This window comes from Amblyomma americanum, chromosome 4, assembly GCF_052857255.1.
Source record: "Amblyomma americanum isolate KBUSLIRL-KWMA chromosome 4, ASM5285725v1, whole genome shotgun sequence".
Taxonomy (NCBI): Eukaryota; Metazoa; Arthropoda; class Arachnida; order Ixodida; family Ixodidae; genus Amblyomma; species Amblyomma americanum.
This window is the reverse complement of record NC_135500.1, coordinates 125,108,743-125,252,921: the sequence shown is the minus strand read 5'-3', so window position 1 is coordinate 125,252,921 and position 144,179 is coordinate 125,108,743. Positions and strand designations below refer to the sequence as shown.

The following is a 144,179-nucleotide window of genomic DNA, read 5'->3' as shown; positions in this document are numbered from 1 at the left end:
TATCGCGACGAGCATCAGCAAACGCGGCACAGTGAAAGAGCAGGTGCTCTAGTGTTTCCACTGCACCGCATCCTTCACACACATCACTCGTCGCGATTCCGTGACAATCCCGTCATTCCCCGGGCCACACGCAGCCAATGCGCGCGCGGGAGGGACAGAGAGAAAAAAGGAATAGGCGCCGCAGTGGAGGGCTCCCGAAATAATTCGACTACCTGGGCATCTTTAATGTTCAATGACATCGCGCAGCACACGGGCGCCTTTGCGTTTCACCTCCATCGAAACGCGGACTCCGCGGTCGGGTTCGAACCCGGGACTTCCGCATCAGTAGCCGACGCCCTAAGCACTGAGCCACCACGGCGGGTACGACGAACAATTTTGATACAAAATAAACTGAACATACATTTTGAGGAAAGGACGTGGCGCACAAATTCTTACATCTCGGTGGGCACCAGAACCGCTCCGTAGCTAATGACAGGAAGGTGGAAACGAACGAAGGAAGAGATGACGAAGTGCTGCGGTGGGTTTCTCCGCAATATTTTGAACCACCTTGGATCCTTAACGTGCTCTCACATCGGCTGCTGCTGCTGTTGCTGACCGGAAGAATGAAGAGGAAAGTGCTGAGTGGCTCACTGCCATGAGCCTGCCCACTTGCTCAAGCCGCGCCACAATCGCTACCACGTGCAGAAAGTAGGCGAAGAGGCGCCTTTTGCGTTTCGGCTTTATCGAAACAAGGCTGCCGCGGTCCTAAGACATGAGCGTATGTGATGCTGGAGGTCACGGAGGGAGGGTGAGAGGCGCTATCTGGCATCATGCCAGCCGGGCGTGGCGCTGAGAGACCACATTGGTGCCAATTTGTGCAGTAATGCGTCTTCGCGGACAAACATTTCATGCTTCTTGAATAAACGAAATGTGCGCTTCGGCCATCACTATTGGCCCGAAGTGAAATTTAAAAGCATTCTTCAACGCATCATTCGAAAAACGCTTTTCTTGTACTTTCGTGACTAGGTAACCATCAGTGTTCAGCAAACACACCGTTCAGACCATGGATTTTACTTAGCTAGATCCTACGTTAACAATAAGTCCACCGAGGCGTATTCGCCATTTCAATTCTATGCAAGGAGAAAGGAAAATGTTTCGGCAGAAACGCTAAGGACTGCTTACATTTGGGAATGCGAAAGCAATACTATTCACGGTTTCATTGTTCACCGTAATGTTTTTACATACAATAAAGTTCTTTTCGCCGAGTTTACGTACATGAGAAACAAAACTTTCAATATTAAAACCGAATCGGGTCACGCCTCTTGGTACCCCTCACTATGCCGCCCAATAAACCCTCTCACGACCTCACCACTTGGACTGCCACCACCAGTAATGCTGCACGACGTACGGTTGCATAACTTTTATGCGACAGTCAGGGAAGGCATACATTTGAAGGTACAGGTGTGCTCTGTTCGAATCCTCGCAAGCCAGCTTCCAATTTGACTAGCACTTGTAAGCTATATGCAACGAGAAATCGTGTAACGCCACCGGAACGCTGTAGGACGGACGGTTGCGTCGCAGTTTTGGTACGAATGTAGACGGGAAAACTGGCGCCACATTCAGGCAGCCTATTTGTGAGTTTATATACACGGACGCCATATACATGTTTGTAAAAGCGGCTTGCGGCTTGCTGTGTGCGTCTTACGGTGCCTTAATAACCCCCAGCACATTTTTTCTTGACATCGCTGGTGTGCTCTGTAACATCTGCGAGTATGGACAGACGCCGTCGGCTTTTCTCGTAATAGGAATAGTGAGTTTTGACTCAAAGAAGAATAGAAATAAAATTGCATGGGCCTGTATTAAGATTGGGAGAAAGGAAATTGCGCAGTATGTGTCACATCTGCATGGACACCTGAACCGCGCCGTAAGGGAACCTATAAAGAACGGACTGAGAGTAAAAAGGAAGAAACACGTGCTGTAGTGGAGGGCTCCGGAATAATTTCCACCACCTGGGGATCTAACTGTGCTGGCATCGTACAGCACACGGGATCTTTTGCATTTCGCGTCATCGAGGACCCTCGTCCTCGGGATCAGTAGCCGAGGCGCTGCTGCTGTTGCTGTTGCTGACAGGAAGAAAATGAAAGTCCACGGGCCTGCCTACTGGCTCAAGTCGAGCGACGCTCGCTGCCGCGTGCTGAAAGTAGGAGAGTTAAAGGATAGGAGAGCAACGATAGAAAGGGTGGCGCGCGGTATTATGCCAGGGCCGATTCCGGAGCGAGTGCAATACCGGGCCCACACGTGGCAGAGTGCTTCAAGCTCACCGCCATATTGCAAAAATAAGTTTAATATGATGGGTCCAAGAACCCGCAGCAGATATTAAATCAGGTATAATGTACCGCTAACCACTGCGCCACTGCGGAGAGTAGGACGAACAATTTTGGTACAAAAAAAAATGAAAATGCTTTTTGAGGAAAGGGCATGGCGCAGTAATTGCCTCGCATCTCTGTGGGCCCCAGAATCGCTCCACAAGGGAACAGAGGAAGGTGGCAGTGAAAAAAGGGACCGAGGAAGTAGTGCCGCAGTGGTAGACTCCCGGAATACTTTCCACCACCTGGATGTTTTTTGAAACGAAAATCTTCACTATGCCAGCTTTTCGAGCAGTCAGCGGGGCTGCAAGTTTACCTTTAATGTAGCTAGAGGTCAAACCATGAGCATAACTGGCGGTAGTCCTTTTCGACACATGGCCTCGGCTACAGCAGTGACATCAGAGGCTGTTACACCAACTCCCTCGACTTTTACAAGTGAACTTTAACCGTTCACCTTGACCTTTGACCTTTACCTTCGGTCAAGCGGGAAAGCGTCTGCAGACATCGCATGCGCAGGTAATGAAAGTGGGTTCTGCATAAAACGCCGGTTCTCTCTAATGCGTTCAGCGGAACGCTGGGTTTGATCGATGCGACGCCTGCCGTGGAAAGCGGCAGATATGCGTTCCGTCACAGCATTGCAGAGAGGAGGAAAGCAGTCCCTCCGTGGCGTCACACACCTTGACGGAGCGAGCGGAGCAGTAAAGCGTCTGCTGTAGTTCCTTGGTTCGAACCCGACCACGGCGGCCGTGTTTCGATGGAGGCGAAACGCTAAGGCACCAGTGTGCGGTGCGATGCCAGTGCACAAAGATCCCCAGGAGGTCGACATTATTCCGGAGCCCTCCACTATTGCACCTCTTCCTTTCTTCTCTCAGTACCTCATTTATCCCTTCCCATACGGTGCAGTTAAGGAGTGGGCCGATGTCTGAGAGGATTCTGTGCCATTTCCTTTAATCAATAACCAATATTCATTTTTCATTCGCATGCGCAGGGCATCAATGTCGGTTCTGCTTAAAACGCAGGTGCACTTTGGGGCGCACTACCAGACCCTCAAGACGCTATTGCGGCCGCAGGGAAGTGCGCGCACCCGTGAGCGAACCTCGGTGAGCCTGTGTGCATTCCTCGAAGAGACGGCCTTGAGGTCCCATCTGTTCTCCGCTAGGTACTTACACGCAGTGGCTGAACGCTCCGCGAGTTCTACCTTGAACGATTCACAAATGGACGCCCCACTCCAGTTGTGGTTAACGCAGTGCTGTGCGCGTGTGTTTTTATTCCTCCATCATGAACTAATCACGCGCAAAACCTGGGCACATTCCTTATTGTGTAAATAATTTGTGTATATTACTCCTCTCCCTATCCTCTATTTCTGTGACCCCACCTCTTATTTATTTATTATTTATTTTACAATACTGCCGCTCTCAGCCGAAAGCCTACCAGAAGGGCATGAACAATGATTTCTTGTACACGTACAAATACGGGTGAGTGACACAAATCACGGAGAAACGACATAATTAATCAAAATACAAGCGACAAGGTAATAGAAACATACAATAGAAAAAACGTAGTATATAATGACAACAGCGGTGCACGTCATAGTCATAAGCAAAAACGGGAAAGTTTAACGAAGCAACTGCATTTCAATTCTTCTTATTGAGTGTGCTACTTAATATAGAATCGGGAACAAACATTTGAAGTTCTTAATAATCTTCTGTGATTATCTATAACTGTGAAACAAACTCGGATAATTAATTTGTCGTTGTTAATGATGAGTTAAGTTCTTTAAATTCTCTGATCACGCGAGGAAAAATGAGTACCTGAATGTGTCGTTAGAGAAAGAATACTCAGCGTATGCTCGTGTTGATGCCGTGTTTTTCTAGCTTGCGAATATGAAATGTACGGGGTGGTATCCATTTTATACTGATCATGTAGAATTTGAAAAAGGAACTTAAGTCGAGCTTGTTTTGCTCTCGTCGATAGTGTGCTAAGGCCTGAACAGGCTATGAGACGCGAGGGTGAGTCATTAGGACGGTATTTGCTGTGAATGAAGCTTACGGCTTTTCTTTGTACGCCTTCAAGTATATCTATGTTAGTTGCCGTGTAAGGAAACCAAACTGTGTTAGCGTATTCTAAAATAGGTCTCACAAATGTTTAGTAGGCCAGAAGCTTAATATTCCTTGGAGCTCGCTTTAGGCGTCTTTTTAGATAAAATAGGTTTCGCAATGCAGTTTTTGTAATATTAGTTATGTGTGTTTCCTATTTGAGGTTTGATGTAAATGTTATGCCTAAGTATTTACCTTCGACCTTCGAAAGAGGCATGTTATTAACGGTATAGGTGAAGTGAGATGGCTGTTTTTTTCTTGTTATCGTCATTGACACTGATTTATTTACATTAATAAGCATTTGCCACTTGGAGCACCACTCGGCTAGCGTGTTAAGAGAACCAGAAAGAGCAAGATGGTCATCATGGCTGTTAATTTCTTTATATATCACACAATCATCATCAAGGAGTTCAATTTTTCACCCTATATTATTGGTATTGGCATTTAATTTCACCATGCTGACTGCTATCCTTTATTTCCGCTGCTCTAGCTCAGGTGCTTCAGTATCGATGGCAGATGGCGGGGCTAGCAAAAATCTTTTCCTTCATTTTTATTAATATTTCAATAAACAAAAACTCTACTACTACTACTTTGGGGCGTTCAGCCTAAAGGGCGCTGTACGATCACTTTTTTTCCGCATGCGCACGCGTCCTTGCGACCATACGCACGTCCGCGTGAGGGTGTGTAGCGAATGAGGTGTTGTACGATCAAGTTTGCTGCATGCGACCGCGCGGACAACTCTGGCGTTCTGATCGGCGCGCTCTTCAGTGCCGCCCGTGCGGCAGCACAGGCATGTGCCATAGCAAAACACGAAGATATCTTGCCGTACGAATACACACAGATTGATATGGTGGCTCAACCTAGACATGTTTAGCTGTGAGATTTTTCGTAGCAGGTAAAACCGCGATCGGCTCTGATAGCCATGGATCTCGGCGCGTCTGATTCTGACGTCCACGAACCGCAGGCGAGGTTCTAAAACAGCGTCCCGGGAAACGATTAACGTTTGCGCTATTTCTATTTGAGAATGTGATAAAAGGCATCACACGGCGATCGTGACAGAATTCGTTCGACCACTAGTCGGCTGGACTCCACTGAAGAGTACCCATATATGCAACCGTTCTAACTACGATCTAAGGTTTTTGCCTCCAAATATTTGAAGAGTGCCCCGATTGAAAGTTACGCTATACCCTAACATGCAATAACAATTTCAGAACGATGACGCAGTTCGTATCACGAATTCTCGGAGCCAAGGATACGGGACTAGAACAAGCAATAGGTTAGTAGTACACATTCGATGGTTTATAATTATAACAGGGAAATTCACATAGCTGAGGCCAAGCACAGGTTAACTTATCAGTTATTCAACCTAGCACACTGTAGTCTTTTTACATGTATTTTAATTGGCTTTATTTTGTAGCTTTTCCATTAATCTAAGCACCCTTTATTTTTCAGCAACAATGTCAAGCAAACAGGCCTCGTTGCTGTTTCCCCACTGAACTGTTATGGCAGCAGACACTTATCTATTCGTCGATATATGTAGTGTGTATCTAAGTTGTGCATGTATTGAAAATTCCATATTTTAGTACTCTGCTGTCGAATACGAATTCAAATACACAAGACAATTATGACATTCCCAGTAATTTGGAATACATAAAATCAGTTGTAACTGCAGCAGTTGTGCATTTCACAGAAGAGTGACCGTGCAACAGTACTGCTTTCTCTCTGTAATGTTATTCGGTCAGTTAGAAAAGGCAAAATTGAAATAGCACAGTGCGGTGACAATGAAAGAGGCTAAGCCATCTATCATCGCGCTGAAATGCACAGCTTAGTTTTTACAGTGACAGCGGGCGACCAGTTTTATTTTAGCAGTCATTCTTTGGCTCATATTGCAATGACACTTGCACAAGCTAGAATGCAGTAGCGCACACAAGCGTGGAGAGTTGTGCTCAGAGCCAGGCAATGGTGACACATGCAGAAACAAGCTGGCATGTTATCTGTACAACTCCAAAAAATTCTGAATGTGCCAATGTGAATGAAAACAAAGTGGTTGCTTAGTACTTAGTAAAAGGCCATACACGCCTTTTACCTTCAGCGTAAACGTAACATGATGTGGGAGTTGGCTAACTGGCTTACATCTGCACGGCTTGTGGTTGATGTTGGGCGAGAATACTTCAAATATTTAGAGAAACATGATGCACTGAGCATGCACAGTGGTTATCTCAAGCATAATTTGTAAAAATATATTTACAAGGTGAAAGCTGTGTTGTTGCAAAACACAATGAAATAAAAAATAAGCATATATGTGTGTGTAGGGCATACATGCGTATAACCTCTCATATAGCTTTACAGTAATGTTTAGGACTTTTCTGAGCAGAAAAAAAAAATGAGCGATCGTAACAGTGATTCTGGTTCCCAAAACAGCAGATAAAAGTGAGCATTTTTGCACAACTTGTCGTGTATAAAATTTTTGACCTTGCTAGCTGTTATTAGCAACATCTTCTGCAAAGTAAAGCTTATTTCGCTGCCAGTTTGGTTTTCAAGCTGGCAAAGTTCCCTTTAGGCATACCTTATGTTAAAATTACTTAGTAGTAAACCTAACTGCTTGAAGAGCTTTGCCTACGCTATGCCTAGTTTTCGACTTCGTACAGGGAGAGTATGTGAATTTAAACAGTCCTAGAAGGGCTGCATGTATTAGGCAAACGAATGTCTTGTTTTGTGGCCTCTCTTTTTAAAATAATGCACCAAAATGATAATCTTCCTTATGGCCTTATATGAAAATTTGTTTCTAATGTAAGGAAGACAGCAACTCTATCAATAAATTATTATTGAGAGCAGGTTTGTGCCTTTCGATGCGTTTCACTGCTGTAAATGTAAGAAAATTCCATTCACACACAAAATTCACAGCAGCTGTAATCTGACTCCATTCATGATAACAGAACTGTGTGTGAAATTTAGCTTTATTATAGAGGAGAATGAGGCACCCTTTTATAAACACTATAAATTCTGGCCCCATAACATACCTGGCTGGCCATTTCAGATCAGGAAAAGGATAAAAAGACACACGCACATAAAAGTCACATGAGTAACACACGCCTTAGCATATTAACCACATCACATAATGGAAGTTTCTGTGTTGCTTCGCTTGAAATAGGCAGAATAAAAGCACAACGGAAATACTGACACATATCAGCTCGTAATGGAGACGGGTATAGCTAACAGTAAAAACTATTAATGCAGTACTATTAACATTGCCAAATAGGCCATTCCCGAGTACAGAGACGGTTCTTCTGGAGTGTTTTAATGTTGATATTGATAGTTGGATGGCAGACCATAGAGCAATCAATGAAAACAGTAAAAGGAAGCAAGGCAGCAATGTGGGCTAGTTGTTTGTACACTTGATGGGAATAACGTGCTATACACGGACAAAAAACGGCAACTGAAACGACGGACAGAGGACAAGCGCGCACTAACAACAAAAATTTATTCTGGTACGACGGCACATAAATACATTTCATGCACATGCTCAAAACAATCAATTCATTGCCACCGGCTGTTTCGCACGCTCCTTCGTTTCTTGATTAGTTCTAACTTCTCACTTCATAATATCACCGAGGGTGTGCTTGAGCACTCGTATTCACCGGCCTCCCATATCTTAAAGGCGTCTTTTATTTCCTTTCTTGTTCCTTGCACGAGCTAAAATTGTACTCCGTTCAAAGTGAGGTGAACATTAGTGATTTGCACAATGGGGTGCTTGTCCTGTGTCCATCGTTTCAGTTGCTGGTTTTGTCCGTGTGTATCGCGTTATTCCCATCAAGTGAAAGTAAGGTCATTAATGAATGTAAGAAAAAAGGGAAGGGCCAAGTAAAATACCTTTCGGGTAGCCCGAGATTCCAAAAAAAAGAAAGGCAGGATGAGCAAGAGTTATCATGGGTCAACTGCTGTTATCTGGCTAGGATCACTTAAATCCCACTCACAACAGTACAATGCAAGACAATATTTGATAAAGGATTGTATGGCATGCTTTCTCAAAGAGACTGAGGAGCAAGTGTATGTCACGAAGAACGAGAAGTTGGCTATCACAGGAATTCTTTTCAAAAAGCGTACCGATCTGGAAGGAACAATTTAATGGGCCACAACAATTTAGCAGTGTGAAAGTATATAGTGTTTTTCACGATTAGGAAGCCATGTTAGTCATAGAAATGGTGCAATTATTTGGTGCTTGTAATATTATCAGAACTAAAAAAATTTACCACATTCTGCTGTATGCAGCCATGCCTCGTTAATATCCACCCTATGATATGATGGCTTGAATTATGGACAGTTTTTCCGGGGATGAAACTTTATCAAAGCATGCATGCCTTAACATGAAAACTTGCTGTTTCGACCAATGACAGGGCTTAAATGCACAAAGCCAATTGGGACCCGCATATTTTTTTCGTGTAATATGGACTGCAATGCGAACGTCTGGAGTGTGGTAACCAGATACTATAACTCAGTGCAAGGACTGTTATAAGTGTTTGGCAACAAATACAGACTGAATCATATGGCTGTTGCACCCTGGAATTGTCCTCATACCACTTGCAGCGTAGCGTGCAGTTTTTGTTAAACATTGAACTGCCAGGCACGCCGACTCTCTCCGCTTGCACTTTCTGACTTACAAAGCACTTCTCTTTCTGCTGTCAAAATCATTGGCACTCAAAGGCTCGGCGACTCATTTCCTGGCGCACTTTGTTCACTGCACAAATTAATTAATTAAGCCTCTCACTGACTGTATAACCTCTTTGTTATAATCTCTGCAACACTAACTAAATGGGTTTTTCAACAGATCACACGGCAAGCAGAAAAAAAACCTACTCGAGTTAAAGCATATTGGCCACGAGGAGTACTCAACACAGATGCAAAGCAGGGAATCTGCAAATACAATCCAAGCAGTAATGAAATTAGTTGAAATTGCATGTGATCTCTACCTCGACAGGTCGATGGCTGCACTGGCACTGTAGGACTTTCAGAAACAGCTCAATGTCAGCATTGCAGGGCCAACCACAGTGCAATAGCGCATAGCACATTTTGAACAATCAAAATAAATCTTGTTAACGTAGGTTTGGCAATATGCACAAATGTGGCCCTGTGACCGAGCATACGACAAATGTGAACAGATGTGTGTCTACAGAAACCTATAGCTGAGTATTGTAGAAAGTTCAAACAAGGATCTACATTCAAGCAAACAAATTTAGAAATGCAGCAAATGCAAAGAAGGTGAAGGAATTCTAGGAAGCAATCTACATTTATGACAAATACATTCTCATAGACCCGCAATCGCCTTCATCCAGTAGGCAAATAATGTTCACTGCAGGCAGTCACAGGTAAATAAACACAGCAGATGCATGTGCATTGATGACATATGCTTCTAGAGGCTTCGAGAATGTCTCACACAAGCTGGTACAGCTTACTTAGGAAGCGCGAGTTAACAACTGTTCGACACCAATAGAGTCAAGTTGTTGAGCACCTCGACGACAGCAGTGTAGTGAAAGCAACAATAAATATGGAATCATGTGCTTATTCAAATAGTACAGTTTCTATCCCGATTGTCATGACTTAGGGAGAACTTCGCGAACGCTGCATTTTACCAATAGCCATGGCAACCATGATAATGAACTTAATATTGCAAGCATTTGTCTAAAATGCAACTTCACTGCACGCTGCTAAGCAAAAATTAAATTGTAATCACAGCAGTTTACTGACAATGCTTCTCATTTTTAACCACGATTCACTATTATGGAAAATTCTGTATTTACAGTTCGGATCCAGAACCAATGTGTTCATATTAATAAGGCACAATTGTATATGGGCTACTTGCTTTGAGAAGCTTAAGCATCTGCTGTGGTCTTTTTTGGCATCAGATAAAATGAAATGCTCATGAGAAAGACCTGCACCAGTGGGCCCATATTAGAGACTTCTGCATTGTGAAACACCGGTGAATGAGTTGTGACTGGGTTTTGTTCGTACATAAGTGTTCCTGATCTGGTAATATGTTACAACCCAAACTTAACACTGATGCTTTGGCTCAGATCATGATCACATGCAGCTGAAGATGGATTAATTTAATTTGTTACGCAAATATTTACTACAGGTATGGGCCTGCGCAGCCAACAGGAAATAAAAAAAAGACTCTCCATGTGTGAGAGCTGCTATGCACACCCAAGTTTTCACACACATTTCACAGTGCTGCCGGCATACCATTGTAATCCGACCACTCCTAGTCGCAAATTGCACTTTATGGAGCACAATGCCGCAGAATGCTGGCGAAGCTTCTGTAGACCCAGCAGAAAACATCCAACGGCTGTGCAGCCGAGGTCGTTTCGCATACGCAAAACAAATTTCAGAATGGTCTCGTCGCACTCACGGCGGTTGTCTAACACAGTACACACGAACTACGATCGATATCGGTGATGGATACGCCGCAGCACGACAACTTGTGCTCGCGATCACTGTAACCGCTTCAACGAATGCGACTCGCTGCAGAGCTTGAAGTTGATAAGTTCATTTCGTCACGTCGCACTCACGGCATTTCTCAAACAGTACACACGCGTGCACCCGAACCAGGATCTACTCTACAGCTTTAATTTTGTTTCAGCACTCGAAAACTAGGTGTGCGTAGTAAGCTTTTTAGACGTAATTATACTTGCAGGCGATATCACTGACCGACGCAAAAGCACTCGTTCCGATTGCAATCACTTTCGCTACACTGACGCTTGTCACTGCGCTGTGAAGCTTGCGTATGCACAGGAAATTCACCTTGGGGAGCTGCTTCTCGCTGCTGTTCTTGAAGATTGTCACGCGAATAAAGAACACTTGAAACTATCACAAACGGCTCCAAATACACACATCGCGAAAACCGGCACTATTACGTCTGGCGTAGACAGCGTAGGTTTGTAGGCCGCTCGGTCAACTCAGTGTAGACGGTGACAAAACAACTTGTGGGAAACTGCCACTTGCCGCTGTTGCACACGGTGAAACTTGAAGTCGCTGTCGACACTCGTAATAGTCACACGCGGCCAATATTATGTGTTTCTCGGCACAGCTACCACCTACTAGGCCTGGTTTTTCACACCGCTTCGCGGGCGGCCATTTTGCTGAGGAGGCGCCGCCTGGCGCTGGTGTGGTGCGCTGCTACGTCACGGGACAGCAGCCAACAGCGTGTTGCGACCATCCGCTCTTGCGGAAAAAAGTTGAATTTGAAACAACTTGTGCGCACAGGCGGATGCGTTCATGCGCCCCATTGTACGGCCCTTGCGCAGCCCTTGCGCACTGTCGCAACGACGCGTGCGCATGCGGAAGGAAAGCGATCCTACAGCGCCCTTAAGTCTACGCGTGTTCGAGGCGACGCTTGCGGTGGAGGCCGCCAGTCGCTCGACCCTGAACGCAGCCAGGGAAGTGCAGCTTTTCGCTTCCGACCTGGGTGAACCAGAGCTAAACCACCGGCAATTTTTTAACGTGGTCTCACATCACACACCGCCGCGGTGGCTGAGTGGTTATGGCGCTCGGCTGCCGGCCCGAAAGACGCGGGTTCGAGCCCGGCCGCGGCGGTCGAATTTCGATGGAGGCGAAATTCTAGAGGCCCGTGTGATGTGCGATGTCAGTGCACGTAAAAGAACCCCAGGTGGTCGATATTTCCGGAGCCCTCCAATACGGCGTACCTCATAGCCTGAGTCGCTTTGGGACGTTAAATCCCCCAAAAACCCATAAACCAATCACATCACACAGCAAACACGCGCCTTTTGCGTTTCGCCTGTATCGAAACAAGGCTGCCGCGGTCGTAAGAAATACGCATATGTGGTGCTGGAGGTCGGGGAAGAAGAGTGAGAGGCGCTCTCTGGCAGCATGCCAGCCGGGCGTGGCGCCTACCTACTGTTTTGGTGCCAATATGTGCAATGATGCGTCTTCTCGGACAAACATTTCGAGCTTCGTGAATAAACGAAATGTGTCGCTCCGGTCGCTCACTCAAGCCTTTTTATTATACACGCTACATAGATGACATATTACTAATAAGAGAGAGCATGGCGATCCTGAACTTCTTTCTTTCATCGCTTGTTTTAATGACGCACATAATTCAAAATCATTTTCGCACGCTTACTCAACTGGTCATATTAACTTTCTGGACGTGACAGTACTCCTAAGTAATGGCAAACCAGTCACGACGCTCTACAAGAAACCCACTGACAGACACAAGTACCTTCACTTCCATAGTAGGCACGTAAAGCACTGCAAGACTAGTATTCAATAAGGCCAAGCACTCAGCTACAAACGCATCTGCTCTGACCAATCTGATTTCAACCATAACTGCCTGGCCCTGAAAAACGCATTAACACAACAAAAGTACCCCGCTTCGGTAATCGACGACGCGTTTGCACGTGCAAACCAGCATGACTGAAGAGCGCTCTTGGACACATCCTATCGCCCTGACTTAGGTCAGCCAAACCAACTTGGTACTGACTCATTCAGCTTCTATTCCTAACGTCACCGGCATTCTTTGCAAGCATCATAACTTCATCGGACAAAGCCTACGCCTTAAACTGATATTCTCATACCCGCCCGGAGTAGTCTATAGACGGTCAAAAAATCTATGTTAGCTTCTTCAAGAATTTCACACCATGTCTCGGAAGGCTGCCGCCCATGTAATAAGCCAAGATCCAGAATCTGAGCACATAAGATTACCTCACTAACAGTTACCAGTACCGCTTCGAATTATCAGATCAGAATTAATGGCACTGTTTGCTGCGACATTTCAAACGTAATCTATCTGTTGGAATGCTCTGTGTTGTATAGGGCAAACCGAAACTTCCTTCTGTTTGCGCTTCAACAACCACAAGGCTCACTGCACTTCTCTCCCCAACCTTCCGCTATCTAAACGCGTCAGAATTCCCGGTCACTCATTCGACAAATTAAGATCTACAGTTTTACAATGAGGTTTAAAGGACACATCATGATAGAGAAACCCGTGAGTCATATCTCATTTACAAATTTGATACTGTTTCTGCTGGTTTAAACGGAAGTCATGGTGTACGATCTTGTCTGACCCGCTAACAATTTTGCTGACCACATGTGTGCGCCAAGTTTTCAATTAACGCTTTTTTTTGTATCTGTCATTGTCATTCCTGATTGCATCCACGCAGCCACATGCTTTCTGTACTTTGTTCCTAGTCGTGATAATTTTTTTATATTTTGAGAGTTGCTGGCCTAACAGCCTCCTGCCAACACCGACATTGTTCACTCTGACGAAGGCCGGACCCCGGCCAAACCGTTATAAATAAAGTGCTTTTCGCCAGTACCCTCTTCTGTGTGTGTGTGTGTGTGTGTGTGTGTGTGTGTGTGTGTGTGTGTGTGTGTGTGTGTGTGTGTGTGTGTGTGTGTGTGTGTGTGTGTGGGTGTGGGTGTGTGTGTGTGTGTGTGTGTGTGTGTGTGTGTGTGTGTGTGTGTGTGTGTGTGTGTGTGTGTGTGTGTGTGTGTGTGTGTGTGTGTGTGTGTGTGTGTGTGTGTGTGTGTGTGTGTGTGTGTGTGTGTGTGTGTGTGTGTGTGTGTGTGTGTGTTATTATTCCTGCTGGCATAAAAAAGATAGGATTCAGGAACTTGACTAGAGTTCCCATATGAACGTTGCATTTGAGGCACCACCGGTTCCTTTGAACCCTCAACGCCATTTGACTGTGAAGAAAGCCAGGGTACCGTGGTGAACACGTCCCCTGACCAGATAACTCTTGGCAATCTCATATGACGCAAACAGATGCCATTCTCATCCCAGTTCAATTTTTTTAGCCGTCGCGGTGGCTTATTGACTGTCTCGTCCGGCTGCTGACCCGACAGGCGGCGGTTCGATCCCGGCCACGGAGATCGTATTTCGATGGAGGCGAAACGCTACAGGCCCTTGTACTGCGCGATGTCAGTGCACGTGAAAAGAACCCTAGGTGGTTGAAATTATCCTGGGCCCTCTACTAAGGCGCCTCTCATAGCTCGCCCACTGTATTCGAAGAGAGGTACTCAAACAGGACATGCTTGATAATGCAACATTACATAATGCAACATTATGCAACATTACATAATGCAACATTTGCATTATGCATAAGCAACATTACATAATGCAACATTACATGTTGCATTATGTAATGGTTACAGCTCAACGGTGACTATGAGTACACGTGAGATGCTCGGAAAAACTGGTCAGTGTTCCTTGAGGCAGTGAAAATTTTTATAGTCACCTTACTCATGTGGCCGTGAAAGATCAAAAGCGCAGCGGTCTTCTGCGGTGCAGCGCCATCCAAGAGCAAGTGTCGCTGCTTTTGCATTAAAAAGAAAAGAATCTTGAAAAATAAAGAGCGAAGTCGATTATAGGTGTAAAAGCGCACATCAACAACGTCTTTCAAGGAACGTAATTTGTCGCTTTCTTTGAGCCTTGTGCTAAAGGTCAACATTGAACGAAAACTTAACAAAACTGCGATATCACCAATGTGAACTACGGTTATCCCTTAGCGAAAAAAGACTGTGCTAAAAATGCATTTCGAATTCAGTGTACTAGTTTCGTATTAATTTTGCATTTTTGTCCCTGTGCTTTAAATGCCATACGAATGCTTTCTAAGTATGCTAGCAGTACTATTTTGAACATTCTTACAAATGCATGAAAAATGCATTTTCTGCCCACTGTGTCTATTTATTAAACATTAAAAATATACTGAGAATACGCAATAAATACATTAAAAATATACTAGAAATACACATTAAATACCTTAAAAATATAGAAAAGATATACAATTAATACATAAAAGATATGCTAAATATATAAAATAAATACATTAAAAGCGTACTAAAATATGCATTAAACACATTACACTAAATTAAAAATACAATAAAACTATACAAATAATACATTAAAATATGTAGAAGGGAAGTTTATTGAAATTCCAAAACCAAATCTACACAATCAAAACCCGTCTGTACATGAGCTCGACGAGTGTAGCAGGGTAATCGCCTAAACATCGGGTGATCACAGAAAAGGTACACAGTACCTATTTGACATTAGTAAGTTCTGTTAAAATGGTGCGGCACTGTACAGAAGATTCAGCCCTCCGCGAGTAAACTGAGAGGGGGGGGGGGGGGGGACACTGCCAGGGCTACCCCTCATGACGGCTACAAACAAACAAACCACAATCTAATTGCAGAAGTCAGAAAAGAGGTGTGGGGGGGGGGGGGGGGGCGGTCCAGCTATAGCATGTCGGCATAGCATGTCGGCCCTCCCGTACGACAAACAAACGGGTGTGTCACAGTGTCGCAGAAACAGCGCCTCCCCATCCGCTGCAAGCCGGTCAGACAGGTATTGCCAGATGAGGAGAATAATAATAATTGGTTTTGAGGGGAAAGGAAATGGGACATTATCTGTCTCATATATCGTTGGACACCTGAACCGCGCCGTAAGGGAAGGGTAAAGGAGGGAGTGAAAGAAAAGAGGAAGAGAGAGGTGCCGTAGTGGAGGGCTCCGGAATAATTTCGACCACCTGGGGATCTTTAACGTGCACTGACATCGCACAGCACACGGGCGCCTTAGCGTTTTTCCTCCATAAAAACGCAGCCGCAGCGGTCGGGTTCGAACCCGGGAATTCCGGATCAGTAGTCGAGCGCCCTAACCACTGAGCCACCGCGGCGGGGCATGATGAGGAGACGCAGAGTCCGTAACGCTGGGTACATTGCTACATTAAAAATATATTCACTTCGGCTCGGCTTACATAAGGTGTGCTATTCTGATTCACCGGATAATACTGATCAATCTTGTCAACAGCAGAAGTAATTACTGAACTGGTTATAAACATCAGGAGACAAAAATTATCGTGGGACAGGAAAAAAGACTGCAAAATAAAATGCCCCGGCCCGTAAAGCATCAGGAGAAAGACAATGCCAGAGAAACCGCGTTGGCATCAAGAAGTCTATGCCAATGCAAGATGGCGAGACGGGACCTGAACGTGAAAGATATCGCCACGCAGGATATGCCGACGGATGGTTATGTGAGCAAACAGGAACTGCGCTGACAAACGTACTGCTGCTGCTGCTGCTGCTGTTGCTGCTGACAGGAAGAAAAGGAAAGTGCACGGACCTGCCTCCTGGCTCAAGCCGAGCCACGCTCGCTGCCGCGTGCTGAAAGTACGAGAGTTTAAGGATATGGGAGCAAAGACAGAAAGAAAAGGCGCGCGCTAATATGCCCCGGGCCGATCCCGGTGGAAGTGCAATACCGGGCCGACCCGTGCCAGAGTGCTTGAAGCACTCCGCCATATTCCTAAAATATGGTTTAGGGCATGTTCAGATAAGAACGGTAATCGAGGTCCCATGACCATTTTTTGTTTTCAATTAAATTTTTATATGTGATGGGTAAATGTGTCCACACAAAGGAATGAACCTTAGTTTTGCAAGGAACTTCATGGTTTTCTCGGAAAAAAATTGTATGTCACAAGAGGTGGAGTATGTCGTTTTTGCCACTTCCGAAAGTTGCAAGTTTGGAGCATCACTGCATGCACAATAAGTTGTTTTCGCGCATAAGTATTTTTTCAGCACTTTATTACAACTTGTACTATACGCGTAATATAAAAAACGTTTTCTTGCTGTGTCAGTCTTCTGAGTAAAAAATCGCAAACTTCGCTTCCGGAGCTGTGCGGTGCCAAAAAGGCACTTTTCAGGGCAGCCTTAGGGCAAGATGCGTAAAGATCTCCCGACTGAATCTTTTTCTCTGTATTTTTCAGCTACTTTTAATCACTTCAGGCAAGTTTTGTAGCTGTACACTTGACCTATATTTTTCAATATGGCCTCAAAATTGGCAGAAGTTCAAAAACTTCAAAAAAGTGACAACTTTGACTTGAATTTAAAAAAAAAACATCATCATCGAATTTTATTAAAAAATGCCCTAATAATACTCAATACTCGATAATTTTAAAACACCAAAAAAGTGTTGCATTATTTTGTTTTAAAGTATAAAAATAAATGCAAAACTGAGTTCATGTTTTTGTTACCTAGAATTGCTTATTACTGCCTCTTAGAAATAGTAACTGTCAGAAATTTGATTTAGCACTCACTGAACGTGGTTACATTTCAATTACCACAATATGCGAACCATCCTGAATGTTTGTACAGCTTCTACTCGCTTGTTAGCGGCGTTCTTAATGCGTCAAAATGGGAATAAATTCGTTATTTCACCTGATGAACTGACTGCTGGCGGTCAAACGTTTTTTTTTGTATTCTCTAATTTATCATCGTAAGGTACATTGGTATGTAATCGATTTTTTAAAAATATTAGATAATTTGTGGGTTCCTAGAAAAAATTGTATATATAAAAATTTATATTAATGTATTTCTGAAGCCGACGTTTCCGTACCTGCATCTGTTTACCTCTGTGTTCAAAGGTTCTACAGGGCAATGTCAGGAGACAGAACGTCGTCTTCTGAGAGGAACAATTTATCTGCGAGATTTTTAATCAGGAGGAGTTTTAATAGGAACGCAATTTACAAATGGGATGCCGCTTTATATGCAGATCGCAATTCAGAAAATCGTAACAAGAAATTAACGACAGCAGTTGAAGTCGGTATGCGCACAGTATATTGTCCAGCACGAAGCACAAACCAGATCACACTCTCTTCCATTCCGAAGCAGCGGTGGAGGCCACGTAGGATGCACTGCCTTCATTTGTTTGAACGTACTTCCACATATGGAGCGTCTGAACTCCAGGCACTTTCTTTGCCATTTTCCATTCTTCCTTCTTCGTTTCGCGAAAGTCTGCAAGCTCCCTCTGTGGGAGCTCCAGAATGGTGATGTTCTTTAGCGTTCCTTTAATTGCGTCTACGAAGCCGCTGGCTGTTTGTATGGACTCACTTGCAGGCTTCCGCAAGTTGTGGTGTGATGCTCGATGTTTGACAAGCCCACCAACGCCGTCGCAAGCATTTTCGCCGTGTCCAGTGGCCGAAAACATCCATTTCGTCTCTCGACATTCACTGCGTTGTAGCTCATGAAACTGATATTCTTGAAGTGAGCGGGAGCCCCGTCGCTCACATATGTTATCTTGGTGTAGATTGGCGCGTTGTCTTCGAGGTGTGCTTTGATTTTTGACAGAGCCAAGCATGCATGAGCTGAATCATGAGACATATCGCCGGAAATTACGGCGTAGTTCCGAGTCGATTTTCTTGACGTGACAACGCAGGTAAACACGGTCACCTGCTTTTTCTGCCAATGGTAAGCTTGTACTGCGTCTGGAAGCACAACTGTCCAGTTTTCGGCGAAATCAAAATGCAAAACAATTGCACCTCTCTTGCAGCTGTGTTTTTCTTCATGTATTGCTCTTGCTTGCACAGATCTAATATAGTTGTGGGGAATCCATTTCATGGTCATTCTTAGACATTCTCTCATAAATGATGAAGCGGTCAGAGTCTTTTTAACGAGCTCACCGTATTCCCATGAAGCAATCAACACCTCGTCCTCGCTGCTCATTTCAAAATTTTCCGAAGTGAAAATGCCATCTTGTGGACAGTGCTCACAATTCCTAAGGAAACACGACGCAGTAGGTTCCTGGCATACGCAGAGGCTCTGCATATCTTCGGGAGAAAGCGACCTTCCGGACGCGTTCTGCAGTCCCACGAGGCACAAATGAAAGTTTGCACAGCACACACAAACACACACTTGCCACTGTGGCGAGCATTTCACCCACTTAGGACGCAAGGATATGAATTTTGTGAGGCCAACCTGGGAGGCAGGGTGAGCTTGCTTGTAGAGGCGGAATGCTTCTCGCAAGGACCGCGTCATGAAGCGTTTAGGTATCCATTCTTTCTCTCCTTCCTTCTCGATTCTCACAACATCCTTTTTGTTCGGAGTCTGTCTAGACCAATCGAGTTCATCCATGGTGTAATATTCTAAAACGGTGGTAATGTCTTCCTGTTGTAGTTTACATCTTGTATATCTCTCCTGTGTTGACCATACGCCTTCCTCATCCACCATCTTCTTCGATTTTTGGATAACGTACCTCGTTGCCTCTGGAATAACTTCCTGCACATATGTCACGGTTAGGTTGCGTGGTAGCAGTGTCAGCAGCTGGCAACGCTCTTGAAAGAACGTGCACCTATTGTAGGCAGCATGTAGGTTGTCCTCCCAACTGCTGCATTGCGTACACTTTTCTTCTGACGCACGCGAAGTCTCTGGTACATTATATGCTGCCTGTATCCCCGATCGTATTTTCGTCACCATAGCTCTTGCCACCTCTTCCTGCTTTCGCTTTGCATAGGAAAGTCTGAGGCGTTTTTTTTAGAGCGCTCGGTGGCTTTAGGGGCGAGATTTCGGAGGTAAGGCTGACACTTGAATTTAAATTTTCTACGATTTCTTCCCCAGGGCGTAATTCTTCTAATGTTTCGGTTGACTCTGCCTGCATATTATCTAGGTCTTCCTTGAACCGACGGTAACAATTCTGACAGATGAAGTCACTTTCTCGTACTCGGAGAGCTTCTTCGGGAAGTAGGACTTTTTTGAGAGCAGCGACATTGAGTGTCTTTACACTGCGAAAATTACGTCCTTTTTCAATTCTCTGTTTGTGCCTTTTTGAGTAGTCGGCACAAAACGTTCGCCGCGGAAATCTCTTCATGAATGCAAAAGCTCACCGCTTCCGGAGATTATCGCGAGACAGAAGAGCAGGTGACGGATGCAGGGCCCAGAGCTGCTTTTCCAAAAAGAGGAGATGGACAGATGAATGGATTTTTAACACAGGCTGCCCACCGTCGACACTGATGTTCTTTCGGTCTGGCGTACGAGCTGAGACTGATATACCAAGTATGCTTGTCGAGGGAGCGCTCCAGCGCAGAGAAAACACGTGAGTACAGAAAACGACCCCACCGGGTCTACCAGGCCTGGAAAACGACACACAAAATTCGAGATCCGAACAACATCCGCTCACAAGGGTTATCTCGGTCGAAGGTCGAAGGCTGAGGCATAACTGCTAGGCGTTCGGTGCGTTGCGATGAAAAGATGATAGCGGCGGCTAAAGCCTCGGTGCGGCGGCGGCACACATGATGCTGTGAATTTCAGGGTCGCGCCGGGCGTTATATAGCTATAGGAGCGGCTGCAAAGCGCGGTTCATCCCTGGAGCGGCGGTAGCAGTTAAAGTCACCTTGAAAGTGCGACGGATGCATTAATTGTTTGCATAAACTACTCCTACACACACGTCACTCCAAAATAACGTGTTGGAATATGCTTACAGTAATTTAGGTCCCACCGTTAGAACAGTACGAAAGCGAATAGGAGCTTTAGACCTTTGATTGTAATAGAAAAAAATGCTTACAAATTACACTTATGAACTCAGCAACTGTAGCGTTTAAAATTTACTTACAAAATACCAATACTAAAACCAGCTTCTGACGATTGCGCATTCTAAGAGGGAATACTGAGCAGTCGTAGGGATTGAAATCATTAAGTCCGTTTTGTATTTATTTCCATACTCTAAAACAATATAATGCAATACTTTTTTAAAGCCTTAGAATTATGAAATGTTGAGTATTATTAGGGCAAATTTTAATAAAATTCGATGATGATGTTTTTTTTTAAATTCAAGTCAATGTTGTCACTTTTTTGACGTTTTTGAACATCTGCCAATTTTGAGGCCATATTGAAAAACATAGGTCAAGTGTAGAGCTACAAAACTTGCCTGAAGTGATTAAAAGTAGCTGAAAATTACAGAGAAAAAGATTCAGCCGGGAGACCTTTACGCATCTTGCCCTAAGGCTGCCCTGAAAAGTGCCTTTTTGGCACCGCACAGCTCCGGAAGCGAAATTTGCGATTTTTTACTCAGAAGATTGACAGAGAAAGAAAACGTTTTTTTATTTCTTCGTATAGTACAAGTTGTAATAAAGTACTGAAAAAATAATTATGCGCGAAAACAACTTATTGTGCATGCAGTGATGCTCCAAACTTGCAACTTTGAGAAGTGGCAAAAACGACATTCTCCACCTCTTGTGACATACGATTTTTTTCCGAGAAAACTACAAAGTTCCCTGCAAAACTAAGGTTCATTCCTTTGTGTGGACACATTTACCCATCACATATAAAAATATAATTGAAAACAAAAAATGGTCATGGGACCTCGATTACCGTTCTTATCTGAACATGCCCTTTAATATCTTGGGTCCAAGGACCCGCAGCAGATGTTAAATGAGGTATCAGGTATTTCTGACAAACGTAATACTTGGCTTGGCTTAAATATACCCCCCCCCCCCTCCTTGAGAGGAGACACATTACCCTGCCCGGTGAGGCGCTTTTTGCGCAAGGACTGTGGGCCCCTAAATTGTCGCATAAGCGTCGGAGTGGTCGCGTTCGAATCTTCTGTCTACCTAAAACAGAATTGTTAGTCTTAACTTGCGTCAGGCATCGGTCAGGAGTCCAACTGTGAACCTACAAAAACATGGACGTCTATGGGAGCCGGTAGGCCTTGAAAGTCGGGGTCCTTTTCGCTGGCATGCTCGGGCCCGGAGGCGTGCATGGCGCCATTGCTGTTATAATGCTATCACGCTGTCCACACAAAATTGAAATAAGTGGTGATTACCCTTCTGCTAGAAGTTAACATAAACGAATGGACGTAAAGAGAGAGTTTTCACTGTTCCCGGAAACGTGATTTCGAGCACTAGGTTGTTGCACGGCAGCTTGAAGTGTGCTGCAAATATGCTGACGCGGACTATACCGATTTGTTAGAGTTGAAGTATACTACGCACGAATTAATGTCGTACTTATGAAAGTACACTTTAAATGCATTGCCAACATGCCATTTCCCGAAACATGATTTCGAGCACTAACTGTTCAACGGCATCTTGAAGTGTGCTGCAAATACGTTTACGCGGACAACTGATTCGTTAGAACTGAAGTGTACTTTGGACGAATCAATGTCGTATTTGCGAAAGTACACTTTCAGTATATTGCCAACATGCAAAGATCATATCCCGAAACGCGATTTCAAGCACTAGATTGTTCTATGGCAGCTAAAAGTGTGCTTCAAATATGTTTAAAATGACTGCCTGTTTGTTAAAATTGAAGTATAGTTGAGACGAATTAATTTCATATTTACGGATGTACACTTTTAATATACTGACAAGATGTTAAAACCGCATTCATATTTGTTCACCTGTTTGAAATGTGCTGTAAACATGCTTTAATTGACGTATACTTCGAATGCATTAATTTCATATTTACGAAAGTACACATTTAATATATTGACAAGATGCTAAAACCGCATTCATATTTGTTCACGTGTTTGAAACGTGCTCGAAACATGCTTTAAGTGACGTATACTTTGAATGCAAAAATTTCATATTTACGAAAGTACACTTTTAATATATTGACGAGATGCTAAAACCGTATTCATATTTTTTCACGTGTTTGAAACGTGCTGTAAACATGCTTAAGTGACGTATACTTCGAATGCATTAATTTCGTATTTAGGAAAGTACACTTTTAATATACTGACAAGATGCTAAAACCGCATTCATATTTTTTCCCGTATTTGAAACGTGCTCGAAGCATGTTTTAATTGACGTATTTTTGGCCAATTTTAAGAATATATTTGGAATGCCAAGAATAAAATTTCAGAAACCTATTTCTGGCATATTTTAGTGCATTCATGAATACAAATTATGTTTAAAATGCATTATAAATATCCAGAAGTATATTCCAAACGTATTAGTTTTCGTTAGGGGGATGCACGACTAATAATTCCACAGGCACACTCTTTGATTGCAAAGCACTCGAGATTCCTGTAGTTATCAGCACAAAAATAATGATAAAACCTTAGAGGCACTAGAGGTCATGGTACAATAAAGTTCTGAGTAAAGGGTCTTAAATAAATTCTCAAACAATGACGCAGTTAGTGTAAGCATCAATACATAACTTTTTAGGTTAGCACGGTTTCCAAGTGCGTGTCCCAGTGAGCATAGTAATGGGACAAAATACCGCCACAACACGAGACAACGTCAGTCATTTACGTCAAAAGGATATCAACTGCTTCCACACCGTGAACCACTTAACACGCGCCGCGCAGTTTTGTCATTGAAATAAGAAGAAGGAAAAGTTGCGGTAGTGAATGCCCCCGTACGCAACTTGAGTACCGTTACGCATCCAGAAAAAACGTGACGGCGCCTTCGTTTTCCTGTTACCGGAGGCGTGGGAGCGTCTCCGAAGGTGGATTCCCACATTGCCCTTATATACCCTCGTGGTGTTTCGATCAAAGGAAAGCGGCAGTCTGGTTTCGCCCACCACACACCGTTCCCAAAGAAGCGCTCGAGAACAAGGCAAAGCGCGGCACCATACAGATTCAGTCGATACTTACCAACTGATCTAGGCGGAGACTCCTTCGCCAGGACCAGCGAGGCGGGGATCCTGACTGGTTTAATTCAATCGCCCTGCCACTGTTCACAGCGAGTGTAGTCTGCGGGACAATTCTTCGCGACTAATCGGTGAGAACGCTACATTCTTGTATAGAAAAACTGAGTGGATAAGAATTCGATGTTCAACAGCACTTGCAATAATAGTTTTGAGACTTTGGCATTTATGTTCAACAGCACTTGCATTAACAGTTTTCGCACATTTGTGTTTGCTCAACCGCTGCTGCAAGTATTGAAAATCACTAGCAAAAAGGTGTCACCAAAAGTTTTAATCATGACTTTTAAATGAAGCGTGTGTACACGATTGTTGCGAGTGTATCTAGACCTCAGCTAGTCTGCCGTGCTGTGGATGATTCATTGCGTTCAGAAATTTTCTTTTTTTTCTGGCAGCTACTCCTTGGCGTTCTTCATCAACGCGTCCAACAGGCTGCCGTTCTGGACGTGGCGAAATTTTAAGTCGGGGAGTCGCCGCGAAAGATTCTGGCGCTGCGTCGCAATTCTACAGGAATTTGTTTGGCGTCGTCTGGTATTAGCACCCCCAAAAAAATTTCTTTTTCGGAAAAACAGCACTTAAAAGTGATTTATTCTCTGATCTTCTTACTTTGCTCTTATCCATGTAAGCAGAATGCTGCTTCTTTACGGCCATCTTATGGTTTTGGCAAATTTTATGTTTGTTACTCGTGACATTATCTTCGGATGATTCCACTTGCTTAGTCTAATAGTCATGGACCAGAATAAAAATAATAATATTGTTATAACGAGCTCTTTCGGTTATGCGGAATGACAACCTATTTCAGTTTGCGGGTATTCTCTTTTTTCTTTCGTTTAGAACAGGGTTGATGAAAAGGATATTTTCGCATATTTAAATTAGATAAGGTTTAATATTACACTTCATTTTTTGCAACTATACGGCTCTAAATGCAAAGTCATATGAGCACGGAAGGTGCAAAAGGCATTTTTCTTAAGACTGTCCAACCGGTGGTTCGAACCTTGTGCGCACAAGACGACAAAAACAGTGTATACTTGAGCATGAATGAAAAAAAAAAATAGCACTAGCGTTCAATTCTCTCTTCGATGGGCTCCTGCAACTCCATTTCAATGTCATTATTAATCTATGACCTTCACTTTGTACCTCTGTTTTCATTGCAGTCGTGGTTGACACTGCTTCACTCAGCGACATGGAAAAGGACATTAAAATTGTTGCAAAGACAGAGATCGGAGAAACACTGGAAGTCCGAGAGAAGTCCTTGGCTGAGCTGAGGGAAGCACTGCGAGGTAGGGGCTTCGTTAAATGCCCTCTCTAGATGCTGTTGGCCTTATAAGCTGTTTCTGTCGTAAAAATCGCGCGGAACTGTACTAGTTGAAGAATATCAATGAAATTAAAATACTAGTTTATATTGAGAAATTTCTTTCGTTGGTTGGGAGAGAAAAAGCTCTTTGCTTTTGCTTAACTTGTCTCTGTTTAAGACAACTAAATCTTTCGCTACCGGCGTGAAATGGACCGCGATCGATGAAATGAAAATTACAACAGCAAATGAAATCATTTCATTTTGTGCAAGTTAATTAACTTCCTGGTTGGTACTTCCAAAGCAAGACTACTACTGGAATAAAGTAATAAGAGGCCATATTTGTATTTATTCTCCAGCGAGTATTAATTCGTGTTCACCCTGGCGCGTTTGAACTGTTCTATTTGCCTTTGATTTCATGGTGCTTGTACACTCAATATGCACGAATTGCAGCGATTTCTTATTGGTTTGATTTATAACCGCGGCCTTGATAACATGTGCGAAGCGATATGGACAGTCAATTCCAAGGGGTAAATTTGCGCTACCTTTTGGCATCATCGCACGAAATGATCTGTTATTGAATTCAAATACATGCCAGAGGATTCACTTCATACCTTTACTGAACGTCACTTGCTGCGGACATCACTTTCACAATGATAAAATAAGATTATAGTATTTTACAGCGCGAAATTCCTTGCGTTCCCTTCGGCTATTCTTCGAGCATGACATCAACTATCTATTTAGGTGACTAATTTCGATACCAAAAGTTCGCGAGAACTTTCATTTCTTTTTATTTAAAAATAATAACCTCTACACGTCACTCTCTCCAGGGCAAACAGTGCTGTCATCTTTGGATGTTCTTACCAAAGACTTTCGTATACTTTTTATGCTCAATGAGAATGTTACCCATCTGTAATTGTGGCTTAAGGGTGATTTGCGCCTGCAGAGGGGATGACCTCTCTACACTGTGCCACCTGCTGCGATGTGTTGCATGCAAATTTGGAGCAGATGTTGCTGACGGAGTTGGGGTACAGTGCTTCACAGGCTAAGAAGGCGATATGTCTGGATATTTCTTATATGTACCTTATTCGGGCGTCATATGTCAAATGACTGTTCTTTTTTCTTTTCGTATCTTTTCTGCAGAAGAGGCGGGGCTACAAATTCCTGACGATGACGCCGTCCTCATTATGTTCCTTCGCTCGAGCAAGTTCAAGGTGCCAGAAACGCTCGCAAAAATAAAGAAATACGTACGGGCGCGTAGCAGAATTTCGGAATATTTCGACAACTTGACTCCGTCCAACATCCCTTACCAGACCGTCTTCAACGAGCACAAGCTTATTAAGTATGCAAAAGAAAGAGATCCCCAAGGGCGAGCCGTTGGATACTTTAACTTTGGTAAGCGCACTGCTTCTGTTTTCTTTTAATCCGTGTGGGGTCTGTCAGTGAAGACTGTAAACTGGCAAATAAAAATAAATATTTCAATGCTGGCAAATTTGCAGGCATGAAAGAGCACGTGAACGTTAGAGAATCAGGGTACAATGAAGAGTTAAAAACAAGAGACACAGTCAGCAATCACAGGGAGAGTTAGAGAACAGACATAATATATACGCATTTTCTCTTACCGCATATCTTCTCGTTGTATTAGCTAGACTATGTTCTTTTTTTCTTTATCTGTCTTCGTACATTTCAATCTTTCTTGTTGAAGTCATAGTTTTTGTTGTATCGCTCCACCGTATAGAATATGACCCTGTCATGTTGCTGCGCAGAATACGACACTGCATAGAACTTCAGCATCGCAAATCAAGGGCAAAAAAATTTACTGCATGCAAGCCTTAAACCCTGAAGCGGTATTGTACAGCTTTTCTTGTATAATCTTATGATGTATCACTGTGACATAGTAGTACGTATATAAAAGTGGCTCTTTCCAGTCGGTCCGCCTTGCAACGCATTCAGATAATTTCACAGAAAAGTGTTCATGTTCGTTCAGTGTTGTCTTCTTGAACGGTATTTGTATTCTGTGGTTTTTCACTTGCTGTGCAGCGAATGATGATATTTTTTACATGGCGGTAATTAAATCAGATTGGATGCTTTCTTCGCCGCGCTTACAGAACTATATAGTTATTTTAAATTAAAAAATCTCAGAGACAAATGTTCAGTTCCAGAACTAATCTTTGCATCACAAAATCTACACCCTGAGAGTAGGTGACTAAAACTTCTTTCCCAGAATGCATCGTTAGAGAATATTTGTAGTGCAGGGAAGAATCTACACTAGTTAATTATTATGCGGTAGATGAGCTCAAATGATTCCGAGTGACAACAAAGCGTTACTTCCACGGCGATTCAACGGCACCTCAAAGCAACATTGTGCCAAGGCTTCCCTACTATAACCGCCCGACGCATTCTTCCGGCGCATCTAAAACAGAATGCAATCCAATTTAAGCAGCCATGTTTCATGCACAACATTGCCTGTGACGCTCCGCCTAAGCAGTTGAGCATGCCATTGTTTAAAATGTAGCGATCGGAAACACGATCCAGCAGCGATCCAAGGGGCCTGTGCTCCTTGACAGTTCGAGAAAATGTTTAAAATTTCAGCGGCTGTCTTCTAGCATACCTGTTTATTCAGTGAGTGTGCCTTAAGTTATAGAAGTTGGCGCACTATAGCTCGCGAGATTTGTTAATCCTTACGGCTCCTAATAAAATAAGCTTCACGTACCCTCCTCTCTAAATTAGCCACTGAAGTATATAACGTACTGAGTGTTGTGCGGAATTTCTCCTGCTAGGCATGAGTTCAGAGCAGGATGCAGAGTAGAATGCAGTTTTAATTGACAGTTTCAGCTTGTTATGTTATTTTTTGCCCCGTTAAGCTCGTCTATGTTTGCATAGAGCCAGTTCCCTCTGACTGTTCTGATTTGTATTAACGAACCAACAATTGAATAGAAAGAGTGGTACCACCTGTGACCATAATTCCGTGCTCAAAAATTTCTAATTTAAGAAGGGCCTACGAAGCGTACAGTCGAAGCGATGCATGTTTTTGAATTATGAATGCGCATTTAGCGCAGACTCTGCTCGAGTATACCAATTCGTGCAAAGATCTGAATGCTTCCTGGGCACGATAGCTTTATGCTGTGAAAAAATGCTAGCCTTTGAGTCAGCAATTTAATTCGAATAATAGATTTCAAGAATGTGGATCGTGTTTTATTTATGTTGAAACAAACCGACCTCATGAGTATAATTCAATTGTTTGCTATGTGTCAAGGAAAAATAGAATTCAGAAATTTAATTACTGAGAAGTCATTTTAGTTAGAGCGCATGTCGGTCATAAGGCGACCAGGTGCTTCGCAATATCAAGCGACCAAAAACAAAAACCCTATGCTCTCATCCGAATTAAGACAAAGCTACAGGAAGAAGTTTTTGAAAGAATTTCAAAACGTAGCCTGCATGGGAATGCGACAAGAAGCCACTTTTCTTATTTCTGCAGGCGCCTGGAATACTAGCATTTGCTCCATGGATGATCTTTCGAGGTGCGTAATTCTGGCAGTCGAATCCGTCCTGCAAGAAGATGAGGTGCAGGTGCGAGGAGGCGTGGCTGTCATTGATCTAAAAGGATTCAGCCCTCGACACCTGGCGCAGCTGACGCCGAAGTTTGCCAGAAGAGTAATACATCTTTCGCAGGCAAGTGAACTATTGGTAGTATGGAATAAGGACAGGACGTCTTCTTCTTCCGCCAGTCCAGAAAGACACACAAAGTGCAATATAAAACTAGGCAAAACAGATTATTCCTCGTGAACACTACCGACGTTCTTTTCTACGCGGAAAGATGGCTGCGTTGCTGAGAAAACGGCAAATGAAAGCCGCAAAATCGTTCAAGGTTCAAAGCGCGTGCGAAAAATGAAGTGCCGCGTGACGTCTTTGCAACCAGACCATTCCGAGGTGCCACATCCAACTTCCAAAGACCAGAAACTTGGCCACAAGTCGAAAAACCAAAGCCAACAAATATATGGTCACCGAAGCGACGTGCAAGTGCAGGCCGTCTCTGCCCCCCCCCTCCCCCTCCTCCCTATTCCGATGGGAGCTCTCCACTTCATCGCGAACGTCAGCGCCTCCTTGCAAGTTCCATGCGTGTGCAAGAAACTACATGAATTTATGAGGGAAGCTGCAGACTGCCCTCATCAACGCATGTATACATCGGGGACGATAACGCGAGCGCGCGCCCTTCGGTGCGCTGTGTGCCGTCGGGAAGTGTACTTGCATTCTTCGAGGGATCCTCGAAAGCGTGCGAGAAGTAGCCGCCGCGCTCTTGCGTATTCATTCAAAACAACATGCAAGTAAAAAAATTAGCGCGCATTTCCCACCAAACGCCGCACTGAGCTGACGAGTATGGCGTGTTTGTTGGCCATCTACTCAGCAAGTATGATCGCTGACAACCCTTGGGATGGACCCTGGTGGGGTCCTTGCGTCTAATACGTTCGTTAATTATTTCCTGTGGGTTGCAAACAGAAAATTAATCAGGGTACGTTGCTGCCAGCTGCTGTCTTCCGCCTGCCAGCTATAGCTGTCGGTAAGGGATGCACACGTACTGCTGACGAACATGCATCAGCTGGTTGAACGTTTTTCTTGGCGAAAAACCCTGCCTTGCATGCTAGATCCTCATATACTGCTTGCATGATGACCCGCGCTTGAAAAATCTTTCCTTCGATGCGACAAACGAAAGGGGATGGTGCATAAATGGAGTACTTCTCACATATTTTTCAGCACTTCTGAGAGCATGTTCGCTTTTGCACTAAGTAGAAAGCATGGATGACCACGTGATCACATAGCACTTCGCACTTCGACGACGTGAATGCATGCGCGCGTCTGCATGAGCGCGTGATATAAATAAAAAAGAAACACTTCGCCATTTGATAACACCCGCAGCCTGCACAAAGTAGTCAGTCCGGCGGATGAACTGAGAATGAAACCACTTCGCCAGCCACGTAAGCGAGTACATACCGCATGAATGCCGTTGAAAGCTTGCGGTTCTGAACTTGCTGAGTACATACAACGGCTGCACGTAGCCTGAGTTCGCAGAATGCGCCTGAGTTCGCAGAATGCGGGGCGACGGCTTAAGCGTTCGTGTTTGCGACTAAGCTTTTTCCCCGTCGTCTGTTTTGCACTTTCTTTTAATTACGGCACACTTCGCATTGTCGGCTATGTTTGCGGCTCTTCTTTCCTCGTATTTTGACGGTAATTGCCCATCGAGACGGCGAAATACTGTTCGCTCATGTATACTTGACTCGCCGCCTTTGAAAGAATCTTCCAGTGGCGGCATCACGTGCTCCTCACCTTTAAACAATTTTCTGGCTTATAAAAGCGTTGTCAGTGCACGTAAAAGAACCACAGGTGATCGAATATTTCCGGAGCCCTTCACTACGGCGTCCCTCATAGCCTGAGTCACTTTGCGACGCTAAAGACCCATAAAGCAAACCTAAACCATCAGTTTCCCCTTTTAGTATCCTTTTAAACAACGCTGTCAGATGTAAATGTTGAGTATAAAGCATCTGCTCATCGCCTGGTGAAGTATGCACCATAGCATTCATTTTATTTCATCTGTAATATTTTATAGCAAATATCAAAAGCACAACGAGTAGCCACAAATATTTATCGTAAACAATACAGAATGAACGCTGAACTTTATAAAGGTTCCTCTGCATAGCCTGCAATTTTGAGCTTTAATTGGCAGTTATTTTTGTCGGGCATAAGAAATTACAGCCAACATAACTATGCGGCTGACAATGCATCCCAGGGTTGTGAAGTAAAGCTAAGTTCGCGCAATATGCATGCAAGATGGTATCTCTTATAGCTTGTGTTGGTTCTGTCCCACGCGATTTCTTTTTTCTGTGGTCTTGGCGATGCTGGTAAGAGTAGACCAGGCCAGTCGTTTATTCAGCCGAAATATAAGTAAGGAAATATTTTATTGACTTTAACATCACGGCATTAGTAATTCATTGTGTGAAAGTTTTCACCAAGAAAAAAACAGGCATAGAGAGACGTCATGCGGTGGAAAGTACCAGGTTCAGATGGGCCCGTGCGCTTGCAAGGCGCCATATCGCCATATCAATACACGGAACTAAAAGGCGCAGTTTCTTTTTCAGAAAAAAAGTTGGTGCAAAATCTGAAGAAAGGTGCGCCGGTGATTTTCGTGACGTAATTTCTTAAAAGAACTGGTTTATAAGTTAGTCTGTGCTCGTATAGATCTTGCCTATGCTCTTGTTTATATGGATCTTACCTAGGACTTACTTACCCCTGCTGATCTTCCATACAGTTTGCACGACAACGACTGGCAGTAAGTTATGGAAACAGCATCATCTGACAGTTCATCTTGAACTGTCTTCCTCCTTCCTTGAGCGTCCCTCAGTATTCTGGACTGAGATAAGAAATCGATTTATTTATTTATTTATTTATTTATTTATTTATTTATTTATTTATTTATTTATTTATTTATTTATTTATCAAATACTGCGGACCAATAATTTCCCGCCCCATTCTTGTTGGCTATCATACATGCTTTTACTGTCACTGGTGCCCCTAATAGCTAGGCAGTGCGGGAAAGGAAAAATCATGCAATGTTAGACCATAATACTTTGGTTTATGGTTTATGGGGGTTTAACGTCCCAAAGCGACTCGGGCTATGAGGGACGCCGTAGTGAAGGGCTCCGGAAATTTTGACCACCTGGGGTTCTTTAACGTGCACTGACATCGCACAGTACACGTGCGTCTAGGATTTCGCCTCCATCAAAATTCGACTGCCGCGGCCGGGATCGAACCCGCGTCTTTCGGGTCAGCAGCCGAGCGCCATAACCACTGAGCCACCGCGGCGGCTACTTAAAGCATAATACTGCTTACGCGGTTCATTTCATCAGATCTTCCTCGCGTCTTTCAATTTATTTATTTTTTGTGTGTGTTTCAGGACACCATGCCAATACGAATCAAGGGGCTCTACTTTATAAATTGCCCGCCTTTGACGGAGTCCCTTTACAACCTAGTAAAATCCTTCCTGTCAAAGAAGCTGCAGGAGAGGGTAAGTTTAAACAGTGTCTCAGCGCACCCAGTGCTGGCTAGTAAACCTTCGCCGAGTAAGATTGTGCTGGAGTAGGCAAATCGGCACATGTTAAAATCTTCACCTGCAGCTGGACGCGAAACAAGAACCGGAGCGTAGTCAATGCCACGCCTTTGTATTGCGGTGCTCTCCGCCCTATTCTACTTTTTGGGTGCTCTAAAATCTCATGAACAGAAAACCACTAGCTGCTATGAAAGCTTCGCGCTCTAGCCATCACTTACAGCCAGCGCAGAGGGAGTCCCCTAGACTGCGAGGAATAGTTTGCCATAAAGAAGCAATAATCTAAATTTACGGAGCTTTTTTCTTGATGCTGTAAAATACTAGCATATTCCTCTATTTTTCTGGTCTGCAAAACTGGTCTTGCTTGCCACTGCAAAATTCACACTTGCAAAACACACAGGAAAGGCTTCTGACATTGTGCTAAAAGAGTTGGACAAATCAGGTCACAAATCTTTCGCCATTACTCTTTCGTCAACATACGACCGGAGCCCGGCGGCCATTTTTTTTACGCTTTCCTATTTAGTGTGGTTTAGGTTGTTCTCATTTTTTACGGAAACCTGGCTAAACCATTCAAAGATTTATTTTTATCGCGTTTTAAACATCTTTTTTCTTAGAAATGATCGCGGCGTGGAGCCAGTGAAGATGGTCGTTCTTGAAGCCGTCAGTGTGTAGGAAAGCGTATGTTGACTTACCATAGCTTGCTTGCGCTGTAATCTCTCTCAACAAAGCCTGTTTGAGCGAAATCTGTTCATTCTTGAAAGCTTTTGTGTTTTTCTAGTTTCCTCATGCGACGTTAGATTGAAGTTGTTGATTGCAAAAAAAGTGACCGAAATGGCTACACTGAGGTATACATAAGGCTTGAATATTGGCTTACCCATCGGGACTAAGTTTCAATTAGGACATGTGCTGAAAACAAATAAGTCTTATACGAAATCTTTTTTCAGAACTCGGAAGGCGATTTTTTTTTCAATTGGATTATAAAAGCCCATTTCAGACCTTACGTGTGAACCTTGTATCCCAGTCTCTAGCCATAACAAATGCGCTTAAGGGAGGCTAAAGAAACTTTTGCATTGTGAAGCTTCGCAACTATCAATTTTTTTACGTAGTTTCGTTACCGCTGCAGATGAGCCTACAATTTCAACCCAAGCGACGTAAAAGCCACCCGTGTGCATGGTTTTTATGTATATTTATCTGCACGTCTGTTTGTGTCGCATGCATTCTCATGTTTACATGTGCGTTGCTTGCGTGCGTCTGAAAGCAGCAGCTTTTAAAAAAAGAAACCGTTACTGCTTGATCAGGAAAAACAGGGCGAAATAATTGCACTCTTGCAAAACACTAGAACATTATAGTAGAGATGCGTTCCGTGCAAGCCTGCTGTCTTAGGCGCAGCTTAATTGTACAGAATGATTTTTGTCTGCTGGAAATGACAGCATAATTACAAGCCCTCCTAGGTGGTCGAAGGTCGTTATCACAACTTGCTATCATTTTTACTCAGCCATTTCTGCAGAGCCGCCAGAAGCATGAAAATAGTTCGCTGCAGAACGCACTCAAAAAGGAGCGCGTTCAGCGAACACACGGTACAGTGATAATGCGTTGCTTGTATGTCAGCGTAGAAACAAGGTGAATTAAATCCCAGAAGTCTAAGCTCTTATGTGCTGGTTCAAGCATGTGCCAAATTTAAAGTGTTCTTATACCTGATTTCTGAAACATTCTTTTTGATTATGTAGTATTATCTATTTCAGCAACAAAAGGGCAGTTTATTTTGCGGCCGATGCATACATTTCACCTCAGTTTTGCTTGTCCGAGCTTGTGGCATTTCAGTGCACCAATAACGCGCAGATAATTTTTTTTATTTATCAAGGAAGGTCTTCCTGGCAGCACTCGACAATATGATAAAAAAAATTGTAACTTCCTGAGCGCATGTATGGCTTCGGTGCGTGTTTACTTTCCTATTGTAATCGACATTTATCCTGATAGACTTCTTATGTAGTCGCGAGAAGCGTCAGGGAAGCTTCACAAGTAAATCGGTAAGCGCAGCAAATGACGCTACATTTCTCAGCCCGACCACGGCATAACATCCGCAGCAAATTGTTACTTGTTATATTTTTATCTGTCGAAACTACAGAAATTTGGATGACATCTTACATACCAACCTTGCTTAAGCTCAGCAAGAAACACGGAAGATTTAAGCCGACTACTGTTATATTTTCCCGACGAGACCACCGCAACAAGTGAAATTATTGAATATAGAATACTTCTCCAGCGTATCAGTCCGTAATATCTACCATATTTCTGTTGGTTTGGTCCATTGTAATGTTCAAGCAAAAACGTTTCAATGAACTGAAGCAACAACTACTTAATTAACAAAGAAACTGGCACACGTCTGGTTAAGTGCTTCACCTTCCGCCCCATGAGGGATGTGGCAGCCGAGCACGGCAGACTGCCTTCGTGTTCTCGGTTTCCATCTTAGGCCCTTCAAGGTCGAGAGACGGTACTTAGACATTGGTTGAGAAATAAACTCAGAAGACGCGCTGCTGTTCGTTCAGTGTTGCACAATTGGCGAAGATGCAGTGCGTGAGGTTGAAAGGCGGCTGTCATGCTCTTCGGTACCTTACAATAGGACGCAGACAAGTACTTTGCTTTTGGTACTCATCTTGTGACTTTGACTTCTTACTCTTTCAAGCGGCCACAAAAAGTGATTTTATTTTGTTTTTCTTTCTTTCTGATCGGGCACTTCAGCTCCACTTTATTGGGAGCGACCTATCGCAGATCTGTGGCGTGATTCCTTCCGAACTACTGCCGGAAGATATTGGCGGAACACCGGAAGAATTCGACTTGCAGAGACAAGAAAATGTGCTTCTTGGCAAGGCAAGTTACTTCGAAAAGATGCTGCAATGTAGATACACAGAAATCTGAACGGCTTTCTCTTTCCAGCGTAATAAAAACAATTCAAACAGCATTTTTTTACCCGCATATTGCTAATGACGTCTTAAATGCAAAGCCACATTCGCCAAATATTAGAAATAAGAACACGAACTATGAAGTGAGCCGCCCGTAATACGGAAGCCCTCAGACATTAGCCCATTCCCTCCCCTTGCGTTCTAATCCATGGAAAAAATAAATGAGGTTGCCTGCTCGCAACAAAAGCAAAGCATATTTGATGCAGGGAGCAAGCAAAATACTGACATATGACAAAAAATTGCCGTCTAAAATTCGCAACTCAATCCACAAAAAAGGCCTGTGTAACTGCCTGAACACTGAGGACCACTACGCAAATTCAAAGCATAAGACGTCTTGGGGGCTCTTGCCGATTATTTGAAGGCCAGAACGCAAATGCAATAATTATTTGCACAAAATGCGTCTATAAACCTGGAGATTTCTCTCCATCAAACACGTTTTCTGGAGTTTGAAAAAAATTGCTTGTGGCAACTTGAGTGAACACTGACCTTTCATCCAAGATAGTCTTTTTGAAGAAGCGTTCTGTTTCTGATGAAATAAAAAAAAATGCATTTTAATAACAACACCAAAACTAAGCGACTGAGCCCCGTCATGTGCCAAGGAACTCCCTGCACACATAAAAAGGCTGTGCATACACAAGGAAGCAATTTGAACACATTGCAGCGTGTTGAAAGAACCAGACTTACAGCGTAAGGGCAAAAACACAAGCTACGCTTGTAGCAAGGTGATTGCGGGAGTGCAATAACCAATATTGTCCGCACCTCTTTGTAGCAGGCTGCCAGGCACCTTCAGTTTTGGGTGCGCCCAACGGGCTCACTCAGGCACCATCTTGAGGGGCGCGAGAGCGCATGCGAATTATCTATTTTAACGTAGATCTGTTCGTTGAACATGTGAAACTTCAATTATAGAATCGTAGAACTTCCAGTCGGCGCATCAATTACTCCCTGGAACCCGGAGTGGAAATTGTTTCACTGGTTTTCGACAGACACTTCGTATATATAATATGCGACTCAAGACGTGATAGAACTATAACTTGTTGGGCTTCAAACTCTTTGTTCTTGGTTGAAATACCTCTGAAATTGGGAAAACAAGTATCTGAAGCTCAGAGTAAAATTAGAGTCACCTCTTCGCTAAAACCTGCGCTTGTGTGTGTCGGCTGCACTGTTCCTGATGCTTTGCCGCCTTGTGGCCCAGCAGCGCCACCTGTACTTTTCAATGAGAAACAAAAAAATTCACAGACGATTACGATAGTCCGAAATGCGAAATTTGGGCGCAGCTCTTCAGCCTTGTCAGCCCACCCTCCGGTACCTCCCCGGGGCAGCCATCTTCCAGTTGTCCATTTCTCTGCTCTCGCTGTGGCAGGTGGCATTTCGCTCTGCTGCTACCTGCCAACACGCCACCTGTCAGGATGTGTGTTACGCCGACTACGCCGATGACGACTACGACGCGGAACGCGGGCATAAGAGCTGCGATAAACGATTAAAGCCTGCGATGAGCTCCGACAGAGGAGCCGCGATCTCCAACGACCCAACATTCTCTTTTACTTCCGTGGTGCAACCTGTAGGGTACAAAAGGGTCGGGAGAGACGGGAGATTGTAGTCTCCGAGGTACCAGCCAGCGTTGGCCCAACCCATCTCTTCCCTAATGTTGTCGTGGACCGTCGGAGTCGGCGTAGCGGTACTGGTGCCCACCACAAGCCCTCACTAATCCGACGGTTCCGGGCCGAGGCAATGTATCCCTCACGATCTGCCCGCGGATTTCCCACACCAAAGCATATTAATTTGATGCAGTCAGCAATGGCGGGAGAATTTAAAAAGTGGCACCGGAAGACTTATGGTTAGCAATGAGATGAGACTTCAACCTCGGTTAAAATCTTCGCAACTGCCAAAACTTGGCATGTTTTGGAGAGAGAATACCTTTTCATTGCCAACCGCAAGTATCCCAAATTTCCAGATTTCAAGGATCGAAGCACCTCCCTGCAGTGCGCCAGCGTGACTAATAGCCTAAAACCCCTCCCCTTCCCCCGCGTCTTGCGCGACACAGCTGTCGTTCTTTTCACCACCCCCCTCCCTTCTATACTTAAAAGACGCTAGCTACTACCCTCAGTCACCCCTGATGAAGGAGCCAAGTCGACTTCGAAACGTTGGGTTAAAGTTAACATTTTGGTTGGAGATGTGCAGTTTATTATAAGTCTTCAAACCCAACCAGACAGGTAAATCTGTCAAAATGCTTAGTTTTCAATGATCGAAATGTACCCAACGTTTTGGGCAGCGTACCATGTCCCTAAAACGAAGTGCGCTAGAGGGCAGCTTATTCCCCTATTGCTTACAATATGGGCTAATTCCTGCCTAGAGTATAAAGGCCTAAGTACTGTCATTGTTTAAGACATGAAGGTGGCCGTTGCATAATCGCGCCATTAAACACTTCAGACTGAGGCATACTGTGTAAGCCACGCTGCTGGCACGTCTGCCGTTTCTGTTCTCTTCGTCAAAGACTGCTAGAAACTGTCTAAAAAAGTGTTGCTAGTACACGCAGAGTTTATTTGCTTCACACGCCTGAGGTACGCTGTAGCAAACTTCAGTAACGTATGTGAGTTACCGGCACAACCACGTGAACGTCTATTGTTTTATTATGAAATGGGGCCATACATTTAATGTGACGATATTCTTACAGGGTGACCGGTTGTGTGTTTAGAGCTGTGACCGCTCAGGTACAGCAGGAGTTAATAACAAAAGTGCCGAGTTTTTTGTGACAGACTTCCGTACCTTGTGCACTGCTGAATGTGGCACCGATCTCAAAAAGAGTGAAAACACGCTACACTCATTTTCAAGGAAACTGTCGTGCAGGATAAGATGGAACTTATGTGTTCCTAGAGCAGTGAAGAAGTCCTATTCAATGGCGACTGCACTGTTACGTGTACTCTGGTGATCAACATCGCTTGTAAAACAATACTTACTTGAGGGTTAGTGTAATTTAGCGTGCAATCGTTAAAGAATCACAAATTTATCATTATGTTAAAAATTAGTAAATGCACTTTAGAACAACTGAAAAAGTTTGAGAAGTTGGCTAGGAGCTGAAATTAGTTAATAAGGTAAGCTTATGCCACCACGAGAAATTGTCTAGGCTGAACGAACCTAAGAGAAAGTTTTTTTTCTAAGTTAATTTCTTGAGTTTCTTGTAGAATCTGTCGAGGAAGAAACAAACAGGTGCAAAATTAGGCACCCACCTTCCAGGCGGCGTTAAACCGAAGCTCAAAGCTATTGAGGTCATATAAAATAAGCAGTGTGACATTACACGCACGCTCTGACCTACCGCTGAAGTCGGTCTACGTTGTTGAAGGATAAAGGATAGCTAAGGTCCAAGATGTCAATGGGGTTCAACACAATGTCGATGTGAATAGCGAACCGCGCGGCAAAGAGAATGCATGCAGCCAGTAATATCGAAAACGTTTGCTAAGCACCAGGTGACGTTGCCTTTCAAGGAGAATTCCAAAGGGGGCTGCCCCGTCTGGACAGTTGCGTTGATGGCAGTCTAGCGGCTCTTACCTGGGTTTCACATATGTAGAACACGCCTATGATGAATTATATATGGGAAAGTCACCTAGTCCACATCGACTGAAGGCTCCTTTCTGTTAAGAACTAGAATTTAAATCGGGGCCATTTTGGAACGCGCATTTGGACATTTGTTTGTCGGTTGTCGACTACCTATCCCATTTTCAAGTGTGCGTGCAGTAATCATTCCCCAAATTTATTCTTGGTCATAGCAACTGGTCATAGACCGATAACATTGACAAAGATGAATTACAATTTGTGGTGAAATCTTTAGCGAAATATTAGGAACTTTTAACACCTATGCAATCAAACTGAAGAAATCGAAGAACAACATTACTGGTGCATACTGGGAGCCAATGTAGTCACATTCGAAATTTCTCTACGGCACTGACGTTTCAGAAATCGGTATGCCGTGGTGTAACAAGCGTGTGTTCACAGCCTATTCTACTGTTCCACTGCCTGTTCTACTCTTCGATAGAAACCGCAGAGTCAAACGCGGTGGCCACGCCAACGATGCCGACTTAAAGATTAGTGCTGCCTCGCTCGCCTCGGTGTGTCCGGTGTCGGCGATAGAACCAAGCTCCAGGTGAATGGCCAGGCTTTGGATCCTGTGGTGACAACAATGCGCTGAAGACGCTAAGTAGCAAGTTCAGAGGTGCACGGGCAACGTGGAGGCGGCATGCCTCGACGTCACTGTGTCTAGCCTGGGAGTAGTGCTTCATGGGAGACATGGGAGTAGTGCCTCGACAACAGGTGCTTTAATACTTTTACTGCTACTTTTTATTGGTAAGGCACAATTTCCCTAAAGTGTTGGCTCGCCCCAAATGCTTTAGCTTCTTTCAATCACAGGACCGCTGCGGTTCTGCGCAGCCCTTCCAATTTCCGTACGTACAAAATAGTCATGCAGTAGCCTTCTTTCTCATCCCACCTCGAAATCAACATTAGATACCTGTCGCATATCGGCATGCCCTATGGATTACGTCTTTCTTTTTATCTAAACTTAGCCAGCTGAGACCGACGTAAACTTTTAACCTTTCTAAATCTTTAGGCCTTGCTTTAGTGAAATTTTAACTTTCCATGACTGCTTACATGAACCCTCAGTCCTTGCTGCATAAAAAAAAGAGCAACTACAACCACCACAATCTCAAATAGAATCCGCTGTATTCTTAAAAAAGACGATATCGCGAAATAGCGAACGCAGGCTCATGGCAGAATGGCCACAACACGTGCCGGCGCCCCGCTGGCCCGACAGACCTTGATGGGCAGCACGATAGCCTTAGCGCCGTAGGCAGGCACCCGCGACAAATCTGCCAGGTTCTTGAGCTTGTACACATTGTGAGCGGCCAGGGTTCTGTGTGTGGACGAAGCTTTGGACAAGTCCACAGAAGGTGAGTCCAATCCGACGCCGTATATGTTGCGCCGCTCGACGAGGAACTGCGCGGCCTCAGTCGAGAAAGTGGGGAAGTGCCTCGATCCGTGCTCATCGATACCCAAGTACGCCTCGCGGTTGGGCCACAGCTGCGCCAAGAGAGAATGTTGGCAGAAATAAAGAAGCCTATCACAACAAATGAAGTCAACAACCAGGACAGTTCAGTGCATTAAATCTTGGAAAGAGGCTAAAGGCGCCTCTTAGATTATGTAAATAGTCAAAGTAATTATCCAATTTGCATGTCATATTTCCTACTGCCACATATATTAATGGAATGTTGCATGTTTTGGTGAACCGTGTCAACGTTCTTGCAGCCATTTATTAACCATTCCAAATGTGTATGCTTTCCGCCATCGGAAGCGATTTCAAAGGGCTTTCCGAGACCACAGGACGGAGAGGCGTCGAAGCGAGTTTGTTTTTTGCATCAAGAGAACGTTAATAGAGGCGCTGCCACAAGAAAAAACATTTAAGTAGCTCAGCACTTCGCTGCCTCCCCATTTAAGCCATTATGACCGACGAGCCCACTTTATGTGACCAATGCGGGCTATATATCCGGTATGTATATGATGACTCATGTGTTTTGCACATATGCTCACGGTGAAGTACGCAGTACTCCAGAGGCTAATTATCACAAAGATGAGGTTCAGAGTGCCATGTTAACACAAGCAGCAGCAAAAACATGATCTGACGTTGCGGGAAGCTTACGTTAAGGACAACCCATGTAATCGACGGCCTAAGCCACAGAAATTAACGATCATGCCATCCCTTCATTAGTTAAAACGTTGTTATTGCATACCGCTGCTCATTGCATTTTGATCCGCTCGAGTGCCAATGTTTTAGGTCATACTCTGTTTAAAATATTGAAAGTTATTTGGATTCGCTCTGCGCAACACATCGGCGACCGCGTCTCCATCGAGATCATACGCAAAAGGCACCCGTGTGCTGCGCCTTTTTAACACACTTTAAAGAAAGAAGGTGGTATAAAAGTCTACACTCTTTAGTACGATGTCTGTCAGAGCTTATGTGCTACTTCGAGGCGTTAACCTTATAATTTACGTCTTTTTTTTTCATGACCATCTTACAATATACATACAATATATATGGTGACTACAGGCGCAACGCTAAAATCTATTGACTGCACCATACTATATTCACTGAGAATTGCTTCAGCTGTCGAAGATAACCTCTAGCAGCTGGAACACTATTCGATAGATCTCCACCGTGTTTCGAAACAAAAAGCGCACTGTCGTCAGTTGAGTTCCGGCAGGAAACGAAGCAAGCTAATAATCCCGCTCTACGAGTGGTGGGTTTGGCATTGAGATCTCTTCAAAATATCTGCTTACAGAAGTTGTTTACTCGGAAAAAAAATCTATTAAACTTGACTTCTTTGTCTTCAATGCATATTAGTTTGACCTTTCGTCACCGTAAGCACAGTGGACGCGACGCTGCCGATGTCAGCGCCATCGATTCTTTGTGACGTCGGGGTGTGAAGAGGCACTGAGTGTACCAAGCGTTTCCTTTGTCAGGTCACCTTTGAGCGGCCGGTCCTCGCGACGACCAGTGCGCCGTTTGGTATCCGGCCGTGCTGTTCTTCCCAGTGCTCAAGGTCGTCCACGGACAGTTGATACGCGGCCTGGTCGCAGGCCTGCCTCTCGACATCCACTAGCACGATAGGGAGGAACAGCTGCCGTTCGAGCGGAATCTGGCTCGCGGACCACTTGCCCGGCGCAAAGTGGATAGGTGCATCCATGTACGTGCCTCCGCGCATCGGCAGCAGGAAGTGGTCGGCTTGGTACCTAAAATAAAAAAATACGATGGAGCACCCGACATTGCAGAGCATGACATTAAGTATGTAGCATTTAGTCGCCAATTTACTACGGGCAGGTGCAGGAAAACTGAAGTGAAGATTTTTAACCCGTACAACTACCGAGGTCATGGACAAGTAAGTACTGATAATAATAATAATTGGTTTTTGGGGAACGGAAATGGCGCGGTATCTGTCTCATATATCGTTGGACACCTGAACCGCGCCGTAAGGGAAGGGATAAAGGAGGGATTGAAAGAAGTAAGGAAGAAAGGGGTGCAGCAGTGGGGGGCTCCGGAATAATTTCGACCACCTGGGGATCTTTAACGTGCACTGACATCGCACAGCACATGGACGCCTCAGCGTTTTTCCTCTATAAAAACGCAGCCGCCGCGGTCGGGTTCGAACCCGGGAACTCCGGATCAGTAGCCGAGCGCCCTAACCACTGAGCCATCGCGGCGGGTTAAGTACTGATGACGATGATGAATTTTTATGCCGCAAAGGCAGCTTTGGCACTCCCTCCTTTACCCTTCCCTTACGGCGTGGTTCAGGTGTCCAACGATATATGAGACAGATACTGCGCCATTTCCTTTACCCCCAAAACCAATTAAAAAAAAGCGCCATGACACAAGGTAGTTCTTCTTTTCACAAGGTGGGGTCGGAGACCCATCTCCCAAGCATTTCGCCCTAAAGAAGCCGAGCACCAGGCAGGGCAAAGCTTGTACCCATTGTAAACTCTGTCACCTCAGTGCCTTTTTATGACTTATTCCAGTGACACTTATACCTGTTAGTGTTCCTCTAGCATAAACACGTGGCACATGCTAGCATCGTGTTAGTGTGCACGGGGGTTTAATGAAGGTTAATCTTTAGCAAGCTTGCTTTTCATTCTCGTGTATTTTAGGAAAGGTCACTCCATGAACAAAATGGAGACATAATAAATGTGTCTCCACCGCAGAAAGGTTCAGGTACGCCGTGAAAGACACTTCTGGGAGCCATAAATACAGTTTGAAATTCCGTACTTCGTGAAAATTTACACAAATCATCGGCAGCTTTTCACACGGAAGGTGCTGTTTCCCTCCATGAGTTCACGGGAAAAAATTTACCGGCGCCTTTTAAAGTACTCAAAATCTATTTATTATACTATAAAGCAGTCAGGAAAATGGTGCCCTTGTAACGACCTCACGCTACCCCTCTCAGCACTGGTGTAACAACGATACTTTTGCAAGTTATAGACACGCTGAACGGTGCGATTTGTGGACACTGAAACGCACCCTTCAGGGTGCATTTTTTTAACGCCACCGGCCAACCTTGTGAATTCAAATAGTCACCAGTAATTGAAGTTTTTTTATCCCCTCATTTCAATAGCCGCTGTCAATTTTACTAACCTTACTGAGAGTTGTATCCGTCTCTTTATACCAGTGTGCTTTGTCACATTTGGCGGGGCTAGTCTTTAAGGATAAATTCATAAGGCATTGAAGCCTTAAACTCTATGCGTAAAAAGAATTTTTTGTCCTTAGTTTGTTTTTTTTATTCACCGCACTTTGCGGTATTAGGTAGCATGTGTTGTTTCACACTCCGCAGCTGCGTGTGGACTGTAAAAAAGCGCAATAGCGGAACGTTTCGGGTATTTTTGACCACCTAAGGCTCTTTAACTTGTGCTAACGCAGCACAGCATGCGGACAATATTCCAATTCGCATTAACCGAAATTCGGCTATTGTGATTGGAGAACCATGCCATGACATTCAGCGCAGCACGCAACGCCACATCCACTGAGCCCTCGCTGAGGGTCGCGCGCCATGCGGCGCGAAATTTCAAAATTACAGCCCCACTTGTTTTTGGCAGATGCCATTTCGGTGTTCTGCCACTCCAGGTTTCCGCGAACCTGCTTCAAGCAAGCTCGTTGATCGCAGAATCAGAACGGAGACGGGGCGATCTTGGATCTACGCTCATCGCTTCAACTAAAATGCGCTTTTCTCGTATGCATATGCGCCTATTTGCTATGCATTTCACAGTTACTGGGCGTTCTTATAAGGTTTAGAGAGCACATGTGCGGCGATTTCAGTTTTTGCGCATAATTTTATGCTGATTATTCGTTGTTTTGACTGCCTGATGCAACATTTACATAACGGGCGCGCAAGCTTAAACTATGCACATTTCCTATATATTGGCTGTGTGCTCACCTGACGGTTGTCTCAAAATGAGAGTATTGTTTTCATTAACAAACTCTTCTCTCGACACAATTAAATAGCTACCCTATGCTGCGACCAAAGTCGAAAGTCGTCGCCAATCAAATTAACTTACCAGTCTTCAGTAGTGCTTCCGGTGCGCGTGACATTGAGTCGAAATTTAACGTCGTCCTCCCAGAAGATGGTTCGGTTGTTGAAGCTGTAGGATATGTCAACGATCTTTTCTGGTGGAACGAAAGGACCACCGCATCTTTTGACGCTAGTGGCGAGAACATGGTCCAGCGCGACAACCCAGCACGCCAAGAAGAGTGCTGAAGACGTGGACGCCATCGCCAAGATATACAGCGAAGTGCTGCGAAATCACAGGCAGTGGTCATGCTTCAGAAACCATCTCGCATTTTCACAAGACGAATGCACTGGAATTTCGGAAAACTGATGGTCTCTTTCGATTCAAAGGCCGACATGCAACGAAATATCATGATTCAACTGTCAACTTTTCTTTGGGACCAAACTTCTAGAAAGTTTTCCCTCATGTTTCGAATTCCAACCCATCAATTTCATGGCTAGTGTAGTCGAACTATTCTAGAGGTAAATGCGCAGTTCGGCGCTTCGTCTAGGCATTTTGTCGCATACCTCTTGGCCGACTTTGTGCAGGAGCTAGTACACGGCCGCAAGCATGCAAACGCATCAAACAAACAGCAACTTCGGCGCACTTCCTTATTAGCAGCTTTCTCCGCTACATTAATTTGTATCAGTCATGAGCACAGAGTCCTTATATGCCCTTATCGGGCGGCTCTAGGCCAAGTTCTAGCAATTCACTCGTATTGTCGTTCAAAATGCGTATATAACTGACAACTGAAAAAAATGGAAGTGTACCCATTGTCAATCAACTCAAATTAGACAGTAGACCAAGTTGAACTAAGACAGAGTTAATCCAAGACTCTTTACAACAATGCGTGCAGAAAATGACGGTGACAAAGACGAGAAAAGACACGGACAAGCGCTAACTTCCAACTGTCCTTGGCCGATTTCCCAGCGTGGGTATCCGCCCTTGTCTCCTCCTTTTTTCTTCTTGGTCTTAGCCGTTTTCTGCGCACTTTGTTGTCAAGAATGGATTACAAACTAGACCAAACTCGCACCTTATTCGACGACGCCAATTTTTTAACAATTTCTGCACTTCAGTAATGTGACCATAAGCCTGAGGATGCACAATTAAACAACGTACGGTTCCTGCGTCACGTTGAATTTCCACGGCACACGGACGCAGCCTTTGTTGGGGTAGGCGCCCGTCGCGATGTCCAGGGGTTTCACTGAACAGAGTACGCACGCGTGCGTTATATAAGGCAAAACCTCGCGCGATTGCGTCTGTCATTTTACAAAACTACAGAGAATGAAAAGGACAGATGTTCACTATATCGTGCACTGCGCAAGATAGGTTCTGCGCCCGGCAACTTGAGATGATAGCAGCAGACCAGGCGCCTCGTCGTCTTCCTCCTGTGACTTGGTATCAAGGCGCGGTATCTTACCATAAGCTTCATTTGAGTCGACGAGAGCATTTTGCGAGGTGGCATCAAGGCACAGGAAGCGTGGAGTAAATTTAGACTGCTCTATAGCAGCTCTGACGAGTGGCTTTATGTTTATCACAGAAGGATGCGGTTACTCACTCACTCGTGCAGCCGAGCAGGCACAACAACCGCAAGATGTTATGCAGGAGTTTACTTCTTTTCCAGTCCTCTCCCTATCAGCATACTTAATGAAACCCTGGATAAGGTTTCCAACTTCCCGGCGCCTGCACCAATCAGCAGTCATCTTGGCGCCGGCACGATGCTCGAACGCCTTAAAGAGGGAAGGCATTTTTTTTTTTTGCCAGTCAATCAAAATGTTTCTTCGTGAATCGAAACTTGCTACAGAAGTGAAAATACAGAAGGAGGTTCCACAGGTCATGGCTGCACCAGGACACCCAGGACATTTCATTTTGCGAATGGAAAATATAATAGTTACTATAAAGCGCTGGACCTATCCTAAAAAAAGAGGCCTAAGAACACCGGGCTTAGCATCTCTGCTTGCAGTGGCACTTCTGCATGCCGGGGAAATTTTAATACGGCAGCGCTCGAGCGGCTGTTAGGAGGAAAAGTTCTGCGCGCTGTCACAATAATTCTGAATTGGTTCAGGTGTTTGTGAATCACGCGTTGAGCTGCGGAATGAAAATGATTGAAACTTAAGTTTCGACTATGAGGTTGTACCAGGGCTGGCATGTCATTTTGTTATATAAATATAGAAAGTAGGCAATCACGCTGAAAAGAGAATTAGGCTCATTATTTTGGAATCGAACTCAGCACTCTTTGGCTTCCAGTCATAAGCATAAACTATAGGATATTGAGGCACATTCCCTAGAATTATTCAAAGGGAACGTTTTGAGTCATGTCTAGTATGCCTACTGGTGTATGCTAACAAATATGTGTAATTTAGAATTAGAGACAACAGAAAATCTTATTCAGAAAGAAAGTATCTAATAACCATTGCCGCTGTCTCATGATAGCACTGCGGCGGAGCTTAATTGTCCCTCCAGTTTTTCTCTCCCCACCGTAATGACCACCATCGAAAGCGTACAAAACGACGCTCAGTGGAGGATGGCTGCAACTCCCGTGTAAAACCCCAGACACAGTATCTATATACGCGCAGCGAACAAAAGCGATGACACGTATTTCTGTTGATATAAGTAGCGAGCTCAGTGGAACAAGTCACAGTTTTCAATGTAGCAATTTTGTGCCGCCGCGGTGGCTGAGTGGTTATGGCGCTCGACTGCTGGTCCGAATGACGCGGGTTCGATCCCAGCCGCGGCGGTCGAATTTCGATGGAGGCGAAATTCTAGAGGCCTGTGTGCTGTGCAATATCAGTGCACGTTAAGGAACCCCAGGTGGTCGAAATTTCCGGAGCCCTTCACTACGGCATCTCTCATAGCCTGAGTCGCTTTGGGACGTTAAAAAACCCCATAAACATGTAGAAATTTTCGTCGCATACTACGAGGTGCAAGTTAGTTTACAGAACCTTAAGTATATAACCGATATGCTGTGGAGTAACGAGCGGTTTCCGAAGATGGAAGCCTTTAAGTTTGCTCTGGAGCGCTTTTAGTTCGGCGTCAGCCGAGGTTTAACGAAGCGGGTCGTATAAGTGTCATGTAATTTTTCAAAATGTTCACGATTTCGTCGTTATTGTCACTGAGAAATGAAAGCGCGCCGTTGCAAATCCGTTGATTCGTTTTTTTCTATCAGTTCTGATAGCTTATTAGACTAGATTTAGCAGTACCTACTTTTTTGCTTACTGGTTCATAATTCAAGAATCAAGAGCGTCAGCGCAAACGAGAGACAGGGAAGCACAGATGTGTACAGGCCGGTGGCCAAGCTCCCATCTACTGTTGCCTTGCTGCCTGAATGTGTGCTGCCGTTCTTGTTGCTTGAAGGGAGAACGCTAAACTTTCTTAGCAGTTATTCGAAGCGCACTTACTTTTTAAATCTTTATTTCAAGTCTTCTTGTCATTTCGAAGATCTCGCTTCCTTGAAAACGCGTGATCGCAATGCAGGCTTCTAAAAGAGATCTGGTCAACACGTGTGTGAGAAAGTTTGCTAAGGCTGACTTTTTAACTGCCATGGTATTTCCTTTTGTGACTGCCGACAACATGATCAAGTAGTTACGTTACTAGGAGAATGGAATACGTCCTACGCATGCAATTCTGCATGAAATAAGGAAGAAGCATTCGAAAGGAAAGTTTTGGAAAGGAAAGTTTGGATTGAGTATCCATTAGAACTTTCTTGCTGCAGTGATTTTTCTCACTACAAAATAATTTTAGGTCTAAGCAAAGTAGACCGCTGAAACATGAACGTTTAGATGAGAATCAGCCGGATACAAGACTTTTAATCCAGTGCTAACAGAGATATCATGCACTAAAAAACACACGGTAAATCCGTGTTCTACGACCCTGGGTAAGCAGAGCAGCTTCTCAGTGCAAATCGCTCTGCTGTTGTTTGGCCTGTGCTAAGGTATGCAAGCCAGTTTTTATTATCTCACAAAACCTAACCTTAAAACTCTCAGCGCCCGCCATTTCTATCCGCGCTATTTTGCCTAACTCGGCAGTCGGATTCGTAATGTGTCGCGTAATGTGCAGGCAGCACAATGTCTCAAAGCGTGATCGCTACTGAACAACCTAACACAAATACCTCACGGTACATTGACTTCGAACAATGAACGAGTTTCACGAAAAACACTTGTGCTGAAGTTGGGACGCATGTGGTAGAATTTTTGTTACAATTGTGAACTTTACTGCAGAAATCGCTACAGGTACACAACGTTTACCGTACTTATGGCTGTACTGCAAGCGGCATCGTGCGCCGGAAACCACTGCTATAAGAGGCGGTAATCAGGGCGACTTGTCATAGATTTATAGCTATCATTTTCACAGAGTATTCAGGTCATAAGAACTAATTGGAACGCTGTTCTGTGACCAAAGTCCATTAGCAAGCCATAAAATAGTATCCGTCCCGTATCATGCTGTGCGCTTGTGCGAGTGTTTGACTATCTTTATGGCGTGCTAAAATGAAACATCACTAAATTTTCATTGCTGGCACGCCGGTGACGCAGCGTAACGGGGTTATGTTAGGTTTACTTCATACGCAGCTGCTCCAAAGACAGCGCCTGTTTTCCCGTTCCGGGAAAAGGAGGGCTAAGTTATAAATATTATTTGCAAATGACGCCCATATTTCAATTTCAAGAGCAGTAAAAATTAATATATTATTAACATGGGAACACACTTTACCTCCTTGGTAATAAAGTCAGCGGATGTAGTAAGGCTTGGTATAGACGGGGAAAAAATGTTTCGTAATATTCAAAAGCCCCGAAAGCGGCGTTTTGCCCAACAAAGTCGGGAAAAATCTAACAATACGTGGCGGGAAACGAGATGCAGTTGTAAAAGGAGAACAAAAAGATTTACGGCTCAAACACATGCAATATTTACTTCCAGCCATGGTGCAATCTTGTTGAGTTCCGTGCGGATGAACTTAACACTCTATCCAGACAGTGTCGGAAACTCTTTTCATGCAGTACGTGCAGCATTCGTAGCATTCGTGGCCGACCTGGTGGCGTGGATGCGCAGATGCTTCAGTCTTCTCCATTTAGAACAAGTTCATTTCAAATACTTTTTTCAATCTTTCGCGTTCCGCTTTCCAGTTATGGAACTTCTCTCTTAGCGTCATTTGCGAATTCAAGCTTAATTATAGGGGTTAATTACATTGGCACAAAACCGCTTCGAGAGCAAAAAATGTTTACGTGAAGTAAACTTAAGTAAATTAAGTAAAGCAAATATAGCTATTTCCTAGTAAGAGGGCTCATGGACAACTAGGGAAATACGGAGGAAGAGCAGTCGGAAAAAATTTATTCAGCGCCGGTACTAAGACCCCATGAGAAACAGCGCTTCCTCCGCTCGCTAAGGCCCGCTGACCATCCGTCGAGCCCCAGTGAAGCCAAGCACTCCAGGAATTAGGGGGAGTTTAGAGAAAATGCGGAGAAGTAATGACAGTGTTACGCGAGTACAGAATGTGTTCTATGTCTCTCCTCGACTCCTGGAAGTTCTGACAGTGAGCTGTGTCACGCCATCTGAAACTGCAGAACATGGGGTGAGGAAAATGTTTGAGCTTTGCGAAGGCCGTGTGCTTGTTTCGTGTTGAGTTATGGCTGACAATGGGGTAAAATTGTGCGGTTTTCCTTGGTGTTCTGGTATTGCTCCGCAATTTGTTCTCTGTATCCTGCGGCGTCTTCCGCTCACGTTGGATTTAGACTGGAGATGGAGGGTGCCCGGTTGTTCGCAGCCCCTTTGATGGGAAAACTCATTTCCTTCGATCCCAGCATGACAAGGTATCAAACGCAGAGTGACTGCAATATTCGAATTGCAGTTACAGGATTCTCACAGAATGTCATGTAGCTAAGTTTCAAGTAATCGGCGTTGCATATTCCGAATGGCTTTGCCACAGTCATTGTAGATGTCGATGTTAATAGAGATGCTTCTTGTATGGCATACTTTATCGCGCTAGCTTCTACAGTGGTTATGTTGGGAGGGTTGTAAAATTGACCCGCTGTGTGGGTGATCGGTGCTATCTGCCCATGTGAGCATATTGAATACTCTTATGACCTCATATTACGGCATGTGGCGTCCGTGTATATCATTGTACACGTCGTGTATCGGCGGGGATGGTTTGCATGCTCTTGACGTCGACTGTTATGGAGGTGTGGCGTCGTGTTTTTTGTTTGTTTGGAAATGCGATATTGCGCGGTAGCTTAGGGCCCTGGTTAATTGGTGGCCGGTTGATAGGGGTGACGCTGCTCGCTTCAGGATGTCGCATCCCTGCTCCGCACAATACAAGCGCGCTACTTTCCTGTTGCTCTGTTACTGTGCTAGTTCGGCGAGTGTGTGAGAGAGGCTAGTTTATTGAAGTCGCTGATTTGAAGTATACAGGGACTTCCGTTTTTATGCGCCGGATTTTTAAAAAATCCTCTGTGCAAAATACTCACCTAATTGTGAACAAACAGCGCTCACAAGGTGGAATACTGTTGCCTAAGTTTGAGATCTAAACGAACATCGGTACTTGCCTGTATTTGGTGGAAGTGGCGAGAAACTGCTTTCGGCTACGAGTAGTTTCTGCAAACACGAGCTAAGCAGCCGGTCTCACAGGCTGCGCCATCTGCCATATGAACATGCAACTCAAAGTGACAACTTATCAGTTATTACTGTGTACTGTTGGTATCATATTTTCACTGCGAAATTTAGTAGCAGAAGCAGTGATGTTCCTTGTGATCTCAATTCCGGCGGGCAGACAAACCCCATCTTCGAAGAGAGCGCGCTTCCCGCATCCACCGAGCCGAGGCGTCGTTTGCCTCACCTTCCGGCAGATGACGCAGCCTGTGAGATCGGCTGCTTGGCTCGAGTCTGCAAGAACTGTACTCGTAGCCGAAAACAGTTTCTCGCCGATTCAACTAAATATATGCAAGTACCGATGTTTATTTAAATCTTAAACAAATTAGGCAATAATATTCTACCTCGTGAGTGCTGTTCCTCTATTAGGCCAGAATTTTGCGCACAGGAATTTTTTTTTAATTCCGGCACATAAAAACGGAAGACCATGTACATGGGTGTTATAGCAATGTAGATCAGTCAGGACTCGGGTATGTGCCTGATTTGTGGACCTCATTTCACATTTAGGCGCCGCTAGTGGGAAGCAATTGCTGGCAGAATCCGCAAGACTAACCCCACCTGTATCTTGCCACAACCTGAACCTGTCAACCTTAACCTCTAGAGCGGTCTTGTGAAGGGTGTTGAGTGAAAATTCGAGTTTTGTAGCGTGTGTTTGTGTTAATGTGAGATTCGCGGCTGTGTACAGGAGTCTGCTATATACAAGCACAATGACGAGCTGCGCTGCTTGTGGTTCTCTAAGCCATGTTTTTGCTAAGAATTCGTCGTATTAGGTGCGCGAAATTTCGGCACTCTTTTTATATTATATAACAGTTTCTCTGCACTGTTGCGGCCATGTATGATATCTCCGAGTATTCTGTGCCGTCCTAAGGCTGTGTAGCTCTGGTTGCCTATGCAGCTGGTAAAGCGAATGGTTAGAGGCACTGGTGTCGAAACGCCCTCAACCTAATCTCAAACTTTCAATGGGTGTACAGGAGGCCTTCTGTTTTGAGGCCTCCCGCTGCGATGAGAGTGCCAAGTGGGCCACTTTTGGTAAGCAGAACTGGCGCTGTGGGATGACATGCCTGTGCATACTATCCAGCCTGCACAGCGATGCAGAAACGATTCCTGGAATCTCATGGCCTTCGTCACCGCTTAGCAACGATGGGCACAGTATAAAGGAGCCATACTAAAGAGATGCGCCTGAGACCAATTAATGACCATCCGCAGCGAGCTATCCCCGATTTTGCTTTCACTGCACTTACCCTCCACTTCTCACAGCACGCTACCGGTCATTTCATTGCGAAAGAAAAATGAGACACGCTACGAGCAACAAAGAAACAGGCCGTGGAAGCGATAAAATGCTAACGAGCTGCAGAAATATTCTGCACGGCACGCTTATGGGGTGTTCAGCTGATAACAATGCCACTGCCTCGTTCACCACGTATTTTAAGAATGTGCATTGTGGGAAAGGAACAGGTGCCGAAAGAAAAAAACCATTCGGCTAGCCCAATGTTAAACTGCACGCAAGATATAGAAAATAATATTAAAAATAAGATTACTTATCCGAGCAGCATTAAGAACGGTGGAGATAGCCTGATGACCTTCGCATGTGCGTGAGTTTTATTTGGGTGTGTTCCGCTTTACCGTCATCGTCCTTACCTGGAGGAACTTGCCAAGCACAGTACCGCCTTCTAATCTTTGCCCATAAAGTCTACTACCCTCTCCTATTTGCTCAGCAACTTTAGTGCCAAAGGAGATAGCCCCTGTTACGAAAAAGTATGTAAACATAGATGCCAAATAATGCTAAACAGGCATACGAATGAGAAAAAATAATCAGTATAAATCATTTCAATAAAGGAGAGATGCTATGCTTAAAGGAGGGGGTCTGTATGAGCAGTCAGCAGCAATATACACATCCACGTGTTTATTGTGAAATAAAAAAAAAACTTCCTCCTTACCCCTATATACTACGCATGTTTATTTCAAGCCACTGCTTACTGGCACATTGCACACATAGTTCCAAGAATAAAAAATAAAGATGCTTTGGGTAGATTGACTGGTATTGAAAATGGCCGAAATGTCCACCGCGGGCCGAACACATTCAGTTCACGACGGGAGGCACCAGGGCGACCACACGTACGGGTGACCCACTGGCGCCGTCCAGCTTGAGTGGAAGTACCAGGGCGTACGCTCCCCTGATAGGTACCTGCTCCAGGCGGACGAGGTTCTCCAGGATGAAGATGTTCGCCTCCGAGACGGCACGGTGAGCAGTGTCGACGGTAGCCGCGTCCACGGAGGGTGTGTCTATGCCCACGCCGAACACGCTGCGCTCAGTAGCCAGGAAGGACGCGGACTCCGGAGTCATGGCTGGAAAGTGCTTCTCGCCGTTGGCGTCGATGCCCATGTACGCAGTGCGGTTCGGCCAGTGCTACTCGCGGAGAAAGAAAATCAAGTAAATCACCAGTGAGATATTCCAATGGAGTCTTCGCACCCGGCCATTAAACTCTAGCCTAAACTGTATGTACCATTCGTAGCGGCTTAGAAAACACGTGCTCACTTCATTCGAGCCTGACTGGTCAGAGGCGCAACCTCACTGAAGCTAAGTGCTTCATCTTGACTTAATTTCGAGATAGGATGCCTAAAGCACGCTCGCAAAGGAGACTGCATCCTGCATACGTTACTTTTAAACTAGGTTCCCGTCAAAATAAGAAGATGCTGGAATTCACTCAACATAGAATCGACCAAGTTGGTACGTCATTAAAGAGAGCAGGTTGTGAGAATGAAGCACTCATTTTCAGAAAGGAAGGCGAAGTTATTCAGCATACAGCAGTGCTCCAATAGTAGGAGTTTTTCACAGAGCACGTTCCCAGAAAAATGGCATAGCCACTTGAATTGTCTTGATGCTAGGCGTCTTAAATGCTATGCGAGCAAATGACGTCAGTGCGGAATTTCTACAACTTCGTTGAGCTGATAATTGGGCTTTCGCGAGCTTAAGGCCCATCTCAAGTTGTGCGATAATACCCTGCCTAGCGCCTTTGGTCTGTGTTGCTGGCGACGGTACGTTATCAAGCCGTGGTGCATGCAGGGTGGATGTTTCAACTTTTTCTGCAAAGAAGCATTTGCCACTTGTAGTTAGCGAACCTCTAAGCACACTTATACAGGGTGTTTCATCTAAGGCTTTACACAATTTCTAAAAATAGGCTTTTCGAGTTAGAAGAGCACTGTATTTGGCATAGCATCGTCAGAAGTGTCGTATATTTGAATACAGCTAAGACATTCTAGCAAATGGGATGGTTAACTAATATTGAATAGTTAACTTCAACTATTACTATTAGCAGTAATAGTTAACTATTACTGCTGGGCTCCTTAATTATTGAAAGGCGTACTGCTCACCGTATGTAACATCCATATCAGTTTTTTAGAATCCCGAAAGTGTGTTTACCCTCGGTGCTGAGGCCTAACGAATCCTGGCTACATCGCGTCAAAATGCCTGTGCTTTCGAGAAGCTTGCAGGCGAAGCAGCCTCTTGAGTGGAAGTGACTCGTCGAAATAGCCAAAATTTTCGGGCCATAGCGCCTAGAGTAACCACGTTATCGAAATTCTTGACTTGCACGGATATTACTTACTGCGGACTGCACGCTACTTAATAATAAAGGTACCTAACAGTAATAGTTAAAAAATAAACTATTCAATTGTGGTAAACCCGACTGCTAGATAGCACGTCTTAGCTGTATTCTAATTTATTACGCCACTGAAAATTCTATGCCAAAAAAGCGCGCTTGTAACTCAGAAAACCTATTCTTAAAAACTTGTAAAATCTTCGGTGAACACCCTGTACACATTTGATTTAGCCACTGGTGCGCTCAGCCGTTTAGCTGTATTATCATCCCACAGTCACCATTTGCAGAAAGTTGTGCTTCGAGTTTCAGATAACTTTGTTTATTTAAAATTGAAGTAGCAGGAATGCGATAGGGATCGCATTGTCATTAATAGAATGTGAAATGCAAGCACTGTAGCCAGGCGTTTATACAAAGTAATAGTATTCTGCAGAAATGTAAGAACGTTGTAATATAAATAACTATAGGCAACCAAAAACAGGACCAACATGGCGGTGTGACGCTTAAATAGTACGAGAGGTAGTTTTGGAATTAAAGATAGCTGAATAAATGTACAAGTATGAAGCTTAGAAACACAACGCTGTGTATTTGTTTAACTCTTAAGCGTTATGAATCTTCCTTTGCTTTTATTTTCAGGATGGCGTTTAAAACGACTCTTTCTACCACTAGTAAAAATAGGAATGGTAGCATATAGCGGTACTTGTCAAGCTTTTTATCAAATAAATTGATTTCGAACTCCTAAATAAATTAGGAACATGTTCTGCTAGTTTTCTGTTACTTATCTGGTGGTTTTGATTACATTTGATTGCTTTTTACTTTGTTTAACATGGATTTTGCTATAAGTAGAAATGTGGACATTTTTTGCCGTTCGTTGTGACTGGTGGCGCCTGGGTACATTGTTTTTGTGCACTTGAGGCATGGGTCCGAAACAGAAAACTGCTAGGTGCTGACACTATGCTTCGCCCAATTTTTCTATAATAGTGCATCGTTTTCAATTTTGTAAAATTATCACATAACCATCGACGGTTTGCCTGATCAGCACTCTATGACTCAGTGATTCGGCAAACTCCGCGAGAGGATCCGCACAGGCACAAAGTTCAGGTCAGGGAGTGGAGCTGCGCGCATCTACCCCTTTATTCCTATCGCTTATTGCACTGCTTAGCATACGCGGCACCGATATTCACGACAAACCACTTGGCAGACGCTGCGGAAAGCATGTTCAGCGCCTCACGAACTAGTCTCGCTGTCAAAGCTTAGCTCACTCTTCTTTAGTCTCCGCATATATTTACGGAAAGAGTTGCGGTCTGCGGTTTTGATAACCTGGAAATAAAAAGCAAAAAAAATTAAATGTCAAGATAAGTCCAGATAAATAGTCAGATAATGTCGTCCTCACATTTGTCCTTCGATTCTGCAGGATAGGCCTGCTTGCCTGCATGGTTCTTGCAAAGGTAAAACGAAGCAGTTCTAGCCTTCATCATCGCGGTCGCCTAATATCAACCCCTTTTCCTAGACGCAGTCCATGCCATCTACTGAAAACAATCTAGAACAATCGACGCGCTCAGCACAACTGATCAGAGGAACCGCTATCATTGCTAAGACTATAGAAGGATGTATTTGGCAGTGTTTGTTTTCAGTAGGCCTACCGGCATGTTTGTATTCTGTAGGTATTCCGTAAAACAACTTGAGAGAAGAGACTCTGGGGAAATCTCGGCTTTGATACCCAAACAGTGCGGTCACGATTCTTCTGCCTGTCTCCGTTTTCCTTGCACCCATAGCAGTGCCAGTTCGCCTTTGAAACAGCAACAAAAAAATAGTCGGTGGTTTTAGCATGGGTAAGCGCGGTATATCGTGCAGTAGCTGTATCCTTCACCCAGGTGTACCCTTCACCCGTGTGTACACAAGTGACGGCCTGCCCACAACTCGGTGGACGGGTGGGCCGCCTGCCACAAAGCAGGCTTTACGGACACACTAGTGCCCGAAATCAGAAAATGCGCCTAATAGCGCTACCGCACCAAATCAGAAACGCAGATTGGGAATTTTGATCATGGCATGCCAAGGCCACTGCTCTCGATCAGCCGGTTTTACGTTGTGGTAATGTAATATAGAAAATGATGAATTCTTCATACACAGGCATCAACCCACTACGCTACAGTAGACGTCTCTTACTATATTATATCGAAATAAACCAAACAGAGGGTACTGTAGCACACATGGCCCACTTTTCTACTAGAGCCCTAAAACAACATCAGACTTATTTCCAAAACCTGCCGCGGTGGCCCAGTGGTTAGAGCGCTGGGCTACTGATCCGGAGTTACAGGGTTCGAACCCGACCGCGGGGGCTGCGTTTTTATGGAGGAAAAACGCTAAGGCGCCCGTGTGCTGTGCGATGTCAGTGGACGTTAAAGATCCCCAGGTGGTCGAAATTATACTGGAGGCCTCCACTACGGCACCTCTTCTTCCTTTCTTCTTTCACTCCCTCCTTTATCCCTTCCCTTACGGCGCGGTTCAGGTGTCCAACGATAAATGAGACAGATACTGCGCCATTTCCTTTCCCCAAACACCAATTATTATTATTATTACTCCAGGAGATGGCTATGCCAAGCAGAGCCTTAAGCAGAGGTATGATTCGGGACCTACGCCAACCTCCAGGTACAGCGAGGCAGTCGGTGGTAGTCCTCGCCTGAGCTTCGCGCACATGCGGCAACTCTTGCTCAGTTTGCCGGTTCGCTCTGTCTTAGGTCGCTGACCAAGCAAGCATTCGACGGTCGCGTGTTAGTAGTGAAACGTTGCAAACCTCTACATTGCAAATAACTTTGCAAAATGAAATGAGACTTGAACACGTTTTAGTTTCAACAAATACAACCACGTATGCAGACGTGCGCAGGCATAAAAAAATTTTCTTCTCAGAACGTCCTGAGTGGACGACGAAACGGCAGCTGTTTAGAAGTACTATCGCGGACAGAAGTGCCCAGGACGTGGCTCCGACGGCCGGAGCAAGTCACACTGCATGCTGCGCCATCTAGCGATGTTTCGCCTGGTTCGAGATAAAGCTTGCGCCCTAGCTCGGGTGCAAGCCTGCACTCGCTGGCTTGTTCACGCGAGTTGCTTTTCACCCAGGAACCTTCCGCGAGATGCAGCTACGTGGCCATTGGCTAATTCTGTGATTTGCTTGCAATCCAGTTTTAAACGCAAGCCACATGCGGCGTTATTGGCAGCGTCATTGTTAGCGGTTGTGTGTGGTCGAAACATGCTCATTCATTTCACTCTTTCTGGCCCGGATAGCAGAATAGGCTTCCGTAGAGAAAAGGTGCAAGCGGCCTTGTCACCACCGCAGCGAACGCTCTCAACCGATGCCTTCATGGCGGCATCTCGCAGAAGATTCGGGGGCAAAAAGCAACTCGCGTCAAAGCGACAGCCAATACATGCTTGTAAACAAGCTAGGACGCGCATGCGCGTATTTTTTATCTTAAAACAGGTGAATTATCACTATATAGCGCTGAGATGCAGTTTTCCCTGCTCCGGCCATTGGAGCCGCGTCCTGGGCAGTTCTGTCCCCGATAGTGTACATTCTTACCTTAGACTGTCCAGTATGAACCACGAAAAGACAACCGCTGGGAAGACGTCCATGCCGCTCCTCCCAGTTAAGAATGTCGTCCGTTGACAGAAGATATTCGGAATTCAAAGCGACCTTATCTCGCACATCTACACGTGCCACTGGCAGGAATAGAAGCCTCTCCAGCGGTATCTGTGTTGCGTCCCAGCCATCCTTATAGAAGTGCACAGGAGAGTCCAGATGGGTACCTCCGTGGATGACATTTTCTACGATATCTTCCTGGAACCTGGAGAGCCAACAAAGTTTTAGTCGGCATAAGCCTCTAACTTGTGCACGCCAAAACATTGCAACTATTGCAACCAGAGTATGCATTTAAATGCAACATCTAAAAGTGCAGCTCACAGAATTAGAATTAAACTAAAACAAATAAACCCTTTCTTGCTTTCTGAATAGAAGTTCTATGTTTAAGGACCTGCCTGAAACAATTAACTGAGCTTCTCTTGGAGGGTCTTGCTGTCAGAATGCTTCTCGTCCACCGACTTGATACTAGTGTAGTGAGATATAGGAAAGGTTCGGACATTCTCGCTGTCTACAACTACTTCTAAAGTTTTTTCAACCAGGGAGCCCAGAAAAAACGTTTGATTTACGGAGTGCGAGCTGCCCAAAAATTGAAGAGTTTTCTTTGCCATGGACTGACATTTTTCGATATTGTGTTTGCATGGGCCTTTAGCCGCATCACTGAGCCAATCGCACTCAGCAAAGCGGGGATTTTTTTTTGTTGTTGTTGTTGTTGTCTAGCCTCTTATTTTTAATGGTCTTCTTGTATGGAGTTTAACATTTTCTTATTCCGTAAGGAATTTTCACAATGCCAAACTGGCTACGTTTGCAAATTATTGCCCAACACATTCCAATCCGCTTATTAGCTACCCTCCTTTAACCAGAAGAAGAAAAGCTTTTAGGTAATTAAAGGTGGCGACAAAGAGTAACCTCGTTGAAAGGAAAGTGACACCTGGCCGCAAGCATCTTGATAAAAAAACCTGTAAGTGAAGTCGTAGCTACAGTGCATGTTCTATAATTAGTCGTGTTTTAAACTAGCTATGGCTTGTATCATGAGAGTTCAGATTGTATAAGACAGCAAATATCAATCATTTCTGGATAACCTTAGTGTAAGAATCAGCTCGAGTAATTTTTTACCTAAAGTAAAGAAGAATACCATAAAATGGGTTAATTTGGAGGGTAATTGAGGGGTAAATTTTGAACTTATTGATATCTACGAGATACTTAAAAATATGGGCTAAAGAAAACACCTATATTCATCACTATTTCTTGGAACTATGCCTGAGGACCACTGCACTGGATACATCTTCTGCAATAAGCACAGTCGGAGGAACTTCTTTCACAGTGGTTAACTGAAAATTCAAATTGATTTCTTTGCTTCAAGCGAGCTGGTAGTTTTCCACAGGTATATCTACAAGTGATATCGTAATAAAAGGAAGCGTGGTTTTCTGGAGAAAATTCCCGCCACCTATTAGAATCCATCAGAAACATTTAGGGTGATGCGCGAGCTGGTACTGTCCCGATTGCGTAGCTCAATGATACCTGCGCCACCAATTTTTAATGGTGACAGGGAAGAGAGTAGAGAAGGTAAGGTATACGCACGGCAAATTTAGAAATTAAAGCCATAGCATCTCTTTGTAGAAGTAGAGCAAATAATCATACAATGGTAGTGTTTACTTTCTCACAGTGCGATCAGATGAACTTGTAATTGCAACATAAAAATATCGTAGGACCTCTAAAAGTGACGAAGGCCGCATACCTCTGGGTATGGGGCGCAAAATGAGAAGCCAACATTCACTACGTTGTATGCAGGGACTGAAGGCCTACGCTACAGATGTGCCGCTAGCGGACATTTCGGTTCTTTATTTTTGGAAGGTGTGATTTAAATAAAATTCAAAATTTTCTTTACACATCTGGAGGTTCCCTCTTGTAAGCCATTAACAACGCGAGCCGCATTTTGTGAAATTAATGATGACATTGAAACGCGGCTAGAGTCACAGCACCTTCCTGTCATTTGCAAAAATTGCAGCTCGGGAAGAATTTTAGATAAAGTCAGTGGTCAGAATGGCTGTGGAAAATTCATCGGCGGTGCATATCTTCAATAGAAAAACAAAAAGCAAATCTTTTGGCAATTCAAATAGCTTACCAATAAACAGAATTCAATAAGAGCTCCCTATATCTTGATCAGTTTTTCCCTTGTCGTTTTACAGTTGAATAGTCGAATTCGTTTGCATTTTTTTATGTTTGAGCCAGTTTAAACGAACGAGTGCGGTATTTTGCGCTGCAGTCATCACAAAAACTCAACTACAAAACTTGGATTTTTTTTTTGCCTCTCACCTATTGATTGCAGCAGCCAGTGCTTTTTTTTCAATCAATTTTTTTTATTCACTTCAAGCATATACCCAAAGGCACGGGTTGAATGAGATTTTATGCTAAGCTGCTGCACTGTTTACAATACAACTGGCGCTATAATAGTAAACATCGCGTTTTTCCACCAATCAAATTTTCCCCATCTTTGCGCAATATAAAGTTTGCTTATGTTAAAATTTTTAAAAAATCTGCGGACGAATATAACTCTGCATCCAGAATTACAACTGTTTACCCAAGCAAAATAAATTCGTCAGAACAAAGAGAAAAAGTTTAGTTTTTCTTACTTTTGTTGGGTGAGACTAAGAAGGAAAACTGGTACTAAATAGAAAATTTGTTTTCCGTTCTTGAGGTCATCAATAAACAGCAGCCACCGCATCAATGGCACATAGTAAAGTGAAACATATATGCCCTAAGTGTGCTTGCGCATTTCTTCCCATACGATGCGCATACTAAGCTATATACATACCATCCCTCCCTTGTTGAATTGTAGATCGTCACGTTCAGCCTGTAGTAGCCGTCGTCATCCCAGTAGATGGTCGAGTCGTTGAAATTGTGCGACAAGTCCACCGTCTGGTAGCTCTCCCACAAAGGCGCGGGAATGCCACTTGGAGCTCGACACACTTCACTGTGGCTTGGCATCAACAGCACAGTGAAAGAGAGCCATGCCAATAAAAAAGGCGTCATTTTACCTAAAAAAAAAGACAGAGTTTCTTTGAACTTGTAATATAATAGGATGCCACTTCGTCGTCGCGACGCAACACAATATGAAAGAGCAGTGATCCGCTCTGAAGATCGCGGACTCTCGCCTTCAAAACACTGGTGCTTCACTTCCTACCGCAAACTATCGGTTGCTTCGCTGCAAAGGAGACGGCAAATACACGGCGAAGAACCAGGGAGCTGACCGCGAAGGCAATAAAATGTCAACAAGCCTGAGAAATTTTGCGCACGGCGCGTATACGGTCCTTTTCTGATAACAGCTCCGTCCTATCGTTGGGCCGGCGCAGTGTGTGTCGTTACGAGTGTTTTATCGCCCTGAAACCACGGTTGGGCTACGAGAGACGCCCCTGCGGAGGACTCCCGAGAGTAGTTTCGACAACTGTGGTTATTGTACGCGATACGCATCAACAATAAAGAATAAATGGGCATGGGCAGGGCACCTAATGCAAAGAGAAAATGAACAATGGTTTTGGGGGGGGGGGGGGGGGGGGTTTAACGTCCCAGAACGGCTCAGTCTATGAGGGGCACCGTAGTGAAGGGCTCCGGAATAATTTAGACCACCTGGGGTTCTTTAACGTGCGCTGACATCGCAAAGTACACGGGCCTCTAAAATTTCGCCGCCATAAAAATTATACAGCCGCGGCCGGGATCGAACCCGCGTCTTGCGATATAACCACTGAGCCACCGCGGTGGCGAACGATGGTAACAGTGCGAATACCAAAAAAAAAGAAAAACTAGACAATCATAGCAGGATGCGGCAGAGCGTCAGGTGGGCAGGTGAGATTACGAAGCTTCAGGGGATCGGCCAGCCGAAGCTCGCATATTGAGCGTTGCGTGGAGGAATAAGAGAAAGATATTTGTACTGCACTGGACGTAGTGAGCCCAAAGATGATGACATGGCAACACGTACAGGGCTATTTTGCATAGCGCCTCTATCGAAATGCCGCCGCCGTGGCAAGGATTCGACCCCGCGACCTTTGGCTCAGCAGCCGAACGCAATAATGACGCCTGGCGAAGTGAGAGCTCGTGCCTGTTCAGCGGTGGAGTTTTGAAGAAACGTAAGCTGCCTATGTTCAAGCAGCGCCAATTCATTATCTGCCCCCTAGCTTATGCATATGGAAATGTAAGGTTCGAAATTTAAATTGATAATGGACAGTTTGTGTAACTCCGCACTATCTCAAATTGCTGACGTGTTTCCATCAAAGGCCAGTAAGTTTCGGGACCTTCACGAATTTTCGTGTCGGCTCTCGATCAATGTGCAAATGATAAGCATAATTATTTGCAAGGGCTTTAATTTTTTTTCGCCCACTTTAGTGTTCATTTAAAATGCAATCTTAAAACCGTTTACTCCTTTTAAATTTAAGAGGAGATTGCCGGCATATGCCATTGCAGTGATAAATTAACTGACATTTCGCACCTCCAGATCACGCAGCCCGCCAAGCTACGCGGCCAAGTGGAATGGCGTTCTTTACGGATGCAACCCTTGGTCCAAGTCTACATTATCCAAATGTCCAATTAAACACGCAAGTTTTCTTTTAAGACTTGTCACGCCAAGAAACAGTGTACACAAAATAGGATAATGGACAACATCGTGACCACCGGAGAAAGTCGCTCGCACAATTGTCTTGTTAAATTTTGAAACAATAAATTGTTGCGTGTCATTTCATGTTGTCGAATTATCCGCTTCTTAAGACGACATGCAAGCGACAAATACGGTAGCGAAATTCTTCATCGCGGCACTCAGGAATCCACGAGGGAGCAAAAAGATTATGCGTCTCAATCCCTGCACCTGACACTACTGGAAATAGAAATTTATTGTGGAAAACAGCGCAGAAAACGGAAGATGAGATAAAAAAAGAGTATATATGACGGCCGCTGTCTCTCTACTAATGCTTTATTCGCAAAACATTGCGTTTATATAGGAAGAAAAGAATTGATCATACAAATAACAAAAAACACTAGAATGAGCGCGGTCATCATGAAACGCCCATAAAAGCGAGGTCTTCATCTGACAATACCTACTGAGACATCAGGAGGCTATACACCGCAGCAGACACAGGACAGAGGGAGGGGACGGCACAGGGCAGTACTTACAAGTAAGATTTTATTGCAAAGCTTCATCGGTTCTCTGGGTCCTTTGTCTGCTGCGGTGTATAGCCTCCTGATGTCTCACCAACTGGCCTACACATCTACCCCCCTAAGTTACCTATTGATGTTTTACTAATTTATTTATGACGTTTATTTTGCTATACGGAATGTTTTATTCGCTTCAATAGTGGTCTGATCTTCGTCGGTATAAAGCACCTGTGTGCGATGAAACAATGCAGCGCACTTGTCCTTGTATCCTTGACACTGAGCTACCAGATATGATAGCCGACTGCCCTATAAGGCTGTCACAGGCGTGTGTTTAAGCATTGCCCCGTCTGCCCGATTTATCGGGGTCCTCATTGCAGGAGAAAACTGTACACGACTCTATTGTTGCTAGTAACGAACTTTACACTCTGCGAAATGCCGCACCCTGTACTTTTGTTCTTCGTTCTTGGATCGCTGGTGACACCCGCCTGAGCTTGACAGGGGCTGAAATCATCCCATGAACACTGTACGTTATCGATACGTTATTTAACCCGTGCGAGATAGGGCGCATGTAGGGCAGTACTGAAGTTTTTTTTTCTCCTTTTTTCGGGCAGCTATCCTGCGCTTGCTGATCGGGATGTCGCTTCACCCACCAGTAACCGAAAGCAAGCCCCTGTCTTCACACAATCTGGGTCAACTCACCGTCGCAACCTTTCACTATTTTCCAGTGGCCTGATTAGGAACCATTAAGTAACTTCAGTTACCTTGGTTTACACAATGGTCCAATTCTTTTACACTACCGCGCGACCCTCGACCCACCAGCTTGTCAGCGCTTTATCACGCCGAGTAGCGGCGAAAGAAGCGAGAATAAGCGCATGCGTGACACATATGCGCTCATTCTCTCTTGTATCACCGCTCATCACCGTGATACGGCACTGACAAACCGGCGGGTCTTATCCGGCGACTCTAGGTGGGTTGATGATCACGGGATACTGTTAAGCAATTGGCCTGTTGGATGTACCACCGTCAGCACGCTTAACATGAACGCGCGATTGCGCGTCCTGCGCTGATATTACAGCCCCTGAGCGCTGGGTGCTTAGTCGGCTGCTGGTCTGATACAATAATAGGGTGGAAGCAGGGCACGAGTTTGCTCCAACCGCCACAAGTAGAGCGTGCAGCATGGTTTTGTACTCAGCGTCCAGCCCTCATGGGCTTTAATATCACCCCAGGACACGCTATCGAGCGTTCGTGTTAAGTGTGCTGACGATGGTACTCCCGATATATGTGATCTTTGGTGAACCGCCGCCTCAATTCCAATGCAGTGCTTCAGATTCTCGCGCCTCAAAGGTGAATTGCCATCCGCAACCACAGCCCATGAACGCCTTGGCTATATATATATATATATATATATATATATATATATATATATATATATATATATATATATATATATATATATATATATATATATATATATATATATATATATATATATATATATATATCAGTCAAAATACTTTACTCCTTACAGGGGCAACGATGTCCTGGTTTGTGTGAACACAGCTTGCCTTGCCATCGTACATACACACTAAACAAATTCTCACCCTTAAGGGTGTAAATCAGGTGTCCCCAGACGAACCCCCATTTCCAATTGTTGGGTGCTAAAAAAGGGTGCAGAGATCAGCACCTTTAAGGAAGGGTGCACTTAGTGATATTTTAGAGGATGTAATGGTAGCACTCTCATTAAAGGGTACTATTTTCTCATAACACCTCTACGAATACATGCTGCAAGGCTGCTCCACATTGATCCACCCAGGAAGCAAAACCCTTGGACTGATGCGCACCCTCTAAACTTTCATGCTGTGCACCCTCCTGAATGGTGCTGATCTCTGCACCCTTTTTAGCACCTAAAAGGGTGTTAGTCCGGGGAAAAGCTGCTTTGCACCCTTAAGGGTGAGAATTTGTTAAGTGTGTACGAAGGCAGAATGCCGGTAGAATCGCAGTTCTAGTAAACTTTTTACCCTCAGCCCATAAAATGTAACAAAGGCCAAATTGTCATTGCAATCAGTTAGACAGGCTTTTACACGCTTGGGCGTGCATTTTATGCAGATGCTGTAATACAGCCTCTGGCATCGGTTATCAATACCTCACAGTTGGCGGGGTTATGACCCTCTAGGGAAGTCACAAGGCGGTCGGAGTGGAGAATCTTTAGTGGGTCACACTTGTTTAGGGAATAAAGTTGTCGTTTCAGAAACGTTTAGCACGTGCTGTCGCCACCTATTCTTTTCCGGCACAATAGCCTGAAACGGGACGTCAACCTTATGGATTTAAGGCACAGAGAAGACTTCTAAATGCATTACTTGTTGCTTTACTTTCACATCTTTTAAGGAAACAGGAGCGAAACTGTCGCTCTCAAAAAGACAATAAAATAGCCTTCTTTATGTGAGAAAAGAACTCTCTGGTCATCTGAGCAGATCCACTTGGCTATGGCGTTCATAGAACTGGATTTAATTCCTTTTGCCATTGTGTTTTCAAGAACATCAAAGCATTCTTTTATGCACCTTTGAAAACTTTCAAAAGCGCTGCAACAGGGGACACAAAGAGAAAGACACGAAGGACAAGTGCTTTTATTTCGAGTATTTCTGTTTGTGTCCCCTGTCGCAGCGCTTTGTAAAGTTTTCAAAGATGTACCAACTAGCTCAATTGTCCGTGTTACTCTGTCATACACCGGAATCTTTCATCTTAAGCACTATCCTTGCGAGAGATTTTGACAAGCTTTAAGTTTTTCCGTGGCGTCAGGCTCATCCATCACTTCCAAAGCCTAACTCGTGATCGGTACAATGAAAGATACATTGTTGATGCTTATTCTTTTTAGGCAGATAACAAGTACCGAAAAAAAATTTTCCCAAAGTTCCTAAATACCATCCTAAATATTTACTCAGTAGCAACTGATTTACACACAGAAAATCATTCAATCACTTTTTAAATAATTTCCTAACACAGTTTTTGTACTTATGAAACAAAGTGGCGTCTTATCAAAAAAAAAAAAAACTGGCTGGCGGTATAGCCTTGCTAAGCACGCAATATTTTGCGAAAGCACTGTTTTTTGCAGGTGGACACCTGCCATCACCGCCACGTACCTGAAAGCGCGAATGAGGTGTCCACTGACCCACGGAGTCGGTTATGCGCGTCTTCAAGTTTTTCATCATCAGTGCCAATTTACCCAATATACGCAGGCACTCCAGTGCCGCGTTTCTGCAGTAATGTTGTCAACGCCAACGCGTACTGCTCTAATGCCGTGTTTCTGTGACAACATTGTCCATGCCAACCCATGCAGCCTACATACTTCTCTCACTACCGCCACATAGCTCGAAGCATGAATATTTGTTTCATAGTAGTATTAGATGATTAAGGCGATGTGCAATGCACAGGGGGACAGTGTGTTGCAGTTTAACACGAGGCGCGATCAGCTGGTGCGATAGCATAGTGCTCTCGTGCAGGCGACCAGCAAAGCTGATGTCCTCGCGGGTTCGAATCCCAGTCGCGGAAATATTTATTTATTTATAGTTTGCTCAAGGTCAAGCATCACACAAGTCGGTTTGACCTCAAGAAGCAGCGCTTTCGCGCTAAAACTAGTATTTCTCTGAAGAAAGCAATTGACCGCACTTCCAAAATGCCGTGCTCGCCCTCAGAAAGAGCTGTTTTTGAAAATTTATCTCAGACAGCTTGCCCCCCTTGTCTTCAGAGACACCGCCGCCTATGCTGAAAAGCTGCTCCACAGAGTGGCTCGACGGCACATCAGCGTTGTGTTCGATAAAAAGCTCCAAAAGGCACTTCAAGACTGACATCACCGTCTGACTTCAAGTGTCGTACTCGAAGCAGACGCGCAGTTCCTGTGCAGCAGCATCTTGAGTATCGTCTACGGACAACTTGTCAAAGCATAAGAAGGATCAAATTCTAGCGTTTTGCAATACTTCTGTTTTGGAAGCACTGTGGCGGAGGCCAACTGCGGACGCAGAGCAAAATCTTGTCTAGCTATCTCTGCCACTGGCCCACTCTCACCGTCCGGTACCTAGAGACGTTTGAAGCGAGGGAGACGGGAGGTGCTGATAATCAGGGATCTGTACGTTGGTGCAGCAACAAACCTGTTGGAAGCAACCGGCGTCGCCTTAAATGCGTTCGAGAAGTTGTTGAGCATTTTCAGCAAAGTAGCATCTCCAAGTACAAGCCGAGGCGAAGGCAAGTTCCCCAATATCCACCTCCTAAAAACTCTTAAAAATGTCGTTCATAAATGTATTTTGCCCTACCTGACTATCGTAATATATTGCCTTAATATATGGCTTTGCGCATCTCTCTCTACGACCTTTCCCACTGACTGAGTTTACTCCGGACTTCATCGTGATGCTTTAAATTAGAATGCTGATAGAATACTGATAGCTGTTCTTTCCTGTTTTGTTCGAAGGCATCCTTTACATATACCGCTACGAGTTTCTTCTTTAACATGTTTCATGTACTATGCATGGTAACTTGTGTGTCAGGTTATAGGGTGAACTGGGTTCACATTCTTCTTTTCTTCTTGCTTTGTTTAATGTGTTTTTAATGTGCTGTTTGCTATTTATTCTGTACACTTCACAGTAATAAATTCAGTTGTGAGACAGCGCTTGTCCGTGTTCTCTTGCTTCCGTCCCGTTCTTCTTTCGCGCTGTTTTTTTTTTTGTTTTTCAATCATACATCCTCTACAACTTGCCCAATTTAGCATGCTTGTTCGCATTCTCAAATTGTTCGTTTATCTAAGTTCAACTATCTTGAGTCAGTGTGAAGTCGAGATTACCGCATCGTTCTTTGCTGGCGCTTCGAATCGTTGCGTAAAACAGGCATAGGCCAAATCATAGGCTCACTTGTTTGTTGGGAGCTGTGATTTCAAGCTAACTATGCTCTGCTCACATCTCTTGTTCTCCACACCCGTTGTAGGTCCACTTTCTCTGCAACTTATAATACCGACCTTGTTACTGCTATTAGCGTATTTTCGGTCGTAATGAGATTATAGTCGTGCCCCGTTAATAAGGACCACTCGACTTAAATTTTTTTATACATTAATCCTCGTTAATATGAGAACTCGCCGCGCGGACAATGTGCAGGGCGAAAAAATCCAGAAACCATTAGGGTCCATGCATTTCTGGCGCGTTGATAAGAACGGCGATGCGCACAAATCCCGACGGCCTCAGCCAGATGTTTCCTTTCCTGCATCTTTAGAGCAGGACACCAGTGAAAGGCAATGCACAAGTGCTAATACCTTAATGACAGCCTTTTTTTTTAGTGCTTCATGCTTTACAGTACTCAGGGGCCGAGTTTTTAATACTTTACTGTTTGCCGTATTAGATGATTGAGGTAAAGAATGCTCTAGCTCGCGCTATGTTGCCAGCCGCATTTAATAGCTGTCAACGACTGAGTAGAGATAGGTACCAGCGGTTGGGGGGTTGTGAGCACTCGTAGTTTGAAATGCGCCTTTATTCCATGAAACGCCATCACACGTGTAATGGACGACTGGGGGCTTCGGACTGCGCCCCATTATTTAAAAGACAATTGCGAACAGAAAAAAAAACATTTCCGAGGTGCTTAACTATCAATACATTACACGCGCCCGACCTGTATATATGTTATATGGCGATGAAGATATGTCATCGAAAAAAGTACACTGTGGTAAAGCGAGGTTTTCATAAGGTGTGAGCTTGTGGCCTAGCAAAAAGAGAACATCGTTTATGCGGCAATGTTGGCGGCAATGGATCGAATTCCGCGGCATTTCTGTTTAGGGCGCGCCATTTCATAATTCAACTCGAAATTGTGACCATCGCTGCACATTTAGCTAGCATCAGCGGATGAAACCGGGACGAATAGCCCCGCTATTACCAGGGCAGCGTTTCTAGCTGAAGTGTAGAAGTTACCGTGTGTCGCTCTGCATATACCAATATACCAATAGAGACGATGGTAATAAATTGGTAGTGTGCATCTGCATTGTTATATAGCTGGGTTGAGACTGCGCTGGCAATGCGATGGTTCTTGTCATTAAAGGCTTGGTACGAGAGAAACCCGTTGCCTTTCTTGGCAACGAGAAATACAAGGTCACAGCTGCTAGGCGGTCGGAAGCTTTAACATGTGGCAAGACACCAGCTGAACGCGTCTTCGTTATTACACTCGTATGGCCCGCAGATTCCTTGCTCACGAGCCACATCATACTGCACTTTTGGCATTGTTGTGGACAGAAGATTTAAATCATTTGCCCGAATGATTTCTCCTAGTTCCGGTTCGAAAACACTCTAGCGATAAAACTTCGCCGGGCTTAAGGCGGGCGGCAAGGCTCGCATCTTAATTTAACAGCGCGTGAGTTTATATTATTACTGTATTAGTGTCGTTATATGAGTGTCAAATGGTGCTTCTGACAGTGCGGGTGCGTGCTTTGTATTTGGTTTATGGTGTATGGGGGTTTAACGTCACAAAGCGACTCAGGCTATGAGGGGCGCTGTAGTGAAGGGCTCCGGAAATTTAGAACCTCTGGAGTTCTTTAGCGTGCACTGACATCGCAGAGTACACGGGCCTCTCGAGTTTCGCCTCCATCGAAATTCGACAGCCCCGGCCGGGATCGAACCCGCGTCTTTTGGGTCAGCAGCCGAGCGCAGTAACCACTCAGCCACCGCGGCGGCTGCTTTGTATGTTAACCTAGGGGATGTTCTTATCAAGACAGCTCGACGCAAGCCTTTAGTCGTCGGTGGCATAAGCAGCGGATCAAGCTAGCGTCATTCGAAAATCAAAATCAATTTTGTTCCCTTTTTTTTTTGCCTCAGAGGCGTCCACGCTCGAAACTAAACGGTAGTCCGCGGTTAAGATTTGTCCACTTAATTGCTCTCATCTTAATTTACCTTCCTTTGGCCACCTTTTTTCATTTTTTTTTCTGCATCGCGCCCATTACTGGCTCGGATTTTCACCCACCGCATCTGTTCATACCCAGCCCCGGGGTGAATGCACTTGCGTGTGGGCTTACTTGCGCGCATTTCCTGCTTTGTTCCGGTGTACTCGATGGGCAGATTTACCAGGTCACGTGAAAAAATGTGGCGCCCTAATTTGGTAATAACATAATAGGAAACCTGAAAGAGGGACTGTTAATCGTGCTCTAGCTGGCAGCCGAAATAGAACGTTCTTTTTTTCTGGTCTTGCACATTACGTCAAAACATTACGTCAAAACAAAAAGGGCATTGACGCTGGAAGCAGGAACCGCGCGCAGCAGAGTAGTCACAGCCGTCCTGAGAAGCACCACAGTTAGAGCTCCAGACAACAGCGTGCGCCGTAAACACTTTCTCAGTAAGTGTCCATCATCCTCAATTCTATTATGGAAAACGATCCGAATGCAGCTCACTAACAGACGAAAAGGCGAAAAGAAACGTTTACGTCACTATACAGGCGCTGTGGTATGAGCCTGTGGTACTGGCAGTCATAGATTGGAAGACGCAAGGACAGGAGTCCTGTTAACTTGGAGATCGAAGACAGGACAATGGCTTAATGTGCATAATAGTATACAACGCCTGTAATGTTTCAATGTCGTATTGACTGAGAGCGGGAAACGAAATTAGAATGGGAGTCGCTGCGTTTCTTGAAGAAAATTTTGCACAGCAAAGCGTACACTCCTGTCGCTTCGTCCAAGCAAAGAAGCGCCAATGGAAAGAACAACCGCGGAGGACACAGGCAAGCCCAGTTGATGAAATGGAATTTGCAAAAAGACGCTTCCTCAAATGAGAGAAGCGGCGGCAGAACAGCAGGAAGTGATCTATTGTCTCAGGTTCGGCACAAAAAGGGCACAGTGGGGAAACCGCCTGGCCAGATCTGTGAAGGTGGATATTTAGAAAGGGAACCCGGCAACGCAAGCGTGTGAAAGAGACCTCTAGTCTGTGCGAGCGCCAGTCATATTGGCCATGCTCCACGCAGCCCTCGTCATCTTTTGTTTGTACGTCCGGGTGATTCTAGAAAACGAGGCAAAAAAATCTGAGCTAAAGAATGCACTTTGCGCGAGCAGAGGCCGCAATTGCTTGTTCCGAGCGACGAACTGTCGCGTTTTGCCCCTTACATAGGCTCCTACTCAATAAATTTTGTAGTCATGAAGATTGCCACATAGGGAACTGTAATTGTTTTCACAGCTAGCCAAGGAGATGCAGTAGCAACACAAATACGTACCTTGTCGCAGTAGTTCACGGCTACGCTGTTGCACAGGTCCAAAGAAACGGGACGTTCGAATTTCTCACCCTTTTTGGTGGGACAGCCACTCCACCGAAAGTCGCTCCAGAATTTTCTCCGGAAGTGGGCAATGCAACATTCCCACCGTTTTAACATACATTTAGTGGACACATAGCGGCACCTAATGGTTGTTTAAAAAACCTAATTATTCTAAAAAAATTTACGCTAGATGCCGCTAGATGAGACATGTCTCATTTTGCCCCATGTCTCATTTTACCCCGCCCTACCCTATGTAACTTTTGGCAGTTTGGATCACTAAGCACCTTAAAAAACGACAGCTACTTCGCAATACATTAATTAACGGTGCAGTAGAGGGATTGCTATCCCGTCCAAATAAAGCATTTTCTTGTTTAGCTCAAAATCGCAAGCCTTAGAAACAAAGGAGTTCCCGTTGGAACTTAACTCACTTGCCCATAAACTTGATATCTTGGCATTTGCAGAAACCTGGTTCACTGACCTGTCTGACATTGTTCAATTTGAAGACACAATTCTCATGTGTCTTTGTTCAGAGACAAGAAAAAAAAAGGGGGGGGGGGGGGGGTGGAGTGTCTTTTCATACTTTCGTGAAGTATCATGCGGCTGCATTGATTTTTGCCGCCCTACCCTATATCACTTTTGGCAGTTTGGTTCACTAAGCACCTTAAAAAACGACAGCTACTTCGCAATACATTAATTAACGGTGCAGTAGTGGGATTGCTATCCCGTCCAAATAAAGCATTTTCTTGTTTAGCTCAAAATCGCAAGCCTTAGAAACAAAGGAGTTCCGGTTGGAACTTAACTCACTTGCCCATAAACTTGATATCTTGGCATTTGCAGAAACCTGGTTCACTGACCTATCTGACATTGTTCAATTTGAAGACACAATTCTCATGTGTCTTTGTTCAGAGACAAGAAAAAAAAAAGGGGGGGGGGGAGTGTCTTTTCATACTTTCGTGAAGTATCATGCGGCTGCATTGATTTTTGCCGCCCTACCCTATATCACTTTTGGCAGTTTGGTTCACTAAGCACCTTAAAAAACGACAGCTACTTCGCAATACATTAATTAACGGTGCAGTAGTGGGATTGCTATCCCGTCCAAATAAAGCATTTTCTTGTTTAGCTCAAAATCGCAAGCCTTAGAAACAAAGGAGTTCCCGTTGGAACTTAACTCACTTGCCCATAAACTTGATATCTTGGCATTTGCAGAAACCTGGTTCACTGACCTGTCTGACATTGTTCAATTTGAAGACACAATTCTCATGTGTCTTTGTTCAGAGACAAGAAAAAAAAAGGGGGGGGGGGGGTGGAGTGTCTTTTCATACTTTCGTGAAGTATCATGCGGCTGCATTGATTTTTGCCGCCCTACCCTATATCACTTTTGGCAGTTTGGTTCACTAAGCACCTTAAAAAACGACAGCTACTTCGCAATACATTAATTAACGGTGCAGTAGTGGGATTGCTATCCCGTCCAAATAAAGCATTTTCTTGTTTAGCTCAAAATCGCAAGCCTTAGAAACAAAGGAGTTCCGGTTGGAACTTAACTCACTTGCCCATAAACTTGATATCTTGGCATTTGCAGAAACCTGGTTCACTGACCTATCTGACATTGTTCAATTTGAAGACACAATTCTCATGTGTCTTTGTTCAGAGACAAGAAAAAAAAAAGGGGGGGGTGGAGTGTCTTTTCATACTTTCGTGAAGTATCATGCGGCTGCATTGATTTTTGCCGCCCTACCCTATATCACTTTTGGCAGTTTGGTTCACTAAGCACCTTAAAAAACGACAGCTACTTCGCAATACATTAATTAACGGTGCAGTAGTGGGATTGCTATCCCGTCCAAATAAAGCATTTTCTTGTTTAGCTCAAAATCGCAAGCCTTAGAAACAAAGGAGTTCCGGTTGGAACTTAACTCACTTGCCCATAAACTTGATATCTTGGCATTTGCAGAAACCTGGTTCACTGACCTGTCTGACATTGTTCAATTTGAAGACACAATTCTCATGTGTCTTTGTTCAGAGACAAGAAAAAAAAAGGGGGGGGGGGTGGAGTGTCTTTTCATACTTTCGTGAAGTATCATGCGGCTGCATTGATTTTTGCCGCCCTACCCTATATCACTTTTGGCAGTTTGGTTCACTAAGCACCTTAAAAAACGACAGCTACTTCGCAATACATTAATTAACGGTGCAGTAGTGGGATTGCTATCCCGTCCAAATAAAGCATTTTCTTGTTTAGCTCAAAATCGCAAGCCTTAGAAACAAAGGAGTTCCGGTTGGAACTTAACTCACTTGCCCATAAACTTGATATCTTGGCATTTGCAGAAACCTGGTTCACTGACCTATCTGACATTGTTCAATTTGAAGACACAATTCTCATGTGTCTTTGTTCAGAGACAAGAAAAAAAAAGGGGGGGGGGGGAGTGTCTTTTCATACTTTCGTGAAGTATCATGCGGCTGCATTGATTTTTGCCGCCCTACCCTATATCACTTTTGGCAGTTTGGTTCACTAAGCACCTTAAAAAACGACAGCTACTTCGCAATACATTAATTAACGGTGCAGTAGTGGGATTGCTATCCCGTCCAAATAAAGCATTTTCTTGTTTAGCTCAAAATCGCAAGCCTTAGAAACAAAGGAGTTCCGGTTGGAACTTAACTCACTTGCCCATAAACTTGATATCTTGGCATTTGCAGAAACCTGGTTCACTGACCTGTCTGACATTGTTCAATTTGAAGACACAATTCTCATGTGTCTTTGTTCAGAGACAAGAAAAAAAAAGGGGGGGGGGGGGTGGAGTGTCTTTTCATACTTTCGTGAAGTATCATGCGGCTGCATTGATTTTTGCCGCCCTACCCTATATCACTTTTGGCAGTTTGGTTCACTAAGCACCTTAAAAAACGACAGCTACTTCGCAATACATTAATTAACGGTGCAGTAGTGGGATTGCTATCCCGTCCAAATAAAGCATTTTCTTGTTTAGCTCAAAATCGCAAGCCTTAGAAACAAAGGAGTTCCGGTTGGAACTTAACTCACTTGCCCATAAACTTGATATCTTGGCATTTGCAGAAACCTGGTTCACTGACCTATCTGACATTGTTCAATTTGAAGACACAATTCTCATGTGTCTTTGTTCAGAGACAAGAAAAAAAAAGGGGGGGGAGGGGGAGTGTCTTTTCATACTTTCGTGAAGTATCATGCGGCTGCATTGATTTTTGCCGCCCTACCCTATATCACTTTTGGCAGTTTGGTTCACTAAGCACCTTAAAAAACGACAGCTACTTCGCAATACATTAATTAACGGTGCAGTAGTGGGATTGCTATCCCGTCCAAATAAAGCATTTTCTTGTTTAGCTCAAAATCGCAAGCCTTAGAAACAAAGGAGTTCCGGTTGGAACTTAACTCACTTGCCCATAAACTTGATATCTTGGCATTTGCAGAAACCTGGTTCACTGACCTATCTGACATTGTTCAATTTGAAGACACAATTCTCATGTGTCTTTGTTCAGAGACAAGAAAAAAAAAGGGGGGGGGGAGGGGGAGTGTCTTTTCATACTTTCGTGAAGTATCATGCGGCTGCATTGATTTTTGCCGCCCTACCCTATATCACTTTTGGCAGTTTGGTTCACTAAGCACCTTAAAAAACGACAGCTACTTCACAATACATTAATTAACGGTGCAGTAGTGGGATTGCTATCCCGTCCAAATAAAGCATTTTCTTGTTTAGCTCAAAATCGCAAGCCTTAGAAACAAAGGAGTTCCGGTTGGAACTTAACTCACTTGCCCATAAACTTGATATCTTGGCATTTGCAGAAACCTGGTTCACTTACCTATCTGACATTGTTCAATTTGAAGACACAATTCTCATGTGTCTTTGTTCAGAGACAAGAAAAAAAAAGGGGGGGGGGAGTGTCTTTTCATACTTTCGTGAAGTATCATGCGGCTGCATTGATTTTTGCCGCCCTACCCTATATCACTTTTGGCAGTTTGGTTCACTAAGCACCTTAAAAAACGACAGCTACTTCGCAATACATTAATTAACGGTGCAGTAGTGGGATTGCTATCCCGTCCAAATAAAGCATTTTCTTGTTTAGCTCAAAATCGCAAGCCTTAGAAACAAAGGAGTTCCGGTTGGAACTTAACTCTCTTGCCCATAAACTTGATATCTTGGCATTTGCAGAAACCTTGTTCACTGACCTATCTGACATTGTTCAATTTGAAGACACAATTCTCACGTGTCTTTGTTCAGAGACAAGAAAAAAAAAGGGGGGGGGAGTGTCTTTTCATACTTTCGTGAAGTATCATGCGGCTGCATTGATTTTTGCCGCCCTACCCTATATCACTTTTGGCAGTTTGGTTCACTAAGCACCTTAAAAAACGACAGCTACTTCGCAATACATTAATTAACGGTGCAGTAGTGGGATTGCTATCCCGTCCAAATAAAGCATTTTCTTGTTTAGCTCAAAATCGCAAGCCTTAGAAACAAAGGAGTTCCCGTTGGAACTTAACTCACTTGCCCATAAACTTGATATCTTGGCATTTGCAGAAACCTTGTTCACTGACCTATCTGACATTGTTCAATTTGAAGACACAATTCTCATGTGTCTTTGTTCAGAGACAAGAAAAAAAAAAGGGGGGGGGGGAGTGTCTTTTCATACTTTCGTGAAGTATCGTGCGGCTGCATTGATTTTTGCCGCCCTACCCTATATCACTTTTGGCAGTTTGGTTCACTAAGCACCTTAAAAAACGACAGCTACTTCGCAATACATTAATTAACGGTGCAGTAGTGGGATTGCTATCCCGTCCAAATAAAGCATTTTCTTGTTTAGCTCAAAATCGCAAGCCTTAGAAACAAAGGAGTTCCGGTTGGAACTTAACTCACTTGCCCATAAACTTGATATCTTGGCATTTGCAGAAACCTTGTTCACTGACCTATCTGACATTGTTCAATTTGAAGACACAATTCTCACGTGTCTTTGTTCAGAGACAAGAAAAAAAAAAGGGGGGGGGGAGTGTCTTTTCATACTTTCGTGAAGTATCATGCGGCTGCATTGATTTTTGCCGCCCTACCCTATATCACTTTTGGCAGTTTGGTTCACTAAGCACCTTAAAAAACGACAGCTACTTCGCAATACATTAATTAACGGTGCAGTAGTGGGATTGCTATCCCGTCCAAATAAAGCATTTTCTTGTTTAGCTCAAAATCGCAAGCCTTAGAAACAAAGGAGTTCCGGTTGGAACTTAACTCACTTGCCCATAAACTTGATATCTTGGCATTTGCAGAAACCTTGTTCATTGACCTATCTGACATTGTTCAATTTGAAGACACAATTCTCATGTGTCTTTGTTCAGAGACAAGAAAAAAAAAAGGGGGGGGGGGAGTGTCTTTTCATACTTTCGTGAAGTATCGTGCGGCTGCATTGATTTTTGCCGCCCTACCCTATATCACTTTTGGCAGTTTGGTTCACTAAGCACCTTAAAAAACGACAGCTACTTCGCAATACATTAATTAACGGTGCAGTAGTGGGATTGCTATCCCGTCCAAATAAAGCATTTTCTTGTTTAGCTCAAAATCGCAAGCCTTAGAAACAAAGGAGTTCCCGTTGGAACTTAACTCACTTGCCCATAAACTTGATATCTTGGCATTTGCAGAAACCTGGTTCACTGACCTGTCTGACATTGTTCAATTTGAAGACACAATTCTCATGTGTCTTTGTTCAGAGGCAAGAAAAAAAAAGGGGGGGGGGGGAGTGTCTTTTCATACTTTCGTGAAGTATCATGCGGCTGCATTGATTTTTGCCGCCCTACCCTATATCACTTTTGGCAGTTTGGTTCACTAAGCACCTTAAAAAACGACAGCTACTTCGCAATACATTAATTAACGGTGCAGTAGAGGGATTGCTATCCCGTCCAAATAAAGCATTTTCTTGTTTAGCTCAAAATCGCAAGCCTTAGAAACAAAGGAGTTCCCGTTGGAACTTAACTCACTTGCCCATAAACTTGATATCTTGGCATTTGCAGAAACCTGGTTCACTGACCTGTCTGACATTGTTAATTTGAAGACACAATTCTCATGTGTCTTTGTTCAGAGGCAAGAAAAAAAAAAGGGGGGGGGGGGGAGTGTCTTTTCATACTTTCGTGAAGTATCGTGCGGCTGCATTGATTTTTGCCGCCCTACCCTATATCACTTTTGGCAGTTTGGTTCACTAAGCACCTTAAAAAACGACAGCTACTTCGCAATACATTAATTAACGGTGCAGTAGTGGGATTGCTATCCCGTCCAAATAAAGCATTTTCTTGTTTAGCTCAAAATCGCAAGCCTTAGAAACAAAGGAGTTCCCGTTGGAACTTAACTCACTTGCCCATAAACTTGATATCTTGGCATTTGCAGAAACCTTGTTCACTGACCTATCTGACATTGTTCAATTTGAAGACACAATTCTCATGTGTCTTTGTTCAGAGACAAGAAAAAAAAAGGGGGGGGGGGAGTGTCTTTTCATACTTTCGTGAAGTATCATGCGGCTGCATTGATTTTTGCCGCCCTACCCTATATCACTTTTGGCAGTTTGGTTCACTAAGCACCTTAAAAAACGACAGCTACTTCGCAATACATTAATTAACGGTGCAGTAGTGGGATTGCTATCCCGTCCAAATAAAGCATTTTCTTGTTTAGCTCAAAATCGCAAGCCTTAGAAACAAAGGAGTTCCCGTTGGAACTTAACTCACTTGCCCATAAACTTGATATCTTGGCATTTGCAGAAACCTGGTTCACTGACCTATCTGACATTGTTCAATTTGAAGACACAATTCTCATGTGTCTTTGTTCAGAGACAAGAAAAAAAAAAGGGGGGGGGGAGTGTCTTTTCATACTTTCGTGAAGTATCGTGCGGCTGCATTGATTTTTGCCGCCCTACCCTATATCACTTTTGGCAGTTTGGTTCACTAAGCACCTTAAAAAACGACAGCTACTTCGCAATACATTAATTAACGGTGCAGTAGTGGGATTGCTATCCCGTCCAAATAAAGCATTTTCTTGTTTAGCTCAAAATCGCAAGCCTTAGAAACAAAGGAGTTCCCGTTGGAACTTAACTCACTTGCCCATAAACTTGATATCTTGGCATTTGCAGAAACCTGGTTCACTGACCTGTCTGACATTGTTCAATTTGAAGACACAATTCTCATGTGTCTTTGTTCAGAGACAAGAAAAAAAAAAGGGGGGGGGGGAGTGTCTTTTCATACTTTCGTGAAGTATCATGCGGCTGCATTGATTTTTGCCGCCCTACCCTATATCACTTTTGGCAGTTTGGTTCACTAAGCACCTTAAAAAACGACAGCTACTTCGCAATACATTAATTAACGGTGCAGTAGAGGGATTGCTATCCCGTCCAAATAAAGCATTTTCTTGTTTAGCTCAAAATCGCAAGCCTTAGAAACAAAGGAGTTCCCGTTGGAACTTAACTCACTTGCCCATAAACTTGATATCTTGGCATTTGCAGAAACCTGGTTCACTGACCTGTCTGACATTGTTCAATTTGAAGACACAATTCTCATGTGTCTTTGTTCAGAGGCAAGAAAAAAAAAAGGGGGGGGGAGTGTCTTTTCATACTTTCGTGAAGTATCATGCGGCTGCATTGATTTTTGCCGCCCTACCCTATATCACTTTTGGCAGTTTGGTTCACTAAGCACCTTAAAAAACGACAGCTACTTCGCAATACATTAATTAACGGTGCAGTAGTGGGATTGCTATCCCGTCCAAATAAAGCATTTTCTTGTTTAGCTCAAAATCGCAAGCCTTAGAAACAAAGGAGTTCCGGTTGGAACTTAACTCACTTGCCCATAAACTTGATATCTTGGCATTTGCAGAAACCTGGTTCACTGACCTATCTGACATTGTTCAATTTGAAGACACAATTCTCATGTGTCTTTGTTCAGAGACAAGAAAAAAAAAGGGGGGGGGGAGTGTCTTTTCATACTTTCGTGAAGTATCATGCGGCTGCATTGATTTTTGCCGCCCTACCCTATATCACTTTTGGCAGTTTGGTTCACTAAGCACCTTAAAAAACGACAGCTACTTCGCAATACATTAATTAACGGTGCAGTAGTGGGATTGCTATCCCGTCCAAATAAAGCATTTTCTTGTTTAGCTCAAAATCGCAAGCCTTAGAAACAAAGGAGTTCCGGTTGGAACTTAACTCACTTGCCCATAAACTTGATATCTTGGCATTTGCAGAAACCTGGTTCACTGACCTATCTGACATTGTTCAATTTGAAGACACAATTCTCATGTGTCTTTGTTCAGAGACAAGAAAAAAAAAGGGGGGGGGGAGTGTCTTTTCATACTTTCGTGAAGTATCATGCGGCTGCATTGATTTTTGCCGCCCTACCCTATATCACTTTTGGCAGTTTGGTTCACTAAGCACCTTAAAAAACGACAGCTACTTCGCAATACATTAATTAACGGTGCAGTAGTGGGATTGCTATCCCGTCCAAATAAAGCATTTTCTTGTTTAGCTCAAAATCGCAAGCCTTAGAAACAAAGGAGTTCCGGTTGGAACTTAACTCACTTGCCCATAAACTTGATATCTTGGCATTTGCAGAAACCTTGTTCACTGACCTATCTGACATTGTTCAATTTGAAGACACAATTCTCATGTGTCTTTGTTCAGAGACAAGAAAAAAAAAGGGGGGGGGGGAGTGTCTTTTCATACTTTCGTGAAGTATCGTGCGGCTGCATTGATTTTTGCCGCCCTACCCTATATCACTTTTGGCAGTTTGGTTCACTAAGCACCTTAAAAAACGACAGCTACTTCGCAATACATTAATTAACGGTGCAGTAGTGGGATTGCTATCCCGTCCAAATAAAGCATTTTCTTGTTTATCTCAAAATCGCAAGCCTTAGAAACAAAGGAGTTCCGGTTGGAACTTAACTCACTTGCCCATAAACTTGATATCTTGGCATTTGCAGAAACCTGGTTCACTGACCTATCTGACATTGTTCAATTTGAAGACACAATTCTCATGTGTCTTTGTTCAGAGACAAGAAAAAAAAAAGGGGGGGGGGAGTGTCTTTTCATACTTTCGTGAAGTATCGTGCGGCTGCATTGATTTTTGCCGCCCTACCCTATATCACTTTTGGCAGTTTGGTTCGCTAAGCACCTTAAAAAACGACAGCTACTTCGCAATACATTAATTAACGGTGCAGTAGTGGGATTGCTATCCCGTCCAAATAAAGCATTTTCTTGTTTAGCTCAAAATCGCAAGCCTTAGAAACAAAGGAGTTCCGGTTGGAACTTAACTCACTTACCCATAAACTTGATATCTTGGCATTTGCAGAAACCTTGTTCATTGACCTATCTGACATTGTTCAATTTGAAGACACAATTCTCATGTGTCTTTGTTCAGAGACAAGAAAAAAAAAAGGGGGGGGGGGAGTGTCTTTTCATACTTTCGTGAAGTATCGTGCGGCTGCATTGATTTTTGCCGCCCTACCCTATATCACTTTTGGCAGTTTGGTTCACTAAGCACCTTAAAAAACGACAGCTACTTCGCAATACATTAATTAACGGTGCAGTAGTGGGATTGCTATCCCGTCCAAATAAAGCATTTTCTTGTTTAGCTCAAAATCGCAAGCCTTAGAAACAAAGGAGTTCCGGTTGGAACTTAACTCACTTGCCCATAAACTTGATATCTTGGCATTTGCAGAAACCTTGTTCATTGACCTATCTGACATTGTTCAATTTGAAGACACAATTCTCATGTGTCTTTGTTCAGAGACAAGAAAAAAAAAGGGGGGGGGGGAGTGTCTTTTCATACTTTCGTGAAGTATCGTGCGGCTGCATTGATTTTTGCCGCCCTACCCTATATATCTTTTGGCAGTTTGGTTCACTAAGCACCTTAAAAAACGACAGCTACTTCGCAATACATTAATTAACGGTGCAGTAGTGGGATTGCTATCCCGTCCAAATAAAGCATTTTCTTGTTTAGCTCAAAATCGCAAGCCTTAGAAACAAAGGAGTTCCGGTTGGAACTTAACTCACTTGCCCATAAACTTGATATCTTGGCATTTGCAGAAACCTTGTTCACTGACCTATCTGACATTGTTCAATTTAAAGACACAATTCTCATGTGTCTTTGTTCAGAGACAAGAAAAAAAAAGGGGGGGGGAGTGTCTTTTCATACTTTCGTGAAGTATCGTGCGGCTGCATTGATTTTTGCCGCCCTACCCTATATCACTTTTGGCAGTTTGGTTCACTAAGCACCTTAAAAAACGACAGCTACTTCGCAATACATTAATTAACGGTGCAGTAGTGGGATTGCTATCCCGTCCAAATAAAGCATTTTCTTGTTTAGCTCAAAATCGCAAGCCTTAGAAACAAAGGAGTTCCGGTTGGAACTTAACTCACTTGCCCATAAACTTGATATCTTGGCATTTGCAGAAACCTTGTTCACTGACCTATCTGACATTGTTCAATTTGAAGACACAATTCTCATGTGTCTTTGTTCAGAGACAAGAAAAAAAAAGGGGGGGGAGTGTCTTTTCATACTTTCGTGAAGTATCATGCGGCTGCATTGATTTTTGCCGCCCTACCCTATATCACTTTTGGCAGTTTGGTTCACTAAGCACCTTAAAAAACGACAGCTACTTCGCAATACATTAATTAACGGTGCAGTAGTGGGATTGCTATCCCGTCCAAATAAAGCATTTTCTTGTTTAGCTCAAAATCGCAAGCCTTAGAAACAAAGGAGTTCCGGTTGGAACTTAACTCACTTGCCCATAAACTTGATATCTTGGCATTTGCAGAAACCTGGTTCACTGACCTATCTGACATTGTTCAATTTGAAGACACAATTCTCATGTGTCTTTGTTCAGAGACAAGAAAAAAAAGGGGGGGGGGGAGTGTCTTTTCATACTTTCGTGAAGTATCATGCGGCTGCATTGATTTTTGCCGCCCTACCCTATATCACTTTTGGCAGTTTGGTTCACTAAGCACCTTAAAAAACGACAGCTACTTCGCAATACATTAATTAACGGTGCAGTAGTGGGATTGCTATCCCGTCCAAATAAAGCATTTTCTTGTTTAGCTCAAAATCGCAAGCCTTAGAAACAAAGGAGTTCCGGTTGGAACTTAACTCACTTGCCCATAAACTTGATATCTTGGCATTTGCAGAAACCTGGTTCATTGACCTATCTGACATTGTTCAATTTGAAGACACAATTCTCATGTGTCTTTGTTCAGAGACAAGAAAAAAAAAAGGGGGGGGGAGTGTCTTTTCATACTTTCGTGAAGTATCGTGCGGCTGCATTGATTTTTGCCGCCCTACCCTATATCACTTTTGGCAGTTTGGTTCACTAAGCACCTTAAAAAACGACAGCTACTTCGCAATACATTAATTAACGGTGCAGTAGTGGGATTGCTATCCCGTCCAAATAAAGCATTTTCTTGTTTAGCTCAAAATCGCAAGCCTTAGAAACAAAGGAGTTCCGGTTGGAACTTAACTCACTTGCCCATAAACTTGATATCTTGGCATTTGCAGAAACCTGGTTCACTGACCTATCTGACATTGTTCAATTTGAAGACACAATTCTCATGTGTCTTTGTTCAGAGACAAGAAAAAAAAAGGGGGGGGGGGGGGAGTGTCTTTTCATACTTTCGTGAAGTATCGTGCGGCTGCATTGATTTTTGCCGCCCTACCCTATATCACTTTTGGCAGTTTGGTTCACTAAGCACCTTAAAAAACGACAGCTACTTCGCAATACATTAATTAACGGTGCAGTAGTGGGATTGCTATCCCGTCCAAATAAAGCATTTTCTTGTTTAGCTCAAAATCGCAAGCCTTAGAAACAAAGGAGTTCCGGTTGGAACTTAACTCACTTGCCCATAAACTTGATATCTTGGCATTTGCAGAAACCTGGTTCACTGACCTATCTGACATTGTTCAATTTGAAGACACAATTCTCATGTGTCTTTGTTCAGAGACAAGAAAAAAAAAAGGGGGGGGGGGGGGGGGAGTGTCTTTTCATACTTTCGTGAAGTATCGTGCGGCTGCATTGATTTTTGCCGCCCTACCCTATATCACTTTTGGCAGTTTGGTTCACTAAGCACCTTAAAAAACGACAGCTACTTCGCAATACATTAATTAACGGTGCAGTAGTGGGATTGCTATCCCGTCCAAATAAAGCATTTTCTTGTTTAGCTCAAAATCGCAAGCCTTAGAAACAAAGGAGTTCCGGTTGGAACTTAACTCACTTGCCCATAAACTTGATATCTTGGCATTTGCAGAAACCTGGTTCATTGACCTATCTGACATTGTTCAATTTGAAGACACAATTCTCATGTGTCTTTGTTCAGAGACAAGAAAAACAAGGGGGGGGGGGAGTGTCTTTTCATACTTTCGTGAAGTATCGTGCGGCTGCATTGATTTTTGCCGCCCTACCCTATATCACTTTTGGCAGTTTGGTTCACTAAGCACCTTAAAAAACGACAGCTACTTCGCAATACATTAATTAACGGTGCAGTAGTGGGATTGCTATCCCGTCCAAATAAAGCATTTTCTTGTTTAGCTCAAAATCGCAAGCCTTAGAAACAAACGAGTTCCGGTTGGAACTTAACTCACTTGCCCATAAACTTGATATCTTGGCATTTGCAGAAACCTGGTTCATTGACCTATCTGACATTGTTCAATTTGAAGACACAATTCTCATGTGTCTTTGTTCAGAGACAAGAAAAACAAGGGGGGGGGGGGGAGTGTCTTTTCATACTTTCGTGAAGTATCATGCGGCTGCATTGATTTTTGCCGCCCTACCCTATATCACTTTTGGCAGTTTGGTTCACTAAGCACCTTAAAAAACGACAGCTACTTCGCAATACATTAATTAACGGTGCAGTAGTGGGATTGCTATCCCGTCCAAATAAAGCATTTTCTTGTTTAGCTCAAAATCGCAAGCCTTAGAAACAAAGGAGTTCCGGTTGGAACTTAACTCACTTGCCCATAAACTTGATATCTTGGCATTTGCAGAAACCTGGTTCATTGACCTATCTGACATTGTTCAATTTGAAGACACAATTCTCATGTGTCTTTGTTCAGAGACAACAAAAAAAAGGGGGGGGGGGGGAGTGTCTTTTCATACTTTCGTGAAGTATCGTGCGGCTGCATTGATTTTTGCCGCCCTACCCTATATCACTTTTGGCAGTTTGGTTCACTAAGCACCTTAAAAAACGACAGCTACTTCGCAATACATTAATTAACGGTGCAGTAGTGGGATTGCTATCCCGTCCAAATAAAGCATTTTCTTGTTTAGCTCAAAATCGCAAGCCTTAGAAACAAAGGAGTTCCGGTTGGAACTTAACTCACTTGCCCATAAACTTGATATCTTGGCATTTGCAGAAACCTGGTTCACTGACCTATCTGACATTGTTCAATTTGAAGACACAATTCTCATGTGTCTTTGTTCAGAGACAAGAAAAAAAAGGGGGGGGGGGAGTGTCTTTTCATACTTTCGTGAAGTATCATGCGGCTGCATTGATTTTTGCCGCCCTACCCTATATCACTTTTGGCAGTTTGGTTCACTAAGCACCTTAAAAAACGACAGCTACTTCGCAATACATTAATTAACGGTGCAGTAGTGGGATTGCTATCCCGTCCAAATAAAGCATTTTCTTGTTTAGCTCAAAATCGCAAGCCTTAGAAACAAAGGAGTTCCGGTTGGAACTTAACTCACTTGCCCATAAACTTGATATCTTGGCGTTTGCAGAAACCTGGTTCACTGACCTATCTAACATTGTTCAATTTGAAGACACAATTCTCATGTGTCTTTGTTCAGAGACAAGAAAAAAAAGGGGGGGGGGGGGGAGTGTCTTTTCATACTTTCGTGAAGTATCATGCGGCTGCATTGATTTTTGTCGCCCTACCCTATATCACTTTTGGCAGTTTGGTTCACTAAGCACCTTAAAAAACGACAGCTACTTCGCAATACATTAATTAACGGTGCAGTAGTGGGATTGCTATCCCGTCCAAATAAAGCATTTTCTTGTTTAGCTCAAAATCGCAAGCCTTAGAAACAAAGGAGTTCCGGTTGGAACTTAACTCACTTGCCCATAAACTTGATATCTTGGCATTTGCAGAAACCTGGTTCACTGACCTATCTAACATTGTTCAATTTGAAGACACAATTCTCATGTGTCTTTGTTCAGAGACAAGAAAAAAAAAAAGGGGGGGGGGAGTGTCTTTTCATACTTTCGTGAAGTATCATGCGGCTGCATTGATTTTTGCCGCCCTACCCTATATCACTTTTGGCAGTTTGGTTCACTAAGCACCTTAAAAAACGACAGCTACTTCACAATACATTAATTAACGGTGCAGTAGTGGGATTGCTATCCCGTCCAAATAAAGCATTTTCTTGTTTAGCTCAAAATCGCAAGCCTTAGAAACAAAGGAGTTCCGGTTGGAACTTAACTCACTTGCCCATAAACTTGATATCTTGGCATTTGCAGAAACCTGGTTCACTGACCTATCTGACATTGTTCAATTTGAAGACACAATTCTCATGTGTCTTTGTTCAGAGACAAGAAAAAAAAAGGGGGGGGGGGAGTGTCTTTTCATACTTTCGTGAAGTATCATGCGGCTGCATTGATTTTTGCCGCCCTACCCTATATCACTTTTGGCAGTTTGGTTCACTAAGCACCTTAAAAAACGACAGCTACTTCACAATACATTAATTAACGGTGCAGTAGTGGGATTGCTATCCCGTCCAAATAAAGCATTTTCTTGTTTAGCTCAAAATCGCAAGCCTTAGAAACAAAGGAGTTCCGGTTGGAACTTAACTCACTTGCCCATAAACTTGATATCTTGGCATTTGCAGAAACCTGGTTCACTGACCTATCTGACATTGTTCAATTTGAAGACACAATTCTCATGTGTCTTTGTTCAGAGACAAGAAAAAAAAAGGGGGGGGGGGGGGGAGTGTCTTTTCATACTTTCGTGAAGTATCATGCGGCTGCATTGATTTTTGCCGCCCTACCCTATATCACTTTTGGCAGTTTGGTTCACTAAGCACCTTAAAAAACGACAGCTACTTCGCAATACATTAATTAACGGTGCAGTAGTGGGATTGCTATCCCGTCCAAATAAAGCATTTTCTTGTTTAGCTCAAAATCGCAAGCCTTAGAAACAAAGGAGTTCCGGTTGGAACTTAACTCACTTACCCATAAACTTGATATCTTGGCATTTGCAGAAACCTGGTTCACTGACCTATCTAACATTGTTCAATTTGAAGACACAATTCTCATGTGTCTTTGTTCAGAGACAAGAAAAAAAAAGGGGGGGGGGGAGTGTCTTTTCATACTTTCGTGAAGTATCATGCGGCTGCATTGATTTTTGCCGCCCTACCCTATATCACTTTTGGCAGTTTGGTTCACTAAGCACCTTAAAAAACGACAGCTACTTCACAATACATTAATTAACGGTGCAGTAGTGGGATTGCTATCCCGTCCAAATAAAGCATTTTCTTGTTTAGCTCAAAATCGCAAGCCTTAGAAACAAAGGAGTTCCGGTTGGAACTTAACTCACTTGCCCATAAACTTGATATCTTGGCATTTGCAGAAACCTGGTTCACTGACCTATCTGACATTGTTCAATTTGAAGACACAATTCTCATGTGTCTTTGTTCAGAGACAAGAAAAAAAAAAGGGGGGGGGGGGGAGTGTCTTTTCATACTTTCGTGAAGTATCATGCGGCTGCATTGATTTTTGCCGCCCTACCCTATATCACTTTGGCAGTTTGGTTCACTAAGCACCTTAAAAAACGACAGCTACTTCGCAATACATTAATTAACGGTGCAGTAGTGGGATTGCTATCCCGTCCAAATAAAGCATTTTCTTGTTTAGCTCAAAATCGCAAGCCTTAGAAACAAAGGAGTTCCGGTTGGAACTTAACTCACTTACCCATAAACTTGATATCTTGGCATTTGCAGAAACCTGGTTCACTGACCTATCTAACATTGTTCAATTTGAAGACACAATTCTCATGTGTCTTTGTTCAGAGACAAGAAAAAAAAAGGGGGGGGGGGGGGGGGAGTGTCTTTTCATACTTTCGTGAAGTATCATGCGGCTGCATTGATTTTTGCCGCCCTACCCTATATCACTTTTGGCAGTTTGGTTCACTAAGCACCTTAAAAAACGACAGCTACTTCACAATACATTAATTAACGGTGCAGTAGTGGGATTGCTATCCCGTCCAAATAAAGCATTTTCTTGTTTAGCTCAAAATCGCAAGCCTTAGAAACAAAGGAGTTCCGGTTGGAACTTAACTCACTTGCCCATAAACTTGATATCTTGGCATTTGCAGAAACCTGGTTCACTGACCTATCTGACATTGTTCAATTTGAAGACACAATTCTCATGTGTCTTTGTTCAGAGACAAGAAAAAAAAAAGGGGGGGGGGGAGTGTCTTTTCATACTTTCGTGAAGTATCATGCGGCTGCATTGATTTTTGCCGCCCTACCCTATATCACTTTTGGCAGTTTGGTTCACTAAGCACCTTAAAAAACGACAGCTACTTCGCAATACATTAATTAACGGTGCAGTAGTGGGATTGCTATCCCGTCCAAATAAAGCATTTTCTTGTTTAGCTCAAAATCGCAAGCCTTAGAAACAAAGGAGTTCCGGTTGGAACTTAACTCACTTGCCCATAAACTTGATATCTTGGCATTTGCAGAAACCTGGTTCACTGACCTATCTGACATTGTTCAATTTGAAGACACAATTCTCATGTGTCTTTGTTCAGGGACAAGAAAAAAAAAGGGGGGGGGGGGGGGGAGTGTCTTTTCATACTTTCGTGAAGTATCATGCGGCTGCATTGATTTTTGCCGCCCTACCCTATATCACTTTTGGCAGTTTGGTTCACTAAGCACCTTAAAAAACGACAGCTACTTCGCAATACATTAATTAACGGTGCAGTAGTGGGATTGCTATCCCGTCCAAATAAAGCATTTTCTTGTTTAGCTCAAAATCGCAAGCCTTAGAAACAAAGGAGTTCCGGTTGGAACTTAACTCATTTGCCCATAAACTTGATATCTTGGCATTTGCAGAAACCTGGTTCACTGACCTATCTGACATTGTTCAATTTGAAGACACAATTCTCATGTGTCTTTGTTCAGAGGCAAGAAAAAAAAAGGGGGGGGGGGAGTGTCTTTTCATACTTACGTGAAGTATCATGCGGCTGCATTGATTTTTGCCGCCCTACCCTATATCACTTTTGGCAGTTTGGTTCACTAAGCACCTTAAAAAACGACAGCTACTTCGCAATACATTAATTAATGGTGCAGTAGTGGGATTGCCATCCCGTCCAAATAAAGCATTTTTCTTGTTTAGCTTAAAATCGCAAGTCTTAGAAACAAAGGAGTTCTGGTTGGAACTTATCTCAACTCACTTGCCCGTAAATTTGATATCTTAGCATTTACAGAAACCTGGTTCACTGACCCATCTGACATTGTTCAATTTGAAGACACAATTCTCATGTGTCTTTGTTCAGAGACAAGAAAAAGGGGAGGAAGTGTCTATTCATACTTTCGTGAGGTATCGTGCGCCTGCCTTGAAACATTTTCTATTTTTCAGTGATTTTGAGATGCTTGTTTACCGGCTCCATCTGGTAGCACTAAATCGTTTTTTCATATCTTGACAGTGCACTACGGTCACTTACAGGACACCGCAAATCTGTTTCCGGGCTAGGCGATTTTAACAGATATATTATTAGAGAATACTGCACCTAAAAACTTCATTGATAATATGTCCACCTACAGTTGCATAAATATTAAACTTGCCTACAAGAATTACAGCAAGTGCAGGAACTGCTCTTGATTTATGTTTCACTAAATTCTTACCAAGTGATGTCCATTTTTGTGTGATGGCCTGGGACGCTAGCGACCATCTTTAATTCATCATTTTCGCCCGATCGGAGGAAAACTTTTTACAGCGAAGCAGTATACCTCTACAGCCCAAGGAAATTTCCGTGTCGATGTCGTCGTAAGCAAACAATGCACTACTAGTCCTGGTATAAAAGTACTTAACAGCATAGAGATCGTATATCATACTGGTCATAATGCAGTCGTAATAAAAAATATAACAGATGAAAATAAAAATAGGTGGATTAAAAAAATAAAAATTAGAAATGTAGAAAGACAAAATTAAAAAATAAATAGACATAAACTTATATGAAGGGTAAATCTGCCTTTGAAATCAGACAGACAGCATATAGCTCAGTATCGTTTTCATAAAGAAAAAAAAACAATCATCAAAACCACATGATGGATGATAAGGCGCGCGTTAACAATGGGAACACCGTCCGACGCGTTTCAGCGTAGCGTATGAACTTCAGTCAGGCCAAGTCGACTTCGGTGATGCGTGTGCCGTGAATACAAGCGATGGAATCGTAATTTTCACGGTGTACATCTCACCGAATACACCCAAAGCTGGCATCGAGTGCTTCATGCGAACGCTCTTCTCATCACTAGTGATAGATCACACCACACCCATCATTGTCGGGGACTTTAATGTGGATATATCAAAACCGCAAAACAAGTGGTTCATCCAATTCATCGTGGAAGAGTTAGCACTCATGCGTTTCACCAATGCAACTCAACCAACCACCATTCATGGTTCATGCATTTATTTAACCTTAGCAAAGGAATATCTCTACAGTTATAACTGAAAATCTCAATGTATATCATACTGATCATAAAGCAGTCATGAATGTCGTTGTGAAGTAATAAAGGGTAATATAAATACATTTCACTTGTCTCTGATTTCTCTCTTTGTACAGCCACGTGTGGGAATTTTCAAGTGAAGTCGCAATGGGTAATTGGGTGTCGTTTCACAGCTTCGCTGTCCAACCACCTTCACAGAGTGGATTGGAGTCACAACTTTTTAAGTAACGCTGCTAATACTTCTATAGGAAAATTATTTACAAAACAATAAATCGGTTGAAATGCATTTCTGAGGTTGGCTGGTCAGCTGTTTTTAATAAAGAGGAGCCTAGTCGTTCTTACGGTGTCTTTGAAGAAATATTTTTGAATACACATTATGTCGCCTTTCGTCTTGTCGCTCGGTCTAGACACAAAAAGTCTAAAAAGCCATGGGTTACGAAACAGTTGTACAAAAGAATAAGGCACAAACATGACCTCTTCGCTGGTTTGCTTAAGCACAAGGCCATCACTATACTGAACTTGTATAAAGTTGTAAGGAATAAACTCAATTCTGTGTTAAAAACCGCAAAACAGCAATATTGCGCAAAAACGTTCGCTAATATACATGCTCAAAATCAGATAAGAAGGTCATACAACAATTTAGCTCAAAAAGAACTGAACCAACTCCAGCAAAGATTGTGGTAATTGGCGTTTCGTTTAGAGGCCGTCCCTTATCAAACAACTTTAATGAACAATTCTTGACGGTTGGTGAAAATCAGTCAAGGAAAACATGCACTGACCCAATGTCATATCCCAAAGGCAATCCAATACATTTGGTATTTCTCTCCCCAGCAACCACAGCCGAAATCTCTAAGCCTATTATGGTTCTAAAAATAATTGTTCCGTTGGAGCAGATAACATCAAGGGTGAGGTAGTGAAATTTGTACGCGATGTTATCGCACATTTATTGTCACATACATGCAACGAAATGCTAAACGAAGGAAGGTTTCCAGAGAAACTGAAAATAGCAAGCGTGTGAGTGATACATGAGACCGAAAGCTATAACGACCCTATAATTATCGCCCAATATTTGTCTTGTTGGTCTTCTCGAAAATTGCTGAACAATTCATCAGTACCGGCCTTATATCATCCTTCGTTAAGACCGGAGCTATTACGGCATAACAAAACGGATTTCAAAAAGGTAAATCTACGGAAAAAGTTTACTGCACATAAAAGATGAAATAATCAACAGCACAGAAAACAAAATATTTACACTCGCGCTTTTTTTAGACTTCAGAAAAGCCTTCGACTCGGTCTGTCAAGAAATATTACTTACGAAAGCCACAGTTTTCGAGGTCTTCTAAGCGGAGTATAAAAATTATTGCGGACCTGCAAACTATTTTCCATAGCCGCATAATACCCAGGAGAAGAATTTTATCATGCCAAACTACTAGGGGTCAAACAGCATGTCGTGTTTTTTTAGATTTTACCGTGTAGAACCACAGAAAGAAGGGCTTTCATTTTCGGCCAATGTCTACTCTCAAAAAAGCTCAACCCTCACCGTCCCATTCTGTCGTACCGAAGGCGAAGAGCGCACGCGAACTTTGCGATACGCCGACGAAATTCAAGCAGTGAACACCAATAGCGATACGCGGATAGAATTATCCGCACCCGACGCAGACGATACGAGGCACGAGCCAGCGTATAACATTTATGCAGCAAACTGACCGCGTCACCAAACGCATCGAATGGGCGTCGTGGCGGCGAAGAGAAAGAAAAAAAAACTAAATCAATTATGCCACCGCACCAGAGATGGCGCTTGCGTCTCTTCGATATGAAAGCGGTGACAGAAAGGGTATATCATTCCGGAGCATGTTTTCTAACTGCCCCTATATAAAAACGTCGGTTGTTCCTGGTCACTAACTGTAGGTGGATGCAAAGTAAACTTTTAAGACATGGCAAGAGTTTTGGATCAGGTATAGTTTTCTTAAAAACTATTTGAAATTAACTAGTCTTTAAACAATGTTTCAGAACAGGAAAAGTATATCAAGCTATGCGACGATGACCAAGGATGCGGTCATAGTCATGAACGAAGGATGCGAATTGTGGATTACAGAAAAATGTTCTATATATACAATGCGATCCTCCAGAAAAAAAAGCTACTTATGCAAGGAATTTAACAATGCTAGAGTACAATATATGCTAAAACCTTACAGATAACATCATGAAAATGTATAACACTAATTAACTGGGAGGTTTTTTAATAAATCATTTACGAATGCGGACCACCTTCCCCATCGTCTAATTTGCAGTAGTGAGTAGCTGTCGATTAGGGCACAGAGTAATACTTCAGGTAAGACTACGCCCTGTATATTTTAAATCATTTTATTAAAACATCTTTTGTAATCTTCGAATATAGAATATTTGGTAAAGTTTCCTCCTTCAGCTAATAGTTACGTCTCAGCTCATCCTTTACAAATGAAGAAATGTTTTTGTTGGAAAAAAAAAACCACTGACAACTTAATGGCCGGAACTTTACTCTGCTTATTTGCTAGAATTGACGAATAACCGAACTTCAGCAGACAACAAAGGTAAACATAAAAGCAGAGACGTTAAGCCAATATTGCCGTCCAAACCGCAATGTCTCCACTTTCAGATGCGCCTACACATGAGGACATGGCTGCTTTATACCTTTTGGGCATTGTTTGGCGAACGCTACGGACCATGTCACGGGGGCGTCGCCGTACCTGCGGCACTGTGCCAGCGCTATGAGATCGTCGACCTTTCCTACAGCTTCAACAACAGAACCGTCTATTGGAACGACGGCGAATCCTACAAGCTTGACGTCACGATCCACAATGCAACAAGAGCCGGATGGTGCGTAGACATTCACGTTGTTCCTTCAACACGCCTTAGCAGGAGCACGACAAAATTAAACCAGATAGACAAGCCTAATGTGACCGTGTTGCCTGCAAACAAGGTAACGAAACATGGCATAAAAAAAAAATTGAAGCTCGCTTTATTGTCATTGCAAGTTGACAGTGCATTAGCATAAATTCTTTTATCGAAGTTCACTCATACCATTGACTGTGTAACATTTTATTGTTACAAAAGAGCTTTACCCTAAGAGATCGCGTAAAGTGTTCGAGAGAACGTAGCCCTCGACGCATTTGTCAGCCGACTCCATCGCCAGAAGTTGGGTTCTGGGGTCAGAGCTAGCCAGCACAGTTTTCGACCGCTTGACAAAAGGATCGGTAGCTGGGTCACCCTGGGGTTTCACTCACACCAATGAATGAATGAATGAATGAATGAATGAATGAATGAATGAATGAATGAATGAATGAATGAATGAATGAATGAATGAACTTTATTCCCGTCGTCACTCACACCACCGATAATCGAAGTTCAGGGTTCAAATCTCCCGCCGTGTCGTTTCATTTGCTTGATGCTCGTCAGATGGAGCTTCCATGTGCCTTTTTTGTAAAACCCCTTGATACTGAAAGTAGCGACACATTCCTCTACTATCGCGTTTTCCTCCTCGATTATACTCCCCGCCGGCTGTGCGCGATGCGCACGGCACGCATCGCAGGCCATTGCGCACTCGCCGGCCCGATGTGTTCGCTGGCACACATGAGCGCGCCGAAGTGTGCGCTCTTCTCCACGCTCTATTATTAAACGCAACCACTAGAAAGGGATGTGACAGGCGTGACTCTACCACGAGCCACATTTATCACCTTCTCTTTCGAATAATGAAAGCACTAAACATGAGCTCTTGTAGCATGAACAATCAAAGCACACTCCATCCTCCTCAATACAGCAGTTTTTATTATCTTAAGATTTGCGTTACTTTTATATATTCAATATTTGTCAGCACACTGCCGCTCGACTAAACGTAGATTCGACGTAGTACTACATTTTCACAGAAGTACTGTTTATGACGTTGTTGTATTGCAATCGAGCGAGGTGAAGATTGCGGTGATTTAGGTAAAGATGTTTCCCGATTGAGTGAGTGGCGGCGAAAATGCTGTGAAATTTTCTTTAAAGCACGTTGTGCATTTTTTAGCAGGTTTCAGGGCGAAAATATTAAGCTCGGCTCCTGGAGTGGTGCACACGCCGCGGCTTTATTGCCTCATTACAAATTTCACGGCTGCTTGAAATACAAGAATTTTTTTCTAGTTTTTTCGTTAATTTATTAACTAATTCTGCAGAAGTGAGCCTGGCCGAGGGTTTCGCTTAACAATTTGAGGGGCTGCTTTCGTTAATTTATTAACTAATTCTGCAGAAGTGAGCCTGGCCGAGGGTTTCGCTTAACAATTTGAGGGGCTGCTAGTCCCAACAGAAGAGTTTATTAAGTGACCGAAAGATATGATATTCTCTTGATGACTCATCTACGCTAATCCCTAGAATGCATTCAAGGAATGTTTCAGATGCCCGTGCTGGATCAATATTCAGCACTGTAAAGCGCGATCAGAAATGATGTATTCATTCCGTGACTAAGTGAAAACGATTCGTAATACATCTTATAAACTACGGAGTTAAAGAATCTTATGTTATTTGAAAACACCATTCAATGCAGTTATCATAATAATTTCCCCTGCGACGAGTTAAAGCTCGCTCGAACAGGCACCTTTTCTGTGACTCGCTCTTCGTGTGGCATTAGATCTCGGAATCGCGGTAGAGTTGCGCGCAGTCGCGAAGGTGGAACGAATGCCTTAATCGCTCTAAAGATTAACATTCTTTATCATCCCTAGACAGAAGACGGTATAAGGCCGTTAGAGCTACCACGCTAAAGCTCTGGGGCACACTGGAGAGAGACTGCCGTACAAGCTACGAAAATCATGTTATCTATTTTGCACCAGGCCAGAAGCACGCGTATTTACTAGCCAAAAAAAAGCAAAATTAACCTCGACGATGCAAACGTTTTTCGCGGAAACCCACACTCAGATTCAGAAATTAAAATGGCTATAATAGCGTAATCCGCACGCCAACAACCGCGAATAGAATAGACAAAGCAATGCCATCAAACAAAAAGATTATCGTGTGAAACGACGCACAATGTTCAGATAATTAAACAAGAATATCAGCTTCCTGATGATCTCGCAAAAAGTTCTAAGTATGCACACTAGTTTAAGTACCACGAAATGTGGAGTACTTCGCCGAGGACGGTGTGCCTTAACGGAACAAAGTCCTAAAGGCAATGTTGTGGATCCACTTTTTTCTTCGGCTGATGTCATTTTTTCCTCAAGCCATCGCGAACAGCACGACGCCATTTTTCACTCCGGCTTGTGCACTGGAATGCACCGCAACCGCACATAACGCGACACTAAAAGTGGAGTTCGAATAGTCAGCGCGTAACTCAGCGGAGCTGGACCAGCAGCAGAGGCAGACGTCCTGAGCATGGCGCCGACAAAAAATAAAAACACAAGGAAATGATCATTTCCCGCGCGTTGCCTGGGCGACGCCAGGAGGGGCCAATCATCGTTCAGAAAAGCGCCGAGTGGAGAGTCGGGCGAGGTAGATGTGCGAGAGTCCGCGGCGCGGCGGCAATGTTCACAGAAATGCACTACTTTCAATATCAAGGGGCTTTACGTTTCTTGTTGCCACTAAACCGGCCATGCGTCTGAAACTGGGCTCATAAGTGAACGTGCCCGCGTGCTCATTCTTTTGGACTTGCTTGCTCAAGGACTTAACTTGACGAAGACGACGACATCCAAAGCACAGCGCGAGAGGCCGACAGTTTAACAAACGTGGTGTTAGGCTGTGGGATGGCGTAGTATTCGAATGCAGCGGCCAACGGAGGTGACATGTTCGTTCTGCTGCGGATTTGAACCGCGCTAGAGACACATTTACATTTACTATTCATTCTGTGTCTCATAGTTTCATGACGGCACAAACCCCGACGATCAATTAGTAAATTTCTTGACAGAGGCCTGGCGCCGTATTTTTAAGTAGAGGTTTTAATGACTAGAGGAGAGGTGCGGCCCGGTAGTTAACCTAGCCTGCTACTCCAGAAGGGCTTGAAGGAAGACGGTTAAAAAAGGAAACAGGTAATAGGTAAAAGGTGAAAGGTGAAATCAAGCATACAGAACACAAATACGCAGGATCATTAAAGGGTGTCTATCAAATCGTGTCCCTAAGATTAAAGCTAAGTTTATAGATTAGAGCCGCGTCTCAAACGTAGCTGAGCTTACTCTCAAGCGCTTAGCCCTTGTCTGTGATGCCCCTCTGTTTGGTTTCTCTTAATGATCGCTTTTATTCAGTTAGATCACACTACTTTAAAGTGTGTTGTCAGCAAAAGAAATGCGCTATTTCACTCTTGGTGAACACCTGAATCGTCAGAGGTGGGATGAAGGAGGTGAAAAGTGGGAGAGAGGAAGAATGTCTAGTAACCCACCTTTCAACGGGATCGTGGCCTCTCAACTCACCGTTTGAATGTCTCTCCGGCATCATCCCAATTCAACGTTATCTATGCTAAGTTCATGCTTTTTCTCGCTTAGCATGTATCATTTCTTCCTCTCAGTGTACTCCACGACCGCAAGATCGCCTTCGTGCACTTATGAATGCAGTTGTTCAATTGGCGTATAGTGGTCATGATTGCATTTAAAAACGTTTTCTCAAAAAAAAAAACATTCATCTCTGCTCTGAGGAAAGGCAGAATTCTTTGTTCTCGAAAGAGAAACAGCGTTCCTACAACTGCCGCTTATCCGTATCTTTACAGTGACACTACTACTCTAAATATCTTCGCCAACAAGCATTGCTCGTGATTTTCATAAGGCGTGATTACTGTTTCCCTTAGCTCAGTCATTTCGTTGCACCTTGTAAAAACTTAAAATAGAAAAAATAAAGAGGATTGAAAGGAAGGGGGGGGGGGGTGTAAGCATGCAGGAAATAGTGCTGAAATACGCTGCAACAAAGTGTTCAATGCGAAATGCGACCCCCATTGCGAATATAAATCCGGTCTTGTCATCAGATGTTAATTTACCTGGTAGGACGTTGGAACTTAATGCTACCATTCGTATACCCATACAAGAGAACTGCATGTGGATGTTACCGCGCAGTAAAGTGAGGTAGTTTCTCATGGAGCAATTGTTTAATGTCACAGACAGATCTACTTTATGTACCAGGGTAAAATGCCTATTCTTGACGCAAGTAGAGAGCAGGTGTCATGGGTAAGAAAAGAAGCGACACAAGCCTCGAACTATATACGACCGTCATGCTCGCGTTGTGTAAAGTGCTCAGATTAATGGAGAACGTCCTTGAAAAGCGTCGAATGCTCGTAGTTGCGGAGTGTATATTCAGCAGATGTTGTCTCCTTTGTCTCAAATTCATGTTAAAATCAATGTTTTTGTCACCTTCCGGCGCGCAACTGAACCAGAAATTTCAACTGAGTCCCCATCACCTCTGACATAAGCAAGAAAGCGCATCAGTTCAAGTGAATATCCCCGCTGCCTTGAGAAAAACTGCGCCTTCTCTATGCCTTCTTCACTTCGTACTTTTTTACCAGTGTCTTTTTTTAAGCATGACATGCGACGCCCTAGACATAACATTTATTAATTGGTGCCTAAAATGGTCCTCTTGAAGTGCTACGTGTCCAGTAGGTAGTTGCAGACCGTCGACGAACGCCTGGGGTGTGTCGGATTAATGTGGTGACCTGCGTCAGCGGGAAGGCGATCCCAGTCCGTGGCTATCAGGACAAAGCGTTAAGCTGCGCAATGACTCTCTTACGAGCACATTCTCAACTCCGAGCGCAAAGTTTGTAAGCGAGGCATGCGCTTTCATTCATGATGATGATTATGATTATGAATTTTTTTTTGGCGCAAGGGCATCTGAGGCCAAAGAGCGCCATGGCACAAGGTTGATTCTTCTGCTCAAGATGGGGTCAGAGACCCATTTCCCAAGCATTTCACCCTAAAGAAGCCAAGCACCGGGCAATGACCATTCAGCCGAGCACCATTCATGAACCCTGACAGTAACTTACGTTAGAAGACAAGGCGCGCTATACCGAAATCTTCTCTCCTTTTTTTCTCTCTAGCAGGCGTCACCAGCAAAGACAAATAAGAGCTCATACGGCTTCAGACCCCAGTGAATCATCCAGGAAATGTAATCGACAGTGCATCGTCCCGCCACTCGCTATGACACAGCTTCCCTCACCCGACGCTGCGGAAAGCAGTACATCGTAGGAATTTTTACCAGTATCAGTGTCGCTATAGGTAGGTAGGTAAACTTTAATGATTAAAATCAGAGGTATTTTGCTTGAGGCTTGTGGGTGGGCTCCTCATTCCACGGCTCCACTGGCTTGAGCTGTCAGACCGACTTGTTTTTTGAGGGCTCTTTGGTTCTCGATACGATCGCTGGCCAGCATCGCCTCCCACCGCTCAAATGACGCGTACTGCGTCTGTAAGTGGTAAGGTTTCGAGTGTTGGGCGGGCCTGGCACCATGGGCATTTGTGAGGGTGTAGTGGTGGGTGTATGAGGTGAATTCTGTGGAGATGAGGGAAAGTGTTCGTTTTAGTGTTTGTTCGAATAGTGGGATGCTGGAGAGTAATATATTTCTCATAATACCGTCATTTACTTCATACTGCATTCCTTAGTTTTTCCCTGGCAGGAATGAGCTGTGACCACATTGATTACTGACCCATTTGGAGCAGAAGAGGGCACTACATCCTACAGACGGCCAAATGTTTAGGTAGCGTGTGTGACGACCGCTTTTTCTGCGCTCGTGGCATGCGTTTTACGATGAAGCAAATTTGCGGAAAGCTCAATATTTAGTGAGCCGGTGCTTATATGTGATATTTTCGCAAGTCTTCTCCGTCATAAGCTGCAGCAGGAGCCCGGAAAACGCGTCCATCACGCACGCCAGCTCAAGATTTGGCTGGCTGTACACGTGTCGTACTCCGTATGCAGCGCTAAATATGGCTTGTGTCGACAAGTTCGAATGATCACAAACGGGATCAAATAGGAGCGTTATCGGAGGAGGGCCATGTATTTGGACACCGAAGTTCATTGTCTATAACATGAGCCCATTTCTTGCCAAATATTGATATCTGATGACGTCGAAGTTTCTCGCTTTGATACTGATACCATACAAAATCTGCAAGCAAAACAAAGTAATGCAACAGCGGAAAATATGTGCCCGAAGGAAGGGAACATTACAAAACAAGCTTCGCCGGAGAAATGAAATAAATGAGGAAATAATAACGCGGGATGTTGTGCCGTAGCGTTGGGAACGAGATTGGTAAGTCGCAAAGACTAAGCTTGATCAACCCGCGTTCGTATGCAGGGAAATGCGGTGAACCGCAAATGCACATGCTGACTGCTGTTCCAGGTTTCAAGTGGACACCATGTCCGAACCCATTCACGGCGGTACCCACTTGGATTCCCCGGTGCACTTCTACCAGGACGGCTGGGACGCCACTCAGATACCACTTGAGCGGCTGCTGTTTCTGCCTGTAGCTTGCGTAGATGTGCGGACACAGGTTTCAATGAATTCCGAATATCTCCTATCTGTGGACGACATTCAGAACTGGGAGCGGCAGCACGGGCGCCTGCCGGACGGCTGCCTCTTTGTGGCCCACACCGGACATTCTAAGGTGAGACATCTGCTTTTGCTTTCAAATTCAGCCCCCTGACACAGAAAAAAAAAATTATCCTCAACTTTTGGCCTCCTTCTGGGATAAGTGTGACAGTCTTACATGTGCCCTAGCCTCTCCATTTTCCTTGTCCCTTCTAAATGCGCCCACGCTCGTACCTGTATCACGTGACCAGAGATTGCACATTCTCTAAAGCTGTATTGCCATCTCCGGTCCGCATGAACATCGTTTGCCGAAAGTCCGCAGCCCAAGAGAATTAGTTCTAACCTAAGTAGGCGGCGCTCTTGTAGCATCCGTGAAAGTCCCAACTTTCGAAAGGCCCGAGAAGGAGAGCTCCTCCCACCTTTCAAAGATTGGGAACACCGACGACGCACATAGTTTAGAACTTCGTGTTGGACAAATTGCATGGTAGCTGTTCACTCTAAATAATTAAAGGCACAAAAAATACACACAAGAGAAGACAACGGGACGAGGCGCTGTGTAATAATAATAATAATAATAATAATAATAATAATAATAATAATAATAATAATAATAATAATAATAATAATAATAATATAAAATAATAATAATATTAATAATAATAATAATAATAATTGGTTTGGGGGGAAAGGAAATGGCGCAGTACCTGTCTCATATATCGTTGGACACCTGAACCGCGCCCTAAGGGGAGGGATAAAGGAGGGATTGAAAGAAGAAAGGAAGAAAGGGGTGCCGTAGTGGAGGGCTCCGGAATAATTTCGACCACCTGGGGATCTTTAACGTGCACTGACATCGCACAGCACACGGGCGCCTTAGCGTTTTGCCTCCATAAAAACGCAGCCGCCGCGGACGGGTTCGACCCGGGAACTCCGGATCAGTAGTCGAATGCGCTAACCACTGAGCCACCGCGGCGGGTGGGGCGCTGTGTCCCGTTGTCGTTTTTTGTGTGTGTATTTGTTTGCGCCCTTAATTATTTACAATGAGCAGCAACTCTCCAAAGAGGGAGTTCTCCTAAGCTACATTTCTACTACAGTGAGCTCGTAAATATGTATGGAATCTCCGAACCTCTCTGTCCCGTTGTCTTCTCTTGCGTGTTTGTTTCTTTGGCGCTTTTAATTGTTTACAATGATGAATTCGCGTAGAGTCGCACAGCACGGCCCAGATGCGAACCCCGTAGTCTCTGTGCTTTGCACAAAGGTGGTATCGTGACACGCGGGCCCTAACGGGATATGTCGCAGCATTCTCATTCTGAAGCAAAAATACACGGCGGTTACTGGCACCGATGTGCTGCGATGGTTGCTCCAGCAACCATCGCAACTACGCCGTTACTCCGGACAAGCTCCCTCTTGTAGTTATTCATTTAAAAACTATAATAACAACATCGCTCATTGATGCGAAGATGGCGACTTCATATTTGCATAGCCAATTTTGGTACGAGGCAACTGGGCGTTTAGAAAGGATTTACTGGGCTCTGCCGTTGCTTGGGTCGCTAGCGAACTTACAGTATGCGGCCTCGCAATTTCGTGAAAACTTGAGCTGATTACCTGTAGCCGTATAGCACTGTCATTTAAAGGCTGTGGAGGTCACCCAGGAAGGCGACCGCGGCCACATTTATTGAGGGCTGCCGGAGAGGAGATAGCTTCAGAGCGGCGGCAGCTGCGACCGGCCCCGGCCAAGGTCCCGAGTGTTCTCCCCAGCGCGTGCTGGCGACACTTTAAAATGGAAAATTGTTTTTTTTTGTCGAAAGAAAATGGTGCAGTAATTTTCTCACATATCTCGATGGACACTCGAACCACGCCGTAGAGAAAGGGAGGAAGGTGGGAGTGAAGAGGAAAGAGAGAAAGAGGTGCCGTAGTGGAGGGCTCCGGAATAATTTCGACCACATGGGGATCTTTAACGTGCACTGACGTCGCACAGCACACGGGCGCGAGAAAGAGGTGCCGTAGTGGAGGGCTCCGGAATAATTTCGACCCCATGGGGATCTTTAACGTGCACTGACGTCGCACAGCACACGGGCGCCTTTTGCGTTTCGCCTCCATCGAAACGCGGCCGCCGCGGTCGGGTTCGAACCCGGGTACTCCGGCTCAGTAGCCGAGCGCCCTAACCACTCAGCCACCGCGGCGGGCGGGACATTTCGTCCTCTTCGGCATTTCGCCACTTCCAGCCGCGCGGGCCCTACAAGGCAACGCAAGTTTTCGTGTGTCCGTTACCTTGATTTGAATCGCATTGCTGCTGATTACCTTCCTTGACGCACCAAGTAACACCTCGCGACATTCGCTTTTCATAAATGGGAGTACATGTATTGCGTTATTAAGGGCTTAGCTTCCTCATGCAATTAGTGGCACTTTTTAAACATGATCTAATGACTTATGTTCAGTAACTAATATACTAACGTTATTTTTCTGTGTTCGCAGTCACGAAATTACGATGCGCTGAAAGATTTCTTGATGAAATGTCGTATAATATTGTAAGTAAGGCTTTTCGTTTCCGACAATATGCCCATCATAAGATCACCTAATGTGGCATGCGACTAGAAAACAAGCCGACAACGGGCGCTCACATCCTGCTTGCTTTTCACTTTCTTCCTTTTGAACTTCGCCAAGAGAATATGTGCTATCGAGATGAAATCTTTTTCCTATGTTTAAAAAACGTTGTCCTATTTTTTTTAAATACACGCACGCTCCTGCTGCTCAGAGTTGGCCATGCATGTACATATCTTTTGTTCGACCTTCTTGAATAATATACTCAACTGCAGTAGTTTAAATCGGACGAATTAAGCGTAATCTGGCCCATCATAACAATTTGGCACTAACTCACAATTTAGGAGATTCTATTAAGTGTAAAGCTTTTTACACAGCTTAACAACCGGCCCATATAATTTCGCATAAATATTCCAAGCGGGTCGGGTGCCAGTGGAAAAGGGGATAAGCAGAAGCACGAAGACAGCTGGTAGGCGAGATCAGATACAAACATTTCGTGGAAAGTGATCAAACATAAGGACTGAAACATATCAAGAGAGCTCCGAGAAGGTTACGGCCTGCAGTTTTTCATACACGGTTATAGAGGCTGAATGCGGTGATGATGTAGTGCAACGGATAGCAACATTCCATACAATTTTTGCACTCATGCAGCACTGGCCGAACCGCACGGCGTACATGGGCATCGACGCCAACGGCGACAAGCACTTCCCTGCACTGGACCCAGAGGCCGCGGAGTTCCTGGCGACTCAGCGGAGCGTGTTCGGAGTTGGCTTAGACACTCCATCTGCGGACGCCGGCAGCGGGTCGGCCGCACACCGCGCCTTGATGCGCATCAACATTTTCGTCCTGGAGAACCTGGTCGGCCTGGAGCAGATTCCGGCGAGAGGAGCGTACGCCCTGGTGCTTCCGCTGAAGCTGGATGGCGCCAGTGGATCGCCCGTTCGCGTTGTCGCTCTCGTGCCTTGAAGTCCTATAGAAATGACACTTTTGTTCGTCTTGTTTAGTTCATAAATACGTACATCGGGCGACTAGAGTGGTATCAACATTGAGCCGGCTGCCTGACCTGTCGCAAAAAGGGGCAGTAATCTGGCTGCGATAGACTAACCTTGCGCCCACGATAAAATAAGCAAACTGTTTATTTTCTCTATTGTTGTTCGTAGGCAGTAAAACAATGCATTAATAAAGCATTTCTCTTTCCTGCTTTCATTTCTTCAATGCAGCGGCAAGCCTGGTATTTGATGGTCATGGCTAATCATTCGTGCTCGCCTTCTCGGTGTCGTCAGCCGCAGCGCTAATTCAACATATCACTAATATCACTAAACTTCTTTTGTGTTCATCAATACTGTGTTAGCAGTATAGTCTTATCTCGGCAAAATATAGCTGCTTTCAGTGTCTTTATGTGTGAAGCATCCACGCTCCGGAAGCACTTCTTTGCAGAGGAAGCGCTCTCGGATGATCTACCTACAGGCACATACCAATAGAAATGCATATCCCATTTACAATCCACCACCCACCTCTATCCACCCATCCCCACCCTCTCTAGAAAACCGCCATCCACTTTCACCTGCGGGGATTCAATGGAGACCTCTAGAAGGTGGATGCGGGTGAGTTGGGAGATGGAAGGAAGTGGTTGGAGGGTAAGGTTGGGTTCTGCCTTTTTGAGAGTGGATGAAGGAGATGGGTAGTGGGTGGAGCTTTGCAGGTAGCTGGGTGGATGGTGGGTGTAACCGTGATTTCACCGTCGCTTATAATGCGAAAGCTTTATTAGCCTCTTAACCTAGGAAATGTGGGCGCGGGGTGACACCTCTGAATTTAGTCACGTGATGCGCGAAATGGCGAGAAATGAACGAGACTTCGAATAAGGGCGACCTTGGCCAACCAGGAGGAATAAATTCAATATTGCCGCGACTGGGATTCGAACCCGCGGCGGCGCGAACTGATCAGCTTCGCTGGCCTCAGCACGAGAACAGGATGCTATCGCCGCTGCCGATCATGTCTCCTGTTAAACTGCAGCACACTTCGCGCTGTGTATTGAACGTTGTTATATTATTCACCATTTATCTGTGCGCAAGACACGAAAGGAAAGGAAACGCGATTTCAATCACGCTTTCAGGTACATGGCGTTGGTGTCCAACTGCGAAAACCTGCATTGGCACAATATTTCGTGGTTAGCAATGCTGAACTGCCAGCAATTTTTTTGTTATAGTGCTCCGTGGAATTCCTCCGGATAGAAGTGTTTTGTGGCCTTCTGAAAACGCTGGGAATGTGTCCGTAGAGGTGAGTTAAGGATATCAGGATGAATATGCATTTAGGGTTTTTCCAGAAACCCGCCGCGGTGGCTCGGTGGTTAGGGCGCTCGACTACTGATCCGGAGTTCCCGGGTCCGAACCCGACCGCGGCGGATGCGTTTTTTATGGAGGAAAAACGCTAAGGCGCCCGTGTGCTGTGCGATGTCAGTGCACGTTAAAGATCCCCAGGTGGTCAAAATTATTCCGGAGCACTCCACTACGGCACCTCTCTCTTCCTTTCTTCTTTCACTCCCTCCTTTATCCCTTTCCTTACGGCGCAGTTCAGGTGTCATCCGATATTTGAGACGGATACTGCGCTGTTTCCTTTCCCCAAAAACCTATTATTATTATTATTATTATTATTATTATTATTATTATTATTATTATTATTATTATTATTATTATTATTATTATTATTATTATTATTATTATTATTATTATTATTATTATTATTATTATTATTAATTTCCAGAATATGGAAGATACGCACACACCTAGACATACACAGTGCCTTTTTCGGCGAAAGAAGACTACACTGCTATTGTAGTAATAAACACAACAATACTTTAGGATATGAATGGACGTCCGGATTGGTACGAAAATTGTTGAACTTGGGTCAGCAGCGTTGTGCGAAACATATAAAGATTCTAGAATACTTTATACAAAAAACTGACAAAGGCTTGATGCGGGCAATAGGATACCTGGGCTTACGTTAGAATTATGATCAAAAGCGAGCGAGAATAGCGGTTTTTTTGTAACGATGTCGATTTTACTGAAGTGCCGTTATTACCGTGGATCAGTAGTTAGGCACCCGGCTACTGAGCCGGAGTACCCGGGATCGAACGCGGCAGTTTCGATGGGGCACGAACAGCAAAACGCGCCCTTGTGCTGCGCGATATCAGTGCAAGTTAAAGATCCCCAGGTGGTCGAAATTATTCCGGAGCCACCAGTACGGTACCTATTTCTTCCTTTCTTTTTTCGCTCACTTCTTCATCCCTTCCCTTCGGGCGCGGTTCATGTGTCCGCCGATATGTGAGACAGTTACTGTGCTATTCCTCTGCCTCAAAAAGTAGTTTTCGACGTTCACCGAAAAGCTAGAAACCAATTTTCATTTTTCGACTTCGTAAAGTCCGTAATCACTTCTATGTCCGCGTAGTGAGCTGTCTGCGCCAGATTGCTTCCCTTGCGATTCTCTTGCAAGTAGCCCCAACTCTTGTTTTGAGCGTTGAAGTCTCCCAGAACTTGCCTGAATAGCGATTCAAAATCTGCGTTGTTTTGCTTGATCGTGCACCCGCCGCTGCGGTTCAGTGGTTAGAGCGCTCGGCTACTGAGCCGGAGTACCCAGGTTCGATCCCGACCGCGGCGGCCGGTGGCGGTGGTTGGGAACAGCATTTATTTGGCTATGTTAGTGCACGTTAAAAATCCCCAGGTGGTCACAATTATTCCGCAGCCCTCCAACACGGCCCCTCTTTCTTCTTTTCTTCTCTTAGTTCCTCCTTTATCCCTTCCCTTACGGCGCAGTTCACGTGTCCGCTGATGTGTGAGAGAGAGATACTGCCTCATTTCCTCCCCCCCCCCAAAAAAAAATTTGGCTGTGGTTTAGCTCTGGTTAAACCTGGTTGAATTGCGAAAGCTTCGTTTCCTCGGCACGTGTCTACGCAGCGTCTCATTCCGACGCTCTCGAGAACTCGAACTGGTCTCTTCCGCAGTTGAACAGTCACTCCGGGACGTGGCACGACTTCTTCTCGCCGCATCTTCGTTACGACGCTTCTCGAGTCGTGCGGCGCGTTGTCTGTTCCTCGTTTCGTTCTTTCGTTGTTGCGTCTCTTTCGCGCTCTCCATAACGACTAAAATACTGTGGCGAAGCGCATATATATATATCGCCCGCGAGGCGACACCTCCCCACCCTCTACCCCAGCGCAGCACATCTGGTGGAGCGAGCGGCGACGATAATGATATCTGATACCTGATTTAATTTCTGGTGCAGGTCCTTGGACCCAAGATATTAAACTGAATTTTGGAATATGGCGGAGTCCTTGGCTTGGAAGCACTCTGGCACGGATCGGCCCGGTATTGCACTGCCTCCGGGATCGGCCCGGGCCATATTAAACGCGCGCCTTTTCTTTCTATCTTTGCTCTCTTTCTTTCAGCACGCGGTAGCGAGCGTGGCTCGGCTTGAGCCAGTAGGTAGGCTCGTGCACTTTCCTTTTCTTCCTATCAGCAACAGCAGCAGTAGCGGCGGCGGCGGCGTCGACGGCGGCGCCATCTGTTGGAGCGCGGCTGCGGTGTTGCTAGCCAACGGCAGCTCAAGGTCGCTCGTCGGCCGCGGCACACGGCATACGGCTGAAGTGCGCGACGAGCCGAAATGGCTCGCTGCCTGGCGTAGTAAAGCTTTCGCTTTAAAAACCAAAACCAAACCAATTTAGCTATATTTAGAGAAAGGTGCTCGGGGAGAAGCCCCTAGAGGGTGTATCGCCCCTTGCAATACAAGGCGGAGTCCCTCATTCCGGGATCCCGTAGGTCATGACAGCTGCGCAGGTCCGCCGAACCAAGGCCTGTTGGAACCAAAGCCTGGCACTCGAGCAGAGCTACCTTCCCAGTCCTCTCGGGTAGAGGAAGGGGTGATGGGAAGGAGAAAAAGGATCTTGCCTGCATGCCCCAACCATGTGAAAGGTGTCGGCCACCTCACCACAGAATGAGCAGTGGCCATCAAAAGAAGAATCAAAGTGCTTGAGAACTGCCGGGCACATCAGGGCGTTTGTAGAGAGCCTAAGGAAGAGTTCGTTCGCTAGTTTTACTCCGTCCCTTCATAGGAACCGGGTAGCGCCGGCGTTCCGCACGATAGTGCTCTGTAATATCTTTAAAAGAAAGAAGAGAGCTGTGATCTGAGTTAAGGTCCTCCCAAGAAACGCCTGGTGCCCGGTAAGTGAGTGCGCGGGCTGCCTCATGGGCGGCTTCGTTACCTGGCATGCCTATGTGGCCGCGGACCTATATGATTGAGTGATCGGTTCGATCACAGTCGCGAGTATTGGGGCGAAGAATTTGGTGGGCAAGTGGAGGGATCCAACTCAAATATACGACCGGCTCCGCGAGAGTCTGTAAGGATGAATTTAGAATCGAGATGGGAGGCTGTGAGGGCGATCGCTACCTCCTCCGCATGCGTTGAGCTGGGCACTCTGAGTGAGAAGCCGTCCCCCTCTTTTTCTCTCGTGTATGACTGCAGCCGTGTACCATTCCCACATGGAGTTGTAGGGGCCTGCAATGTCGACATAGAAGACGTGTTTTTTTGAGCCATAGTGGCGGTGCAAGGCATCCGCCCGCGCCTGGCGCCGGCCATTATGGTCCTCCTTGTTCATCTTAGTCGGAAGGAGTCGAACGTAGAGGGCGCGCCTCCAGAGTTCGTATGGGGGTCATGTTTGATATGTAACCGGTCGAAGAGGCGGCGACCGGACACTGACTGGAGACGCGTGTATTGGTTAACGAGATGCGCCTCGCGAAGTTCCCAATAGGTGTTCACCAGCCCCAACGCGAGGAGTCACGCGTTGGAATTGGTGAACGGTAGGTCGAGGCTGTCTTGAAAATTTTGTGGAGTACAACCTCCAAGCAATCTTCGTCATGTTTCCGTAAGCGGAGGTAGGGAGTCGAGTACAGTACTCGACTAGTTACGAAGGCATAGGCGAGCCGCACCACGTTCTTACTTCGCAACCCTCCTCGCTTGTTGGAAACGCGGCTAACCATTCGGCCCACCTGGCCGCCGACTTTGCGGAGTTTAGCAAGAGTTATGTCTGCCTTGTGATGCTGATTAATGAAGAGACCGAGTATTCGAAGCTCTGAGGCTTCTCGAGCCCATAGAACACCCACAGAATGAAAAGATAGTTCTAGCACTCGATCTCAAGGGTGCGTTTGACACGGCGTCATACTAAAACATCTTAGCGAGACCAACTGCGGTCCTCGAACATTCAACTACATCAAACATTTCCTAACAGACCGCTTGGCCTAATACACATACAAGAGACCGAGTACGGCCAGTTTCAGAAGGGAACGCAGCCGCACCACAAGGCGCTGTGTTGTCCCCGCTCCTCTTTAACATTGCCATGATGCACCTCCCGGCACAGCTGGCGGGTTTCGATGGTGCTCAGTATGCGCTGTACGCCGACGACACCACCATCTGGGCCACTGATTCAAAGGGTTCATCTCATCAGCAGCACAATTCCTACACATTCCCGATGAGTACCTTCGTCACTATCATTTTTCCTTCATAAGCTCTGTACAGAGAAGTGCTCTGTGTTCTTTTGCTGGACAGTGATGTATCTCTATGTGGTCTGACTGTGTTTGAACCAACTGTGCCTGTGACTTTAGCTGTGTTGACATTTTGTGTGACTTTATCTGTGCTTCTGACTGTGCGGTGTCTGGACCAACTGCGCGTGTGACTTCATCTGTGCTGACATTCTGTGTAACGTTATCTGTGCTTCTGTCTGCACTGCGCCTTTTGGGTTTTGTTTTTTTTTGTTTGTTTGTTGCTTCTATTTTCCTGCTTTTCTCTTTAAATTAAGTTTTTTTTTTCAGCGTTTAGCTCATTTTCTTTCTTTATTGGCTTTAAGCCTGGTAAAGCGTTGCTGGTCCGGGCTCCCTCTCCCTATCATTTGTTTTTTTTAGACTACCAATAAAAGAGAAAAGGGCCTGCAAGCAGCGGCGAGCATAGTACACTACTATGCTACGTACTGAGGCCTCCAGTGCTCCCCGTCCAAGTCTGAATTTGTGCATATTCGACATTCTCCGAAATGCAAAATCTCCGTTTAGCTTTCTTTCGCCAGCGACCCCATTCGTGAAGCGCAGCGGCCGCGTTTCGATGGACGCGAAACGCAAAGGCGCCCCTGTGCTGTGCGATGTCAGAGGTGGGGGTGGTGGAAAACATTTATGGACAGATACACTTACAGGAGGTTACGAATGAGCTGACCGAGAGGGGGCCAGCCCTTACAAGTTCTAGATGGAGATGCCTAGTTCGGGAGCCCAGTGGCGTCGGTCGCCGCCCGGGCTCGGCCGACCAAGGCCGGTTGGGTATGCAGGTCAGAGCGGCTGAGCAGGGTCGCCTCCCTGTCTTCCCTAGTTGGGTCAGTGCAGGTTACAGATACCCAGGTGGTCGCAATTATTGCCGAGCCCTCCACTACTGCACGTCTTTCTCCCTTTCATCTTTCACTCCCACTTTCCTCCCTTGCCTTACGGCGCGGTTCGGATGTCCACCGAGATGTGTGAGACAATTACTGCGTCATTTCCTTTCTTCAAAACACCAATTTTCAATTTATTTGCTTGGGCGTGCTGTATGTGTTCAAAATGATGACGCTGTGTCCAACGATATATGAGACAGATACTGCGCCATTTCCTTCCCCCCAAAACCAATTATTATTATATTATTTCCATTTTTTGTGTGGTATAATTTCAATCAGCACGTGTACAATGTGCGTCTCTGGTCTCGGATATTCAATCGCCGTTATCTCCTTGTCCACCAAGGTCTCCGCCTTGCCTTGCGTTTGGCTGACGCACGTCGTGTACCCGCCTAGGATAGGCTTACAGCCAGCTTCTTGCAGCGCTACGACATCGGGCTTGACTACTGCAGTCTGCATGTAGAATTTTAGGTTGGCCTGCTTGTTGCGAAAGCCACGGCAGTTCCAGTGCCATACGTTTAGTTGTTCGTTTTTACTTGTGATGTGTCTGGCCATTATGCCTGATCGCGACTACACGCCGACTCGCTGTCACTGTGTAGTCCGGACTCTCTGCGAGCCCTCTCCTTTAAAATTTCTGCGTATCGCTTCCTGTGCATGTGGCTTTTCACCTTAGCTACCCGCTGCGAAGCCGACCGGACTGCGTAATAGCACTAGTCGTAACACGTGTCCGGACCTAGCGTTTGTCAAAGGCGATGGGCGGGAGCAGCGATGGCGTAGAGGTACAGCGTCCGCCACGCGTGCAAGAGGACCGGGGCTCGATTCCCGGTGCCGCGCATTCTCCACCGGGTTAAAAAAAAACTCCGCGTGTCGATGGAATTGCTTAAGCAGGCCTGGGTTGGGGCCTGATCTCGGTGACCAGAACAGACAACGCACTCCCTCACCAGAACAGGATTTGGCCACCCTGGTGTAGTACTAGGCCGCAACTTTTTATGAACAATCCAATTAACTTTCCATATCCTCATCACGACGGTGACCACCACGAGGGGAAAAAGAACGGCAAGGGAGTGTAACATAACAGACTGGTAGACCTTAAGGTTAAGTTGTGACCGGGATCGGATCAATGCTGTGGAGGCATGGAGCAAGAAACTCAGGGAAACGTATGAAAAGGCGACTAAGGCAGTAGAACGCACAGATGCGGTACCAGAAATGGACAAGCACCTCTTTCATCTTTCGGAAGCTCGCAGAAACATGACTAAGTGTTAGAAGAGCCAAAAGAGTAATTGAAAGCTAAAACTTAAAATTGCAACAATTAATCTCAGTTTGCGGGGCAATTGCCGACAGGCCTAATCCCACCTGTGTATTTAGGCCTCCACCACTACCAGAGGCAGAGATGTACGCGCAGGAGCTCTCCAGGCAAAATTCAGGGCAAGTGTGCGGCTTGCTTCGGGGCACACTGGGACGGCCAAGACCTGGGCAATGCTACGAAGTCTGATAGATCCGACCAAAAAAAAATGTAAACAGCAAGACGCCCCACAGAATCGCTCACACCTTTCTAGGCAGCTACGATGATCTGTTGGACATGAGGAAATGAGAAGCTCGATCGTCCCATTGTGAAAAGGAAGAGTACGCGGCAATCAGGGCGGTGGTCAAAAACATGGAGGGGGAGCGGACAAGGTTGGCAACGCCATCATTAGAAATCTAGGGGCCGTGCAAGTCGAACTATAAAGAAGTATCTGAACGAACCGTGGGAAGCGTGCAGCGTCCCTGCAGTATGGAGGCACGCAGAGATAATCATGTTCCACATGACGGACGAATAGCCTGACTTGTAAAATCTACGGCGCATCTCGCTGATTTAATGCCAAGGCAGGATATATGAACTAGTGGTCATGAATCGGCTCCAAAATTATCTGGAGGGCAACATTCTCATGCCGCACACTATGTTTGAGTTTCGACACAAGTTATTGACGCAGGATGTGCTCCTCCTACTCATAGAAGAAGTGTTCACCCAAGTTTCGAAGTACGATGAAAACTTCAGTGGTTAGAGCGCTCGACTACTGATCCAGAGTTCCGGGGTTCGAACCCGACCGCGGCGGCTGCGTTTTTATGGAGGAAAAACGCTAAGGCGCCCGTGTGCTGTGCGATGTCAGTGCACGTTAAAGATCCCCAGGTGGTCGAAATTATTCCGGAGCCCTCCACTACGGCACCTCTTATTCCTTTCTTCTTTCACTCCCTCTTTTATCCTTTCCCTTGCGGCGCGGTTCAGGTGTCCAACGATATATGAGACAGATATTGCGCCATTTCCTTTCCCCAAAAACCAATTATTATTATTATTATTATTATTATTATTATTATTATTATTATTATTATTATTATTATTATTATTATTATTATTATTATTATTATTATTATTATATGAAAACTTCATCATGGTTCTCGATTTGAAGGGGGTTTCGACAACGTGAGCCAAGGAGCCATTCTATCTGGACTCGAGACGCCAAACAGCGGGAGAAAAATTCACGCATACGTCAAGGCGTTCTTAACGCACAGGACTGCGGCGATTGGAGTGGGGGACCCGAGGACGGACACTTTTCACATGCCCAATAAAGGCACGCCTCAGGGATTCGTTATCTCCCCACTCCTTTTCAACATTGCTATGGTTGGGCTGGCGCAGAGAATGGACGCGATCGATGGTATCAGTGATGCAACGTATGCAGATGATATCACGATCTGTATGACCGAAGTATCGATCGGCCTCAAAGAGGAGATATTACAGCGTGCGGCCGACTGTGTGGACGGCTACGCCGGACCCTGCGGACTAATGTGCTCCCCGGAGAAATCCGAGATTCTCCGGGTACAGAGACCTGGGTACAACAAAGCCTACTTTCAGGTCACGCTTGCGGGAATTCTAGTTCCGGAGGTCCCCCTGCTCAGAATATTCGAAATGTGGATACAACACAATAAGAGAGCAGATCACACAGTACGGCGCTTGTACCCTTCAACGGCACAAGCAATCATAATGATTAGAATAGTCGCCAACCGGAGGAAAGGAATGAGGGAAAGGGACACGCTTAAGATGGTTATGGCCCTTTTTCATTTTTGCGACATTTGTCGCGAACGCTTGGCGAGACTATGGCTGCTCGCACTCGGTCTCGCGGCATGTTCATAAAAATCTTTGTGTTTTATCGTTTGTTTTATGGCGCCAGCGAGGACTGGCAGTTTGGCAAGGCCGACCACAGAGGGCCATGTCCCCTCTTTTACAGCGCCTTAGTACTCGCCTGTTTCAGCAGGCATACGTGGACTTCGTGACACTAGACGAATATAATTTCCTACGGCGATGGTCAACCCGATTCATAGTGGTCAGCGGCAGCCGTGTGTCAGTGCGGCTGCTCCCGTACTGGTTAGTGGTGAAAGTGCGCGATGTGGAACTGTGCAGTGTGACGTGTGTGCGGGAAGTCACGCTTCGCGCTGACAGAATGCAACCGAGCAGAACAATATATGAGACTACTGCGTGTGATAATCGCTGTTTTATTTCATACAACAGTTTATGGTCCTTAGGTGATAGTAGTGTTTCTTCTTCTACCGTTGTGTTTCAGAGGGACAAAGGCTCCCGAAAGCAACCTGTTTAATAACAGCTCTCTTTTATGGCTTATTTGTGAAAACATTCCGTTGCTTTGCTCCGTGCGAGGTTCCCCAGCAATCGGACGCTTTTGCCAGCATTCAGCTGCCAATTAAATATACCTAAGCAGAGCTGTTACATGAACGTTTCCTAAACTGAGATAAATCAGACACTAGGTGTTCTTGCTTAAAATTTTGCTGGTGCCAGCAAAGTGCAACATCGGACCAAAAACAGCTACATCGCGCAAAAACATGTGCTTTCGAGAAGCTTGCAGGCAAAGCAACCTCACCAGTGCACGTATCTCTTCGAAATAGCCAAAATTCGTTGGGCTACAGCGCCGAGGGTAATTTTTAGAAATTGCAAAAACTTATTGCTTACCATGGGCTACACACCTCTCAATAATTAAGGAGCCTAACGAGAATAGGTAAAAAGGTAACTATTCAGTATTAGTTAATCATCCTGCTGGTTAGCACGTCTTAGTTGTATTCTGATGTACTACACTGATGACAATGCTACTCAGAAAAAAGCTCTCCTCTAAATCAAAAAGACTATTTTTATACATTGTGTAAAGACAGGTGAAACACCCTGTATAAGATCCCTGTGTCGTGCGGTGCTATGTACATCGGCAAAACTGGCCGTTGCATCAACCCGCGTCTCACAGAACACTGCAGAGCGCCAAAAAAAATTGGCCCAGGTACTCACCTTGCATGTCATGTGCGAAAACATCGGAAATGATAAAACCTGTGAAAACCAGCTGGAGCGAACGTCTGTAATCTTTACACATCAGAATCAGAAGACTTGAGAGATTATGGAAGCCTACTACATTGCCAAGCCATATCACTGCGTCAGCGAGCCATCCTTTGCATTGACAGGGAAAGAGATTTCGATTTTAGACTGTAATAGCTAATATTTGGTTTTTCTTTTTGTTCCCAAGTTTATTTGTCTTGTTTTCCTGCCCGGTGTTTATACGAGCGCTTAAATAAACGCCTTTCTTGTTAATAAGCTCTCGTCGAGTGTGCCTTCAAGCGTCTTGTCCTTTTTTGTCTTGTGAACTCCGAAACATTTTTATCGACTTCTTTGCTTCGGAAAACTTGTGCAAATAGTTGGAATGGCTACTGTAAAAACAAATTTTGCTAAAAATTTCAAACTCGCATACTTTTGCAACCTTGTTTGTGTTGTAAATTTAGTAAGAACAAAACTAATCCATTTCGAATCATTGCGAATTAAAGCATAGTGACTTTGATTGACATAAAAATATTGTGTTTTACATATATCTTTTATTACACTAGGTTTTGCTACCATTTGAAAATTTAGGGTGGCGGCCAGGGCAGGAAACAACATTTTTCGCTGGGAAAGCAAGCTGGGATGATGTTTGTCACAGTAACGCAATAACCCATGTTTTATTTTTTTAAGAAATCGAAGACGATGGAGCACAATGTCCGGGTCAGTTAGCGTGGAATTATCCAGCACAGAGAAAGCGATTAACGCACGACGACTGCTTCCATGTGTGAGTGTCTTCGCGCCCTGACAAGCAAACTGCACGCGTGTGCACGCTGATGGCAGCCTTTGCCACGCGCTCGTATCTTGCACTGTACTCGAAGTCGGGACATTGAACTTAAGCAGCGTGCATCTATAGCGCCGTTCCACTTACCCCTTGAGCGTGTTCCGCGTTCGCTGCTGCGGTAGGCTGCACATGAGCATGCACATTCCATCTCACAACTTGGCGGCAGTGGAATGGAAGTTACGAGTGCAAGGGGACAGCTTGCAGACTTGAGGGGTTGGCTCGAGAGCGCTTGAGAACAGCACACTTCCGAAAGCCATTGCCTCACGCAACTATAACTTCCACTTTGCTGCGATCAACTTGGAGATTGCATATTGTCACCGATAAACGGTCGAAGCACTCAAAAGCAGGTTTAATTAGACGTGCTAGGCGTCCAGGACAGCAGGGAGCTCGAGCGAGGAAGAAGACGAAACCTCTAGCCCCTCGAGTGCGCAAGGCATGGCAAGTTCCATCTAAAACAGTTCGGCCGCGGTATGGCACCACTGGATTGATTGGGACTGTGGCAATATCTTACTCCAAAGAGGAATCAAGGGTGTACCGTTCGACGATACTTACAAGTGGCACAACTCGCAAGGCCGGCGACTCAGGGAGCGGTAGGTAACCTCCTCAGCAAGCATTTGCAAGAAGCGCTTCCTGTGCTTTGCCTTGCCGGGCTCTTGCGTACATGGGAAGAAGCATAGAGCAAGTCGTAGCGCCATCACTCGGCACAAGTTTGGAGTAGTCTAAAAAGCACGTCTTCTGAATCATCTAATCAAAAGCTATCAATACCAGCCCCTGTGCGCGTGCTACGCCTAAGTTTACGCTTACGAGCAGAATCAACGCAAAACGTGTCCTGGCTGTGCAAACTATACATAGCAAATCTAACCGTATAAACAACATTTGAAGCAAAATACCGCTGTAACAAACTTCAGTTCATTTTCAAGGAAAGTTCGCACAAGTAAAAGTTAACTGGACTGAAATGTGGTGTATTTTCGCGAACTCAAGTATATGTCAAGCACTCAGATGGTTTCCGAAGGCATTTATTTCACAAAACCTAAAGCTTCACTCAACTGATGTGTATCTTCTCGATGTGTATGCAGGAATTTGTTGCTGGACTTAAGCATGATGCAATATTGCCACCGTCGTAAGCTGTGCAAATCTTCTTTCCTTCTAGCGTATTTCGTGTTCCAAAGCCCGGATAAGATTCACAGTTGGCAGCTATCTCTGAACACATTGTTTAGAGCCCTTTGTGCTTCGTACCATGAAGCAGATATGACATCTTGCAGTTTCACTTGGGAAGGTGCTGCAATGCGAAGTTTTCCAAGCTGCACAGTTCTGGAGTTTTAGAGCCGTCAGCTTCTTTGAAGCCTCAAATATTCATAAATTATGCACTGTAGCCCACAAGCAATACTTAAGTGTTTCTGTGTGATAAAATGCGCACAAACTAAACCTACTTGCTTAGCAAAAAAAAACGTTTATGAGGAGCATTTCGCAAAGTTTACATCTGAAAAGTTCGTTCAATTGACGGTCTTTCAATCGGTGTGTCACTATACTGTGCACACAAGCCAAGGGCCAATCCACGAATCATATGTTAGCCGTGAAGGTACATTCCGATGAGCAATACGCATAGACCATAAGCACGTGCAGGTGCGCCACACTATAGTCATATAATACCTGCGCTATACGGGCACGTTCGAATGACAGCTGGTTCGAATGGCATTCGAGACTTGGAATGGCATTCGGACTCAACGGACTTCCGCGGCGCTACACGACACTTTTCAAACGCATTTCAAATTTCCTCAGCTCGTTTTCAGTGTACGATGACGACGGCGGCGGTGGTCACACCAGTGCGACAACGACATTGTCACGGTCAGCAGCAGCATATATGATTGTAGTGGGGCAAGTTTTTGAGGCCAACGACATCGACGAATCCGAACGGCGGACGGTCAGACTTCATGTACTATATAGGCAGGCCGGCGGCTGAGCGGAAACACGCTGATGAGACGACGGTGTGAATTTATTCGCCCTTCTACCTTATCCATATTGTTAATAAGCGAAACTAACGGGTATATTTCAGATACGCACACTCCAACACCAACCAGCTATGAGCGCTTGCCAAATTAATTTTAATCGATGGCGACTCCCTTCCCTTCCGCGGCGACTAGGCCTAGTGAGTCCGCAGGGTTACGTCTGTGAATTCGACGGTTGTGAAGAGCGAATTCACAAGTTTTAGCGAATGCAAATGATCAACCAGTGTAGTTTTGACAACAATGACCAGAAATGAACTATCGCTCGCATCGCAGGGCGCGCATACGATCAACGAGAAGCGCCGGTGTGACCCAGACCGCCGAGCACTGCTTTACGACCAGCAGCAGTCGTCGCCGTTGCTATTTTGTGGATAACAAGTTACCGTTTGAATTACCGCGAATGGTCACCAATCATACTCCTGAATAAAGCAGTTTAAAATAAACTACTGATCGCGTCAGAGGAAGTCGGGACAATTAGCGACAAGCGCCGGTCGTACGTGATGTCAGCAGCCCGGCTGTCAAGTGCTTCTCAGGCCCGTTTCACATTCTGCGACTGGACCGAAAATATCTGGTGTAGTCGGTGAGGCCGCAGTGCGATTTTCGGTCAGTGCTTTCGCATGCAACACCGACACAACGAATTCGGTCGGAGGGACAGGCAAGGTTTCTTGATGTTTGCATGGGCAACCCATTATTAAACGCGACAGAAATGTCACACGTAATGTGTTGATGATTTTAGGACCAGCGTATTTTTAGATGCAAGACAATATTTCGCATGTTTCGATTAGAATAAACAGTCTTGCTTCCACCGCGGCAACAGCTCCCACGTGACCCTACGTCGCACGCCGTCTCGGCGCTCCCCAATGGTCAGTCGCAGAGCGAACACACCGACGCTGCGACTGAATACCAACCGGACGGAACTCGATCGCAAGCCGTCAGCGACTAGACCGACAGCCCTCCCCAGTCGCAGACTGACAAAATTCGCAGTGTCGCAGGCGAAAATCGCATGCATGTGAAACGGGCCTCAGGCGATCGATCGTATCGGCGCTTCCTCAAACAGATTGTCGCAATGCGTTAACAAGCACGGGTACAACCAGTACATAAGAGATGAGCCTATTTAATAAAACTAAAGCACAGAACGCGTTTTATGTCCTGAAAACGAGCGCTAGCTGTTCATAGGCAGCGATGTAAACAACAGTATGAGTGCAGCCGTCCTCATCGCGCACTGCTGGCGAAATTTCATGCTCATGCGGTAAATGTTCACTGGTGTACTATTACCATCAAACACTTACGTAGACAGAACTCGAGCTATTTGCTAAGCAAAGAGCAAGAAAAATCGAGCAGCGAGTGTCAAAATGCGCAGCCACAGCGCCGCCGAAAGCAGTCGCGCGGCATCGGGCGGGGCGAAGCGATGGAGGCGGCAATGCCTATTGGTCGGTTCGGGCTGTGTTCGCGTTTCGAAGGCATTCCAAAATCTGGAATGTCTCCGCGGAGCTCCGTCGACTCGAATGTCATCTGAACCGAATGCTGTCGAAAAATTTCGTGTAGCAGCGGAAGTTCGGCAGTCGATCGAGCCGAATGACATTCGGTTGGAAGGCATTCGAAGCGCCCGTGTAGCACGGGTATAAGTCTCTCCACGCCAGAAACTTGCTCTACTTTCGATTTTCGTTGTTAGGTTCAAAACGACTATAATAGAGCGAAAACACTCATTCCAATGGGTAAGCCCCGAGCAAAATCTTGCGAAGTTTGTGGGTTTCCGATGTCTGTGGGTTTGTTCCAAGTGAAATAAATAAATATAAATAAATCAAATAAGTAACCGCGACTGGGATTCAAACCCGCGGTGGCGTGAACAGATCAGCATCGCTGGCTACTGCGCGACAGCACTAGGCTATCGCCGCAGCCGAACACGCTGCGTGTTAAACTGTTGTCGTTGTGGTTGTCACCTCAAATACGATGGCACATACCCACGGTGGCGGATTGGCCAGGGTTTGGTGCAGATCCAAACAGGAAAATTCTCATCCTGGTTTATCTCAAGCGGCTCATAAATTCAGAGGACTCTGAGAGAAAAAGGACTCTGAGAGAAAAGAAAATCACGAATTTTGCGAGAGTGCCCGCCGCGGTGCATGGCTCAGTGGTTAGCGCGCGGCTACTGATCCGCAGTTCCCGGGTTCGAACCCGACCGCGGCGGCTGCGTTATTATGGAGGCAAAACGCTAAGGCGCCCGTGTGCTGTGGGATGTCAGTGCACGATAAAGAACCCCAGGCGGTCGAAATTATTCCGGAGCCCTCTACTACGGCACCTCTTTCTTCCTTTCGTCTTTCACTCCCTCCTTTAGTTCTTCCCTTAGGGCGCGGTTCAGCTGTCCAAAGATATATGAGACAGATACTTCGCCATTTCCTTTCCCCAAAAAACCAACTATTATTATTATTATTATTATTATTATTATTATTATTATTATTATTATTATTATTATTATTATTATTATTATTATTATTATTATTATTATTATTATTATTATTATTATTATTATGCGAGAGCTTGAGGAAACCGGAATGAAAATCAAGGAAACAAAGCGGTGCGAGTAGAATAGCAGTGTTAAACTGCAGCACACACTCGCGCTGAGCATTGCACATCGTCTTCTTCATCAAACTAATGCTACTATCAAAATAATATCCGCGCTTTGAGTTATGCGGTGTTAGTGAGAGAGAGAGAGAGAGATGTGAGCTACATGCGTTGACGTGGACAAAGTTGTTGCAGAAACAACGCACCAGAGCAATACGCGTTAACGTTGACAACATTGTTGCAGAAACGCGGCATTGGAGCATTGACCGCCGGCGTAAATCCGGTAAACTGGAATTTACGATGAAAAATTTGAAGACGCGCATAACTTGCACCATGCATAGGTCAGTGCACACCTCAATTGCGCTTTCAGGTACGTGGCGGTGGTGTCCACCTGCACAAAACTGTGCTTTCGCTGAATATTTCGTGTTCAGCGGTGCTAACCCACCCGCCATTTTTTTTGCTGCTTTTTCCTTCGGCCGTTTTTTTTTTTCCTATAGGCTACTAAACTGACAAGCAATCCTAGCGAGAACTAAGGCGATGCAAGATGAGCGCACAGAATGTAATAAGCTACAGAATACTGTTACCGACAAAAAATTATATAGATGTAAAATAGTTTTGTTCCTGTGCAGGATTTAGCCGTTAATGCGCCAGGACATTCTGTCCTTTAATGTGAAATAAAGGTACACCTAATGCGTGGCGCGTCTTTTGCATATGCTAATATCATACTTATTATACAGCATTCTGAGTAATTATGCACCCCGCTCACGCAAACGGCAGCTCAATTTGCCTGAAAAGCCTCAAGATTCGCTCAACATCACAAGAAAAGCTACCCGCTGTCATCGCTCAAATGCGGAAGTTAAAAAAAGAAAAAGGTGAACGTGACTTTCTTTCAAGCTACGTTTGCCAAGTAAAAGGATGATGATGATTATGGATTTTTATGGCGCAAGGGCATCTATGGCCAGAGAGCGCCATGGCACAAGGTGTTTTCGATTTCTCAAGGTGCGGTCAAAGACCCAATTCCCAAACATTTCACCCTAAATAAGCCGAGTACCAGGCCAGGGGAAAGCTTGTACTCACTGTACCACCGCTGGGTACCCGGTGGCACTGGGGATCGAACCCCGCACCTCCCGCATGCGAGGCGGATGCTCAACCACTCGGCCACCGCTGCGGTCCGAGTGAAAAGGGGTATCCTGCAGAAACAGTGAGAAGCACAGCATTGAGTCATTACTTTTGGTTCGGTTTTATCGGAGTTCAACGCACCAAAACGACTCAGTCTATGAGGGACGCCGTAGGGACAGAGAAAAGACGTATGGAATAAAACAGTGTTCGCTGTAAGATGGAGTGAAAGGGGTTGAACACTCTTTAAAATATGATCAAAATGGGTCTTTTAAAACCTTTAACGTCGTTTTGCTCCCATTAAAATGATAAAACTGAACCCTTCTTTGCATAAGGCACAGTTAAGCTTTATGCGCGTTCGCCACCACGCTGCGATCCGCCGTCTAAACATAGCCCGTCTTCACAGCCGCTCGCTAGTCGGAGCAGCGATGCATCGCGGCTATGTTTAGGGCTGCCAAGCGGCGGCCCAAGAAGACCGAGCCACGGGGACAACAGATCCCGAGCGAAAGGGTTATTTGCGAGAGAGTTGAAGCGGCCCGTTGTTTCTCGTCGGCAGCAAGGTCGCCCTCGGTGGGAGCTCGCGGAATACGACAGCATGTCGTCCCTCTAACCGCTGTTCCGTCGAGACATAGGTTAACCGGCTGATGCATGGTTTTCAAGTGACTTTGGCGGCGTACTACGCGTGAAGGAGGAACTTGTTTGCTGCAGCATGCCGCAGAGACGTCTATACCGAGATAGCTTTTCAGAGCACTTTAGAATTAATATCTCGGCGCGGGCTAGTCGGTGATCGTGTTTTTTCATCTTCGTCCTAGATTCTTTTGGCGCTGCCGCTTTCCTTCATGAAGCACTTAGCAATTACTTCGCATTTGACTGCTTCTCTTCAAAACTCAACAAATACGCTTGGTGCTTAAGCGAACAACCAACGCCAATTACAGACTGCAATAAAGTCAAAATATCTTCTCGGTTACCACTACGCAATTCGCTGCACGCGTCTAAGCGAACCTCGGTATTGGGAAAAAGTGATGAAGGCCGACCGGTGCAGTGCAGTAGCTCCAATAAAACTTGTTGCGTCGCTGGACTAGTTGGTGACACGTACTTGAATGAAAAAAATAGCGCAAAAAGGACGACCACAAAGGGATGACACCACAAACACAGACGATAAGTAGCGTTCTGTGTTTGTGGTGTCTTCCTTCGGTTGTCGTTCTTTTTGCGCTACCTTTTATTCAAGCATGCAACAGGTCGTCTTCCGTTTCTTAATTCACTAATTACAAAAAGCGGCAAACTAGCCATTTGCGTTTCAGTGGCCATATCGTTAACAAGCCGCGCAGCCTGCCCACGCATGGTAAATTAAAAATTTTGATCTCCGGACGAATTTTCTGTTCCTAAATTATTTTGTAAGCTTATGCTTCCAAAATGCTTATGCGCTTTGCGTGTTATGTGGACCTTTGCAGCATAAGCCCGAATCGAAGAATATGCTTTAAGTTTGAAAATAACGGGCGCGCGCACCCAGTTTACGCCTGTTCGATCAGCGTAATTCGGTCAAGCACTTCTGTTATGAAAGTTTCGCGTGTTAAACAGCACTACCGTTTTTTTTCGCGCCTAGTGGCCTTTTATAACTAATAGAAACCTGGTGCCAACATAACTTCGAAAGCCGTCCCTGGAAAAAATGGGCAACCAAACTCTGACGAGAGAGCCCGTGCGCGAAAGCCCACATGTTGTGTCCTTGAGCGGGCAATGAAAGTAATTCTCAGGTCCCATGGGGTTCAGATGCGTTAACTTCGTTTTATAGCACGTTTACATAACCGACGCCAGCATAGAGTTAGTAAAGTCTAACTCTTCATTTAAAACGTCTGTCTCAAGTAAGGTGCACTGGTGGGGCGTCGGATGTGGACAGAGAAGACCGGCGAACGTTTCTCTGCGACCAGCTTTATGAAATACACTAGAGGTGCTGCGGGCAGTTGGAGTGTGGCGACAGGGTGACGGTGGCGTGACAAATGGCAGTGTCAAGTTAAGGATGGACTCGTTCTGGGCAAAGGCGTGAGTGGCATGACCCGGCATAAACGACGCGGTCACGCCACTGACAAGCTCGAGCTTTCTCCCTCGACATCAAAGTACGACATGTTTTGCAATGCGAATCCTTTATACAACGCGGCAATTGGACATCATTCAAGGTAAGAGGGCGACGACGCGCGTGGGGGCGCCACCGGCACCGTCGATCTTCATGGGCATGACGATGGCGTGAGCGCCGACGGGCGGTACGCTGCGCAGATCGGCCAGGTTCTCCAGGATGTAGACGTTGGCAGCGCCCAGCAGGTGGTGCGACCGAGTGTCGCCGTAAAAGTCCACGGAGGCCGTCTCGATGCCGACGCCGGCCAGGTTGCGCTGCCTGGTGAGGAACTCGACCGTCGCTGGCTCGATGGCCGGGAAGTGGCGCAGGCCGTACTGGTCCAGGCCGTAGAAGGCATTCCGGTTGTGGTAGTACTGCACAGAAGAGGACGTCCGAAGCGCATTGGTCACCTATATTGTTCGATCATTCGATGCAAACTAGAAAAATTTTCAAAAGAAAAAGCGAGCACTAGTGCTTTTGAGTATTCAGGTAAAGTGAAAATAAAACACATTTAACGCCGAGAAATCTCCTCTCCTCTTGCAGCAAGGTTATACGTTGTGGTTGACCTTCCTGCTGATTGCGTTTTTATTCGGTATTGGAAGCAATGCAAAATGTATCCAGTCAGAGCAGAGCGGAGCCTCAGATTTGTGTAAGCGAGAATAAGCCACGTGCCACCACTTTGCACTGATGCGATACTTTACAATTGCTGTAAAACTCACCCATAAACTTGGTGTTTGTGTCACGCGACCACGGATTTAGTATATCATGGTATCGCCGACGAGCAACATATTAAATGGATATGTTTCTCTCGAGGCCATGGAGGAAAAAATACAATTCGGAGGCAACTTGCAGTCACGCAGAAAGCTTTAAAACCTTTATAAACGCCGTTCTTCTGTATTTTTGGAAAAAATTTTTTTTAGTGAACAAGCGAAGAAACAATATAAAATGTAGCCAGCCAGCTGCCTGTATGTAGTATAGGAGCGAGGGATGCTAAGATCGCTGCGTACACATTATAGCATCCAGACCATCAAAGTTCGCCCATTTGGTGACACTTGGACTCTGCCTACGTGTGTTCGCCTTCGCACATCTCTTTATTTATTTGTCCATTCATTAATTTATTTACCCACAGCCCCTTGTCTGGCGTTACAGCGGGGAGGTTAAAGAGTAAAAATGCAACAAGAAAGTACAATACAATGTTTATGAGCAACAGTCAAACCAAGTATCATCACAAATTTTAGGCAAAGGTTTGGTTATCTATAATACTAATTACCAGCGATGAGCGACCATTCGAATCGCGCGCAGTCTCCGGAAAGAATGAATTTTTAAACAGCTCACTTTTACATCTGTAATCTCTAACTTTACGTTCGTGGTCGACACGCTCAGGCCTATCAAATGGTGGCAAAATATATTTTTCGCGTTGAACACCAACTTGATTGTCATAAATATTATGGAACAGTTTAGATCTAAATTTTCTACACCGTGTCTCCAGAGGCTTCCATTTGAGCTCCTGTTCACATTCGTTACACTGACTTCTCGGTCGCAGCTGCCAGGAACATAATGGGCTGCTAAGTTTTGGACTCTTTCGAGCTTATTTCTATCTAGATTTGTCTGTGGGCCCCATACAGTACATTCATATTCAAGAATCGATATAATGTAAGTTTTATACAGGAGGTCTTTGGTTTGATCTAATGTTCTGGTTAGCGCTACACATAACCCCCTCCCCCCCCCCCCCCCCCACGCTACATGGTCATATGCAAGGCAACCTTTCTTTCTTATTGAGTAATTTTGTAACACTACGCTTCCCTCATTTTCCTGGTGCCTTTTTCTCTATATACGACGTGGCTGTTCCCGCAGCCTGTTTCGTGTTGCACTCTATCCGATGCAAATCGAGGTTAACACCCACCTCGCCCCATTAATTCTCTGCAACTTCGGCTGGCGTCCAACACCCCACTGTTGCGACTGCCCGCAGATCAAGTGGGGCACAGAACTCACTTTGCACACATCTAAAGTTGTACTCGCCTCCTTCTGTTTTCCATACCCGCTATCTTCATTCAGAGAAGGAAGTAGATTTGGGCAGGTTGGTAATTCACTGCTACTCGGGAAGCATAGCGCGGGAAGAACGAAGGGATAGCGCTTGTCCCGTCTTGTCTTCGTCCTTCGTATAGCCACACAAGATCAGGCAGTCTACACTGACGCCACTCTGTACCCGTGGACTCGTTGCCAAAGCATCAAGAAAATGGTATCGGTTGTCACAACAAATGAGGGTGGCCTCATCAGCGGCGCATCCGCGAGAGATGGGACGATAACTGAGGCAGAGGAGATCGCCGTAGCTCTAGCGGCAGCCGAGGGTTATCGCACCAACAAATCTCTCAGAATCATAACAGATTCCCAAGAAGCGTGCAGACGCTACATGGTAGGAAGCATAAACAAGAAAACACTAAGGATTTCCTTGAAAACGCAGTGACCCAACGAAAAGATCCACCATAGGATCTACTAGGTACCAGGACACGCCGAAGTTGAAGGCAATCTGAAGGCGGACAAGCTAGCTCGCGAGCTTACTATCCGAGCTGGTGCATCAAATGCCTCGGACGGCCCGGAGATAACGGTAGAGCTCACGTACGCAGCTATCCTCAACCTCTCAAAGGCAGAAGACGCAAATATCCCCAGCCACATCCTCTGCTAACTCAATATGAAGCGACATGTCGGAGAAGACTCCAAACAGGAACCTTCCACAACCTTCCCATTCTACATAAGATGTACCCGGATCAGTATAGGGATACATGTCCGTGGTTCGGGGCAACCCCCACGCTGTATCATATCACATGGGAATGCATACACAATGTAGCTTTCCGAGGTAACAAAGAGCCAAATGCGGAGCAGTGGGAGGACCGGTTTACCAGCAGCCAGCTCAAGGTCCAAAGAGACCTAGTGAGCCACGCATGCCGGATGGCCAGGGACAGTGGGGCTTTGGACTAGGGGCGCCAACCACGCTCAGCCTGGAAGACATCGGCAATCTTCGGGCGAGCAGCAAGACTCCTTTATTAGAGCAATAAAGTTTATTCACTCACTCACTCGTCCTTCATTCTTCCCGCGCTATGCTTCCCGACTTCCTTTAGAGAGCGCTGGTTTTTATTTGGACTCGGCGAATCATCAACCTGTCTTTTTTTAAAAGCACCCATTAGTTGCCTCTAGTGAAGTTATTTTACTTCCTGACGCGTTGCCTCTCGGAGCCGTCCTGACCGGCACATGCGAGTACCTTAGACCACCCGGAGCGGATGAGTAGCAAGCAGTTGTTGGGCAGTTGTCCGTTCTGGGCCTCCCAACGCAGCACCTCGGCGACGGGCATGAGGTAGCTGGCGTTGCGCGCCGCCTCCTCCTGGACGTCGATGAGTGCGATGGGCACCATGAGAAGCCGGTCAAGCGGGATCTCGGAGGCCGACCAGCCGCGCTTGTTGTAGTGCCGAGGCGCGTCCATGTGCGTACCGCCGTGCGTGGGCGTCGAGATTTCGTCCACCAAGACCCTGCACCGCACGCGAGGGGCACGCGCGTGAGCACAAGCTGCTTAAGAGAGAGCGTTGTCGGGCAAGTCGGTCAGACATTTCAACAAAGCGTGCTGCGCACACAAACAAGGACGAGAAGGCTAACATAACAACCGCATGTTGTGTTAACCTTCTAGTCCTTGTCTCTGTGTGCGCAGTACCCTTTGTTGAAAGAGCTCAAGCTGCTTGCAGGAATAATCAGCTCAAAAAAGCAAGTCGCATAGCAAGCGTTACTTGTTCTCACTGGAAAGACTGTGGCAACTGAAAAAAAGAAAGCGGATCAATCTGTTTTTTCTGTTGAAACAGTAGACAATTAACAACCGCCAAGGGAAGATCTCTTATCTGCTGTCGGCTGGAACATAATGCTGAACTATCTACGAAATGTGACAGTTATTTGTATATTTCGAGGCATTCGGGATCCAGCCAGTACCGTTAGGCCTAGGTGCCTATGAGGTTCTGTTCTGCATCTACTCATTCTCTTTTTCTTACGTCACGAATAATGTCAGTGCGCTATTTTTGAACGTTCAAGGTCATACGCCATGTTATGGCAGCCAAAGGAACTACAAGCACTTGTTCCGAATTCCTTGTAATATCTATTAAATTCAACCTTGAACAAGTAGCAGTTCACCGGGAAGCCGTGCCTAACTATGTTTTAGTTCTAAGGTGCGAGAGATAAGGGGCACTGCAGTGCATTAAGCAAGCCCTGTATTATCATACCCAGAGGTATAGTAAATATGGCCGTTAGTAAGAGTTGGTGCCGTTTGTTGCGTGCACATAGCTCTAAAAATACTAAATATCCCACTACTTTTTTTTTTTGCCAGATGCGAGTGAAAGGTTTTGTGGCATACTATCGGCGCTTGGCTTACCCGTCGTTAAATGACGAGCGCTCTAGCTTACGACAGGAATAAACGCAGATACGTGCCGTAGGCGCCACAACGAAGCAATTGCTGCCACAAGAAAAAAAAAAGTCTATTTCGTCACCAAGAGTAGAGGTAAGCATGAAACGCATAACGGCAAGAGCATAGCGCATTCCAGGGCGGTTCAAAGATGGTGGTAGCCGCGCTCGGGTACTGGCCATGTCCTTTGACTGCTAACTTTTCCCCCTCCGCCCTCTTCTTTTCGTCAACCTTTAGGAAGCACGCATGGTCTCCCCGGCTCCTTTCGAGGCTTGAGGAGCTGTCGCCATCATTCGTTTTTCTTAAGCAGGAAAGCGCCGCTGTGGTTCAGTAGTTAGGGCGCTCGGCTACTTTGCTAAGAAATTTGCTAAGAAAGGCAAAAAAGCCTGTTAATTAAACCATTCATTTTATCACAACAATGTTTTATATAGCTCTAGGCTGAGGAGGACTGAGATTAGACGTAGCCGTTGAGAGAGTATAGTTTTCAACTGTTTCATCTGCTAGCGGCAGTAATATTCCATGCAGTGAAGAAATTATCTTACAAAACCCGACAAAAATCTCAATTTAGGCACTTTTTTCCTGCAGCCATTTAGAAAATCGCTGTATTCTTCGCTGCGGAATTTTATGTTATTTCTTTTAAACCCTTGCTGTTCGTCTGAGTTAATGAAGGTCTAAGTGCAAGCGCTAAAAAGTATTCTTAATTTTTGGTGCTAATTGCTAATTTTTTTTTCTGCGAAGTCATGAAGACGGCACCGGACTCTGCCTAGGACCGAAGAAAAGGGATGCCGCCAGAGAACGGAGAGTAGCGACCCGTCGTCTTGGGGGCCGACTCGAGACAAGCGGAGAGGGTGCAGTGACAAACGGCTTGTTTCTCCATTCCCCCCTCGACTGATGTGGCGGACAAAGCGACGGCGGAAGTCAAAAGACATGCTGCGAAGAAAGTGTGTAAACATGAACGCATCGTGCTCTTGTATTACAGTTTTATTCTTGCTTTTCCATTGCCGGTGTGATTTAATTGTTGTTATGCAGCATCGAACCCCAAACGTAAAGGATTGTCAACAATGTAATCATACCAAACACTCTAAACAAGTGAATTTCATCGGCTTCAAGAGAATAAAAAAGCGCTCAAAAAACGATGAGGGAACCGAAGCAACGTTGTGGCTGGTTGTTTTCAACAGCTGTTCCTTCATTTATCAAGTAGCCAGGCATTTACCGGGAGTTTTAAACAGTCCTCAACCGTCAGGCACGCGTGAGACTATTCAGTTAAAGATTGGTACAGTTTTAACTTCGTTCGCTCGAGTAGACGCGCGAAAGCATGTGATTATTCTGACTGGCTCATGGTTTTGCTTCGACCCGCCGCGGTGGCTCAGTGGTTAGGGCGCTCGGCTACTGATCCGGAGTTCCCGGGTCGAACCCGTCCGCGGCGGCTGCGTTTTTATGGAGGCAAAACGCTAAGGCGCCCGTTTGCTGTGCGATGTCAGTGCACGTTAAAGATCCCCAGGTGGTCGAAATTATTCCGGAGCCCTCCATTACGGCACCTCTTTCTTCCTTTCTTCTTTCACTCCCTCCTTCCTCCCTTCCTTACGGCGCGGTTCAGGTGTCCAGCGATATACGAGACAGATACTGCGCCATTTCCTTTCCCCAAAAACCAATTATTATTATTATTATTATTATTATTATTATTATTATTATTATTATTATTATTATTATTATTATTATTATTATTATTATTATTATTATTATTATCACTAACAATGAGTGATCGGCCAAGAATTTGGTACCCAAATGTGCAGTTCAGCGAACCATGCATGGAAATTAGCTACTGTGTCAACAAAACGCGGAGCACGCGTTTTTGAGACAATCAAGAGCTGATTATTTTAAATACCGCCAGTTTCTATTTTTTTTGCCAGTTGGAAAAAAAATTTTAATCTCTTGGTAAAGCAACACCTCTGTAACTGATATTATTTGTAGTTTTACTCACACCGCTGCACTTCATACATCTGTGTATAAATTTTCATATGAAAATGGGCGTTCCTCAATGTTCGCTTCATTTTCTCCGCGGCGCTCTCTTTAAGCACTTCTCTGTAGTTTTATTTCATTACTTGGGCTATAATTAACAGATATTTGTCTCGGGATTGCCGTGTGACCTCCACATAGCATTATTATACTTATGCCAATATAATAAGCAATAACTTCATCTTACTGCTTTAAACACACAATGCAATGAGGGGTTAACTTGGGAAAACCGGACAACATATGCCGTATCTGAGTAAAAACTTGAGTAGTTTCCCCAATTAAAACAATGAAGACGTGATGGCTGCAATACTGTGAAATAGATCGTCGGCACCTCGCAACGAAAATATGGACGAGGCGTAGAATGTCACCCTAGCGAGTGGAGAACGCCATGTGTGGCTGGTGAAGAGGCAAGGGGCAGATTTTTGTGTGCGCTTACATTAGCTCGGGCGTGCGTCGATGTGTTGAAGTGCTCTCTTATTCCTCAACCGCTCATCTTTAGAACCAAAGCCCTACTTCACGGGGTGTAACCAGCTCCCCGAGTTTGTGTTAAGCCTGAGCTTGAGGGTAACGTTGGCTAAACCTAGCATAGCAACAGCCCATGGAGAAATAATATAAATGTTGCCGCAAATAGGTTTCGAACCTGCGGCGCTGCGAACAGATCATCTTCGTAGGCCACTGCACGAAAGCATCATGTTATATCCGCAGCCGATCACGCCTCGTGTTGACCTCCAACACACTCTCGCGCTGTGCGTTGCACGTCATCGTGTTCATCAACTGATACTATTACCGAACTAATATCGTCGCCAGAAGTGCCGACGAACTAGCAAAACAAAAGAATGTGTCAACCAGGCTAAACATATGATTCCGCACGCCTACTCGGTTTAACTCCGTTAAAACCCTACCACTTTTTTTGCGCTTGTGCAGACTCAGGATTATTTTCCCTTAAAATAATGCCTTATCATCGCTGGAGGTAATTTAATAAAATAAAATAAGTACAAAGCGGTTTATACGAGCTACGGCTTTGTTGTAGCATGCGGTTATCCAACGAGCAGAACATGTTAGGCAGCGACAAGACGGCAGTGTGGATACTGCAAGAGAGAGAGAGCGGATTATTCTGACTGCGCTTTCACGAATGACATATCGCAACCGTTCTAACAGTCTCAAATAATCTGACAATCACTAACCAGCGAGAACCCAGAAAAAAATCTTCAAGAAGCACGAAGCTAGAGAAAAAAACGACGGTACGCAATGGTCACCAGTGTAACTAACAGCTGTTCATTCCGTATTTTTATATATTTTCCCCGCTCCTATAACCCCACGTAGTCACATATACCAGGTGTCACAGGAAATACTTTCAAAATTTTTCAAAAATAGGCTTTTTGCGGTAAAAATCTAGCGTTGGGCGCATAGTTATTACCAGTGTTGACGGACACCGCGGAAAGCCGGTGATTTGTCTTAAGTAGTAAGCTGGTTAACTAATTTCTGATAACTAAAATTTTAACCATCACAGATAAGCAACTGGTTGCATTTAGAGATTTGTAGCCGACCGTTAGTAATAGCGATATCAGTTTTTTGAATTTTTAAAACATGGTTATCCTGCCGCTTTGGCTCGACAAGATGTGGCTGCATGGTGCGAAAAAAAAAAAAAGAAATGAGCTTTCGAAAGCATGCAGGCAAAGCAACCCCTCCAGTGCACGTAACTAGGCGCAAAAGCCAAATTTTTTCGAACCACAGCGCCAAGGGTAATCGTGTTTTCGAAATTCTAAAAACTGATATGGCTATTACTGACGACCGGCTACAAATCTCTATTTGCAACTATGCGCCTAACTCTACTAGTAAAAAAGTTAATGATCAGAAATTAGATAACCGGCGTAGTACTTAAGACGATTCACCATTTTTCTGGTGTCCGCGGACACTGGTAATACTATGCCGCAAAAGCCATATTTTTACCCGTAAAACCATATTTGTGAAAATTTCCGAACGTGTTCGTTGAAACACCCCGTACAGAAATACAAGGCGCCTATAACGTCTCTCCAAACCTTCCATATATGAGGAATGGCTGCCATCTACTCAATGCATGCTTATCTCTCTTAAAGATTTCCCTTCCGTAGACACGCTCTCACGAGATGAATTTATTTCGTGGTATGTATGACGCATGCGGCTCTTCCACATTCTCATCACAGGTGGACTTATTTTAGAGGCGCGGATGTCAGCCTTTATTAGTGAGGCTAATTGCGTGAGTGAATTCCCTCTTTCGCTGTTCTTTTTTTTTCTTTTAACGGGAGAGCGTTAGTGTACCCCGTGTCGCGAAAAAACTGACCGGCGTCGGCACTAGCGAGCGTTTCAAGCCTCGCAGCTGGAGCGGTCGTATGCTCTCCGGCAACCTAGGCGGGCCTCCTCGGTCACGTGACCTTGTCGTGTCATCACAACCTGTCCACAGTTTTGTGAGCAAACCGACCACCGTGGCAAGTGGCAGTTAAAGTAATGATTAGTCGCGAGAGGTTGCTCGGGAAGGAGAAACCCGGGTCGGACAAGCCCCACTGCCGGCAGCACCTGCCATCGCAGAGCAGTGACGCATTGTTTAACCGCTGCACCAATAAGGCAGGAGCGGTATGTGGACGCACAGCGGAATATTTATGTTAACTCGAAAATGACCAGTTCTGCCTAAGTGGGCATTAAGAAATTAACGCTGTCGCGTCATAATTTTAAGGCGCAGCATAAGTGTCACTTCTAGTTTTTTTGTTTGCTTGTTTGTTTGTTTGTTTGTTAGATATTTGAAAAGCTGAGCCTTCATTTCCATTTTATTATTAATTGCCAAACGCTGACGTCTGCTTGAAAAAATTCTCTATCAATCTCTAAAGAAGTTGTTGAAATGCTTATTCGGTCATACTTACAATATGCCCCGAGGAGAGGAATTTTCTCTTGTTGCTGCAGCTCTAAAGCCCTGCTCCAGTAAACCCCCTTTTTTCATTCCTTTGCAGAGGTGACACAACCTATCGTACACGGCGTGCGACAGAGCCCTATCGCGATGGAAACCAAGTAGCCGACGGACGGCTAAACTTAGTAAGACTTCCTTCACGGCAGCGTACTACGGGGTGCCAGTGCATGCCAGCTATGTTTAGGACATCGCGCGGCTTTCACTTGAGAAACAAGACAAAAAGGAAGAAATAACAACACAAGCCGAAGGGGTTATTTTCCGAGTGGGCGATGCTCCCTTTCTTGTGTGCGTTGTCGGGGGCTCCACTGAATCTTTACGGCAAGAGTGCGAAGAGCCATTGCAGTCTTACTTTCATATCCCCCTGCGGGTTAAGCAGGGAATCGAAAAGATTTTTCACAAACGTTCCGTTAACAAAGTTTTTCGACGCTCATGCTAACAGGTGTTCACACTCAAGAACAGGTTATGTTTAAACTCATTATCAATCGATATCGAGATCAATGTCGCCAATAAAACACAGGGAGAGTGAAGATGAGTAATACGTTTCAAAAACTGCTGTATTGAAGAAACATTCTTCAACATAAAATTGGTAGCGTAAACGGATTAAAAAGCACTAAAACGCGGTTTTAACCATACGCACTAAACTGCAAAGCTAATTTAAACGAAAGCTCACCGCAAAACCTCTTGTTATTCGGTATGGCTGCAACCGTCGATATTTTTGTCTGCACGGTTCGGCTGGCTATTCTCGGCAAATGCCGTTAAATGTTCTTTTCTATTGATATTATCTAGCAAAGCTCGTCAAGGGTATGCCGCGCATTTCATATTAGCTCACTTTTTGCAGCTTTCTTAATGCAGTAATGCATTGAAAATCGATAATCAGGACTCTAGATGTCGGTCACATCCATGGCTCACTTTCAGAGCTCAACCATTTTTGTACACCCAGCTTTGCCTACAACGTTGAGCACGCAGAGGGAATTGGGTGTAGCGTTTCTGCACAAAGCGTACTCTGCACACGAGGCCACGCATAGCGAGCGCATACTGCGTACATGATGACGCAGTTGGGAGGACAGATTCTACCAAGCCCCCGTTGGCTTGGAAACACGGGATAAGGATGAAGTAATCGCCGAAGAAGATACCCTGCATAAAATGCAAGGGGTTCATGGAGACTCCAGGAACGAAAACAAGAAGAGCAAAGGAAAGGTTCTATAATTCGTCACTCCCGAGGTCTTCGGATCGACCAGGCTGATTAATTTACAGGTGGGATATAAAAAAGGCCAAGATAAAGAAAAAGAAAACAAAAGTCCCGATTAATGCATGGGTTTCTATAGGAACCACCTTAAAAATATGAGCATAGGGTAGCAGCGGTAAGTGTCGCACGGCAACTTCAGCCGCTTCTGTATGGGTGACGCTAAGCGCTGCAGGAAGGTAGAGTCGCTCTGCAAAGGAAGGCGCCTTGATGCAAGCGCGCGTGCCGCCAGCCGAATGACGGAAAACTTGCCGGTAGGAAGGCGTCATTTTGTATCCCATTACGGAGATTAGAAGTTCCAGATTTTCGCCTCAACTAAAGCTTCCACAGCTAGCGGTATTTTACACGGTGTCCTGGCCCGTCCTAGCCCGTGTCCTATCCAAAAATGCTGCCACCTGGAGCAAAATTGCAGCGATGTGAAATTGCGTCACCAGCGTAAAATTGCGTCTGAGTACTAAAATGGCGTAGTTGTCACTACCCTACGAATTGTATACAAGGTTACGAGTAAAGGAAAGATGCCTGCATACCTGCAGTATAGTCTTGTCTAGCATTCGAGCAAGTCCCTGCCAATATTTTTGTCTTAAACTACGGAGCAATTAATAATAATAATAATAATAATTGGTTTTGGGGGAAAGGAAATGGCGCAGTATCTGTCTCATATATCGTTGGACACCTGAACCGCGCCGTAAGGGAAGGGACAAGGGAGGGAGTGAAAGAAGCAAGGAAATTGCTCCCGAACTGAAATTTACTCCATCTTGGGGAAAAGGAGGAAATAGACATTGGTCTATTTTCGTCTTGTTTTTTTCCGTTTTGTGCTTCATTTTTCGTTCTTTTTTTTCTCGTTTCATTTGTACCTTTTCTCATGAAAGCCTCAATTAAACTTAGGTCCGCTTCACTTTGCTTTCGCTTTCCAAGACTCGCTGTAAGTACCAGCTTGTACAACCTGACCTGAATTGACGGAGCGCTAACTAAATCAACAGCGGCTCAGCGCAGCCACGAGATTACGAACCAACAATTAACGAGGCGACGCGCTTTTCTGCTCTCCTGCCGGCATTTCTCTTCTTATAGGTATAGTAACTGCGCGGCACAGTCGACGGTAATTGATCGTCTCTTCATCATTTCAGGTTATGTTGTTCAATCCTGTACGTGCTTGATGCGGATAGACACTTCGCATTATGTGTGAGTGCTTGCGTGAGTGCTTATGCGCGCGCACACACAGATTCCGGCGAAATGCTCTGTAGGTGGTTTATTTTTTGTATCTAATAGACTAAATGGGCAATGGGCGTGCTCGCTGCTATTACGCTTCGCGACACGTGGGCATTCTCTCTCGGCTACTTGGCTTTGTAAGCCTGCGCAGCTGTTTTCCTCTGAAGAGAGGAGTCACAAGGAAAAGGAAAATGGTGGCCACACTTATAGCAACGCTATTATCGGACACAGCAAGACATGAGCTTTCGTGCCTGAAAACAAGGAAAGGACGAAGGGCTGTGCCGTCCTTGTCGTTCTGACTTGAGCGCCTGTGATCTTATGCCCGCCGTTTATAAAACCTTTGTAAACTGTGCTTATGCCGCCGGAAGCAACGCTTCTAGGATTGAAGGGACACTGATTGCAACTATATTTAATTATTGTTCCCAGTAAAAAGTGTTTACCTGGCTTTCTATGGTGACGCTGACATTTATCCGGAGCAAAGACAGATTTATGTGCGAGAAAGTTGTATTTAAAAAGTTCCCACCAGTAACCTAAAAGAACGGGTTGTCCCCCCTTTTGATCTGAATGGCGGTGTAGCGTAGCCCCTCAGATCCGAGTCAAAAATTAGTGTCGACTCACACATTTAAGTCAGCCAGTGATAACGAAGCCTGTAATTCGTTTTTTTTTGTTGTTGTCGCTGTTGTTTCTAACTTACAGAAGCTCTGTTCTTGGTCGGAGTGGCCTTTTATATTGATTAGAACACGGAACCCTATCGATATAGGCCAAGTTTACCGGTCCTCGGCGTCCCTGTAAGACCAATCGTTCTGATCAGTTAGCTCCTACGCAGTGTTGCTAATATAAAATAGGATGTATTTTTACAGTTCGCGGTACTGGTTTGATTTATGGTCTATGGGGGTTTAACGTCCCAAAGCGATGAAGGTACGGGGGACGCCGTAGTGAAGGGCTCCGGAAATTTTGACCACCTGGGGTTCTTTAACGCGCACTGGCATCGCACAGTACACGGACCTCTAGAATTTCGCCTCCACCGAAATTCGATCGCCAAACCGCATCTTTCGGGTCAGCAGCCAAGCACCATAACCACTAAGCCCTGTACAAGTGTATGCGTAATCTCCCAGCGCTTTCATTTAGGAAGTAGTTGCTCGTTAATACCGAAGTTAAACAGAACAGAGACTGGCATTAAAACTGTGCGTAGAAAGAAAGTCGAGGTGTCCATCCACAAGTATAGGTAACGGCTCACTACCCTGCACCTGTTGGAAAAGAAGATAGGGTGCGATGAAGGCACCGCGAACAAGAACACACGTATATCGCACTGGCTTGGAGCTTTATTCTCCCAGCGTCCTAGGTTCATTACAGAACTGCATTATGCGAAAAGTGACTGACACTAACTATTTCCCCTACACACCTAATGCGTTAGTGTCCGACAGCAAAGAAAGCACAACAAAGCAGCGGTTCCTGTCTTTCGCGTTCATCGGAAGCCAACAAGTCCTCCAGACAAATACGTGCCTTGATCCCCATGGAGAAATAGCCAAGTGTCAGAGAACCCAATATTGCGGACTCAGCCAAAAGCTCAGAAAGCTCTCCAAGAAGTCTGAATGTCAGTCGCTATTTCCTTCTTTTATTATTATTTATTTTCAACATACTGCCAGCGCAGAGGGGTTTTTACAGGAATGGGCGGGTATAAATTGACAGTTCTCAGCAATTTCATTTTTGCCAACGGTTGAGAGCTACAACAAAAATGCAGAGTAGCTAGAAACAAATACAAAGTTGCAAACAACATCAACAATGAGTGAAAAGAATTGCTTCCCCAGCAGTCTCAGGACAGAAAACATCAACAAAGAATGAAAGAAGGGCTGCCTTTTTAGCAATCTCAGGATGGTTTATCAAACTTTCTCTGCGTGGTAATGCACTGATGTACTCATTCCTCGGCAAATAGACTGCGGAAAGAACAAAAAACACATGTAAGTGCACGAAAATTCTGATAATCTATTTTGGCAAATGTGCCTAGTCTGGTGAGCAGATTTAAAGTTTATAAAATGCCAGGAAGTTAGCTGAAAGGAATTGTGAGGTAAAAGAAACAAAATAGACTGCTTCAGCTTTGCTCGGCACGCCAGAGTATGATAGCCTGCGCGGTGTAAAAGTTCACCTGGCGAGCCTGCACGCTTGTAACGGTTATAAAGAAAACGCAGATTTCCTTTGAATCATTTCGAGCCTGCAGATGTTACCTTTTGTGTGCGGCAACCAGAATATATTCGCATATTCCAAGATCACCCGCCTAAGTGTAACGTGAACAAGGTATTTAATTTAAGAAGTCGAATGCCGCAAGGCTCCCTTAAAAAAAAAAAAAAAAGCTCCTACATCAGTGTGTCGGCTGCCTGTTTCCCATCCACTTTCCGGGTCAAGCAGGAGGAAATTACTCCTAAATAACGATGGTCGGTGACGCTACGAATGGCGGACTTATGAAAGGAATAAGAAAAATCAAGCGTTCTATTTTTTCTTTGTAACACACGTTGAAAACGTTTTGTCCTATTTGATCGACTACTGTATGTCATTACACCGATGCACTACTTGCCTTAATGCACTGTTGAGTTTAATTTTGTCACAGTTATCCTTGAGTTCTTTATTAACCATTTCAAAGTTAATTGAATTTGTTATGGCATTTATGAATATCAAGAATAGGAGCGGAGCTAGAAGAGTACCCTGAGGTCCACCGGAAACAGAGCAGGATCTGAAAACTACACGAACTGCCACCTGCCAGGCAAATAATTACTTGTTCGGTGCGTCACCGGCACTCCTCCAAGTGCGTGGCCAAAAGAAAAGTAGCTTTGCGTGAGAGACCCTATCGAAAGTTTTTGATAATTAGAGAAAGTGTATAATCTAAGACTAGTTATCAGGGGCTTGCGCATGGTTACGAATAATTTCTGCTAGTTGAGTACCGGTGGATGCCGTGGTGCGGAAGCCATGCTGTTTTGGACGAACTAAATTATTATTTACGACAAATTCTCTAACCAACCTCAACATAAGATGGTCAAGCATTTTGCAACATATACAAGTTAAGGACCTATACGCCGGTAAAGTGACCGGGGGGGGGGGGGGGGGAGGGGGGGAATGCAGCCTGACTGATCGATTGGGATAAAGCAATTTTCTGTTCTACTAGGAGGCAGTTCTTACATACTTATTTTGAGTATTTCAAATACATATACTTGCTGATTGATTTTCGGTGCAGTGTTAAGAAGCCGTCCGCTTCTTAAAACGCCATTGGTGCCTCGAATGATGCCCTTTAAGCGAATGATGCCTCGACTCAAGTCTATCTGCCCTTCTTTGTAATTAAGCATCTCATCTCTTTAAGAATAACACAATGCTTGCATTCAGAATAAGCACGATTATGTTGTTCTTGCACCCTGACGGTCCAGGAACCCAAGCAATCAGCGACGGGTAACATGCAAAACGATTACAAGTACACATGCGAGCCGTTTGTTAACGGTATCATTTCCAAAAGCGCTGCTCGAGTGGTGAGAACGGGTAATCACGGCTGGTTCGGAGGTTCGCGTCGCGCTCGGCCACCCACCCTATGATGGCCGGAGCTCGGCCTCACCTTTGCGGTGCTGCTTCGCCGATGTCCGCATCCCGAGTCATGTCCGCTCGATCGCCTTGGATCAAGAAGCCGTGCTCGAGTGAACTGAGGGTTCTGTGAAGTTTGAAAGCTCGAACCCTGCTACACACACCAGCGCTTCATTGCGACGGGTGCAGGTGAAGCGGTTGCGAACTTAGCGCGACCGAGCCAAGACGAAGGCTTCGGTAGGCCCTGCTGGTATCTGTCATAAGGAATCATACCACACTAAGGGGCCGTCTCCAACCTGATTCGTTATTATGGATATAGCGACGTCGTAATGAAGTCACCGACTGCTGTGAGAGCTCGGAAAAATAAACGACTCATCTGAAAACCCTTTCCTAGAGTGAAGAAAATGCGTCAAAGTGCGTGCAAAATGCAGAGAACGTTATCTAGAGATTGAATGATGCGTTGAAGAGAACCCACAAAGTATACAGTCGTTTTAAGGATATTAAGGAAGTATTTAATTAACAGCATCGACCTGTGGGTAGTCATACGACTACAAAGAAGAGGTATTCAGGTTACTCAGGAACTTCCCAATTCAAGAAAAATTTGTCCTGTTTCGAGACGTTCTTCTTCTTTGTACGCTAGCTTAAAATTTCTGTTTGGAAGCTTTTCTTTGCGGTTTTCCTTTGTCGGTGGTCCTGATATGTTTATTTTGTAACCGTATTGTGGCGCTCATGTGAATGCTGAGTGATTACTCTTGAATGTTTGAGAGTTATTGAACCTCGCGTTTCGGAAGCAACTGTGTGATGACTGAAATAGTATTTGCCTCCTTCTAACAGGAGGACCAAGCTTGGGCTTCAAGCTAGTACGAAACTTTTCCAAACTGTGAACGCAGAATTTCGCTTTGTTTTTTTTTCCTTCTTCTCAGTCATGTCGATGGTTATATCGATTCCTCAACGTCATCCCTCCACTTTCGAAAAGAGGAGAAACAAGAATGAACTGTCGACAGATCCCAACATATCCTTGCCTACGTTCATTTAAAGAACGTATTATCTATCTAGCACATACCATCTATTGTTAGCCTTGTCCAAGAAACCATGAACCATCTCAACATATAAATAAACACGTCCTTAAGATCTAGCGGCATAGAAATGTGTTTTACATAGCCGCGTTGTACTCAGCAAGAAAGCAGCCATGCATCACCTGCCAGCACTGTCAGTCAAATGTTTGGGGGAAACCTCCAAGCTGCATAGCCTTCCTTTGCTTGAGTGGATGCCACGGAGTAATTACTCCCCTTATTACGTACCAGTCCTCGACGTCGTTGGACTGCACGGTGGCGTTGATTCGGAAGCGGCCGTCGTCGTCCCAGTAGATGGTGCGGTCGTTGTAGCTGAAGGACAGGTCCACGACCCGGCGGCCGGCCCATGATGTGGACGGATCGGCGCAGAACTGCTGGCCGAACGCGGCCCGCAACGCCGCTGCCAGAAGACTGGCGCTCACGGCCAGACGAAGGAGGACGCTTCCGCGGATCATCTGCGCGAAGAATCACACGTATCATCAGCAAGTGCTGCCCTAAATCACCTAAAAAAATTATTGTCTCTGAAATACTTTCTTTAACCATGGCGTTTTACAGCATCATTTCATCACCGTCGTCAGCAACCATACGTGTCAACATCCACAGCCGGACAACGGGTCTCGCGTTGATCTCGAATGGACCCTGTCCTGCGCCGGCGACGGGCACGTCATCCCACCAATTTTTTAAATCTTATCTAACGACCTGACTCTACTAATTCACTGTACGTGTTACCCCAAGGGCCTTCGATTATCAGTGCCGAGCATCACATGATCTTACTTCCTTGTCTTTATGTAATCATCATTATAATTGATTGATCCTGATAATTTATTGGCCGTTGTTAGGGCAACACATAAGGGCGGGGAGAGGGGGGATAGTGCGCAAAGAATAACACTGACAGGTGGGCAAACAAAAGAAATAATCAATCAGAAACAGGAAACATGACCATTACAACGTAAATAAAATGGGCTCTATGGTGAAATGAAAACGGTAACAACAATTTATGCAGTAAGATAAAGCACTAAGCGTTCTCTAAATCTTAGGTGATTACGCTCGATGACAACAGAGTCCGCCACAAGCTGACTGCATGCCTGTATCGCGGATGCCCAAAAAAATTTGTTAAAGACCTTTGTTGATCTACGTGAACGTTGGATATATATGAAGTTGAATAAAACAGATAGCATAAAATATCATCTAATTATCATAATGCTAGGTGTCACTAGATGTCACGAAGTGAGGAGCTGGCTTTCTTCGCGTATTTACATATTATCCACAACATAACATCACGGCAACATTATTTACAAAACACCGTCTTTCTGCCGACGCGAGGACGTGGCTGCACACACCGCAGGTAGTGGGAAGGAACGCGTGTGCCAAGATGTTGCGGTGAGCCGAGTGTGTCCAAGCAGGCACTTTGTCTCCGTCAATCGGTGCCTGGTCTGGCACGTGACAGTGCCGTAAATAAACTGCCTAGTAGTATGCGTTCCTCGCTACGGCACCAACGACACATAGTGGCTTTCAACAACCTAGGGAATAGAACTGACGTCACCAAGCAAGCATAAGTCCACAGCTTTCAAACATCCAAAGAATGCGAAGGTGCCCCCTGGCAGGAGTGAAGCGTATAGCGCCCTCTCCTAGCAATATGCTGGCCAGCCGTCATCACACGAGACGAAAACATAAAAACAAGAGTATTCAACTATATAACCCATCTCGTCGACTCTAGCGTATGCATTCTAACAGTTGACGACCACACAGCTGCGCCAAGTAGAGCAATTGTCACCGTAAACCAGCGGTGGAGGCGAGATCTCACTCAAGCGCGAATATTTCAGCATGCTGCAGTCGCTAAGATTTTATTGCGCGTATTTGAAGCGCGGCAACACCGTACACCTCACTCCTTGCTCTTCACGGACAGCCAAGGGGCTTGCGGAGTTTTCCTAATCAGCCTGACGCCATATCACACTTACCGTCCCCGCTCATGCGTTGTTTCACTACATTTATACGTCCCCATGACAGATTTATTCATTACCTGGCCGTCAATTGTTAGGTAAAATCTCCAATGCGGGGCGTCCGATTCTTAGTTAGAAGTCTTGTTAAAAGCACGTACATTTAAGAATTAACCAACTCGCCAAAGCGAAATTAGTAATAGGAATTTTTACTCTACTGTTGTTCTCATAAATCCATTCAAAAAAATTACCGTTCGATTTCGTGGCTTTCGATGGGCGATGACAGCCCTTTACTCGTGGGACGAAAATGTGCGCCAAAATAAGCATAAGCACGTAAGCAGTGGCACGTACTAATGGTACAGTAGACACCTTGAAGTGGCCAACTTCGCACTAAATATGAAGCAAAAAAAAGCCGCAGTTAGCATTTCATTTAAAAAAGACAAAACTAAGAAATATTTACATTTCTGTGAGCGACAGACTTTCCGACTCACGAAATGGCACTCAAAAATTAAAAAAGTGCTACGTGCTGACAGTGAAAACAAAGCTCTGAAACTTGTGGTTCAATCCAATAGGAGAGTTCATAGTTCTGAACGCTACCCTAAGCTAAATACGTAATTAATCAGAAGAAGCAGTATGTTTACCGTAAATATGCTAAACATTTGTTACAGCTGTTTAGTTATTTATTTGCGCTTAAATAGCCCTCGATCCCTTTTACAGAGTCAACATCACTTTCTTGTATTATCGCAAAGTGTAAAAAAGAAAACAAGTCCCTCCACAAATGAACGCTGTGCTCAGAAACTTATGCCGCTGAGAAAAGCCATGTTTCCTTGTGCGGTGCTGCAAAGACCAAAGCTCTCCCAAGGTGAAAAGCAGAAGCAAGCTCGTAGGAAGCGCCACCGCGTCTCAGAGACATGGCGGCCAACTCCCTGCATATTTTTTCTTACATTTTACTTTATATTGAAATCAGAAATACAAGCATCGCACTCACGTTCTGTCGGCCCTTAGGTCGCTTTTCGATGCCTGAAGCTGTTTCTTTTGCCTCCTATGCCGCACCTGACAAGCGTCCACTCAGCTTAGCGTCTTCGGACGCGGCTTCCTCGCGGAGTCCAGTTCCGGCACTGGGTGCCCGGCTGTACGGCATCGAAAGTAATGTGATTTCAGAATGCACGGCCACCGAGTCGTCCTTGGAGCAAACTGGTTCCGTGTCCATTGAAGCATCTGCTACTTACATCTGTGGCTGCTCTTCTTTTTGCACCAACAAATTGCTATTCCTCGCACGTAGCGGTGTAACGGCAAATAAATAAAGAGTGCTGAGTACTCTCCAAGTGACTCCGTGGCAGCGCATATCTGGCAAGCGCAGGTTTCTTCGCGAACGTGAGAATTTTTACCTTTCTCTTTCTTTCTTAATTTTTTTTATTTTTCTTAATACGAGATATGTATCTACTTCTAGCGCTGATATATTTCTTTATAAATTACTAGGAATCACAAATGTTTAATGTGCTGCCATGCGACGAGAACCACACATCAAACGGAGCCAGGACTATGCATATAATTGAACGTCGCCGCAAATGGGTCGGCCAGAGCGGAAGGGAGGATTTGTGGGTCATTCTTTGAGGGCGCGATCCCATTTACTCCATGAATTTTTCAGACTTTTTTCATCGGACAAATGAGGGTTAGGACGGCTTTTTGATGCACATCTTTTGCCTGGGGAGGGCGAGGCACCGTCCCTTCCACTCCGCCGCTCCCCATAAATTTGTTGCCCCTGTCTGTGTGTATACCTAGACATAGAGCTATTTTAAAGACAGTGCAAAAGTACTCCATTAGGCTATAGGCTCGCACATTTAGGTAACCAAATGGTCTCACCGCCGGAACTAGGCGCTATGCGTACACGAATCTTTTTGTCAATGCTGCGCATGAACGGTACATGTAATTTCATATTTGTAGTCGCTGTGACCGGCCACAAAACCACTGTCACCTGCGGATCATGCATAACACAGGTTTGTGCTGCAGAAAATGCATGTTCATTGAGATGCAGAAGGCCATGTTGACAGCACAGCAACTATACCTACGCGTATATATGAAGCTACGCAGAACCACCCGTCACAGTTATAGCGTCTTTTTCACGAACCGATGAAGTGGCATGTGTATGGCGTAGCGCGACGCTCACAGCATATGCCTTGAAGTGAGATCTAAAGTGGCAACACACATCCCTTCGCCTTTTTGAAACTCGATATGATACTGGATATAGATAGGCACCCGCCGCGGTGGCTCAGTGGTTAGGGCGCTTGGCTACTGAGCCGGAGTGCCTGGGTGCGAACCCGACTGTGGCGACCGCGTTTCGATGGAGGCGAAACGCAAAGGTTCCCATGTGCCGTGCGATGTCAGTGCACGTTAAATATCCTCAGGTGGTCGAAATTAATACGGAGCCCTCCACTACGGCCCCTAAGTCTCTCTTTCCTTCTTTCATTCCCGCCTTCTTCCATTCGCTCACGGCGCAATTGAGGTATCCACTTTGAAGTGAGACAGTTACTGCGCCTTTCATTTCCTGAAAACCAATCTTCTTCCGGAATAAGATATTTGTAAATTTCAGAAAATGAACTTAGGCTAGGTTAGGCTTAGGTTTAAACAAAGAACAGGATAACGCTCATTTGTGGCAACAAGTAGTCGTACTCCACAGAAGGCTTAAGTGGCAATGCTCGGTAGCGGCTTACACACGTGGCACATTCTATAACATGAACCGAAACTGCACAGAAACCACAAGAATTTGCCACTTCATAGAAAACCATGCATGCCAGCGAACACAGCACCGAAATTAACTGCGCAATTTGACGAGGCACGATTTAATTTTGTTTCTAGTACGAAAAGAAAGTACTTGAGGTGTCTGAATGAGAACAAGTGGGAAGAAGTGTACTTGCGATCGATGCCCGCCATACATATTGTGTACTCTGGCTAGGCTATTAAAGTGATCGCAAAAATGATCTCTAACAGGAGCGTACTATGGTGTACCAAAATCTTTAGGCCCGATTTATTTATACGCTTCAGTTTCAGTTAACTAGTCGAAAAAGTCAGGTATATTTAAAGTTTAATAACAC

The 144,179-nt window shown here is 44.8% G+C and overlaps 5 protein-coding genes across 5 annotated transcripts; 2 read left to right on the top strand and 3 right to left on the bottom strand.

Moving 5' to 3' along the window:
* Nucleotides 1–23,816: 23,816 nt before the first annotated feature.
* LOC144130351 (retinaldehyde-binding protein 1-like) lies at nt 23,817–35,190 on the top strand. The gene is made up of 6 exons (XM_077664280.1): nt 23,817–23,940; nt 25,018–25,143; nt 26,298–26,549; nt 28,633–28,826; nt 32,101–32,211; nt 34,990–35,190. Exons 2-6 carry the CDS (start codon nt 25,047–25,049, stop codon nt 35,164–35,166), a joined length of 831 nt encoding a protein of 276 aa, XP_077520406.1. The 5' UTR covers nt 23,817–23,940; nt 25,018–25,046; the 3' UTR covers nt 35,167–35,190.
* A 4,384-nt stretch (nt 35,191–39,574) lies between these two features.
* On the bottom strand, nt 39,575–45,528 carry LOC144130350 (isatin hydrolase-like). The gene is made up of 4 exons (XM_077664279.1): nt 45,405–45,528; nt 44,295–44,531; nt 41,720–41,984; nt 39,575–40,277 (listed from the first exon to the last, which is right to left on the bottom strand). Exons 2-4 carry the CDS (start codon nt 44,507–44,509, stop codon nt 39,963–39,965), a joined length of 795 nt encoding a protein of 264 aa, XP_077520405.1. The 5' UTR covers nt 44,510–44,531; nt 45,405–45,528; the 3' UTR covers nt 39,575–39,962.
* A 7,279-nt stretch (nt 45,529–52,807) lies between these two features.
* Nucleotides 52,808–71,614, bottom strand: LOC144128312 (isatin hydrolase-like). Its single transcript, XM_077661631.1, has 4 exons — nt 71,505–71,614; nt 60,961–61,183; nt 58,089–58,353; nt 52,808–53,325 (listed from the first exon to the last, which is right to left on the bottom strand). The coding sequence occupies exons 2-4, from the start codon at nt 61,176–61,178 to the stop codon at nt 52,999–53,001; spliced, it is 810 nt and encodes a 269-aa protein (XP_077517757.1). The 5' UTR covers nt 61,179–61,183; nt 71,505–71,614; the 3' UTR covers nt 52,808–52,998.
* On the top strand, nt 67,326–103,467 carry LOC144128313 (isatin hydrolase-like). Its single transcript, XM_077661632.1, has 4 exons — nt 67,326–67,523; nt 92,871–93,091; nt 99,540–99,804; nt 102,918–103,467. Exons 2-4 carry the CDS (start codon nt 92,871–92,873, stop codon nt 103,230–103,232), a joined length of 801 nt encoding a protein of 266 aa, XP_077517758.1. The 5' UTR covers nt 67,326–67,523; the 3' UTR covers nt 103,233–103,467.
* Nucleotides 103,468–122,695: 19,228 nt separating this feature from the next.
* LOC144130348 (isatin hydrolase-like) lies at nt 122,696–142,231 on the bottom strand. The gene is made up of 4 exons (XM_077664278.1): nt 142,076–142,231; nt 139,379–139,605; nt 125,938–126,202; nt 122,696–123,055 (listed from the first exon to the last, which is right to left on the bottom strand). The coding sequence occupies exons 2-4, from the start codon at nt 139,603–139,605 to the stop codon at nt 122,741–122,743; spliced, it is 807 nt and encodes a 268-aa protein (XP_077520404.1). The 5' UTR covers nt 142,076–142,231; the 3' UTR covers nt 122,696–122,740.
* Nucleotides 142,232–144,179: the final 1,948 nt, after the last annotated feature.

Bases quoted from the DNA above. Each gene is read 5' to 3' on its own strand.
- LOC144130351 (XM_077664280.1), top strand. From the start codon at position 25,047: ATGGAAAAGGACATTAAAATTGTTGCAAAGACAGAGATCGGAGAAACA. The intron at 25,144-26,297 runs GTAGGGGCTTCG...TCTTTTCTGCAG, and splicing joins GCTGAGGGAAGCACTGCGAG to AAGAGGCGGGGCTACAAATT. The intron at 32,212-34,989 runs GTAAGTTTAAAC...CGGGCACTTCAG, and splicing joins CAAAGAAGCTGCAGGAGAGG to CTCCACTTTATTGGGAGCGA.
- LOC144130350 (XM_077664279.1), bottom strand. From the start codon at position 44,509: ATGGCGTCCACGTCTTCAGCACTCTTCTTGGCGTGCTGGGTTGTCGCG. The intron at 41,985-44,294 runs GTAAGTTAATTT...TTTTTATTTTAG, and splicing joins GGAAGCACTACTGAAGACTG to GTACCAAGCCGACCACTTCC. The intron at 40,278-41,719 runs GTGACCTGACAA...CTCTTGGCGCAG, and splicing joins CGAGGACCGGCCGCTCAAAG to CTGTGGCCCAACCGCGAGGC.
- LOC144128312 (XM_077661631.1), bottom strand. From the start codon at position 61,178: ATGACGCCTTTTTTATTGGCATGGCTCTCTTTCACTGTGCTGTTGATG. The intron at 58,354-60,960 runs GTATGTATATAG...TTGGCTCTCCAG, and splicing joins AATTCAACAAGGGAGGGATG to GTTCCAGGAAGATATCGTAG. The intron at 53,326-58,088 runs GTAAGAATGTAC...CTCCGCGAGTAG, and splicing joins TTCATACTGGACAGTCTAAG to CACTGGCCGAACCGCACTGC.
- LOC144128313 (XM_077661632.1), top strand. From the start codon at position 92,871: ATGCGCCTACACATGAGGACATGGCTGCTTTATACCTTTTGGGCATTG. The intron at 93,092-99,539 runs GTGCGTAGACAT...CTGCTGTTCCAG, and splicing joins AATGCAACAAGAGCCGGATG to GTTTCAAGTGGACACCATGT. The intron at 99,805-102,917 runs GTGAGACATCTG...GCACTCATGCAG, and splicing joins CCCACACCGGACATTCTAAG to CACTGGCCGAACCGCACGGC.
- LOC144130348 (XM_077664278.1), bottom strand. From the start codon at position 139,605: ATGATCCGCGGAAGCGTCCTCCTTCGTCTGGCCGTGAGCGCCAGTCTT. The intron at 126,203-139,378 runs GTACGTAATAAG...CGTGCGGTGCAG, and splicing joins TCCAACGACGTCGAGGACTG to GGTCTTGGTGGACGAAATCT. The intron at 123,056-125,937 runs GTACTCGCATGT...TCTTCTGTGCAG, and splicing joins TCCGCTCCGGGTGGTCTAAG to TACTACCACAACCGGAATGC.